This window comes from Aulostomus chinensis, chromosome 23 (genome assembly GCF_037954235.1).
Source record: "Aulostomus chinensis isolate RoL2024-O1b breed Wild chromosome 23, RoL_Achi_v1.0, whole genome shotgun sequence".
NCBI lineage: Eukaryota > Metazoa > Chordata > Actinopteri > Syngnathiformes > Aulostomidae > Aulostomus > Aulostomus chinensis.
This window is the reverse complement of record NC_141342.1, coordinates 21,567,490-21,708,922: the sequence shown is the minus strand read 5'-3', so window position 1 is coordinate 21,708,922 and position 141,433 is coordinate 21,567,490. Positions and strand designations below refer to the sequence as shown.

The window sequence follows — 141,433 nt, the reverse complement described above, 5'->3', positions numbered from 1 at the left end:
GAATTATCATCATCCCCAGAGACAGATAAGAAGATAGAGTCCCTTCTCTAAGGTGCTCTGACCCATGCTAGTTAGCTTAGCACAATGAATGGTAGCCGATGGGAAGTGTTAGCATAGCTCCATCAAATGCAAGATAAATCTGAGCCTCATCATGCTGAAAGGACCCCAAACCCTGAAGCAAAGAGACGGTGGCCTCATAGCGCTTTATAGACACAAAACACCATCAAATGATGCAAACGCCTCTAAAATCATCACCAGGGGAAACAGAGATTCACAGTCTGTTACATTTGTTGCTGGCATGAACAGAATGTTTACAGAGATGTGGTCACCTGTTCTTTCAAAGGTTGAATAATGAATATCAAGTGGTAGCTGCTGCAACAGTCTCTTCATGTACATGGAATATACACAGTGGAAATGTGAGTGTAACGTTTTACCTTCTGCAGGTAAAGAATGAGCCCTTTCAGGATGGCATAGAAGGTTTTCCAGCCTCGCTTCCCTCTGGGTGCTGAGGGAGGAGAAGCACATGTAAGGAACGACATCCTAGGTCGTACATGGAAATACGTGACAAGGGAGGTCAAGGAAACGTCGCTCCGCTCTAAAAACGGCACGTTCAAAATCTGGAGAAAGACACACGACAAAAAAATACGCTCTGCAGTGACACTTGTTCACCTTTTGTTCATGGAAGTGGCTTCTGTCAACACCAGCCAAGAGGACTTTTGTTAGCAAGCTAGTTAGCGAGCTTGTGGTTTTACAAAGTTCATTTTGAGAAAGGAGGTTAGTGTTAAGTCCCTCTGATTACACCCCCCCCCCACCCCCAACATCAACAAGCCAGGGGACCGTCCAGGGCTGTGAGTGTGTAGCGTTGGTTAGCTAGCAAGACAGTTAGCGAGCTAGCGGTTAATGTTAACTGTTAATGGCTGAAGGATTTGTCCTTCTGTCAGCAGGATTGTGGAAAAATTACGAGGCAGATTCTAACCAAATTTGGGGGGGGGGGGGGGGGGGGGGAGCCTGGTCCAAAGACAAACCCATAACATTGTGTGTCTGAAGAGTCGTAGTGCCACCTGGTGGCAACAGGAAATTACTTGGTTTTTTTACACCTTGATGTCCTCTTCCTTGTTGGGCTACCAGGTCATCTAAACTTTGGTGAGGTACCTTCAAAACTTGGTGATGGGTTATGGAGAAGACTGAGTTTTGGTTAGACAGCGTTACCATGGCGAGGAGGCAGCCATGTTTGATATTTGTCTATAGAACAGAGAACTGTCGTGACTGGACTTGAGTCCCGGCCTGAAGACATTGAAGTCTTAGTTCTGCCTGGTAGTCACAGGAAGTAAGCCTGAACAAACATCACATGACAGTGTTGTCATCACCTGATCTACAGCTGCACCAGGTGTGGTGAGTGTGTGAATGGGTTGCAGGTATTCGCCTCTCAGTGCTCTCCAGTTTGCCTTAACTTAAACTGCTACAAACTAAATTATTCAAAATACTAAAATACATTTGTCACACTTTCAATTGTGTTCTGGATAATTCCAGATTCCTGATGCACCATCAAGAATGAAGTCTGGAGATCATCACGCCGGAGAGAGCGTCAGAGGCGTACTTCTCTTGCCGTCGGAGTCAGCATGGACTTTGCGGACCAGGAATCCGTTTTTGTACAGCAGCGTTCCGGAGGTCAGGGTCTCCTCCGACAGGGGCTTCCCACTGCTGCCCACCGGCTTCATGGCTGCGGAGGCGTCCGACTCACATAGGCTGTTCCCAAGCTCGGAAAATGACTTCCGCAGCTCTTCCTCGTCTCTATGGAGACAGAAGAAACAGCCTCCATGGTGACCAACACTTATGTGTCATGTCTCATTAGCGACGCAAATAAACACATCATCATTCATCCGTTTGCCTCTCACTCTGTTACACAAGGAACAGCACAGGACAGGAGGTCCGGACACCTCACACCCTCACTGTACAACTTTCTTTCCTACAATCCACATGAGTAATACTGGCGTCCGCGGCTGGCGCCCTGGCACGCCGATTGTTGCACAAGACACTTACAAAGCAAATCCTGTATCTGGGGAAACCTGAGTGAATGGAGCCGTCTTCAAAGCTTTAATAGTGTTTCCTCTCGCTTCGCTCTCCCGGGGAACAGTCCACTCTCCTTGATCAAAACGCACCACAGGAAAAGTGTGACACCATCTGTCTTGTTCCAGCTTCGAGGTGAGAAACAGGGGCATCGTTGCCCCCGAGGGGCCGGCAGACCCCCCCCCCCATGACACCAACGGAGCTTCACCACGGCTGCAACACTTCGTCCACTGAAGTGGCTTGAAATTTCTATCAATGATGACTTTTTATCCCGCTTAGGATTCATTAGTTTATATTCCACATTCTGTAGTTCAGACTTTGTCTCACAATTGTTTTTATTTCAAAACTTTCATCTCATAAGCGTTACGTTTTATTGAGAAGTTTGTCTTTTCATCTCAAGAGTGACATTTGTAGGATTATTTAACCAATTGTTGTTACTTTTTATTTCATAGTTTGACTTGTAAAACATGCACGCAAAATATTTTCCCCCTTATTGTTACAGTTGGGAAAAAAATGAAATCAAGTGAGGAACTTAAATTATTCTTTTTAGCTACTCACAAGTGATGAATGCCAAAGGGAACTTTTTTTTCCTCTCTGGCCTCTCAGGGCTTCCGTAGCCAGCGCACTAAATAATGAACATGAACAAGGATCTGGATTCTGTTTCAAAGATTGACAATTCTTACAATCCACTTTGCTGCAGCGGAGATAATCTGGTTTTCCTCAATGACAACACGGAACCACACGTGCGTTCTTTTCTTTTTAAAGGGATTTGTCACATCAGCTGGCGACGGACGCCGTGGGCTGTAACGGCGAGCGTTTCTGTATCTGCCCAGTGAGGTAACATGGCAATTCCACTTGTTACCTCACCAGGCGGCACCCGTGCAAAAGTTCAGCCTGAAAATAGAAAAATGGCTGGATGCCGAACCCCCCCGAGACCACGCTATGAGTAACCAGCGGAACATAACAGCAGTTAACCCCATGCAGGAGCCAGAGAGAGTAAGAGAGGCGGAGACAGAGCCAATGAGCATGTAGCCTGTTGCCTGGTAACTGCTGGCCTGCCTGGATCTACTCAGAGACAAAGTCGAGAGGAGCTGAGAGAGGGGGGATGGATGGAGACGGGGGGGTTGAGAAAAAGACAAAGCTGATCCGTCTCAGATGGCAGAGCGTTATCAACAATAATACGAGCGAGAGAAGAGAGCAGGAGAGATGGAGCAAGGAAAAAAGGAGCAGGTGGGGAAGAAGAGAAACAGCAGGAAAGAAGAACAAAAAGGGGGGAAAGAAGAACTTGAAAGGGTGTTGATGCAACGTAGAGAAAAGACAGTAAACAGGTTGGCCAGCTGCAGAGGTGCATGCTGGGTAATGTTGCTGCTTCCGTAGCCGCAGGAAGCAGCTTTGGTGAAACGTTCCCAACACAGTCAAGTGGAAGAAAACGAGAAGTCACTGGAACGTGGCACTGCTCCCTCCCTCCCTCCCACAGGCAGACTCTCTCTCTAACTGGTTATTAATGACAGCCACCTGAGAAAAATCCAACATGTTTGTCAGAAGTCGTCTTCATCAATCAGTTTCTACATCTGCAGGAATTGTGAGTGGTTGGAGGTTGGACGAGCTGACCTCATTTGGAGAATCATGAAGGAACCACAGCGACGCCGCACTGGAAGCCTCTGGAACTCCGGTTTTACGTGTTTACAGAAGTAAACAAATTTAACAAACAATGCAGTTGCGGACGTAGTTTTGAGGCTGGTGGGACATTTTCAGATCCTCAAATGTGAGCATTCGATACCGACCTCAGGTTTGTGTCTGAAGACTGTCAGTTCAAAAACCATCCATCCAGCTAGGACAGATCTGCTCTTCCTGCCGCGCTTCACCTCTGCAGCCGGCGTGATGAGAAGCCACCAGGCGGTGGCACACAGGTGAGAGCAAAACCTCCTCGGTGGAGGCGTTTACACCAAAATCACCACAGGAATCAGTTATTGATCACTCGTTATTGATCACTCGTTATTGATCACTCGTATGGAAGCCCATTTCCATCAAGGACCAAAGAAAAATGGACTTTTTCCCTCATAATTTAGCTTCATTTTCTAATTACCACTTTTCTTTTAAATTCTAACTTTTTATCTTATCATCTGAATTTAATAGCGCTCATAATTTAACATTTGCATGTCAAAAGTCAACTTTACGTTTCATATTCGCCCTTTAATTTTCACTTTCTAATGCCATGATCATGGATTTTTTTGAGAGTTCATCTCAGAACTCAGACGTCGGGTTTCATTCGTCGGATTTTTTTTACTTTTAAATCATTCAAACTTCTTTCCCCACTCGTGTCTGTGGTTCTCACTTTCAGCTCATAATTTGATCAAATTAGGTGATCACATGAGAGGCTGACGGAGGCCCTGCTGCATGACAATGAGAATGGATTTGTAGTAGGTGAGAGGTGGCGGCGCAGACGATGTAAGACGGGATGATTAGAGCCAATGAGGGAGGACGAGAAACAGGATTAGTGGAATCAGAGGAATGAGAGAGAGCGGAGGTCCGTCCTTCACCTCCTCTCGTCTCCTCCCAGCTAAACTCACAAAACCCTGCGGCGAAATGCTTCCTCCGCCGTTTACTCTGATTTGCCGTCTCGTTATCAGGACCTGTTGCGTCTCTTTTTCCATGCCCACCTCCAACTCTCCTCTCCACCCCCACCTCAGAATGAAGGAGCATGTGTGTTCTGTCTGTGTTGGATACGTGCGTGTGTGTGTGTGTGTGTGTGTGTGTGTGTGTGTGTGTGTGAAGAACATGTGGGCGCATCCAAGCGCACTGTCGTTCTCTGTGGGGGTGTGAAGTAACAGCCACTGCCATGTTTTGTGTTGTGTTATGTGAACCCACACAAACACACACCTGTGATTGGACGGACGTGTGCATCTCATCACAGTGAGTTTGTTTAAGGCTGTCGTAGGCCTCCAGTATCCAGCTAGCAGGCTAACAGCACAAGCTAACCGAACCAGATCTGATGATGACATGAAGACAATGGTGGAATACAGTGCTGACAGAGGCTGTCGAGGACGCGGATGAGTGTTTTTATAAGGACAATCTGTGGCCACAACAGAGCTTCGCAGGCATGAGGTATTTTTGTAGTCCAACAGGAAGTGGTCATCTCCATGGTTCCCCCTATCGAAAGCCAACAGGATGTTCTAGGAGAGATTACTGAGCAGCACGATCATCTTCGCTAATGAACGCCGAGCGTAGATGCATTGGTTAGCAGTACAAAGCTAATGTTCACCACGTCTTAGCAGCCGCTGTTTTTACGGCTCATAAAAACTTCAGTGTTGAATTAACTCACAGTCTTACTCTTGCTTTCGTATTAACTGTTTGGTGTACAAAACCACAGACCATATTTCAGGCATTTAATAAACCCGTTGACTTGGAGACTTGGATGCTCAACAATCGAAGCTCATTCAAAGTGACGAACATCCTTGAAACCTTCTGGAAGCATCAGGTTCTATTTGGTCTTCGGGACATCATTGGAGCTCGTTAGCGTTAGCGTTAGCTGCAAAGCCAGACGCGTCACTGCTGCGGTTGTTGCAAAGGTTACAGGAATGTCGTCTAGCAATGTTAAAATACTTCTGATAAAATACTGTTACGTTTGCTTAATTTCTGAGCACCATTCGTTCTACTGCACAGTAACATGAAGGGTCCCATCAAAGGAAAACGCCATGTTGCCAGTTTGAACCTCCATATTACCAGAACATTGTATGAACATTCTCAGACTGGTGTTAGTTGGGGAGCGGAGGGTCTGTTTAAGAGAAGCAACGCTTCGCAGGACCAAATATGGAATGAGCAGAACGATACCTTCTGTTTACAAAGAGCATAAATCTGCATTGTGAGGACAAACAACATCATCAGAACTTTGTGTTGAGAACCCAGAGAGGAAACGTCCCCTGTGATGAAAAATGCATCAGGCAGTCGGTGTGAACGTGGTGGCAAATCTGACGCTGCTTCCGAGCTCAGCAGACACAACGTGCTCCTTCGGTGATCTTGGCTGGCTAAAATATTACATGTGAACTGCCAAAAGCAAAGAAACAGACTCCTGTGGGCTGAATCTCTTCATCTGTAATTCTATTTTGTTTGGAGGTGGGTTCTCCTGCTCCATGACAGAGTGTTTACACTCTAAAAATGGCATCTCTTTATTCCCCCGTGCTGCGGTGTTTAAATAGTCAGCGGAGATGTTTGAACTGGATCGCCTGCCTCTCTGCGGATCTCCTCCGCGATCTGCTCCTCTGACCACTTTATTCAGCTGCTTCGGGAGCGCTGCTGCTATTTCGGGAAAGGCAGTGGGAGGCTGTGGTCACACCTTTGTGCAGGATGCAGGTACGAAGCCTTTCTCTCTGCTCCGTCTCGCTACACAAACATGCATTCAAATGAGTTTCCTGTGTGTATTTACATGTGCAGTGTGTCCATCTGTTAGCGTGTCTGTGTTTGCTGCTGAGAGGGAGGAAAGAGCAATGTGGTAGCTATGGAGTCGTAGCCATGGTGCCGTCACTATGGCAACAAAGCTTGGAAAGCGAGTGACTTAATTGGCATCTCGGAGGCACTCTGGAACGGTGATCCAGAATAGCAACCCTTGACACACTAATGTTTCCCTCACATGCCAGACGACACTTGCGTCATTAATGAGGATGCTAACAAATCCATCAATATCCCTGATTGTTTCCAGGCCTCCAGGACAATGTGTGTGTGTGTGTGTGTGTGTGTGTGTGTGTGTGTGTGTGTGTGTGTGTGTGTGTGTGTGAGTGAGTTTATCAAAGACGAAGGGAAAGGACAGAAACAAAACCAAAGAAATTCTCTTTACAAATCAAGACTTAAGTATCATTGTTTCTGTGTATTAAGGTGTGTCTTGGAAAGACAAATGGACCTCTTGGGGATACTGACTGGCGTTCACATCAACCAATGGCGCTGAACTGTGTGTATCTGAGACAGGCGCAAAACTACTAGCCACCTCTAGTTAGCGCTCTGCTAACAGACGACGATTCCCAAACATTACCAGACCAAACAGATCAAATTCAGACACCTGTCATTTCATCCACTGTTTTAAAGCCAATTCTGTCACACGTGCGTCTCTGGGCATCTATTATAAGCAGCTGTCCGTCATCTGAAGAGTGGGGGGAGGGGCTTAAAAGAAGAAAGCATTTTCATTGGATACAGAATTAGAAGAAGTCTTCAAACGTCTGTTTTAGGCGTAAAACAGGGATTTTGGTGTAAAAACACTGACGCGGATTTGTTGATGTGTATTTGGTGTTTATCAAGAGATTAACACGGGATTAAAACTGGGAACATGTATTTTTCATTTTGTGGGACCTTTAAAAACCCCAAAAAAGAATATCAAAAAAACAGCGTGAGGATATAACGTTCAAGCGACAGAAGAAATGGCAGGAAGGACAAGACAGGAACTGTTTTTAAGGGGAAGAAAATCAACAGCACTTACAGCGTCCACTGCAGCTTCTGGTTCTTGATGGAGTTGTAGAGCGCCTACAGAGGAAGACGGAGAACGTTCTCAGGTTAACGTGACAAACAGCACAACGCTTCATTTCACAGGTGCTCTTATATTGTGGCTTCCTCCATTCAATCAGGGGAAATGTCATCCTGTTCCTCACAGCTCTTTACCCAACAACCCATCAATCATCTCATCAGTGGAGCGGCGGCCCGTCAGCGACAAAGCCATTATCCCGCCGGCCCGTTCATGCAGCCACTGGACAATCAATCAATCAATAATTCAGAGTGAACGCATCGACCCGCACGCTGCAACATTAAGTGAACACAAGCTATCAAGATGATGAAGACATTTATGAATTTGTTTACATGCTGTTGGTCAATGAATCGACTCGTCAGTGGGAAGACTTCTTTCAGGCTGATATCGGTTTGTGACGCAGGGTTCTGGGCTGTTTCTTTAAACTCCAAGAGAGTTTAGTTCTGTTTAGGATTCCTCTGCAGCGCTTTTTGCCTTCACGCTGGAAAAAAACCCCAAACAACGCTTTCATATTGTCATTGTCGTCATAATTAAATTGCTAAAAGTGAAAACTATTAAAAAAATAGCAGGAGCAGCACTCATGTAAATGCTATTTTTAAAAAGCTTTCATCTCCCTGCTCCTGTTGGTTGAATTCACCCGCGAGCAGAGACCTCCGTCGTACTCAAGAAAAACACAATAAAGGTCGGTCTTATTCTTCAGCGACGCAGCAGATTTGGCCTCAGTGACCAGGAGCCTACGACTCATCAGCTGATCCAGGAGTTACTGACTGACTGGAAGGTTTAAGACGGCGACGGAGGTGGGGCCTGCTGCTGATGGGCAGTGGTGACTGGGGAGGTGATGGAGGTGACACACCACCTCGCTCACCCCTGTATTCCTCGTAGACCAACACCTCCGTACCCTTCAACCAGCACCGTAATTGCACTCAGCTAAAATCGATCAAGTTTCATTTTGCTCCTCAATAAAGTAACCACCGCTGCTAATGGGCTTCACTGCAGTTCTCCGCCTCCAACTTATTACAAATATCACTGTGCTGCATTGTGACTTCTCCTCAAGTTAAATTGGGTTTATAATGAGTTTGACTCAGTGTCACTAATCAGGCTCGTTTTCTTCTAAACTGGCCCCTAATTAGAAATACTTAATGAATATTAATGACCAGCAAGCCGACTGCACCAGTACAGACTTGGTTTCCATACGTTCCTCCTTAAGATCCCACAGGTCGCTAACTAAGGGGGAAGCACAGGGTTAGTTTGAAGTCCAACAGGAAGCTAGCATAGCGGAGACAGGGTACTTTTGTAGTCCAACAGGAAGCTAGCATAGCAGAGGCCGGGTACGTTTGTAGTCCAACAGGAAGTTAGCATGTCAGGGGTGAGGTATGTTTGTAGTCCAACAGGAAGTGGTCATCTCCTGGTTCCTCCAACAACAGGAAGTGGTCATCTGCTGGTTCCTCCACCAACAGGAAGTGGTCATCTGCTGGTTCCTCCCCCAGCAGCCAATAGGATCGCTCCATGTGATTGTGGTGATTGAATCAGTAAATCAGCTCTGGTGAACAGAAGTTGATGATCTTCCAGGTTCAGTTCATCAAGATCATCTTCACTAATGAACCCTCTGATGATGCTGGAAGCCTGGATGCTACGGTTAGCAGTGCTAAGCTAACGTTAGCCTAGGGAGGAGCTACACCAGGGTCACATGACTTACATGACTAACCCTGATGGACTGACTTGGAGGTAAAGGAACTGGATGTTCTACAGCATTAGAACACTACCACGAACAAACTCAGAACCAGAAGTGTTCTGGTTGTTTTTCAGCTCTAGTCAACATGTGGATGACTGATCACACTTCTGGATTAAAAGGGCGTGGATTATACAGGACGATGACCGCAAGATTTTTGTAAAGGGAGTTTTTGGCTTCAAAGCTAAACATACAAGGCTGGTTCTTTTCTGCATTACGGAGTCACAAGGAAGTAATGCAGGAGGTAAAAAAAAATCCTTGTGATGTCAAGACTCCTATTTGTGAGTACTTGAAAGGCAAATACACTTTTTGGGTGAAGCATCACTTCAAGATTTGAAATCCTCCGGTGGGCTGTAATGGAGCTTGACGTCCTGCAGCTAAAACAGAAATCAGCTGCATCAATAATGTTTTGATGAGCCACAACTCCAATATCTGAATTTGGATCAGGACATTTCTCTGCATGCCTCCATTTCTGTCTGAGCCAACATGGAAGTTATTTCGTGTAAGCATGTGTTTTTATCTCATTCCTGAAAGAGTATTTTCCCTCTTCCTGTAAATCCTGAGGGGACACACCGTACTGACAGCAGGGGAACGTGGACCCACCGTGGAGGGGAGCCGATCAAGACGTCAGACTGGAGGAGACGAGGAGGAACGTTTGTCACCTTCACCTACTTGCTTCATCAACGTCAGCCAGACGCCAGCAAATGAGAGCCACTTGCTTTGGGTGGTGGATTTACACAACATGACGTAGTGATCCAACCAATCAGGCCTGGCGATGGATCAGCGGCTTCACTAACTCTTCCACGCCGTGGACGTGGATGTATACAAATCAGATGCTAATGAGTAGAACATCAGAATAAAGGCTTGATGTGCATCATCCCTGGTGAAACGCTACCAGACCATCTGACACACTGGCTTTCAGTAATGAGGAGACGATTATGTGGCGTAGACCATGAAGTGTTTTGACATCTGTCACAACATGTGCTGACGTCCAATGAGACGAATGATTCATGTCGGAGTTTTGAAGATTGATCATCAAACCGTTTTGTGTGTGATAAATGATGATTCTCCGTACCTTCCTCCTCTTTCTGGCCTGTGGGTGATTCTGTCCGTCCTGAGCCTTCCCCAGCAGGTCCGGGAACACCAGGGGTTTGAGGGAGCGTGAGCGTGGCGTTCTGGGATAGCGGAACGGGTCCATCATCCGGAAGTCCCTGCCGTAGCGCACTGTGCAAAGAGAGCGTGAGCGTAGGCGCCCTGCTGAGTGCAGGCTGTTGACGCCGATCATGGTCAGGGGGGACGGACCACAGGAAAGACAGCTGGACTTTCAAAGTGAAAAGTTCTTCCCAGGCTTCTTTGATCTGGCCCGGGTCCAGCGGGCCTCGCGAGAGGCTGAGGTGGAGCTGGAAGTGAGTTCAGCTGTTAGAGAGAGCAGCTGATGATCAGCGGCGAGGACAGGGGGAGGCGGATCATCATTAGGCTGCTGTCAGGCGGTGAGCGGCGGACCCCTACAGTCAGGCCCGTGAAGGTCTTGATCAGCACCCACCAGGCTGCACCTGGAGACCCACCTGACACTGATTTATTGATAAGACAGCCATGAATTAAGGAACAAGTCTCTTCATGACGAAATAAATCCAGTACAGTTTGTTCTTGGCTCGTCTTTTAATGGGGGATGAACTGGTTGGGAGCAGGACGAGAACAAACTTCTCCAGCTTGTGGAAGCAGGTAACGAGATTCGCTGCCAAGTTACTGGAAGGTGACACCCGTCCAGCTGCCGTCCTCCAGATTCAAGCCAGCGACCGAGCACAGGGATGCCGCTCTCACCCAGAGCTCTCACAGATGGCACCAAACACTGTCAGAGGTGTGAACGGACAGCCAGCGTGAAACAGATGGGTGCAAAATGCGGAAATGAGATGAGAAACACACACGTTAAGCTCTTTATGCTTATGTGAACACACAGTTTGGCACAGAAAAAGAGACACAATAGAGGGAGATAGCGAGGGACGGGAGGGAGGGATGGAGGGAGGGACAGCCAGCCTCGGACTTCAGCGCAGGGATTCCAGAGATTTCATCACAGGCTCAGAGATGCAACGTCAAATTTAAAGATGAAGAAATTTAGCCCAGAAGGTTGTTGTTGCTCCAGCTGGCGATGGTCTGATTCTCTCCGTCCATGTGGAGGTCCGCGCTCATCTTTTACTCCTCGTCCACTTTTCTCAGACTCTCTTTGCGCCGGTTTTCCCATCACACATTGAGTAGGTGTTGGAGGGAACAGCTCTCCTGCTGCTGCTGACGTCTTTCATACCTCCCTTGTCTTCCTGCTGTATTTGTCCGATGCGATCTCAATATCCAGGCTTCTCTTTCTGTCCTGCTGCTGCTGCGGAGGCGAGCGAAGGCAGAGCTGGCTGCCTGGATGTCAGAGCGAGCGAGAGGCTGATAGGGACAACGCGCTCCCTTGCTCTGCCTCCCTCCTCCTGGCTTCGTCAATGCGTATCGCCCTCCCTCCCGCCCTCCCTCCTCCTCCTCCTCCTCCTCCTCCTCCTCCTCTCAGTCATCAGCCTCCCCGCTACGTCTTCCATGCAGACACACATGCGGGCGAGGCAACGTATCCATACACACTTTTAAAAAAATATAATCACTTCAGATTTTGATCGTAAGAAAAATTTCCTTTCCTTCCATGTTTATTTAAATGCAGCCTCCTGTTGGGGTTCATATCGCCGTGAAGTTCGACATGGAAATTTTAACACAAACTGCAACTGAATATCAGCAGTTATCAGTTATCTGCCTCCTCGATGGGCTGATAATTGTAAAAAATACCAGTTGATTCCAAACGTCTGTGGATTTCTGAGATGAAGCGATGCACTTGAGAGTTTCTATATGGACAGTTTTGCTGTTGTTAGCGTCAGATTACCCTTCTCAGGTGAAGTATCGCTTTGAAATTGAGAGAATCCCAACTAAAGAGAACACACTCAGCAGCAAATACAACAAAAACTGGGAGGCAAATCTTTAAATTCCTCTCAATCGTCCCAACTGAGACCATGAAGGGAGAGCGAGTGGCAGCAGGGGAGAGAGAGGAGGCGACAGAAACCTTTACTTGGAAGACAAATGAATGAGGTGACTTCCCCAGAGAAATCTGTCAAACAGAATTATTGATTTAAAGAAAGAGCAACAGGATCAGAAGCTACAAGAGTGTGAAGGGAGGTTTAATGCATGTGTCAATCATAGACCACTCGGGCGTCCACTCCAACACCAGCAGATTCCTGCTGCCCAGCAGCTACACAAACTACAGACGCTTCAAACTACAGTGGAAGACGGAGACGAGGAACCAGGGAACACGTAGTTGTGAAAGGGCGTCGTGGTAGTGAACAAAACCCAGCTATTGCACATAAGAAGATGGGAGGAGGAGAAACATGGAAACACCCGCGGGAGCTGGGAAGCTGCATGCTTCCACTGACTCTTTTGATCCACTTTTCATGACTACAAAAGCAGAAATCCAAATTAAGTCAGTTCTTCAGCTGGAGGGAACCACGGCAGGTCGGGCCAAGGTAAGACACTCGGTCTCCTCTTTCTGAGCCTTTCTGAGGGATGTTGAATGTTTCATGTTTGGTTTGCTACTGATGTCACATTCGCTTTCTGTATGTCAGAATAAAGCTTTGCGCTCCAAAGAATTCTACATTTAGAAGATTCTCTGCAAAAAGAAGAAACAGTTTGATGACAGGATTAGTTAACTGATAACTAAGGCGTTAACTTTACAGGTTACAGCAAACAGAGATGGGGAGGCTGGGGGGGGGGGGGGGTCAGAGCACGACACATAACCTGAGCGTAGCTCCGGCGGATGCAGCGACGATCACTGTAATCAGCTGGAGCAGCGACAAAGACCGCAGCCGCTGTTGTTAGCATCAGTCTCCGTTAGCTTCAAGCTAACTACGCATGGCTGGTTCTTTCTACATTCTTGAGTCACAAAGAAGTGATGCAGGAGGGAAAAAGACAAAAGTGTAAAGGTAAAAACTCAAATCTGACTCAATATCGGTCGATCCCTCGGTTCCCTTGAAAAACATGAGCAACGAAGACGCTGCTATGGGACGAAGACACCTGAGATGACCAGCATCCATGATTGTCTCCTCCCTCTTGGTGATTCACGTACCGCGCCAACGACTGGATGGTGGCGGCGTGATCAAGAGCTGTTCTCGAGAGCCTGAGCGTCCACATGCAAAGGCAGCTTTGTGACACCATCTGTATCTTGCCTGAGATCTGTTGGATCCAGAACCAATCAGGACGGGTGGTAACGTCGGTAGAATACAGCCAGCTGTGAGGGCGGGTCCTGCACACAGGGTCCACAGACCCTCGCTGGCATGGACAGACCCCGGTGGACATGGAGACGACCAACTGGCCTGTCTGAAGGAACATTTTTCTGTTCATGTTGTTGAAGCTTATAAGTGCTCTTTTATCAGACGTGCAACAATAAATATTTCAGTTTTAACAGCAACACACTGAATAAATAATAACTATTTAGAAATATGTAAATGTTTCTGGTTTCTCGTCACATGAGCTGCTCGGTGAGATTAAATAAAGCTCCTGCACAGATTTCAGAGGGAGCTGGTACAGACCAACAGTTTCAATTTTTCACTTACAAAACAAATAAGACCCCCCCATCAATGCTGCCCGTGATTGATAACATCAGTGCCGTTAATTACAGTTTGAAGAATGAGGTTCAGGCTCTGATTGAGCTGTAGAACATTTTCACTTCAGCAGAATGTGTTCTGGGGCTCGACTGCGGGATGGTAACCTACTTCGGTGCATCATTAGCTCCCACTTGAATCTTTAAGCCCTGAGAAGAGCTGAAGAAAGAGAGAGAGTGCAAACCTTTGCATGTCTGCACCTCACAAGAAAAGGTTTCCTTCAAAGCACCGTAAGGCCAGAAGCTCACATTCTGCAGGGAGCTGTGTTTTCCATGGAAGGTGGAGGTTTTTAATCACTTCTCTCATTACATAAACACTCGGCGTCTCATCACTTATGTGAACACTACAGCGCTGCTGGAGGCTGGTGCTGAGGGTCCCTGCAGTGGTGAGGGATCAGACATGATCGTGTTATCGATTGTGACCTGTTTAAAGTGCCAAGTTGCAGGATACAGAGCGGCGTAGGAACGAGGCCTAAAACCTGGAGGTAAGCTAGCATTGCTGAAGGTCTGGTTCTCCACTCTAAGGTCAATCGGTGGGTAACTGCTGTCCATGCCAGCGTGATGATCGGGATCTTTGAAGAGGGTCTCGGTTAAATCCTTGAAATAAAGATCAACGCACAATTTCGAAGCATTTCTGAGTCTAAAAAACCTGGGTTGCTAACAAGAGTCTGAAGGAGCCTTCAGAGGTCGGGGAGGTCATTAAAGGTCATCAGGGGAAACACGAGAAGCTTGGTGGCGGTGACCTTGAAGTCATGTGACCCTGGTGTAGTTCCTCCATAGGCTACTGTTAGCTTAGCACTGCTAACCATAGCATCCAGGCTTCCAGCATCATCAGAGTTCATTTTTCTGCTGTAAAAATGTTGCCAGTTTCTCAAATGAGAATAATTGTCAAAATTGCTGTGTTTATCTTTTTGGGTGTCAGCTTGTAGGATTGAGACATCTGCACTCCCCTAAATGTAAATATCTGACCAGGTTTGGACCGGGGCCTCACCTGGAGGTAAAACTAAGATTAAGTTCACCTAAAAAGTAAAAATCCACTTGCAATCATCTGACCTGCACCTGAACCACGAAGTCTGTTCGTAAAACGTTCCTGGAGAAACTGTGGCTTGTGATTGAGTGCAGTCTTCCTCCTCCTCCTGTCAGAGACGCTGTACTCCAGGTGCCTGATTGAGGACCAGCGCTCTGCTGATGGAGGAGGACGCTGAGTGATGGGCTGCTGTGGTAACCGGGGGAGGAAATCTCTGGACCACATTAAGACAGTTTATGTCCTCATTATGATCCTAGAACGAGAACACGCTGATTGAGACAAAGAAGCCGGAGCAGTCTCACTGACAGCTGTGGACGTTCTCCCTGAAGAACATTTGGCTCATTTTTCCGATGATTTCTGAGTTATGGCCTGTAAAGAGTTATATCAGGTTACAGGAACATGTGGCACGGAACCCAGTGCATGAATGAATGCAGTTCTGCTCAGGGACCAAACACCAAAACAAAAATGCTTCACTGCACTGCAGGCTAGAAAACTTCTGCAACCCTTCTTTCCATAGTACTGCATAGTACCACTCCATAGTACTGTACCTTTACTGAACTTCCATCCATCCATCTGTCCATTTTCTGTACCGCTTATCTGTTAAGGGTAGTGGGGGGTGGAGGCTATCACAGCTGACACTGGGCGAGAGGCGGGTTCACCCTGGACGGGTCACCAGTCCGTCGCACAGCCATCAGGAGCAGTTAGTCAAGTCAACATGGTCGCCAGGTGAAGTGGGGATCGAACCAGCGACCCTTCGGTTGCGAGACAGCCACTCTACCTCCGAGCCACGCCACCCCCTTTACTGAGCTTTTTTCAGCAAATTGCCAGCCTTTAACAGCCCTCAACACATTTTCAGCTAAAGAGCTTCAACATGCGGTTCTTTCTCCAATGTTTGATTTTGTGATCGTTGCAAGTCAGCGCACCACGTTGGAAACGTCGCAATCTGTTTTCTTGTCATGTCTTTTAGTGACAATCTGTAGTCTGGATGTGGGACGGACTCGCCGGAGTCTCGTGGTGATAATCTCTGGTTGATAATCCAGACGTGTGTGACTCATGCTGCCACTCACGAATGTAAAAACTTCAGCTCTGAAAGTCATGCAGGCAGAAATTAGGCGTCAGTGCCACAAAAATAGGTCAGTCGGGCTAAACTGTGAAACGTGGGACAAAATATAAATACTGCACGATGTCGTGATTCTTCCCGATGAGATGAACAGATTCCCCCTGTCACCATTTTGTTTTACCATTCGGACAAGTTGCTGCTGTGCACGTGTGTAGTCAGCACTGAGGTGGACGTTACTTCCTGTAACTTCTATAAGCCGGCACCACAATGCTGCGTATCAAGGCGTCAGTCCTGCTTGTTCTTAGGGGTATCTTCTCTAAGTTACACAGATGTCATGATGTATCGTAGATGAGCTGTCCTGCTGTACGTCAATCAGCACAGAATCCTCATGACGCCATCGTGAGCGATATATCGTGACAGTATCGTAGAGATTCTCACTGCTGACCACATTGCGACTGAAATGAGGTGCGAAAGTTTCCAGGACTGAGATCAAGTGATGTGCAAACCTAACGAGACCCTTCCTGACTGTGCTGATGGTTCCAGGAAATGAAGAATCCGAAATGGAGGAAGCTTTTATACCAGCTGTGTCACATGACCCCAACGAGGTTCCTACATATGTCACTCAGCTCATCCCCTGGTTGCAAATCTGTTGGGGTACCACACACAATCTTTATCGCCTCAATTCAAAAGGCAGAAAACGCAAAAAAACCCAAAACAAAACCAATCTTTTTCGTGTAGTCAAAGCTTCACACTCGGTTCAGGAGGTTGCTCCATTTTGCTCCTCTATTGTGGTGGTAATGGGAAACATATCACAAGGTTTAATCATAACAGGCTGAAGCGGCGTTGAGAGGGAATAACGGCAGCGACTGGGGGAGTTAGTGAGGAAGGTAAATGAGGCGGAAAGGAAAGAGGAGGAAGAGACAAGACAGAAAGGGGATTGTTCGGTGTCGACAGAGGGAGAGCGGTCCACCTGGGGGAGAGGGGTGCCAAAAGGTGTCACGGGGAGGCAAAGCCCTTCTCATGAGTTCCCAGACCACCAGGCAGCTGATTTTAGCTGCAGGGCGTCAAGTGTCATTACAGCCCGCTGGACGATATTCAAATCTTAACGTGGTACCCAAAAGTGTATTTCACCTGTCAAGTACTCACTACCAGGAGTACTCAGCTCACCAAGGTGTTTTCTCCCTCCTCCATCACTTCTTAGTGACTCCAGATTGCAGGAAGAACCAGCCACATATATTTAGCCTGAAGCTAACGGAGACTGATGCTAACAGCAGCTAAACTGCTAGACTAAAAAAATGTAGCATTCGTTCCCATCTTTCCCTTCATAATGCAGCACCACTCAAAACAAACACGATGAGATATTTTTCCACACTCCTGCAGCTCCAGTGGAACTGAAGGGGTTTTTAAGGAAAAGTACGGTGATGCAGGAACACGTTCAATCAAGAACCCATCCCCGTACTGACTGTGGGCTGAAATGTTAAGTTCCACTGCTGGTGAAAGATGTCTCTCACTGCCGCAGATGACAACTAAAAAATGGGCTTCCACAGCTGGAGTGAAATCAGATGGGAGAGTGAGCAGCTCAGGAGACAGAACCGGGAACCAATGAATGATAAATGGCTGACCAACACCTTTACCTGCGAGGTGCATGAACAAGTACAGTAGAACTCTCCCTTGTACTTTGATTACAAACTGAAGCACTTTTGCGCTACTATGGACTTTTCCTTAATTAGGTCTAAATTCTTGCTTGTGTTGTACGTCGCTTTGGACAAAAGCGTCTGCTAAATGAAACTGTAGACTTGTAGATTAAAGAATATAAATAAACCACTTTCAATCTTTGGGTTGGGACTGTTGAAGAAGAGATGGTCAGTTAAATGCGGAAGGAGAGCAACGTGGGGCCAACAGGTGAATGTTAACGAGACTCCAGCTGGCTGCTAACGTATTTACAGCAAACACAGATACAGATGAGAAAGAGGAAATGGGAGCCAAGAAAATGAGTGGAGGAAATGAGGAATAAGAGGATGGGGCTGGGGGGGGGGTCAGGAAATGATGGAGAGATCAAATAGAGGGGGGGAGCGTTGCAGCGGCGAGGGGCAGACGTTCACGTGACTAAGACGAGCTCTGGGAGCCTCGTTTACTGGTTGGTGGATGGTGTGAAGCTGGTGACACGTCAGCTGGAGTTCTGAGGAAGAGCTGAGCTCAGCGAGGCGGTGCACACCGGCTGGGCTCCTCTCACGCTCAGAATATACCAACTTTAGGTCCGAGACAAAGGTGGAAGTAAGAATAATCGTAGTGTTTTGTGTGGCTTTTGTGTCTATGTGGGTTTTTTTGCCAGCTCTCTAGATGTTTTTGTTGTTGCTAATTTGCTTATTCCCATTTTTTTTACTTCTTTTTACCTGTTACTTACCTTTGCAGGTGAAAACACCCTAAAATGTGAAAGAACATTTAATGAATGAGGCCCACAGATGGAGACATCTGAACTAAAAAATGACACTTGACACAGAGCGATTCAATTTGGTCCTCTGTCTTAAATTTGAGCTCCGCTAGAAAGGCAGATCTTTACACCGTGAACGATAAAACATTTTAGTAAATCACTTGACTGCAGACAGAAGGACTCAATCCTGGAGAGGAGGAAACGGAGAGCTTTAGGAAAGATGAGGGAAACTGTGTGAGAGAGGAGCGATAAAAGTGGCAATGAGTCGCAGTCTGGAGATTAAACTGAGGCCAGATAAGGAAGGAGAGACTGGGCAGCCGGAGAGAGAGAGAGAGAGAGAGAGAGAGAGAGAGAGAGAGAGAGAGAGAGAGAGAGAGAGAAAAGAGAACGTGGCTGGAGGGACAGAAAAGTGAGAGGTTCATTGAGAGAGAATAAAGGAGCTTGTGGAAAGTGGATGCATGATTAAAGACTGTTCCTGGATCTGTACGAGCATTAATAAAACAGCTGATGCACATCTGTGCGACTGTTTTTTGTCTGACTTGCTGTGCTCGCGGTCACATGGCAGCAGCGTCTTTGGCCTCAATAACTGGCACAGCCTTTCATTCTAGACGTCCTCGCTGTCATCTCAGTCTCCCTCCTTCATGCATTATAAATACGCCATTACAACCTGTTGGCGAGCACTCTGCCGCCCTGAGGCTTGTTGACGGACCGCTCCGCAGACAAAACTAATCAACAGCATCATCATTAGGCGCACCAATGGACAGGCACTGATTGGGTTATTTCGCCACATCATGAAGCCCCAAGGCCGCTGTCCGACCCTGCCTGATGGAGCCCGACCTTATGCTACCAAACTCAACTGGGTTAAGCTAATCGGCTAATCTAATGCTGGTGAAGTCGCGCGCAGCTCCCCCGAGGGTGACTATGCCTTTCCCCCCTCATCTCCGGATCACATAACGATTAGTCCCCCGGGCCCTGCTGTAGCTACACTGTACCAGGAAGTGGCGAGCCCGGGCAGGCTTCTGATTGGTAGCCTCTGGAGACGCGGTGAACGCCAGCTGGCAGCGAGCGCAGGCCAGACAGCCAGGCTCAGTCGCATAGATCTGAGGGACAATACAGAGCTGGCACAGTCTGCTCGCCCTCATTTTGAGTGTGTGTGTATGTGTGAGTGTGTGTGTGTCTCTCTGCGCTTGCTATTTTAGATGGAGAGGCAAGCTTACTTTCAGCAGATCCTTAGGAAAGTCTTGGCCGTCGTTCAGTCCTTCCAGGTTGCCAACAAACTGTGTGCTCGACATCCTCTTACCAATGTTCTAAAAGCACAGAAAGAAAAATCATGTCTATTGAAATAAAGTCAGTAAAGAGTCATAATGTAGCTGGAAGTGTTTGATCTGGTGGAGAGCGCTGCGGGTATGAGGTCTTTTTGTAGTCCAACAGGACGTTAGCATGGTAAAGATGAGGTATGCTTGTCATCATGCTAACTTCCTGTTGAACTACAAAATACCTGCCTAAGGGCGTAAGTTTGATTTTGACATTGGTGGGAACATAAACGCGCTCCACAGGGGGAAGCTGCCTGGAGGCTGATATATTTTGCATTTATGACTGCAATGTCCCGTTACCTTGAGCTAATAGAACAAGCAAACTCTTATCATCAGGGGAGGAGAAACTCTCTTCGGGGATTAAGATCAGGTTGATCTTTCAGCCTTGAAAATCAGACTGTAGATCAGTTTTTGGAACCTGAGGCCCCACTGAATGTAAAATGAATGGACGAGGCACTGACTGATGGCGATAATATTGGTAGGACAATGCAGTAGTGGCGGGACCCGCCCCTACCATCACTGCCCCATACTTCACCCTTGACCCTGCCAACTTCCTGTTGGACTATAAAAATGCTTCGTCCCTGACATGCAAACTTCCTGTTGGACTATAAAAATACCTTCTTCTTGCGGTGATCTAAACATAACACGCAATCACATACATGTTATCGATTCGACGCGGTCTCTGTTTTCTCAGTTTTCAGGGGAAAACAGGCTGAACAGCTTTCCCCTCAGGCCTGTGGGATGTGATGAAGAGCATTTTTCATTTTAGACTTGATTAATGGATTCATCAACACATAATCTGCCCTAATCCTGCCTAAAAAATGCACTCATGGCGACCACTCGGGCAGTGAACAGACTAAAATCCAACTTACAGTTTATGTGTTAGCACTTTGTTAGCTCATCTCAAGAAAGAGCTCCAGTCTCCTCCTGAGCCGCATTAATGAAGCGCTGATTGGCCGATGGTCTCCGCCACCGAGAGGAGCTGAGCTCAGATCAGCTCTGGCTGAGAAAGCAGCCGATTAACGACGGCAGACCTGGATCAGCCGGTGATCAGGTTGATCTCCTGAACTGACCCAAAGGGCCCCAGAGGAGAATTAATCCCCCAGAACTTTTCCTCTGTTTCTCACCTGAAGTACTCTTACACTGCGATGTACAACATTTCTATCACAGTACTGGTATTGCATATGTAACTACTTACCTGACCATGCAGATCAGTGTTGAGCAGCATCAGGGCGCAGGTCAGCGTGTGAACCGCATCTACGCCAGAGAAGTTGAGTCAGTTTTCTCTCCTAAACCTATGGAGCCCATGTACGTTACCCTGACCAGCCTCAACGTGTTCTGATGCAACTTTCACAAACACCACTAGCTGGAGCTCTCCTGGTCACATTGGTATGAAAACAAACCAAATGCTAACAGTTCACGCTGCAGACGGTCTGCTTTAGCTAACGTTAGCTGATGCAAGGCTACTCCTAGCTTGACTGACATGGATATTTACCAGAGATCCATTCCAGACATCAGAGGCTTATGGATAATAAATCACATGTCATTTCTGCTCAGAGGTTAAACTGCAATGAGATAAGCAGGAGCACGAAAAATGAAGAGGGAATTCAAAATCAAAAGCATTTATTGCTGCAACAGCGTTTGTCCACGTTTCGTGTTTCTTGACCAGATATGTTCGGTTTGTTTTGGATGTACTCAGTAAAAGCATGAACCAAAGTGACAACTGCCTGTGAAATGTCTCGGTATCTCAGGGAAACGCTCCATGTTTGGTGATGCGCGTTGTAGTGTTGTTAATGAGAACATAGAAAATTAGATGAATGTGATCGGTGAGTTTTTGCAGCGTTTGCCTTCCACTGGTTGTTTTTGAGGCTTATTGATGCAACGTAAACCTGCAACCCAGCAGTTAATAAAGACTCGCTCCTACAATAACACCAAGTATTGGTCAGATACTGTGTTATTCATATTGGAAACTGCAAAACAATTCCCCTCCACACTACGGTGGAATAAATGTGGCGCATTAAATATTTAGGAATATTGTCAATTTCCTGTAGCTGGGGTGGAGTGTGCAGCAGCAGTACTTACCCTCTGACAGGATGACGTTCGGGTTGCAGTGAAAATAACGGCTGGAAAAATGTGACAGCACCCGTTCCCTCTCCTGAGTCTCCCCCATGAGGGCGAACCGCCGCAGGAAAATCCTGCAGCCAAACACACCCATAAATATTTGATGCAACAACACTTGCAATGTAAATACATGCATTTTCAAAAGTTACAAACCGCCAACTTCCAATTAAAATAAGTCGTTATGTGTGACGAGATGATTTAGATGCAATTACTTGTACTTTTGTACTCCTTCCAGCAGTAATACTGATGAGAACTAGTTTTATTTCTCTTCAGGTTACCGCAGATGAAAGGATCAAATCTTGAATGAATATGAAGCAGAGCAGTTTTTCGTCACGTGTTTCCTTAAACACAAAAAACTGTGATAATTGGACATAATTTAAATCAAATTATATGTTATTTCTTTCTTTTACTGGCAACACAGCGTAACTCTTATCTAAAGAAATAAAGTCAAATTTGTTAGAAATGTGGTCTGAACTTCAGACTGCAAGCACGTGCAGCGTCAGTCTGACTGCAAGGCTGCAGCTGCCCTCTAGAGGGCAACAGTGGAGAGCTTCCTTGCATGCAGACGAATAAAAATGGTTTTATGAAATAAAAAATGCATCTTCTCATCTAATTGAGGCCAAATCAGAGTCGTCATCTCTCAGAGGAAAGAACATGATTAAAAACCCTCTCAGGGAAAGTTTGCTTCTCCATTCTGACCACAGCTGCACTTTAAAACTGCATTATTGTTTTACAAATATGAAAAACTGCCTGGAACTGGGAGTGTCGGCTGCGTCGACGGTGGTGTTGCTCTCACCGCAGCGCCTGGTCAAGAGCGAGGCCTGAGAAGTCGAAGAAGCTCAGATACTCTTCTGCCACCATTCGGCTGAAGTCGTTGCTGAAAACAGACAGATTTCAACTGAGAGATGAGGGAGAACAAAACATCCTGAAGAAAAAGTAAAAAATAAAAAAACAAGGCCAGTGATCAAAAGCACATTACTGTCAATCAAATGCTTGAAAAGCTTGGTGAGCTCAATTAAAGGCTTCAGTTCGTCCTGCCAGGCAGACCAGAAGGCAGACTCTTCCTAGGCTGCACCTATCAGGAGGAGGAAACCCTCGAATCCCAAATTCTTCCTCATCAGCATGAACAAGCAGCTCATCAGTGGTCGGCTGCTAAACATGCAGTTTTTCTACCTCAGGAAACCTCCCTGCATCCTGCAGCTGCAGGAATCGCACCTGTCAGACCACTTAAAGGCTCCTTCAGGGAGAGAAATACTAAAAGTACCTACTTACTTACGAGCGTCCCTGAAAAACTGCTGGCCCGCACTCAAGCTGAGTTAATAACATCGCTGCCAAATATGTACACCGACCAAGAAAATCAGAGAAATTCTGCTTCTCCGCAGTTTATCTGTTGTTATCGTGAAGAATTGATTGAAATGTTTTTTTCCCCTCCTTCATTGCTTCTTTGGGACTGCAGAATGCAGGAAGAGCCAGCCACGTACACTTAGCTCCAAGCTCATGGAAACATCGTCGAGAGCTCAAGGCGTACATAAGTGAGCAGTTGAAATGCAAAACACACATTCGTGCGCAGGAACACTTCTCCTAACTCACTTCTTGCTGAGGTGGCGAGCCACGTCGGACTTCCTGAAGCCGTCCAAGTTGAAGAGGCGTTTGGCCAAGCGTTTGGCGGCCGCCACGTCGGCGCGGTGACTTCCATTGGTGAGAGTTTCGCTGCTGCCGGGGCCCAGCCTTTCGCTGAGGTCGTGGTCCAGCTCTGAATCGGTGGCCAGGCGAGCCTTGTCCCTGCTGAGGGTGGAAGACAGGAAGGATGAGCCCACGAGGTCAGGAGGAAAACGACAGGAAACCAAGTTTAGCGTGGAAGTGTGAAGAAAACAGACGACAACTGATGTGACTGGTAAATAATTGAAAAGATGGAGGAGGAGGACAGAACTAATAACTCAAGGAGCTCAATAGTTTACTGGAACTAATATCTGATGAATGTGTTAACAATTCAAGTTCTCAGCTGAATCCGATGTTAAAACAGGACAGCGGGAGAGAAAAGATGTCACATGAACGCTGATGAAAAGAGAGGAGAAGGAGAAGAAGATGCAGAAGAGCAGGAACAGAACAACACCTGTAAATCACCCCCAACACTTGGCTTGATTACACGCTTTAACGACGACGTTCAAAATCTCATCTACATTCATCACTTCTTAATTAAGCCACTTGGAAGTGTTTCACCGCTCTGATCACATCTGAGTTATCGTCTGATGATAATTTAAGACTACCAGGTCACACTGAGCCAAGAGGGAACCCGCAGCAAGAACTCTGAGACCATTCGACGCGGCGCGGAGACATTTTCACTGCCAGCCGGAGAAGTTTGACCACGCCGGTGTCCTGACACTGAACAAGCCGCCTCCCCTTCGGAGGATCATTGTCAAGCTGGGTAGGAAAGACAGATACACACATTCCACTGGCCTCCTGATCCACTCAGGAGCAAAGAAGAATCAGGTGTAACAGGTTCCTGAGTGGGGGCCCTACCTGTGGAAAGACAGGGCGACCCCCGGACACCTCTCCTCTCTGACTGCAGGGGAACCACGACAGCAGAAGATGGACGGCGACCTCACCGCCGTCCCCTGCAAAGCGCTTCGCCCCACACTGCTCAGCCCACTGACCCCTCCTCTCCTCATGGCGCCGTAACCTGACCGCATTCCTGTCGACATCCACTCCCGCGCACGCCTGAGCTAGCGTGGGTGCAGCACCTGTAGTCGCCCCAGCAGGCCGGCAGACTGGGACCTTCCTGGACCGGTCCCGTCGGCCCCCTCTGTGCTCATTTGATCTTCACAGCCGGCGTCCGTCCCTCAAAGAAGAGCTGTTTGTCTCTCCGCCTCAATCGTTTTCTCCCTCTGAGTCTGTTTGCTGTCGTTTCACTTCTCCTCTCCTCCCTCCTCCCTCTCTCCCCCCTCTCCCCCACCTTATTCCGCTTTGTAAACTCTGGCTGTCCCCTGCTGACCTTGGATCCAGACCACGGCATGAAACTTTGCCTCGACCTCATTCATTTCCCTCTCTTTCTCTCTCTCCCTCCCTCTCTCTCTCTCCATCTGCATCTCTAATTACAAACACTCAAGTCTGGCTTGTTTTACAAAGTATCGTCTGTATTGTTTCTGGATTGTAACACACCCACAGAGAAAACACAGATCTGAGGTGTCAGGTTTAAACTTGCTGTGTGTGTGTGTGTGTGTGTGTGTGTGTGTGTGTACCTAAACAACTATAGCAGCCAGGGGTAAAGAACAGGTGACCTTTTGTAAACATCACTGTCGCGTCTGTATACATGGTGTCAGGGTTTACAGGCGTGTTCACAATCACACGGCTCAGCCACTTGTTCATCATCCCATCAGGAACCAGCTCAGTGGATCCAGGTCCTGAGAGACCAGTCTGCTTTAACCCTCTCCTGACGTACATGAAGGCCTCTCAGCCCAGACAATGAGCCTCTGTGTGATGGTACGGGCTGACGTGGGGGGGTGGCGAGGAAGAGGAGGGTAGGGAGGGACATTCCAACTTTTATCAAAGTATGGACAAGCCGTCAGAAATATTTGCCTGGAGGATTCCAGGACTGCTGGAGTCGGGCCTGCCGCGAATGTGATAAGACCGAGCCGAGCAAACATTTTGACCTCTCATGTGAGAGGAAGTATTTCTACGTGAATCACCTGAAACTTGAGACCCGGTTCCTCCCCGCAAGGTCCTGTTTTTACCACATCAGAAGATTTAACGGTGACTCGCTAACCCTGCTAACTCTCGTTATTCCCTAATGGGAGTCTTGAGCTCACAAAGATATTTTTCCCCTCCTTCGTCACTTCTTTGTGACCCAAGAATGCAGAAAGAACCAGCCACATGAATTTAGCTCGAAGCTAACGGAGACTGGCGGCTAACAACAGCTAAAGTGTCCAAAACAAATGCTCAAATGAATCTTCCTGTACAACCCACCAGTTTGTTTTCAGCTCAAATCAAAGTGTTTGTGAGCTCAGGGCACCAGGTCACGAGAGAATTAGTGGATATTGTGTTTACTTAAGTGTTCGAAGTAAAAGTACACATTCTACATGAAGTGTGTGTATTCCAGTGCTTGGGAGTATTCACTCCTTGACCTCTCAAGGTCCAGTTGTGCTGCTCTGATTGTGTATAATACAAAAGTACATAACCCTCATCAGTTTTGTCATGTTTTCTATGCAAAATATTTCTTAGAGGTAATTAGAAACAGATGGGATCAGATTAATGTAAAAAGAGCAATTGTTTCCTTTAAAGTGTATCAAAACAAAAGTATACAGTCTCAGTACTCATGTAAAGTACATTTACATAAAAATTGTACCTAAGTACAGTTCTTAAAGTAAAAATACTTTACTATACTTTGTTACTTTCTGCCTTTGCTTGAAAAGCAAAAGACTCTTCTTGAGTGGAAAAGCGTTTTAAGTTCAGGGAGCAACATGAGGAGACGACGGAGTGGACCCGACCCTTTCGCTCCAGGCTAAAACTTTCACAGGACAAAGTCTTCAGGGTCAAATCCTCCCCTGGGTGAAGTTAGACAGGTGCTTCAGAGGATTTCGCTCCCCCAGGACACCATCGCTCTCCTGCCTTCTGCTGCCATCTTGTGGTCACAGCTGCAGCCAGCTCACTTCATCCTCTGCAGTGCTGTCACACTTTTTCTTTTTTTGGGGGGGTGACATTCACAAAGCCAGTCTGGTGAGTTGTCACTCTCGAGGACCCTGTCAGACTGAGATACACACTCTGCTACCTGCCACGCATTCGTGCATGTACATACATCGGTGCTTCTATTCTTCTTCTGTGGTGCTTTACTGTTTTGCACCGCAGCAAAGTGGTGAGTAACAGAGACTGAGGATGTTAAAGGCTCCTGAATCACAGATGGGACAGTCAAGGTGAGTCTGTCACTGCTGCACCAGCATCTTCCTCCATCAGCCCCGCATTCCTCTCCACGTATACACACACACACACACACGCACACACACAAACACTTTTAGATACAGATGGACTTGCATATCACTAGCATATTCATGGGTGTCCTGACAGGCAGCAGGACTGCCGGCAGCTTTCCAGCGACCTTCACTCAAGAGCAGCGCTGCAGCACTGCTCCACAGGAGGAGAACCAGCCTGGAATAAACGCTCACGCAGCTGGAGCGGCTGATTACGGCCCGTTGAAGGGTTCTGACCTCGGCCGGGACATTTTAACACTGAATACAGTCACATGAGATCGTTTAGAACCACCAGCATCACCGAGTCCCAGGGTCAACATTTGTATTTTGTATGTAGAACCAGATTCATGCTGCACCGTGGCGCTAATATCACTTCCTGCCTCCGCACACACTTCGTGTAGGTGACGTAGTTGTAGGTCAGGTGATGACAACACAATGTCATGTGATGTTTGTTCCATCAGATTTACTTCCTGTAACCGCATTATGACTGAAACCCAACTCGTAGACGTCTTCAGGACTCTCATCAAGGATCTGACCATGTGACTCCAGTTACTACAGCTGTTCTATCAGCTAAGATCAAACATGGCCGCCTCCTCGCCCTGGTAAACTCTCAGTCTTCACAGTGACCCGTCACCAGGGTCTGAAGGAGGTTCTGACCACTTCTGAGAGGACCTGGTCCACCCGGTAGCAGGAGGAGATCAACGTGTAAAAAACATTTAGTCATTTCCTGTAGCCACCAGATGGCGCTGTGACTCATCTGGCCCATTTAAAATGTACCGGGTTCTCTTAGTTTGGTAAAAACAGTTTTTGCGTGAATTGTTGAAGCAGTAAGAAAGATCAAAAGATCAGATAAACACACCGCCGACAAGGTGGCGCTGAACTCACCTCGGGAGGGAGAAAGACAGATTGCTGTACCAGCTGCTCCCCAGCTGTGCACAATCTCGTCCTCTAGGGGGCGTGTCGTCTGACCCGCTGCTCAGCCTCTCGCTGGAGGGAGCTCGGGTGGCGTCCGAGTCACCCGTCACCGTTAAGATGGAATCAGACAGCGTGGGTCTCTCGTCGTGAGCTAGAGGGGCAAAGCTGAGTTGAACGATCTGTCTGGCGCTCTGGCAGACCGGCCCGTGTATTGCTGGAGTAAAGGTGGGAAGGTCAAAGGTCAGGACAGTCTGGGTGTGAGAGGTCAGCAGCTCCTCGCTGTCCAGGCTGTTGTACGACGTCCCTTTGGCTCGGTGGGACTCCATGATGCTCTCAAAATGGCGGCTGAAGGTGTCCTCAGCGCCGCAGCGAGGCCCCGACACCAAGATGGGCGACTTCAGGGCTGGATGGTGGTTGTCAAAAAAAGTTTCCATCGGTCTGGATAGAGAACACAACAACAACAACAAAAACAACAACAACGACAACAACAGTCTTTACCATGTTTAGCGAAGAAAGGACAACACCTGTAGCTGCTAAAACCATCAGCCTGCGAGGAGCTGCGACGGATTCGCTCTCATTCACAGAAAACTGCAGTAATAATTCAACATGAACTGCATATGAAGTAACAGGAGCGCTAAAAAAGTATGAATTTGTAAAAGCAAATGAGTACAGGAAGCCTGATAAATACAATTATTTAAGAATAATTCAAAATAGGAAAAATAGTGGATGAGAACATCATTTTATGTAGTCAATGTTTTAATTTATTTTCAATTTTCAGATTCATTTCATAATATGAGTCTTTTTTATATCTTTACAAATAATAAATTTCTTTATCTTCCTGCGTATTTTTACAAAAAGGCATCATTTTATTTTTCCTGTTCTTTTTTTCCCAAATGCTTTTTTCATGAGGGAAGATTATCCAGTAAGGATTGTAGTAAAAAGATATTTGAATATACAGAGTATTATTTGATATACTACATACAAAATATTACTGATAAAATGTGGACAGGAAAGGGAGATTATCTTCATCTCTCTTTGCTGTCCACATCTGATACCCTGTCCACATCTGATACCCTGTCCACATCTGACACCCTGTCCACATCTGATACACTGTCCACATTTGATACCCTGTCCACATCTGATACACTGTCCACATCTGATACCCTGTCCACATCTGATACCCTGTCCACATCTGATATACGGTCCACATCTGATACACTGTCCACATCTGATACCCTGTCCACATCTGATATACGGTCCACATCTGATACCCTGTCCACATCTGATATACGGTCCACATCTGATACACTGTCCACATCTGATACCCTGTCCACATCTGATAGACTGTCCACATTTGATACCCTGTCCACATCTGATACCCTGTCCACATCTGATACCCTGTCCACATCTGATACACTGTCCACATCTGATACCCTGTCCACATCTGATATACGGTCCACATCTGATACACTGTCCACATTTGATACCCTGTCCACATCTGATATACGGTCCACATCTGATACCCTGTCCACATCTGATATACGGTCCACATCTGATACACTGTCCACATCTGATACCCTGTCCACATCTGATAGACTGTCCACATCTGATACCCTGTCCACATCTGATACCCTGTCCACATCTGATACACTGTCCACATCTGATACCCTGTCCACATCTGATATACGGTCCACATCTGATACCCTGTCCACATCTGATATACGGTCCACATCTGATACCCTGTCCACATCTGATATACGGTCCACATCTGATACACTGTCCACATCTGATACACTGTCCACATCTGATAGACTGTCCACATCTGATACACTGTCCACATCTGATACCCTGTCCACATCTGATAGACTGTCCACATCTGATACACTGTCCACATCTGATACACTGTCCACATCTGATACACTGTCCACATCTGATACACTGTCCACATCTGATACACGGTCCACATCTGATATACGGTCCACATCTGATACCCTGTCCACATCTGATATACGGTCCACATCTGATACCCTGTCCACATCTGATAGACTGTCCACATCTGATACACTGTCCACATCTGATACCCTGTCCACATCTGATGTAGGTCAATATCTTTTACTTTTTACGGCGCTCCGATGACTCCACAATGGATGAGATTTAAATTTAGATCAAAATATAGGTCAGGGGGAAATCCTGCTGCCAGAATATTTGAGTGTGTTAACAAGCTTGTGTTTGAGTGTGTGTGTGTGTGTGTGTGTGTGTGTGTGTGTGAGCACGTGCTCTCCTTGAACCCAAGAAGCCTGCACTGTGTTAAAAAGTAAAAATGGCTGCAAACTCGCCGGCACTCATCTGGTGACATCAGACTGCGTGGCGTCCACGTGTGTGTGACTGCATGTGTGTGTTCACCTCTTCAGAAGGTGTCCGAACACCTCCGGCTCCTCCTCCGCAGCGTACTGCTGCTTCCTGTTGTCTCCTTGCATCCTCACACTGGCCCAGCTCACCATTTCTTCCTCTTCCTCCTCATCCTCTTCATCTTCCTCTTCTTCCTGGCCTCCCCCTCTCCTGTCCTCCCCTTCTCCATCTGTCCTCCCATACGCCAGCCCCCCCAGTGGGCTGCTGCCTGTCCCTGACGTGCCCTGCACACTGCGGTTACTCCCAAAGGCGGAGTCTCCGTCGTCCAGCTCGGCCAGCAGCACCTCGTCTATGTCCGTCTCCCGGTAACAGCGCAGTGGGACGGCGTCCAGGTCGGTCTCAGAGTACTTCAGCGTTCGGCGGATGATGCCAGTTTTTGGGGACGTCCCAATCACGGCTGGGGGAGGAGTCACCAGCTCTACTTCCACATGTTGCACCTCGTGATTGGCAGAAAGCAGAGGCAAGGAGGTGGGCGGCGTCGGGGTGGGAGACTCGCTGGAGTTGCCGCTAGGAGGCGCTGTGGAGGCTTCCAAAGAATCTGCAGGGGGAGAGTTTCCCATATTAAATCTAATATTTGTGATGAGTAACTCACAATCCAATAATAATAAACGTGTCACAGCACAATTTTATCAGGATAGATAAAATAATAAGATAAATAATAATATTGGGCCTGAATATTGATCGTCTTTATTTGGCAAACACGTATCATCAGTGTTGCGTTGACATGTCTGCTGTCAGTGCCCTCAAAATAAAACTTATTTAAACAAATATCCCAATCTTAGTGATCCAAATACTGACTTTTTCCCCTGATACTGCATCAATACTCCAAACCCTAACATGGACTTCCTTTTGCAACACATCACATAAAACCGTATCAGCCTCAGTTTACAGTGCAGCGTCTCTCATCAACCCAACTCAGGTTTTTAGATGTCGCAACCTTTAAATGATGATGACGTTCTTGCAGCTTTGCTTCCATTTAACGATGATGATATCTGTCAGAGCCACTAAGTATCTGAAGCAGCAGTACAACAACAGGTCTCAACTCTTTAGAATCCGGCTGAAATCTTTGCCGAAGACGAACAAAGTCAAAACTGTAAACTGTTCCTCTGATTTGACACCAAGGCTGACAGCAGGATGTAACGGTGGAGGATGCGCTCTCACTTTTCTCCCCCCGGCTCGCAGCCTCCTCAGCGGGGGCTCCGAATAAAAACTCCCATTTGGCCCGAGCGATCCTCTGACAGTGGAGGGAGGGAACCGGCGCTGCACAGCCGCTGTCCGTCTGAAAGACACAATGAGACACACTAGAGACAAGTGCTGCAACACAGAATTAGAGGACTGGTCCCACTTTTAGGGACATGATCCCTCATTGCTGCCAGAGAGATCTCATGTATTAAAGCCACACTTGATACTTGTGACTCCAGAATGCAAAGAAGAGCCAGTCACGTCTACAGCTAAACTGTCCAAAAATGTCTCTTTAACTCAAGTGCATCATTCGGAGCATGTGGATAGAAAAAGAAGATGTGGATTATACCTGATGAGTTTGAAAATGGACGTCCCTGGACAGTTTATCTGTTGTTAGCCGTCAGTCTCCGTTAGCTTCAGGCTAAATATACATGGCATTCTGAGAAGTGATGCAGGAGGGAGAAACACCTTTATGAGCTCAAGACTTCTGTTAGAGAGAACTGGAAAGGCAAAATCCACTTGCTGGGTGCATATACGTGATTCCAGTATGTCAAAAATGATTTTACAACCATTACAAATAATGTAAATAATTACATACAAAATCTAAGTTGATACTTGGTCTCACATCAAAATATGTGTATTATATTGTTACATTTCCCAGCCCGAATCAAACTGTGAGATTTTGGTGAACTGTCACACTTCTAAACGAGGCAGAAGCCCAGGTTTTAGGGACCACCAGAGATGTAAAGATCTGCTGCTTCTTCTATGGTGCGAACCCCACCAGGTTCTGAACTCAGGTGTTTACGCCACTCAGCTCAGCCCAAAGACCATTTAGAATTTGCAGCTTTGTGGGTTCCAGATTTGGCCCCATCCAGCCGTTACACACCTGTATTCCTGAGGTGGCGGCTCCGGTCTCATTGCTCTGGTGGCTGGACTGACTGGACTCTGGGGACACACAGTCCCTGTCCCCCAGGCTGCCTGTTACCCCACTGGAGCTCCTCGACGACGATCCTCCCACTGCTCCGTTTGGCTCCACCTCCTGAGGATTCTCCACCCTCTGCAGGTTCGGCTGCTGCTCTGCTACAAAACCCTCCACCTCATTGCCCTCCCCTTCCTCGTCACAGCCCTCGTCCTCCTCAGGAGAGTCCAGCACCACAGGTCCCAGCAGCAGGATCTCTCTCCGCCGCTGCTCAGCTCGTTTCTGCTGAGCTGCAGGGCTGAGAGGCCTCCGCCGTCGGCTGGACTGACGATCCGGAGTTTGGCCACTGTTGGATATGAACACAGAGTCGGTGCCCGTGCTGTTCATCACATGATCCCCCCACTGCTGCCTGGACGTCCAGCTGACTGGCGTCTCCTCGACCCCTTGATTGATGAAGAGTCTTCGAGCGAGCTCAGTGCAGTCCCCTCTCTCGAACCCGCTCGGGTCTCCTCTCCAGTCCATGCTTGGGGACCAGGAGTCGCCGGTGTACTGTGGCGGCTGGCGCCGATGTAGGGTGGGGGTATCTGGAGCTCGCAGCTCAGCTTGGAATAGCCTGGGGTCCCTCATGGGGGAGCTGAGCTCAGTGGGAGGATGAGAGGGACGGAGGACACGTGAAGGAAGGGCGGGGGAACTCTGATGCTGGGACTTCTGAATGCACTTTTCAGGCTGGTGAGAATCGGTGTTGTCGGTTGCTGGCATGTTTAAAGGGATGTTCATTTTAAACTGTTGTGCATTTGGTGCAGATTTGTGACATTCTCCGTAGCTTGAGCTGCTCACAAGGTCACCTAAAGAATTGTGCAACGAGGATCTCCTGGCCTCAGTGAAAACAGAAGAGACTTTGGTGGCTTCCTCGGCCAGCCGGCGAGCTACGACCGGGCTGTGAGCCGGCGAGGAAGATTTACTGTCACTTAACTGGTTCAAGCCCTCGACTACATTATTGCCAAGTTGGTGAGGTGAGCTGCTTCTCTTGCAGAGGTTATGTACCTGTTGTTTGGTGGCTGGACTTTCTGTCACAGCCCCTCCAGACCAGTATGGAGGACTCTGCGTGTGAGGAGACTTCCTTGACTGGGAGGATAGCTGGTCTGAGGCTAAGCTCCGAGGCAGCCCAGCCTGGCCTCTCTCTGTGACATGGTCTTTAGGGTTTGTTTTCTGGCACTGAACAGGAGACCCGGCCCAGGACTGACATCGTGGCTGTTTGTTGTAGCATGAAAATGAGGTGTGCTCAAGTGCGTGGGCCAGTTTAATCCTCAGTAAAGGCGAACCAAACTCCTCCACAGCCCTTTGGGTAGCTGCCCTGCCAATGGGGTCCCATGGTGGCTGGCGGAGGCCGAGGGAGACCATCTGCTGGTGACTTCCTGGAGAACCTGGAGATGGGAAGGCCAGCTTGGGGCTGGAACTGCAAGAAGAACTGGGGCTCCCAAACCAGACTGGGTCACTGAAGCGTTTGTGAGGGTGGGAGGTGGATCTTTCCTCTCTGCTGCCTCTGTTGCATGGACTGTCCAAAGTCTTCACATTAGACTTTTCAATGTAACTGAAGGTGACCACAGACCTCTTCCCATCGCTCACGTCCTCCTGGTCACACCGTTGGCAGTTGGGAGATGTGTGAAGGACAGGGACCTTTCCAGGCGTTGGTGGGGAGTGAAGGGCCGAGGGGGAACTCCAGCGCTGGGTGGCGGTGGGAGATTGGCGGCTGCTGGCTTGCTGGAGCTGAATGTTAACAGTGTTTGGAGAAGGAGACTGGATGTTGTGAACCCGATGATGAACGGTGGTGGTCTCGGTGGTGGTCTGGTTTGCTAGCTGAGATAGGAGCTCAGCAGGACTGTCCTGAACCGATTGAGCAATCCCTTCTTCGTTTTCTCCAAAGGCCCCCTTCCCTGCATTCTGCTCTGGAGCAGACCTCACTTCCACGTACAGATGAAGGACTTTTCCAGACTGGGACATGACCTCCTATCAGCTAGTAATGAGGACAACCAGAAATGGAGCAGAGAGGAGAAACAGGCTGGGTGGGAGAGACGCCTCTGTCCTCCTTGTCGTCTATTTGTTGGTTTGGTTTTTGTTTGTCTGCTGGTGAGAGTTTATTTTTAGATGGTCTTTCTTCTCCCTCCCACAGCGTCCGTGTAGACACACAGCCAGAGGACAAACGTGCCCACGGGACGCCTCCGACAGCTCGCTATTCCTCATACCTGTGAATGAAAGAAAGAAGGAGTTGTTAACTTATGTATTCTCTTGTGTCTTGTTACACTTTCATCATGTAAGATTAAATTCCTCCCATTATATTACTGAAACTACATTGAAATGTAAGTATGGAGTGTAGAATACTCTTTTCTTAATAATATTTATATTATTGCTTCTTTGGTCCCAAATATTTAAAAGAAATTCAGCATGGAGGGCAAAAAAAATGAACTCCATTGTGCATCAAAGCCCTTTGAAGATTGGAAAAGATGATTCTTTATCAGACCCCCGACAGAGACATTTGCAGTGTTCAGCCAGCGAAGGGGAGTGCAAAAATAGAACTTCAGTAAATAGTCATAAATAATATATACATAACATGCAATGTAAGTGTTAGGGAGTATAAAAATAGAAAAGGCCACTGTGGACACAAAGTACGTGGTGTCCACAGAGCAAGTCTGCAAGTAATTAAAGGAACAAGCATATTTCAAGGAAAAGTCTTTTATTGTCCATCGTCCCCAGAGACAGACAAGAAAACCGAGTCCCTCTTCTAGAGAGCTGAGACCCAGGCTAGTTAGCTTAGCACAGTGAATGGTAGTGGGTGGGAAGTGTTAGCGTAGCTCCGTCTCTGCCTGCATTAATATCAGGAGGGTTGTGGTAACCTTGGTGATGAATACCAGTTTAACATGAGAAGACGTTGTAGTGGTAGAATCAGACACGTAGCTGGAACTACTTTCCTGACTGGGCGCAGTGATTTGACGCAGCACCTCCAAAGCTCCACTGGAACTTGGGTCAACAGAACCAAAGGTTTGTTGAGGACTAGAAGAGCGACTGCTGCTACTGATGATGATGAGGAGGAGGATTCCTGCTGGACACCAGCATCCTGGACCTGAGCTAGCTGATGCTAACACTTCCCACTCACTACCAGCCATTGGGCTAAGCTAAGTAGCCTGGACCTGAGCTAGCTGATGCTAACACGTCCCACCCACTACCAGCCATTGGGCTAAGCTAACCAGCCTGGACCTGAGCTAGCTGATGCTAACACTTCCCACCCACTATCAGGCATTGGCCTAAACTAAGCAGCATCTTGGACCTGAGCTAGCTGATGCTAAAACCTCCCTGCCACTACCAGTCACTGTGCTAAGCTAACTAGCGTGGGTCTCAGCTCCTTTGTAAACCCCAGATCTGAGCAGCCTGGATTCTCCTGCTCACATCAGCATCTCCAGGAGACATGGTACCTCAGTTGGTACATGGTGTCAGAGATAACGCGCAGACATCCTACTGAGACAGGAAGCAGGAAATGACCCCTCACGTTCTCCCTGGCGCTCTGACTCACCAGTGTTAAGACCTGCTGACAGGATTTTATGAGTGCTCCATGAAACAATACCAGCCAGAAACTAATCAATTGAGAGAGTCTCTGAGTGTCAGGATAGCCAGGATGAAATGAGAGTCAGATTACCACAATCTGATCAGGTTTTATTTTTAGAACTGTTGTTAAAGTAACGCATCAATGATAGAAAGACTTCTGTGTGCCAGGAGAACCGGCTCATTCCATCAGTCTTCTTCAGACCCCCGAGGACGCACATGACCCAGTTTGGGAGTCATGTCTCTAGCTCAAGGCTGGTCAAAGTAGGGCTCGTGGGCCAATTATTTTGAATAATCATCATTTTTAACAGTCCTAATGATAGAGACAATTTGAACACACAGAGTCGATCACTGTTCATGCAGTTTTCCTTCTAAGTGAAGTAAAAGGCTCTTTAAATATTCCCAGTTATCAAATATCTTTGGCATTATTTGACCAGGCATCGGTGACCTGCAGCACCTTACTGAGGCTCGGTTGACCGTCACTCAAACTTGTGGCGTAAATTTGTTATTCAACGATGTGAAAACTTCAATAATATTTCATAAAGAGAACTTGGGACTGTGTAGTCGTGCAAACCACTGTTAAATTTCAGGTTTTTATTGTCTCAGAGAAAAAGTCAAGATGAACTAACTTATGTAACAGGACATTTGGATACACACCAAACACCTAACTTCTACCGCACAAATGTCCTTTTATTCTATTTTTAGATCGGTGCGATCACTGGCCATTCTCTAAACTCAAACCAGCTGAATTCATGTTCGCAGTCATGCCTCTCTCCACGCCAGCAACACCGCCGACAACAGAACTCCTGTGTTTAAAACAGCCACACAAACCAGACCGGTGGACTCCAGACGGCTGCCAGCGCCGACAGCTTGGGGTCGCCTTATGTTGGCGGCGGGGGGACAACCAATGTGTTGAAAATCCAAGTGGACAGAACAAAGAGAGCTTGTGAGAGACTTGGCATACTTGCCCTCCTTGACCCGACTCCCTTCAAACTAACCAAACTCACCAGTCCTCCGTGTTTGACCAGTAAGCGAACAGTTTTGACGCCGTTTGCACGTTGGATTTGTTAATAAAGCCTTGGAACATACAATCATGCTTCGTCCTCACGGGCAACTTTTACTGCTTCTCCATCTGTCACGTTTTCTGTCATTTTCACACCTTAGAGCCACTGTTCCCGTGGCGACACCGTCACAAAGAGCCCTTTGTCCTGTTGCTGGAGGCTCTGAGGGGTCGCAAAGGTGTGAGGAGACCACGTGGCTCCTTGGTTCCATTGTGAACAACGAGCTGTAGTCTGATTTGTCATCTCTGTCACCACTAATAGAGAAAGAGCTCATCCAAGCTTTTCCAGAACATAAATGAAAGCCTTCTTCAGGCCGTAGCTGCTCGGGTTCCTGTAGCAAACCTAATTTGGAGCTTTGCGATAAATTATTTGTCAGTGAGAACGTTCAGAATGAATCAAATATGGTTCATGAACTGGTACCGGTCCTGTTCCCCCCGGTGGGATAAGCCTATGAAGGAGGGGACTAGGTACGAGAGCAGCAATCTGCTCTCCAGTAACAGATGAGATGAACTTGTTTCAGCAAAACTAAACAATGATTCTTGATGAAAACTAGAAATGTCAGGTAGAAGGACAAACTCTCCTCTGACGGGGCAGTAGGACTGTTTCCTGGCGAGGGCTGACTGTGGCCTTAACTCGCTGCTGCAGTGCGACCCTCCAGTTCGCTGACATCCGTCCAACTTGGCAGCCGTTGTGGTGGCACCATCACCAGTGAGCCAGGGGAACCGACAGAAACTGACATTAGCACTCGCCACCTGCCACGCTCGGCCAGATTTACACCACAACTCCTCCATCACACCTAACAGCTGAATGGATTACGCCACAATTAAATTAAAATTCATGAATTTATGGAGTGTGTTTGTGTACATTTTTACAGAATTAGTTTTTCTTGTCAATTGACAGAAAGCTCGGTCCTACGTGACCAGGACAGACCAGGACTGAGCGACGGCGCTCGACAGTGGAGAGAAAATAAACTCCGACAGGTCACCGATGTGTCTCAGCTCCTCAAGTTCAACATGCGACTCACTAATGTGAACAGTGATTTATGGGTTATTTTGTGAACTCCAGCCCAACACCAAGAAGTTGGGAACAAAATCACAGATGTCTAAATATTTGGGGTATTCTTTCGTATTTATTCACAGGATCTAAAGACACCAACAACCTGAAGCTGATGGAGCTGAAGCTAACAACCCACCGCCATTCATTGTGCTAAGCTAACTAGCATGGGTCTCAGCTCCCTGGACGAGGTGATCTCTGGCCTTCTCTCTCTGAGGACGATGGACAATCAACGACTCACTAAAAGATGGTGTGTTAATTTGAGCCGATCACCTCATCGTGGATCAATGTACTTTTTGGGTTAAAGTCTATAAAATGAAGAGCTGACTGTCTTGTCATCTCAAGTTTACTGAGCTCAAGGTGTCCTTCATCTTGACCAAAGATAAACGAAGACATTCCCACCAACAGATGAACAACAGCCAGGTTTTTGATGACTGATTCATGTGACAGACTGATGAGTTTCCCCACGTTCTATGTTCTGCACAGATATTGTTGTTGCATTTCAAAGGGGTTCTGTCTGGCCTTGGGGGGGGGGGGGTGCTGTAACATCAACATCTCTACTGATTCCAAGCTCACACGTCCAGTTCTGGAGGGAATTCAGCGTTTCAGTTAAAGAGGCGACCCTGGACCTGCACACCCAGGATCCAGTCTTGACACACAGAGATAAACAAAAGGCCTCCGCTGTTCCGTGCGGATGACTCATCCCTTGTTGTTGCTATCAAGCAGACACACACTTCTTGACACACCACATCAGCTCCTTCAGCCTGGACATTTATGAGTCAAATCACACAGGTAATTAAACCCTAGCCAACTCTAATATAAGTTCCCCGGATACGACGGCTGCAGGTGTGTGTTTGTGCGCACGCGCGTGTGTGTGTCGGGGGTGGTGTCGTGCTAATATTAGCTCTCAGCTTATGTGTAGCTGGCACTGAGCACTAGCAGTATTGGATACATGACAGGTTGAGCAGTTAAGGCCGGAACACATTAAAACCAGAGGATATTTTTATGAAGCTACTGGGGAGAGCGAGGGGGGGGGGGGGCTCGTTTTAACCCCCCCCCCCTCGCTCTACAGTAATTGAAAGACACCATTGATTTCCCCACATGCAATATTAGGTTACCTCAGATTTGGCACAGCTGCCTACTCATGCAAATTCCCAAGGAAGGAGCGATAGCTCACGTCACACCCCCTATGTCTCCCTGAACCGTGGCGGCGCCATACAGAATCCTGACTAACGCAGCAGACCGGCGCTGAGGCGGAAGGAACCTCAGCACCGACCGCAACGTGAGACCAATAGGAGACAGTCGCTTTTGTCTCAGCCCTCGTTTAAGATCTTCAATATTTTTTCCTCTCTGTTGTTATTCTGAAATAACAACTTGGGGTAAAATCCAACAGAACACGAGAAATCTAAATCTCTTAGAAGCCAGAAAACCCACTGTGGTGTTGATATTGTTACTCTCAAACCACCAGGACAGTTTGTCGTGCACTGATTTTGTCTTTCTTTGCTCGTCGTTTCTCGTGGAGTTGGAGTCTGAGCAGGACTGGGCTCTAAAGCTCGGCAATGTCGGGGTCCTGACCCAAAGATGCTGATATTAGAGAGAACCAATTCACAAGCACTCAAGCGGTGCCAAATCTTGGTTCCTGAGAGTAAAGACAAGTCTGTTCCTGAGCGCCGGGGAGTGGGAATCGTCTCCCGGAATGCTTGTCACACTCCAAATACGTCACGCAGGAAGCGTTCGTAGAAAAACTATGAACATCCTTGATCCAAGTCCAAATACGTCTCCCCTCTGTTGATGGAGGTTCTTCTCGCGATGTCAAATGACACCTGACAGGTGTTTTATGGATGAGTCTGAGAGGGTTAGTAGAATGGAATGCACCAGCTGGCCAGCCGCCCTGATCTGCAGATATCAGCATCATGTCTGAAAAGAACCATTTGGGTCGAGCCCGGACGGAGAGCTCAGTACCCCACAGGAGAATAAAAGCACTGAGAAACGTAATTTGAAATATTCACAGCCCGAGGGAAACGAGGAAACCTGCAGCATTGCAAACTCACACCACAGACACATGCACAGCGCGGGGGGAGTTACAAACTCCTCCAAAGTGTAAGCAGCGTTCAGTTTGCTGCCTGATGGCGGTTGACCAGAGGAGTGATGCGATGATGAGATCATCGCTGTCACTCTACACTCCTGCTGAACTGGAGAGGCTTTAGCCAACACCGCTCATGTTAAACAGAATGTACAGACATGTTCCCACATGGTGATTGCACCCAGAATAGTAACCCCACATTTCATACCCACTTACACCTACACACACACACGCACGCACGCACACACACGCATGCACGCACACACACACACACACACGCATGCACGCACACACACACACACTCACACGCACGCACGCACACACACGCATGCACGCGCACACACACACACACACACACACACACGCATGCACCCACGGTACTTCAGCGTCTTGTGGTCATCTACATCATCATCCTGTCAACTACGCGCTGGCTGGTCTCCATCGACCCCCAGCAGACAAAAACCCTCTCATCTCCTCTCGTCTCTTCTCGTCTCTTCTCCTCTCTTCTCCTCTCATACTCACCTCTCATCCTCTCTTCCTCCGTGCAGGATTCACACCTCCCACATGCTTCATCATCCTCCTTCCTAGCCCCTCTTCCTTCCCTCTCATCCTCCTTCCCTCAGTGCAGACCTGTCCGTCCAGCTAGCCGACAGCAGCACTCACACGCAGCCAATTACCATGCTCACATCACCTCGGCCCCGCCCCCTTCTTCCTCCCCTATGCCTTCCACATACGTGCTGAGTCAGTGTGGAGTAGATCAGGGACCACCTCCAGCCGGAGCACAGCTCAGAATGAAGGCGTGAATGTGAGGAAGGAGACGTGTGGTCTGCAGGGCGGGAGCATCTCAAGCATGTGTGAGCTCCTCCTCTCCAACACGATGAGGAGGAAATGAGGATCTCTAGTTGGTGATTACAGCAATCATTAACTGGGAAGCACCCAGGGAGCGCATCCCCCCACCAAGGAGCTGCGTGGAGTATGAACCCAGAATTATCTGATCAACTGACAAATGTGGGTCTACCAGATCACCGATCCAGAACATGACCTGTACTGTCCTGGAGCTAAAACGAACTTTTAGCCAGAGTCTTTTATTGTCCATCTTCCCCACAGACAGACATGAAGATAGAGACGCTTCTCTAGGGTGATTTGACGCAGCACCTCCAAAGCTCCACTGGAACTTGGGTCAACAGAACCAAAGGTTTGTTGAGGACTAGAAGAGCGACTGCTGCTACTGATGATGATGATGAGGAGGAGGATTCCTGCTGGACACACCAGCATCCTGGACCTGAGCTAGCTGATGCTAACACTTCCACCCACTACCAGCCATTGTGCTAAGCTAACTAGCCTGGACCTGAGCTAGCTGATGCTAACACTTCCCACCCACTACCAGCCATTGTGCTAAGCTAACCAGCCTGGACCTGAGCACACATTAGTGTCAGAATCAGACACATAGCTGGAACTACTTTCCTGACTGGGATTTGACACAGCACCTCCAAAGCTCCATGCCAATCTGATACTAGTTTACGTTCACACTTCCCACCCACTACCATTCATTGTGCTAAGCCAACTAGCGTGGGTCTCAGCTCCTTAGAGAAGGGTCTCTGTCTTCTCGTCTGTCCCTGAGGACGATGGACAATAAGGGACTTTCCCTGAAAGTTGTAAAGGTGTAAGAACAACAGAACCTTTAGAGAACGTTCCTGAAGGGGCACCTATTTGCTGGGACGTGTCTGTCTATAATCCTGAAATTTGACTGATTGCTATGCTAACAACAAAAACTGTCAGTCCAACTTGTGAAAATATCCAGCAAGACAAGTGGGACCCGGCAGCTCTCTGCAGCAGACACACGGGCTCCCCAGGCTCAAGACCAACAGGTTCACATTTTACTGCACCAACGGCTCTTCATCCACTCTGACTCAACTCCTCTGCAGCACTTTATCCCCCCCCCCCCCCAGTGGATTAAGTACTTTAACAAACAAACACAGTCTCCTTTTACTCTGGAGGTTGTTGTGATGTTACAACCTTTCTTCTGTGTTAATCTTGTTGTTGTTGTGACTCACCGCTGCAAACCAAATTTCTCCTCGAAGCAACAAAACCATCTGACAAGACCGCAACCAAGTGGTGATATCAGAACTGAAACCTGGGGGTCAGAAACAGCCCCAACATGCATGCTGACCCTCCCTCACTCACGGGTGTCTGTGCTCTCAAGGCTGGTTATCTGGTTATCCAGTTGGGGGAGGCGGGGTGGTGGTGGTGGTGGTGGTGGGGGGGGGGGGGGGGGGGTCTGGCCCTGAGACTACGTCCCCTCAGATTTACTACCAGTGATAAACTACGGCCTTCACTGCCTCCACCGTCAATCCTGTCAATCCTGCTGCTGGGGAGGAAATCAAGGCTTCACCGACTCCCACAGGCTGTGAGGTTGTTGATGAAGTCGATGTTATCTGATAAAAAGAACCTAAATTATGAGATTTTTTAAAAATCATTGTTCCTAGTTGAAATTTTTAGACTTTCTATCTCACAACTTTGACATTTTGAACTCAGTTCTGACTTTTGATGTCACAATCACTGAGTCTTTTTTCTCCATCTCCTTCTTTTACAGTTGAGACCGAGCTTTTACTCCCACACCGAAAACAATATTTTGAGATCATGACTGACATTCTCAAAAAAACAACAACAAATTCACTGATTAATATCAATGAAGAAACTTTACAAGGGAGGCAAGTGTAGTGAAACAGAAAGTACAGTACCTCCCTTCTAAGAGGGTTAGGATAGAATACACAGTTCTCCTTCGAGGAATCGAGGATTCTGCACGTCTTGGACTATTAGCCTGAACAGCCCCAGATGTGGAACCTTTGACCTCTATTCGCCCTTGGAGCCAGCAGCTGGAGTGTCTCCACAGTCAGAATCCTGCCGCGTCATCGATCACGTCCGACTAACGATATCAGCTAATCCTCCCTGCCACAGAAAGTGGATCAAACTCCCAGCTAAAGCAGCTTAGATTGACTTGTAACACCTCCAGGAGTTTGGGGATGTTTGGCAGCGACCTGAGGGGATGCAGCGTCATCATTTCTCAGGAGAAAAGCTCTATATTTATATTTGTCAGCGCATTCTTCCACCTCAACAAAGGACGCCAGTCAAGAGTTTGGCAGCGGCACACATGGAGCAGGTGGGAATGACAGGCAGCTCTGCAGCGCCTCCACCTCCTCGTCAGCACTTGTGAGGCCGGCGAGTCTCCCACCGCTGCTCCATTCCCGATGAACGTTAAGGACAATCAGGTTAAAAGATGACGCCATTGCTTCCACTCTGCTTCCTGAACTTGAGGAGTCCTACAGAGATGAACATCAATCGACTCACCAAATGTCCTGCACTATCAATTGTCTTTACTCTTCACAGCACACTGTATTTCATAAATGGTGGTGAAATGGTGTCTTCGATTAATTACCTTTGATTTGGTGACGGAGATGCAGCCCTTATTAGAAATCATGAAACCACCTGCTACTGGACACTTGTTGTTGTGAGTTATGAAACACTTCAAATCCTCGTTCACACAGTTTGAGTGACCAGCGTGACAAAACTAGACTGCGTTTCAGCACACAGCAAGGAGAAAGCGTCTCTTCATCAGATTTGTGTTTCATTAATCACACAGGATCCAGGCCACTGCAAAGTGCTCCATCTGCACAGCAGCCAGCAGCCAGCAGCCAGCAGCCAGCAGCAGACGTCCGCTCATTCTGGGGAATCACAGCAGGGCTGTAAAAGCAAATGCTCCCCTCCATCACACATGCTCCCTCCTATCCAAATGCTCAAAGGCTCCTTTCATTGCCGACACTCTCACCTCTGAAATACACCCACCATCACCATCATCACCGTCCTCACCCCTGAAACGTGTTGGATATCATGAGCAGAACAGGCACGGTGATGATGGTGATAACTTTCAATTCCAGCCAGATCTGCTCGTTCTTGGGTGGAAAACTAAACAGACAGAGATGATGGGCTGGGGAGAGGGAGCTCAGAGCGGGAGAGTGTAGGAAGACATCCAAACGGACGTGGGAAGGAGAAGCAACAAGCCTGCTCTGGTCACTAACGCTGCTTTCTCACACACCAGAATAGGAACCAGGAAGAGCTGATGGGAACGCTGTTCAGCACCTTGTTATCTCAGATCGCAGCACTCACAAGCCGTCCATGTGTCCCCTGCTTCCTACAATGCAACCTTTCATTGTCCCGCCAAGCACCAGCCTGCTGATCCTTCCCTCCAAAAGCACAAATTTAGAAACAATTCTACTTTTAGCAGTGAAGCTCCTGACAGCAGCAGGTCAGGTGGTCCGCGTGTCATCTGTCGTGTCAGCTGTTGGGGTCCCAGTACAGATGATGTGGTCCCGATGACATCATCAATCCTAGACCACCGGCTCTCACTGACTTTGCTGGTTCCCAGTTCTCAGCAGGACACCAGTGGATCGCTCCCCCCAGGTGGGAAACGAGTCCTTGAGCTGCGGCCCTTTCATCACATGACCCTGACCCTGTTCAAGTGGAGGCACACAGGAAAACGTTCTCCTGCCCTCTCAGCTGACAACAGGATCTCAGGGGTCATCGGGAATCTCAGAGTCCACAAATGCAACGGGTCTTTCTTAACTGTTGCTCTTAACTCCTCCTGCAGTTCCCAGCGTGTTTCGCTGGCTGCCATGTTACGAAATTGTCAGCTGAACAGAGCGACACTGCGTTAACTCCCAGCTGGTACAGTCGTTAAAGGGCTAGTCCAGCAGTTTAACAACAAATGTTTCCTGGACCACCACAAAAATTACTAGTGAACGTTCAATATCCAGGAATTTACAGTCCTGGGACACTGAGCATCACGGTTCAGATACGAGGTTGGACCTGGACATGACAACACGTCCCACAATCACCCAGCTGACACTCGCTGTTCAAATGGGTCTCAGGTGAGGTGAACAGGAGTGCAAATAACCTCCGAGGCGTGTTCTGATCCACCACTCAGACCAGTTCCGGAGTCGGTCTGGGACTGTTTGTCTGCTAATGTGTCCGAACGACAGTCGCAGGAAAAGATGTTCCAGGTCTTCCAGGTTGTTTTGGCAACAATGCGTTCACGTATGTAGGAGCTGGTCCACACTCAGCAGGCACACAGCTCGATTGTCTGGCGACAGACTGACGCATGGGGCCCTTTGACCTTGTGGCAGGATTGACGAAGGCAGGAATGGAACCAAGTGAGTCTCACTCGGATCTCCCAAGATGTGAACAGGGCCAATGTTTCATTGAATGAAGTTCTGCAGTGTAACAAACACTCGCAGTTTAGCGCAGCTGACTTGTGGAGCAGCAGGTTCCTCAGAGACGCTGTGACATGCAGCCCTGCAGTGCTGATGGAGCAGGTGAGTGTTTCACCTCTGTCCCTGGGCAGGGAAGTGAGAAGAAAAGACTCTTTTTCTGGAGTCTAGACTCAGCCTCTGGTGGGATTCACAAACCGCCACAGATGAAGATAAAATGCTTCCAGCTGCTTCTGCTCTCTGCCTTCGAGGGGACATTTGACAGGGTCTCCATGCAGCTCCGTCCTCTCTGAGCTGCAGAGGAGAGGGGACTTTTCCTGCAACGTAATCCAACAGCAGCAGCTTACATTAGGCTGCAGCCAAATTTAATCCTGTTGTATATTTAGCTGTATGTCGAGAAAAAAAGCATGCTACATTCATTAACGCTGCAGCTAGCTTGTGATTCACTGATGAATATGCATCAGATGTTTGAAGATGTTTTGTTTGTCACAGCAGAACCCAACAGCTCAGAGGAAACATCCACGTCCTTTCAGCTCCCTGGTATCTGAACAAGCTCGTCCTTCATCTTCCACACTCAGCATGTTGCCACTAGATGTGCATTGCTGTCATATTTACTTGGCGCTACTTTGCATGTGTGCAAGCGAGTCCGCCATCTTGAATCGCTACGTATAGAAACACCACTTTGACGAGCCAGCTGACGGCGGACGTTCGACCAGGTCTACACCAGTGCACCTCCAGAGTAAAGTTAGACTCCTCTCCCATTACCAGGGAGACACAACCACTGGGACTCATGGATGAACTAGAAAGACTTTGTGGTCAGAGGTCACTGTGACACACACACACACACACACACACACACACACACACACACACACACAAATCAAGAAAGCGTCCAACCACCTTGCAGTATTTCTACTTCTGTCTTGCATGAAAGGGGAAAAACGATCCTTGACTAACAAAATGTTACAAATCAAAGTTTTTTGCTTTCATTCGACATGAAATGAGGAAAATGGACAAATATTTGAGTTTGGAAGAATTTAATCTTCCAAAGCAACCATCCGGCGTGTTGACGGAGCAGAGCATGTGATGACACTGGCTGTGTATTCACCTGAGTGTCTGAGCTCAGGTGACGACATCTACAGTCGCCTCACGTACACAATCAACACTCAGGAGCCAACTTTTCCTGCCAAGGACAGAACTTCCATCTGCAGGGGTGACAGCGGCGCTGGAGGTGGAGGTGAGCGGCACGCACGGATGCGTCAGCGCTGCCGAGGGGTTTGACCTTTCTCTAACCGATCCGCATCCTACAGGTCCGGCACGGTGATGCAGTGCCCTCAACTCACGCTCTTGCTGCATGGATCCTCGGATCCCGATTACATGGAGCTGCAGCTGAAGACATGGCGTACTCGATCCCTCATCCGCTCACTCGACAGACGCAGCTACTTACCAGGAGATGGAGATTAGTCTGGAGCGGCGCTGCTCTACCCGGCGCCACAGACCATCAGATGCTGTTGCATCGCCGCCTGCTGCAGGCAACACGCTGACAGAGCCACTGCAGTCCACATTTATCCGCCTCCTCCAGCTCCTGCTGTGTGCGTGTGTGTGTGCGTGTGCGTGTGTGTCACGTCAGGTGGGAAAGGACGTGATGCTGTGAAATGGACGGATCATTGTCAGGTTGTTGCGGCTCTCAGACATCTCAACTCTGTCTCCCCTCCTCGTCTCTCCCATGCAGCCTCCCTCCTCTCCCTCCCTCCCTCCCTCGCTCCCTCTCCACTGGGCTGGGCATGCCCAGTCCCTGCCTCCTCCTCCTCCTCCTCCTCCTCCTCTTCCTCAGCAGCACTTCATTACATGCAGACATGAGTTGTGTGCTAAGTGTGTTATCAGGGGTAACAAACCAGGTTTATTTGTGTCATTGTGTCAACAAAACCAGTTGCCCCTTGTGTGTTTGACCCACAATCTACCAACGTGGCACACAAGCAGGATCCATCAAGAAGATTCACGGCAAACAAACACACCTGATGTGGGAGCAGCAGTGGTGTTGTTCTTACATTGGATGCCTAAAAAGAGTCTGAAGAGAACTGAACTACTTCTGGAATCCCTCAAGAGAAACATTTAAAATAAAGCACAAAACAATATATGAACAACTGATCAGAAAAGTGACAAATATGTGAAATAACCTGCTTCAGAAAAACATCTCAGTGTTGGGCACCAGTGTAGGGATGAGAGAAGTTCTGACACAGAACTCTACCTGACATAATTCTCTTACAGAACCGTTCATGTGCTCTGTCTTTACTGATATTTACCCCGACACTCGCGTGTTTCCTCAGAATTCACTCCAACGCACGAGTCACCTGAGACACATCGTCGTGAAGATCTTACTCACCGTTGTTCCGGGTGACAACAGCAGTCTCGCTTCAGGGGTTCCCGGCTGCTGCAATGCCGCATCCTGCCCTGTGCTGCCACCTGCCGGCCGAGGAGGGAACCGCGCCAGTCAAAGCGCTGCGGGCTCCTCGATCCGCCGCCGCCTCCTGCTTGGCGTTGACCCTGAAATAAAAGCGAGGAGGTCGTCAGTCTGGAAAATGATGTTGTTGCTTTGTCAATGTGGGAGATGTTGAGAAACATAAAATATAAATATATCTAGAATGAAACACTTTACTTACTTTAGTGTTGTTGTTGTTGTAAGTATACTAATAATGTTGGTTCTTTTTCTTCTTCTTCTTCTTCTTTTACCCAAACACGCAACTGCATTTCATGTGATTTTTTTCAACGACTCACCATCAGGTGTCTTGAACTTGCAAACATGTTTTTTTTCCCCTCCTGAAGACAAAACCAGCCACGTATATTTAGCTTGAAGCTAACAGAGACTGACGGTTAACAACAGCTAAACTGTTCAAAAACGTAATTTTACAAGCCCTTCGGGTCATCTTTTGGTACGAGCCACATCTTCTTCATCCAGCTGTCAGAGCAGTGATACACAAAACCCTTGGATTTAGAGGTAGAAGACCTCAGCTAGGCATTACATGCTAGTTCAGCTCCAGGCTGGTTAGCTTAGCCCAATGGCTGGTAGTGGTTGGGAAGTGTTAGCATCAGCTAGCTCACATCCAGGCTAGTTAGCTTAGCCCAATGGCTGGTAGTGGGTGGAAGTGTTAGCATCAGCTAGCTCAGGTCCAGGATGCTGGTGTGTCCAGCAGGAACCCTCCTCCTCCTCCTCATCATCAGTAGCAGCAGTCGCTCTTCTAGTCCTCAACAAACCTTTGGTTCTGTTGACCCAAGTTCCAGTGGAGCTTTGGAGGTGCTGCGTCAAATCACTGCGCCCAGTCAGGAAAGTAGTTCCAGCTACGTGTCTGATTCTACCACTACAACGTCTCCTCATGTTAAACTGGTATTCATCACCAAGGTTACACAACCCTCCTGATATCAATGCAGGCAGAGACGGAGCTACGCTAACACTTCCCACTCGCTACCAGTCACTGTGCTAAGCTAACTAGCAAGAGTTAGAGGAACAAGAGGAGGGGCTCTGTCTTCTTGTCTGGTCCTGGGGACGATAGACAACAAGAGACTTTAAAATTACCAGGATGAAGTCGTGTTTGACTGGCTACTCACAACAAAGTCCAAAGAGAGGTTTTAAAAGACATTTGGTTTATAAAAGCAACAAATCCTCTTCAGACATTTAGGACCAGCTCTCCTGCTGCATAGGACTCCTGTGTCACTGCTGAAACAATCTGGATTTAGAGTTCCAGAGTAGATAGATGATGATTCTGTCTTCTGTTTGACCCTGAGGAGGACGGGCTGTAAGAGACATCATGTTCCTGTAAATATTTAATCTGAAAACCCAGGAGAAGGTCATAAAACAGGATGTATGGATTCTTCAGGCAGGATTGGATTGTAACTGTACGTTTTACTCGACACCCAGCAGGGCTGCAGATAATCATATCATCTCGAGTCATTGCAACACGGGGAACTTTGGACCCCAGTGGTCACGTCAGATGGGCCTCCAGGACAAACTGCACTTTCATGTTCTAGAACTGAACTGAAAAAAAGACTTTTCATCCTTTCACAGATTCCAAAGGGTCAAAGGTCAGGTCAGTCACCGATACCTCGTATCCTGATTGTGCCTAAAGTGGCTCAATAAAGATAAAGAACCTTTCCCTCCACAGGAGAGAGGAGCAGGTGCATAAATGTGACAGACAAAGTGTGAACAAAGTGAACATTTTATTTATGCTGTTACCTCCCAGACTGAAGTCGCTGTTTTCTTGATTGGAGCTGCAGGGATGAGACAGACAGACAGACAGACAGACAGACAGACTACTTTATTAATCCCTTTTGGACGTTCCGCCAGGGAAATTGCACTCTCCTCAACATTCATTCACAGCACTGTTACCATAGAATAGACTAAAAATAGCAAAGAAGAGAAAACAAAGACTATATATATATATATATATATATATATATATATATATATATATATATATATACACATATATATATATACATATATATATATACGTGTATATATATACATATATATATGTATATATATATATACATATATACACATATATATATACGTGTATATATATACATATATATGTATATATATATATATATACATATATACATATATATATATACGTGTATATATATACATATATATGTATATATGTATATATATACATATATACATATATATATGTGTATATATATATACATATACATATGTATATATATATACATATACATATATATACATATATACATATACATATATATATACATATACATATACATACATATACATATATATATATACATATACATATATATATATATATATATATATATATATATATATATATATATATATATACATACAAATGTGCGTGTGCCTGTGTGTACCTGGATGATTATGTATATGTGCATAGTAACAGGAATAATAATAATATTAATTATTATTATAACAATAATAATGATGATGATATAATATAATAAAAACAACACTAGTTATAATAACAACAACAATAATAATAACAATAATAATAATAATAATAATAATAATAATAATAATAATAATAATAATAATAATAATAATAATAATATGCAGTCTCTTATATTGCATGAGTGTCCGGTTGTTATCGGGGCAGGTTATTAGTGCTCAGCCCTCTCCTACAGTCCTTCTGTTGCCCCCCACAACAAACAATGGAGTTGTTGTTTTTTTAAATAGCTCGGGTAAAAATGAAATAAAACAGTGACCAACATAAAGAAATGAACGTGTGAATGACATCATACAACAATATTTCCACAACTCTTCTTTGGAGTCTCTTACTCAACCAGACACTTTGATTTTTCTCTCATAAAACAACAGTAACATTTGAATCCAACGAGGAGACAAAAAAACAATAAATAAACAAACATCACGGACTCAAACCAGCCAATTAAAATGGAAACAAAATACACAGTTGATGAAATATCTGCACGTCCAGCTCGGATGGTGACGTCAGGAGCAGCTCCCGCGCCCTCTGTACGTTTCTGCACGCTCGAGAACATGTGTTGAAGCGAGAGGAGTGCCGGAAACACATCCCTAGAGCTTCACAATAAAGGCCAGGCCTGGACCCATATTACCTTCATAAAGCTCGTTTTCCCTTTGACTGCATCATGATCCGACAGGTTGGACCACGGGTGGAACACATTCTGCCCAGAAATGACAGTAAGAATATACTTAATTGATAATAAATAATACATTTTTTTTGTGAAGTACTTTTCAAAAGAGTTAGAGCTTCCTAATGAAAATACAGAGCCCAGTACAACACAGGTGTTTAGACAGAAGCTTAACATATAAGGTGGTAAACAAAGGGTGAAATAGAACAGCTGAGAATAAAATAGAAAAAGTGTAGAATTCCCCATGACAATAAACAGAGCAGGTAAATGTGATATTTGCTCTGTGGTGAAAGGAAGTTTTAAGTTGAGATGGCGCCCCTGTTTGTTTCAGGGAACATTCTCATGTACAGGTTCTTGAGAAATGACAATAAAAGCTGTTCTAATCTATAAGTAGATGTGACTGTTATTTCAAGCATATTTTTGAGTGCATGTGCCCAACTTAATTAGTTTGCGGTTGGCATTCTTCTAATTTCACCTCTATTACATTGACATGGCCTCAAAACAACTAACTTTAGGGATCACGTCATATCTTGTGGCCACAAATATACATTCTTTTTACAGCTTTTGTTTCTTACGGCCTCAAAATAGTGATGATGAGGGAACAAGTTATACTCATCTGCTGCGTCATCGCTTTTATTTTGAAAGTCACAACCGGAAAGAGCTCTCTAACAGTAGCTAGCTTTTTTGCCCGGAGCTCAGTGAGTGACAGCGGGAAGTGGACCTGGTGGCACATCCTATTCAGGACCTTCACCGGTGAAACCAGCCGGTATCCCTACTTGAACGCAGCGCGACTGTAGCGTGGCGGTGGTCCGTCCTCCCCTCCGAGCCCCCCGACAGCCTCCGGAGCACCGACCGAACGGAAGAACCGCCAGCGGAGGAAGATGAACGAGAGTGCGCTCACCTCGCAGCTCGTCGAGTACGACTTCGAGCGGCGTTTCGACGAAAGGCGAGCCCTGGAATGGATGCAGGAAAACTGGCAAGTTCGCGAGTTCATTCTTTCATTCTTAACTCGAAGACATTCAACCTGGAAGTGTGGATGAAATGGCCGGTGCGGTCCTCGCCTATCAGCCGGCAGACCGCGCTGTGTGGCCGGGGTCCTGTCCGGCCCGCGCGGACCCGGTGTCCTACACCCATCACCGCGCTCGTGCGTTCCTGGTGAACAAGTCGCGAGAGACTAGTGAGTTTCACCTCGAGCCAGACCGGGCCAGGGCGCGTGCGGGACTCCACCTGAGCTCAGGTAAAGAAATTAATAAAATAAAATAAAAAACCCTCCTGATTCGGGATGCATGAAAACACGAAAGTTCGTGTTCGTGCAGCGTAACGATGATGTCGTCGACAATCAAGGTGAACGTGTTGGCTCTGCTCGTGTGACTGCCATGAAGGCGGATTGAGTCCCTCTCCACCGGTAAGACCGCATTCTTGAACCTGACTCTGTTCCGGTGACGCAAGACCGCGGCTTGTTCCCCCTCGGCGCCCCTCTCACCAGCCGCTCTGCACCCGCGGCGATGAGGCGGTTTCAGGGAGCTCTGCAGTTCTTAAAAGGCTTCATAAGGGACGGGTGATGTTTTAGTAGTAAAAGATGTACTGCAGCACAAACGTTCAAAGAAATATTAGTACTGAGTTACGACATCAGAACTCGTTCTTGAGGGTGTATAGTGGGAATGTGGGTCTGGATCATTGTGGGTGTGGAGGGCAGTGGGAGGGCGCCGTCCTCTGTCCTGCCTGCCCCTGGTGTCAAGCAGCTTCATTGCGTCCGGAGCGCTGCTCCGTCCTCCAGGGGCCACCGGCAGCTCTCACATCCACCAAACACCAACGGGGGTACAACCGTGTCTCAGCCAGCCATCATCTGTTCATCCGGCTCCATTTAATCCAGATTACTTCAGTAGTTGGTCCTTTGCTGCGATTGAGCACCAGTGGTTGTTGGTAAGCCAAGCAGCGCAGCTCCCAGTTGAAATGGCCTCATCACCCAGTGCTGCCAGTCTGGATGGTCCACAACTAATCTCGTAATCCTCCACCATGATGCTAAATGAGGATATGGCTAATGCTAGGGATGGATGATTGTAGTTTTAATCCCTTGCATTTTGTAGTTCATCTCAGCTGTACGTGATGTGTTGATTAGTTACTGACACATTTGCCTTTAAGGCAGACTGCAGGGATGAGTTGCCCCTGTAGCCCAACAGGAAGTTAGCGTTCCACCAAACGTTAATGGGACTGTTGCATTAGAAATGTGGATAATTACCTGAGTCTCACTCACCTGTGCTCATCAGTGGTGTGTGTGTGTGTGTGTGTGTGTGTGTGTGTGTGTGTGTGTGTGTGTGTGTGTGTGTGTGTGTGTGTGTGTGTGTTTTCCAGGAGCACGGCCTTCATGTTCTGTGGCCTCTATGCTGCGCTCGTGTTCGGGGGTCAGCACTTCATGAGGGAAAGACCAAAACTGAACCTGCGGCGCCCGCTGGTGCTGTGGTCACTCAGCCTGGCCATCTTCAGGTGAGTTGCCGTCCGATAGCAGCAGAACTGAAGAGACAGAAGTGACGTCAGTTTTTAGGTCCCACAGGTCGCCTCAGTGCACGAATGAAGTGTGAACATGTGATGGCTGTGTTTGTGTTTACATACTTCAACTAAGGGTAGTAGATTATAGTAATACTGTGTCCAGTTACCCAAGTACTTCATTAAAGCATCTGCTGGTTGTGTGTCTACGACCAGACCACAGTCCAGCAGCCAGGGAGCCAAATGGAGTGATGAGTAATCTCTGTGGGGAGGGGGTGGGGGCTGCTGTTGGCTCTGTAATCTTAATCCCACAGCGGTGGGCACAGTCAGCCCTGAACACCTCCTGCCCCCCGAGTCGTGTCCACTGGGGTAACGCTGCTGTTCTGTCTTTGCTTGCACGCTGCAGTATCATCGGAGCGGTCAGGACTGGACTGTACATGCTGCACGTGCTCACGACCAGTGGCTTCAGGCAGTCGGTGTGTGACAGCAGCTTCTACAGCGCCCCCGTCAGCAAATTCTGGGCCTACGCCTTTGTTCTGAGCAAGGCTCCAGAGCTGGGTAAGGCTTCCCGCCATCTCTGCTGCTGCTCTCACCTGCTGAGGAGCATCAAATGTCCATTCAGACATGTACAAGTACAGATTCAACCCTGAAGATGAACAGGTTTAGCGTTAGGAAGATTTTTAGAAAACAGGGAGACTAAAACGTCTTTCATTCAAACTTAAATCCACCTGTAATCTGGATATCTTCAGACCTCATGTTCGATCGCCGGGTTTCCATCCCCGTGTATCACAGCAGCAAAAGAACATGAAACGCATTTCCATCCACTCCCGGTAAACAACAATTCCCAGTGGTTCCAACGCTGTTTCTTGCCTACACGTGCAAGTACAAGACGTCGCCAAGTCCTTTGATTTATAGGAAATGGAAGGAGGTAAAAAGCACCTGAGGTCAGATGGAAAGCCTTGAATTCGATGGTTCCAGTGAGCCTTTAGTCATGTGATACTTTAATATCCTCGTTAAAATAGAGACACAGCTGAGAGTTGCTGGGAACAACGTGAGCTGGGATGAAACCGTGCATCCAAAGGGATTTAAATCCATGGAAGGTTAGATTTCGGAAAACATCTCCGATCTCGAGCCGCGTCGTTTTGTTCTCCAGCTCTTTTCCTTCCAGCACCTCGACGTTCCAGTGAACGCACCAGCCAACACTGGTGTTCATGGTCTGGGTGGAGGGTTCTCGCCTGCTCTCTGCGGCACTGACAGCTGATTGCTGGGAAATGGAGGCAGAAGCTGAGGTGATGAGAAAATTCCATTAGTGGATGATAAATGCCGAGAGTCTCCTCAGTCCCGGACAGGCAGTCCTTCTGCTCAGCTCATGAAGTTGACGCCCATCAGCTGAGATCAGTACCAGAGAAGTGCAGTAACAAGTATCTGATAGTTGATAGTTATGCTACTGCACTACTCTTGTACTACTTTTGTATTTCTCTGGGTTTTTCCTGTTTGTGTACTCGGCATCTGTGCCGCTGCTGGAACCTGAATTTCCTGAGGGCTCTGCCCAAAGGATGCGTAAAGTTCTATCCGGTCTAATTTGGTCAGCTAACGCTGCTCTGCTGGGACTTTGGAAGGTGGCGACGGTCCCAGCAGTCTGATGGAGAAACTGAGGAAGCATCACATGTTTGGGCTGTAAATGAACCAGGAACCGGTTCTATAAACGTTGATGCTAAAACCTAATAGTCTCCTCTTGATCAGTCTAATCAACCAGAGGTTTGTCGGACTCGTTAGTTCACCTGTTACTGCAAAAACACATACTTTAAGATGTAAATCCTACACTGGAGGTGTTCCTGGCTAAGGATGTAGAAGTGGAATCTGTGTTTTTGGAGGGTGGAGATGTGCAGATGTGTAAACCCTGGAGTCGTCCCTGCCAACTGATGACTCACGTGGTCTTTGGACTGCAACATTAGCTTACACTTCTGCAAACCAGACTCCCGCTTGCTCATTACTGCCTCTTGAGGAACGAAGTGGTATTAAGAGCCCAAATATACCAGCTCCCGCTCGTTCAGGCACTTCCACATGGTGCCCATAAGCTCAAAAGGTCTAGAGTGAGTCCACTGTCCTGATCAAAGAAAGATAAAACAACTTAGTTCTTGGTGGTTTCTGACTCATCACGACCAGAAACCCGGTTCCCCTGAATGATTTCCACCGTTTCTCCCAGGTGACACCGTGTTCATCGTCCTCCGGAAGCAGCGCCTCATCTTCCTGCACTGGTACCACCACATCACTGTGCTGCTCTACTCCTGGTACTCCTACAAGGACCAGGTGGCGGGCGGCGGCTGGTTCATGACCATGAACTATGTGGTTCACTCTCTCATGTACACCTACTACGCAGCCCGGGCGGCCAGCCTGCGGGTGCCCCGAGCCTTCGCCATGATCATCACCGCCACCCAGATCATCCAGATGGCCATGGGCCTGACCGTCCTGGGCCTGGTGTACCGCTGGATGCACGAAGTGCGCTGTCCGTCCAATGTACACAACATCGCCTGGGGCTCCCTCATGTACCTCAGCTACTTGGTCCTCTTCGCCGTGTTCTTCTACAACACCTACCTCAGGGGCCTGCCCACCCACAAAGGGTCCAAGGCAGAGTAGCGTGCCGGTGCTGTGCTCGGCAGCCGCACTCAGATGTGCCATAAGTAGAACTGACCAACACTGGGGGCCATGAATGTGAGTGGCGCTGGTTCCTGGGTTCCTCTTGTTCTAATGTTCTCACACAACATTCTCATAGACGTCTGTCACTCAAAAGGGAGATGCAGTAGGAGGAGAAGGAGGGTTCCCACATGTAACATAGCACTGACTTTGTTTAAACCATAGCCTCGGCTGCTTTTGACTAACGATGTAAGAAAAGCCGTGACAGGGCGCACGCCGCTCCTCGTGGTTTTAAATCCTGATGTCGACACAAACCAGTTAGAACTTGTTTACTTCAGCATGAAGGTTTGGAAGTGGACTGAGGTGAGGAGGCTGAGGCCATTTTCATGTCAGAAAGCCGGCAGCAGCTGACAGCCTGGGACAGTCCAGAGGCATTTGTCGTCTTTCAGCCTTCAGTACAGAAGTCCGTCCTCTGGTGTTGAGGCTCATTCAGAAACTTCCAAATGATAAAGACGAGACTTCCAGCGGACTCAGTTTTCCTTTCTAGGACGCGGTGCAACATTTCTGTCCCACCGATGTTTGTGTGTCGCCTCGTTGAAGTTACTGAGAACAGCAACACACAGTAATCAACAATTCTGAAGATGTTCCACCTTTCGCTAGAACCAAGAGTGCCATTGTTACCCAGTTAGCTAATTTCGATGTGTCAGGATTCGCTTCCCGACTGTTCCTCAACTGATGTGGACTCAAATCTGGCCTGATGACCTTCCGGCGTAGCTTTAATTGAACCGTCTCCTTTGTGTGTCCTGCAGACGTCACACCACCGTCCCAAACCTGCACAAGATCCACGTTTTGTTTTGGTTCTCTAACCTGGGACAGAACCAGGCTTGTCGTAGCCTCCGGTATTCATGCTAAGCTAACCACTGTGTGTCTCCAGGGATCAACCTCCTCACCTCACTGGCAAAAAGACGCTCATAACTTTATTCAGTAAGTTGTTGTACAGGATTATGGTTGTGCTCGTCATGTTTGCTTTAATCGGCACATTCACGCGTCGCACAGTTGCTAAACGTCACCTCAGCGGTCATGTGGGCTCACGCCACTAAGCTTCGGCCAGTCTCATTCCCATTTCCATCTCTACTACAGTAGCTGGAGGATCTCTAACCTCCAGCTCGCCAGGTGACCTGCGGCGTCAGGAGCCCATCCATGAGCTGACAGCCGGCGCCGCCAGTTACCTCCACGTAGGCTGTGGGGGAAGGGTTGCACCTTTGGTAGAAAAAGACCAGATATTTGCCGATGCCGCCACAGTTCTACTGTGCATCCTCCCACGGCGTTTATCTTCACAAAGAAACGCTCTGTCTTAAAAGGCCCAGAATTCCTTGCATTGCTGACCCGTCCTCTGTAGCGAGGCCCACATACCGCAGCTGCATCCACACAACAGGTTTTATCTGTGTGGCGTCGAACTTCAAGGACCAGTTTAAGTTAAAGTAACGATGTAGCGTGTGAGTACGTCCACCAAAGACTAATTCCTCCTTCAGTTTCCGTTTTTATCAATCACCGAAGTAGAAACGCCAGTCGTTCGTCAGAAGAAAGGGAAGAATGAGAGAAGTGGAAGAGGATCGTGTCTTTGTCTCTGTCTCCTGAGCCTGCAGGTTTAAGTACGGACCATCGATGTTTTTATGAATGTCGGATTATATCCTGGAAATGGTTTCTTTGTGTCATCCATCAGTTCCCTGTTTTGTGTCAAATGTCTTGTTTTGATTCACCCAACCTGCTGTAGAAGTGTCAAGGTGACCAACGTAGTCCACCTGTACTGTGAAACCACTCGCCAGTCCTCCGCGTGAACATGGTTTACATATCCTGAGAGATCCGTGATGACGCGTCCACTGTAAATACTGAGCATCTATTTATTTTGTCAATGTTTAATGTTCTTCGGCCGTGAGGATCGGTCGTCATGGACACAGTCAGCGGTTTACCGGTCGTCTTCATGCATTAACGCCTTCCAGCCCCATCGTGACGCCAGTTATTGCCTCTGAAAAAAAGATGAAGGGATTCTTGACCTAAAAGTTCTCACTCATAGCTGTGTTGAGCTCACAAAGATGGTTTTCCCCTCCTGTATCACTTCTTTGACTCCAGAATGCAGAAAGAGCCACCACGTACGGTTAGCGTGACGCTAGCGGAGGCTGGCTGCTAGCGACTCTTACACTCATCACATCTGTGCGTGAGTGTTGTCAGCAGCGTTGTTACCACCGATGCTTTTCACTCACTGTCTCAAACTTCCTGTTGCAAGCAGCTTTTGAGTCTGGTTTGGTGACCCGAGAAGGTCAGATGATGCGGAGGCCCCGGGAGGCCCCGGAGCACAACGCACCACAACATCAAGTCCAGCTGAAATGAAAAAGATTTTTAACGCTTTCAGTTCACATCCTTGATCACGTTTCTTCACATCTTCACCAAAATGAGCTTTTTTTTTCTTCCTGTACACCAGAACGCGGCGAGCGCTTACATCAGCGTTCATGACATCCACCTGTCGACCTTTGGCAGCGTCTTCTGTTTCTGTCCTTCCAGCCGTCCTACCTTCGTTAGCTAGCTAGCGAGAACGGTGCCTGACTTTGTTCATTACTCCAAACCCCGTTTTCTTTCTCGTTACCGTGGTTACGTCCCCACCTCCCTGACCTCCAACATTCTTTCCCACCTCTATTCCGCCTCACTCTGAAACGTGCCACCATGCAGCACCAAGGCTCCGCACTGTGACCTCACAGCTGGATGCCACGCTGCAGCGCTTTGACCTCTCAGGGCCTCCGTAGATCCTCTGACTGTCATCATCGTGTGCCAACTGTTGGTCTTGTCTGGGTCAGTGTGAGCATCTGCTTCAGGTTTCCTGCTGTAAGGTGTGTATGTGTGTGTGTGTGTGTGTGTCCTGGAGGAAACCGTTCAAGGGCTAAAAGTAAACATGTGACCAATAAATCCACTTTAATTTTAAAAGCTCTGACTCGTGCATTCATTATCTAGAAGCGTAAACGGTATGAATATGGCCTGGAAACACCTTGGGGTCAGAGGTCAGACTGCTGAGGCTTGCAGCCTCGATGTCATGATTGGATTCATTTTGTTTGTTTTTGTTCTCTCTTTTGTCGGCGTTTTATTGCTGCTGAGGGTTAATTGTTTTTTTGCCTCTGGAACTGAGCGGCGGGTCGTGTCTGATAACCTGATCTCCACGCTGGGACCCAGCCGAGGTCCTGAGTTTGTCCCTGTGAGGAGGCGAGAGCCTGCAGCAGGCTGAGAGATGAGCTGCTGGGGGGGGGGGATCTGTCCACTCAGCACGTTTGTCCTGCAGCTGTTGGCGGTGCTACCAGAGTACACAGAGAGAACACTGCATCTCATAAACAAACAGGTTAAACCAACTGTAGGACATCCTGGTTCAGAACAACCAGACCGTGAGGCACAAACAGTCCTCGATAGAAGCACTGCCGCTGGAGCGACGCCGCTGGAGCGACGCCGCTGGAGCGACGCCGCTGGAGCGACGCCGCTGGAGCGACGCCGCTGGAGCGACGCCGCTGGAGCGACGCCGCTGGAGCGACGCCGCTGGAGAGTCCCTGAGCAGGAGTCACTGATTCTGCTGCAGAGGAAGTCTCTCATGATTCCTGACTTGTCTGACTTCTGATCTTAGACAGGGAAATGAGGTGGATTGAATGTTCAGGCCAGGAAAGTGAAGCTCCTCAAACTTGCATTCCTCCTACTGTCCAGCAGGGGGTGACGCCTCCGCTCGAGAGGTCACCGAGAACAACAACCTCTTACCTCAGCAGGAGTTCAGGTTTTTCACCCCTGCAGCATCTGGTTATTGAACTAAGGAGAGAAGCAGGATGGAACGGTAGGTTGGCGCAAAGGCCACGTGTACTTAAGGGTGTGGCCACTGTGTGAGGCTCCACCCCCATAGAAATATGGTCACGTTTGGTTGTCCGTGTGGATGCTCTCTACATTTTGTCAGATTATTTTGTTACCTGAACCAAAAAAAGTTTGGGAAAAGTTTATCTTATTTTTATCTTTTTTATTCATTTATTTTTTATCAAAAGCAGGGGGTGAATGTTAGTTTTTCAGTTCTTGTCAGTGCTGAAAATGGAAAGTAAACCAAATTTACGAAAGAGTGACGAGAGCAGACAGAAGTGAGTCGAGACTCAGTCCCCTCATCCTTGCGCTCTCAGCAGTGACAGCAGACACAAGTGAGTCGTGACTCGGTCCCCTCATCCTTGCGCTCTCAGCAGTGACAGCAGACACAAGTGAGTCGTGACTCGGTCCCCTCATCCTTGCGCTCTCAGCAGTGACAGCAGACAGAAGTGAGTCGTGACTCGGTCCCCTCATCCTTGCGCTCTCAGCAGTGACAGCAGACAAATGGCTGGAACTTCCAGGTGTGAGTTTTAGTGTAGAAGGAAAAACAGCAAAGTTTAGCCGACTGAGCTGCTTTTGTTTGAAAAAAAAAAGATAAATTAATGAACCAAACGTGTGGGTGGGTTTGTGTTCAGGCTGGGAGTGGCCTGACCCAGCAGGCTCGTGTCCAGGTGACTCATGTCCTCAGGTGTCTCTCCCATCCTCGCTGCAGTGTCTCAAGGTGTCCCGGTGCGTCGGTGTTTGGCGCCCCCGTGTGGCGGAGGCCAGCATGCATGTGGCAGCTGGAGCTGTAAACCAGTGTATGAAGACCAGCTGTGGGACCCTGCAGGAACGAAGGAGGGGACACGTGACGCTGCCTTCAGGAACTGTGGGAAAAAGCAGGAAGAACACGCCAGGTATTTTTAAGGTTCTGCCACCACAGCCGGACGTGAAACCCTGACGATCTGATCCTGGCTGCGAGAGCGACCGATGCCGACTCACATCTCAATAAAAGAAGGTTTTTGACTGCAGTGCGTTGTTTTGATGTTTTTACTTCTGTTCATCCTCCGACGTTCTGCTCCTGATCCGTCTCTGCCTTGGACAACAGTTTCAGTCCCCAGATGTGTGAAAATCTCTTCATTGGGTTTGGCTCCTTGGGATGTACCATCTGGTGTTCAAGGGGTGGAGTGATCGGGATCTTGAATTCCATCTGTGTCCGTTCACATTGAGGATGGGATGTTCAGTACCAGTTCCTGAACAAGTGTTTGGTGGATGATGATTCAGATCAGTCCACAAAGAAGAAAAGGACTTGCCGTCTTCTTACCTTGGAACCGTCTCATCTCATGAAAATACAAACCAATCGCCCAGAACGTGTTTGTTCTCCCAGAACGAGCCTGCTGGTCCGCAGTGGGGACGGTAGCACCAAACCAGAAGGGCTGCAGTTTCAATCTGAGGTTAAAATGTTTGGGGATTATTGATCATCCATCTGGATTAAGAAGGAGTGGAATATTCCGGATGACCTGGAGAGTTTAGTTGTCGTTAGCCATCAGTCTCTGTTAGCTTCAAGCTAAATATACGTAGCTGGATCTTCCTGCATTCTGGAGTCACAGAAGTGATGAGGGTGGGAAAGAATGTTGGTCTGAGATGAAAACTCCTCTTAGTGAGGACTTGAAGGTGAAATACTCTGTCTGGGTTCAGTGTTGCTTATTAAAGCAGATCTGCTGATACTTGCTACGTACTGATAATACTACACAAACTACCAGTTGATGTTGTACTGGTACATTTTGAGATTTGAACCTTGTGTATCTGTATTTGTCTGGTACTGCTGTAAAACCACTGACTGAGTACAAGTACACGCAGGAGTAAGAGGAACATTAACTCCTGCAGTAGGAGAAAACAATTCTTGGAGATTTACATTCAGAACCGCTGGCGGGTTTACAGAGGGCACGTGAAGGCAACATCTGCGCAGTTCGTCGAAGGTGAAACGTAGTAGTCCGTCGGACCCGAGGGGTACTTTTACTGCAGTCTGATTGAGAGACCACTTTCCAGGAAGTAACCAGAGGACAAACTGACCAACAAACCAACGACAGATGAGATCTCTCTCTCTCTCTCTCTCTCTCTCTCTCTCTCTCTCTCTCACACTCACACACACACACGCACACACGCACACACAATAACAAGCAGCCTTCCAGAAGGGAACGTGACGAGTGAGTTGTGGGCGGAGCTAACGTGACCAGTGACGTCCAGCTGCTCCAGCGGGTCGGGTCATAAGCAGCGAGGTTCGGCTGCGGGAGTGTCCGGCCCCGGGATGAATGTGAAGGCGCTCGCCTCCTCGGACCATGACCTCCACGCCGCCAGCGACCCGCTGGGAGCCCGGAACTCTGACCTGCGCTCCAGTTCGGAGGAGCTGAGATGAGGAGCAGCGCCTGAAGCTTTGGACCGCACGAACCTCAGGTAGGATCCCGCTTCTTACCCGCAACTTTCCCGGAAGACATCACAAGCATGATATGATAGGCTGAGGTCTGGAGGCTCCACCAGAGACAGAGAAATACTCCGAGAGAGGGAGAAAGAAGTCTGAGTGAAAATGAACGAGAGTGAAAGTCTTAATTATGCATGAAGAAGTTCTGGGTTTGAGGGGGAATGTCCAGATTAAGAGTGGGATTAAAGTATGAGACGAGATTTGTATGACAGTGAGATAAAGAAGTCACTTGATGAGTCGGACATCAGCAGACAAACGCTCAGCCAATCAGTAATGAGCTGAAGAAGTCAGATTCCTGAGAAAAGTTACATTCACAGAACAAAGTCGAAAAGTTGAGATGACACTGGGTGCTGAGGTGAGGGCTGATGAAGGAGCCGCCATTGCATCATGTTGGCTTTGAGTCGTTTTACTTGTACTTGTTGATGTTTCTCGTCTCCGGTGGCGCCTGCGTCTGCGTGGCGCTGGCGGCTCTGCTCTGCTGGCGCTCTTCAGACCTGATTCAAGGCTGGCATCACCAGACCGGATGGTTGTTACCTAAAAAACCCAAATACGCCGTCCTTTTTATTTTACTTCAAAGAAAACACAAGTCATCCTTCTTGTGCCGTTTGTTTCCAGTGACTTGATTCACTCCTCCATCCTCGCACCTCAAACGCTGTGGAGGTAGAAGGTTCTGAGTTGTGGTTCTGGTGTTGCTGGTTCTGCAGGGTCTCCAGGTGGTCATCATGTCCCTGTGGATGATTCTCCCCGTCAGCCTGCCTGTCTTCACCATCACGGGAATATGGGTCGTGTAAGTCTCTCTGAACCCACTACCACGTCGGCCATCTTTACTGGCACATCTGTCACTCCTCACATGGCAACAGCAGCTGCTTTTGCCGCTTCGGGTCAGCGTCAGGGCTCAGCAGGACGGTTTATGACCCCAGAATGCAGGACGCGCCTCGTTTGTGTGGCGTGTAGCTGACAGAGACTGACAGCTAAACTGTCAGTGCTCCTTCGTGAATCAGCGAATCGGACGTGAAGATTGAAAGAGCAGCTCCTCGGGTGTGTAAGTCAAAGTCAAACTCAGAGCCCACGTCTCTCCACGCCGACGCCGCTTCCCGTTAATGAGCAGTAGAGAGAGACGAGGCGACGGGAAGTGTTTCTTCTGTGCACCTCACTGTGTTTCTGCTCCGACCTCCCAGGTACGCCATGGCCCTGTACAACCAGCACGTCTGCCCTGTCAATAACTGGTACAACACACACACACACACGCACGAACACACACACACACACCAAGTCTGATCTGAAGCCTAAACATAACCTTATTCTGACCCTAACCAAGTCAACAGCCCTCTGACGTCGTGAGAAATGCCCAAAACGTCCTCATCGGTGTAACTGGCGCTCGACCACCGTAGAGGCGTAAACGCTGGTCCGCGGCGGAGGAACCGCCTCCATTCCACACAGATGTGCAAACCAGCGTAAACCTTTAGGGAGTTTCTCTGCTTGTCCGTCACTTTGAGTCAGACAAGCAGACAGAGGAACTTCCTGAGTCCAAGTCAAACCTCAGCGCGTTTCTCACCAACTTGGGTCAGATTTCATGTTTGGGGAGGAGAGGAAACGCCGCGCTCTCAGCTGGTGTTTATCCGCCGTCCAGCCGCTAAACGGTTACTGTTGGAGAACCTGAACCCAAACAGCATGGAGGAGGAACGCAGACACCGAGGCTGGAGTGATGATTATGAAAATATCGCCCTGCGAGTGTTGACGTGAGCGTTTAAGGAGTAGAAGAAGAAGTTCAGTCAGGGCTGCAGTTTTGTGGTATTTGAAACATAAATAGGACTGAAACCACTCAGAGAAGCCAAAATACATAAATAGCATTGAAGAATGGAATGAGAGCAAACGTAAGGACGTTCCTGCCCCTCAGGTCGGCTTCGGCGCCCTCAGAAACGCGTGATTGATGAGGTGTGAAGGCGCTGAATGGTTCACATTAGGAGAAGGAGCTTCCTGAGGCTGTGTGGGTCCTCAGAGTCACAGTGACGCCCGTCACTCACTCTCACCGTAGCTACAGGCGTCACCACAGCCTGTCCCGGCAGGTGGGATCGCCCTGGTGAACCGTCAGCGCTGACGTGAATGAACGCCAACCTGGAGGTGTTCCAGTTCTAGCTGTTTCATAGCTGCCCCCACCCCCAACATGTCAGGAGTCCCAGTCATAAGCCAGGTCCCCCTTCACCGGGCCTCCCAGCTCAGTACGACCTCGACTCCATCCACCGGGTTCTGGATGAACTGGAACAGGAACATGGCGGAGAGTCTCTAAGACCCCGAGGAGACCGGAGAGCAGACGGCGGCGGTGGCGGCGCCCGTGACCTCACTTGTGTAATGTGTTGTGATGGCTTGTTAATGATTTCTGGTGAAAATGAACCTCTTCCCTCTGATACGATTCTGCACACGACACCGGAGCTTTGTTTTGGACGCCAGCCACCGCTGTTTAACCCTGGAAAGCAGGACACCTTCACAGGTGTTTGGGGTTAATTTTCTACCGCCGCCTACGTAGAAGAGCTGCCACGACGCTGCCGAGGCTCAGCCATTAACCCGTGTCTGCTTGTTTTAACCGTCCTGCATACGAGACCCTTATTAGTACCGCTGAGGTGGCGCTTGGTGGATTAAAGAGTTGTGACGCGATGGGATTGAACCCCAGAGGGTCACGTCTCTCGTCTGTCCGACCGATGACGTAGATTCAAGTGACAATGCAGATCCAGGACACTCCTCTTCATCACAGTGAAACAGAAGCGTCTGACAGGTTTTCATAAATCCATCCGTCCCTCGATGCATCGCCGCGGTGAACCTCGTCTCAAACAGGACTTGAAGCATTTCCTGTTTCCTGTTGTTGGGGGAAAAAAGCTAAAACCAGGAAAACGGCTCCAAACAAAAAGTAGAAGGAGGTGGAGGTGTTCCTCCACCATTTTGATATATTTATACTTCAAGTGGGGGGGTCACTACTCTGCCTCACTGCACTTTATTTCTTCCATGAACTTGCAGTTCACAACAAACGATTAAAAGTCTTCCTCGTGTCCTCTCCCCCCACAGTTGACAGTTTCTTCCTCCGTGTGTGTGTGTGTGTGTGTGTGTGTGTGTGTGTGTGTGTGTGTGTGTGTGTGCATACAGGCTGTATAATGAGTCGTGTGAAGAACAGCTGCCGTTACAGAGGGGTCCTGTGCTGTGCTGCACGCTGGACAACGTTCCGCTCATCAGGTCAGAGGTCACGTTCTCCCTTCAAACTGCTGCCTGGGTTCTAATGTAACAGTCGTCGGGTTCCTGGACCATCAGTGAACCCAACGCTTGTTGTTCTTGAGTTGCTGCCATCGGTGAGGCTCCTTGAGACCTTGCCAGCAAGTCAACGCTGAACCAGAGTCCGCTGAAACTTTCATGATTCTTTTGTTCTGGAGTTCCGAGTGTCCCCCGACCTCCAAGACCGTGTCCATCTATGGACAAGCTCGCTAAACTACTTTCCAAGAAAAATGTGGGCGTTATTTGAATGTCTCAGGCTAACCAGAGATACATGTAAGGAATTCCTGTGGAAATGTAGTTAAAATAGAACTCTTGAGGAGAAATGCCAACAAGCACAGAAGGTCAGATCTCATTTGGACCCCCACCCCCCTTTCATTCCAGTAAATGTGGAACTCTGCCGCCAGAAAGTTGCTTCTTCAGCCTCATATGCAGCACGGGATCCTTCATTGGTGAGTGAGCACTGAAAACTGTGAATATCAACCGTTGAGACGGCATGCATCATCTCCTGGTTCCTCCCCCAGCAGCCAGGGTCACATGACTTCAAGCTCACTGGTGGATCTGATGTAGAACTGAACCTCCAACATCCACCGGTCTGGTGTTTACTGGTGGATCTGATGTAGACCTGAACCTCCAACATCCACCGGTCTGGTGTTTACTGGTGGATCTGATGTAGAACTGAACCTCCACCACCCACCAGTCTGGTGTTTACTGGTGGATCTGATGTAGAACTGAACCTCCACCATCCACCAGTCTGGTGTTTACTGGTGGATCTGATGTAGAACTGAACCTCCACCATCCACCAGTCTGGTGTTTACTGGTGGATCTGATGTAGAACTGAACCTCCACCATCCACCAGTCTGGTGTTTACTGGTGGATCTGATGTAGAACTGAACCTCCACCATCCACCGGTCTGGTGTTTACTGGTGGATCTGATGTAGAACTGAACCTCCACCATCCACCGGTCTGGTGTTTACTGGTGGATCTGATGTAGAACTGAACCTCCAACATCCACCGGTCTGGTGTTTACTGGTGGATCTGATGTAGAACTGAACCTCCACCATCCACCGGTCTGGTGTTTACTGGTGGATCTGATGTAGAACTGAACCTCCACCATCCACCGGTCTGGTGTTTACTGGTGGATCTGATGTAGAACTGAACCTCCAACACCCACCAGTCTGGTGTTTACTGGTGGATCTGATGTAGAACTGAACCTCCACCATCCACCAGTCTGGTGTTTACTGGTGGATCTGATGTAGAACTGAACCTCCAACACCCACCAGTCTGGTGTTTACTGGTGGATCTGATGTAGAACTGAACCAGCTGGTATCTCCAGCTGCTGAGAACCAAACACTTGATCTCAGGTACTTAGGAGGCCTCGTATTCAGAGTTGAACAGAGTTCTAAAGACTCAAGGTTTGTTTAGTCAGCTGGCCTCCCCACCATGCGCCCCCCCTCCCCTCCCTGGAGGGGACATTGATGCCATGAATGGTGCATTTTTATGCTTCACATGAACCCTGCGATCCGTCCAGTTGCTCACATGGTGCCGGGCTGCTGGGTCGCTGACCAGCAGGTGAACATCGTTGGAGTTTTGCCGGCTTCATGAGGTCGTGTGTATTTAAGGTCTTTATTGTTGGACTGACTAAACGCTTCACTCGTGTAGACCGACGCCGTCTCACAGGTCTGGTTGATAAAAGTGGGTGGAACCAATTAGCAAGTATAGAACAAACCTGCAGAACCGATCCAAAGTGTTCAGGGCAGTTTAGGGACGTTGGTTGGGTGAGGCGTTGAATGGGTGGAACTCTTCAACTGTCACCTAGACCGTGTCATTGTCTGAGGTGTCTGTCGGAGACGGGGATGTTCCCTGTTCTGCCTCGACGTTCTGTATGAAACGTTCTATGGACCTTACTGCAGAGAAAGGGTTCCAGCTCAGCTAGAGCTTGGCTAAACGTTGTGTGGTGTTACTGTCAGAACTGGCATCACGAAGGTTCTCCAGACCATCTGTAGACTCAGGTGGAACGTGGATAGATGATTGAAAACCTTCTCTGGAAGGTGGAGAGATGAGAACCTCACCATCTCGAATGCAGATGTGTTTGTTTGAGCAACACACTGGAAGGTTTTAAAGTAGAACATGAGAGGAACCGGGGTTCTGCGGGTGAATGTGGTGTGAAGTGCTGCGGATCACGTAGGCCGGTCTCACATCTCCACGAACACAACAGCAGGGAAGCTGCAGCAACACAACAGGGACACATGCAGGCTGTTTATTTGTGTACCGGCAAAGATGATGCATTCAGGAACACTTGTAAACCCGTAACTTCAGTCTGGTGAAGCTCTAGCAGGAGTTCTCTCTGGTGATGCGGTGAATTAACCCTGGCCGTGGCTTCAGAGGTTCCGTCCTGCCTCTCAACACCTGGTCCTCCTCCTCCAAAACGCTGGAATTCGAGAGCGTTTAACGAGGCCATTAACTGGCCTCCTGCTGCTGGCGCCCGCTGACACGGTCCTGAGAGCCCAGATGAGTCCGTCACAACACCACGTGTGAAGTAGACCGTAGATCAGGATCGCGTCTCAGAGCGCTGACGACTTCATCCTTGTTTTTGCACCTGAATGTCCCGGCACACAACTCTGCAAACGAGAGCTGTGAGGTGAGGAGGACAGGAAGTGATGTCAGCAGTCACACTCACACTTGATTGGATTCTTCAATCTGAGGATCTGTCTGGTGCTAGCCAGTTTCACTTAATCCCTCAAAAACACACAAACACACACACACACTCCATTGTGCTGAGTTGTTGATGTTCTGCTGAACAATCACTAAAAAGAAAGTTCCAGCAGTCGTTTGAATGTTTGCGCTGTGACCACGCCCCACGTTCTCCAGCATCAAACACTTTTTATTCCACTCTGATAAACAATAGTGGGTTTGTGTTCGCCAGCGACTTTGTTTAGAGGTGTGGCGCGAGTGCACATGAGAAGAATGGTAATTGTTGGAGTCCTGCGGTTCAGAAAGTAGATCCCTCGCTGTGCCGTAGCCAGTGAAACGCCATGACAACCCAGAACCCAAAACAAGGAGTCTTATCGCTGCGTACACTCGCTCTTCAGAAACGGACCAGCACGAACATCAAAACAGCCTCAGTGGTTGGCAGCTTGATGGGCGCCAGATGTGGAACTGCTGGGAAGGTTGATGGAACGAGTGGTTTCACAGACGTCACACAGATTCGCTGCATCACGGTTGCCGATGCAACCCAGTGACCTCGCCGTTCCATTGACGCTGAGTCATCAGTTACCTTGTTTCTTGTTCCTCTGTCTCTGAATTCACCCAGCAGGAGCTCTGACGTGTGGTGGGTTCATTTTGGTTTCCTCTTCCTGTTTGTCCTTCAGTGATGCTGATTGGTCTGCTGCGTTACGCCCACGTCATCGAGAAGCACCAGAACTGCGTTCTCAACACGGCCGGCCTCTCCACCGGCTGGACCTGTGCTGCCGGACTCATCATGGTGGGCAACTTCCAGGTAAGCTGAGCACATTCAGGGGGCAGCATATCGGCCACAGCCCACGTTCACGTCATAGATGTATAAGAAGACCCAGACACATGGCGAGCGCCAGGTTTGCACCCGTGGAATCACAAGCACGCCGTCTCTCAGGTGCGCCAAAGCCCAAAAACACATTTTTTCCGATGGACGTTTATTTTGAAAGAAGCAGCAGAAGTCGTCTTTTTTTAGCCTCACAAGCCCTCAAAGTGGCTGCTGTGAGCCTTTAGAGGAGCCGTCAGAAGAAATCAGTTCATCCCCGGTGAGGGGCTCCCTGTGCCAGGGAGTGAGCGTTGGCCTTCACGCCGCCGTGGCGGCTGGCTCGTCTGCAACACACTATTCGGACATCTTTTCTTGAGGAACACGCCAACTTTGAGGGAAAGTCTCTTATCGTCCATCGTCTTCAGGACCAGACCAGAAGACAGAGACCTTCCCCAGGGAGCTGAGACCCGCGCTAGTTAGCTTAGCACAGTTGTGTTTGGTGTTTCAGTCTTTAGTTGATTTGTTTCTGTGCCTTGTGCCCCCCCCCCCCCCCGTTTCATGCTTCAATCGGCTGTTCTGCCTGATCGTCGCCACAGAAACACCAATCGACAGGAAACAGCCTCGTAGGTGCAGGTGATGAATCTGTTACATCACCTCTTATGTAACTTCTGAGAGGTGTTGACCCAGAGAGATGCTTATCTGTCCGTGGGGCTCCGGCCATTGTCAATCCCAGCGTTCCAGGTCCAGCGTTTGAACTGAGAGTTTGATCTTTTCTTCTGAGCATCAGCAGAAGTTGAATCCCAGCGGGGGGCCGACGGTTGTCGTAGCAGCCTTATGTCATCGAACAGCCTCACACGTCTGGACATGTGACCTCAGTTTGTCCGCTTGCTGCTCTGCTTCTAATAATGAAGTTGAAAATATTGCATCATTCCACGTTTTTCTAAAAAAACCCACGAGCTGCGAGAACAAGAATTCATTTATGGGTCGTCGGCAAGAGTGCGGGACCACCCTGGCGGTCTTTAATCAACCAACAAGGACGAGCAGGACCAGGACCGAACCGGCCCAGGTCTCACCAGTGAAAGGTCTCTGCAGATGGTGAGAGTGGAGACCGAAGGAGAGGGAAGAACTCTCGCTGCACCCAAGGCCAGACGAGCCGATCCGGTCCAGCCTCCATTCAGAAAACCAACTTTTTAAAAGTTGCTTGCGTGTTGTCGTCCTGTGAGCAGAGGAGACCGAGCTGGAAGTCAGACTCACGACACAGCAGCGTCACCGTTTTTACTTCAGCATGATTTCGATCTGTGTGTAGCCAGTAAACGGCATTGGGGCTCAAAGTTGCGGTTTAGTTGTGGTCAAGCTGTGTCACGACCTCTGCTCGTTCTTCAGGGATGACACGCCGGTCATTTCAAGGTGTCAGCAGCACACAGCCACTCCCTGCAGTGACGTCTGGAGCCTGAAGTGGCTTCGTTCAGGTGTAGATTTTGTTTTTAGGAGAATGCTGGAGGCTCTACCTTGACAGAAAATGAGAGGCTGCTGAATGCGAGTAGTCGACTGGAAGAAGCTGCTCAAGTGTTAATGAAGGATAAGAGTCATGGATGCGTGTGCTGGCGGCGTAGCGCTCCGCTGTGAGACGGCTGCTGGGCGTCTCTGATCAGCGTCCTCCCGCTGTCTCGCAGCTCTTTGTAGAGCGTCCAAGTAAACGTGTTTGTCTGGAAGGAGTCTGGCAGCCAAAGACGAGAGGATTGGCTGAGTGTTCTTGTGGGCTCAGGCTCAGGACGCGTTCTCCTGATCCTGAAGGGAACCGCTCGTCTGGGCTGTTCTATGAGAGGAGAACATGTATGTTCACCAACGTACAAATGATTCACATCATGGCCTCAGGTGATAAACGTGTGTGTGTGTGTGAGACATCTTCAAGTGATCTGCCTCATAGACGATAACCTAGGAGATCTGGTCGCGGATCGTTCTGTCTTGTGGCGTTCTTGAGGCGATTATCCAGCGCGCCAGTGTTCGGTCATGATGACCTGTGCGTGTGTTTATCAGCTGTGTGTGAGGGTATGTGTGTGTGTGTGTGTGTGTTTGCATGTCACAAGAAGTGAGGGATGTTGTTTTCCTAAAGCAGGGTTTTTTGCCCTGGTTAGAAATAAATAAATAACTTATCTTTGAGTAAAGAAACCAACGAATAACTGGAATAAGAAAGAGACAGCAGGAGGAATGTGGAAATCTTTATCCTTGTTTTCTTGTATGTTGACATTCTTTTTTCCCCCAAATGTTGTTTTGCCAATTTTCCTATTATTATTTTTGTTAGTGTTTAATATTATTACTATTGTTATTATTGTTTATTATTATAATTACTATTATTATTACAACTATTATTGTTATTACTAATATTATTACTATTATTATTACAACTATTATTGTTATTACTATTATATTACAACTATTGTTATTACTATTATTATTACTATTATTATTACAACTATTATTGTTATTACTATTATATTACAACTATTGTTATTACTATTATTATTACTATTATTACTACTATTATTACTACAACTATTATTATTACTAATATTATTACTATTATTATTACAACTATTATTGTTATTACTATTATTATTATTAATATTCTTAACGCGAGCACAGGCAAATGATCATGTTTATAAAGTGTTCCACCAACACGTTCCATGGAACCAGTAGCAAAGCGGTTCCCTAACGTTCCTGGGTGAATCAACCATCGTTCAAAAGCCCCACATCCTGTCAGACTCGGGTCCCGGTCTGATACGTCGTCTCTGATGTCTCGATCAATAATCAATAATCAACTGTAGCTGTTGCTTGTGCCTCCAGGTGGATTTCGCCAAAGTCCTCCACTACGTCGGAGCTGGAGTTGCGTTCCCCTCCAGCATGCTGTTTGTGTGTCTGCAGTCGGCGTTGACCTACCGGCTGGCCAAGACCCAGGGCGAGTACCGGATAGGCCACTTCCGCGTGGGGATGGCGCTGCTGGCGCTCATCGCCCTGGTGCTGAGTATCCTTCCACACCGGCACTGAATCTCTTCAGTCTAACAGTTTATGTTGCTCTTGCTAGGTGAAGTGATCTTTGACGAGATTTGGATCTGTGGGAACGCCATGTTTACAGCTTGTGGTGGTGGTTGGCGATTATTTAAAAAAAAAACACCGGCTGGTTTTGGGGCTCAGAGGGTTAATAAGCCTCTGTAACAGCCTCCACTACTCTGGGAATGTTGTCATAGTATTTTCTCTAATTGGAACTAATCGTGCACATGGAAGCCTTTCTGACATCAAATCTTTGTAATTAGCAGTTCAGGTTATGAAACATTCTGTCTGAACCAATTCATGCTGCTTTCCTGCCCAAGGAGGTGTGTTTTCTTGCTGGAATTCCACCAAGTCGTTCTCTCACCTGAAAACAACCAACACAAAATAAACACATTCAAAAAAAAAAGTGGTCAGAAACAACAGACGCGTGCCTCCCAGTCCTTTGGGCGACGGTGCAGAAGCTCCTCTCCACCAGGCCTGGCCGCTCTGGCAGACATGTTCCTCTGATGCTCCGAGCTGTTGAAGGTTGAAAGGCCACAAATGCAGAAAAATGTCACCAAAAGGAAGCAGGCTGCACCATCGCAGCCTCCCACAGGCTGTGTGGGTGAATTGTGAGGCATGACACTGCCACCTGCTGGTGAAAGAACAGGCCTACAGGGGTTCTCTGCAGCCATCATTGTCCTTAACCTCTCACCACCAGGTGGAGTTTTCTTTTGCCAGGAGAGCTTCGCCCTGCAGCACACATCCGCCATCTTTGAGTGGGTCTACTGCACTCTCATCATGCTCTTCTATGGGACCTTTGCGTACGAGTTTGGGGACTTGTCAGGGGACACGCTGACGGTTCTGTCCAGAGGAGCCCAGAGCTTCTCCACCTCTGAACACAAGACGGACGTAGGTGGAGGGTCCAACCACCACCACCTGGAGAGTTTATCCATGATGTGAATGGTGCCGACCAAGCGGAGTCTCAGTATTGCACAGAAGTCAAAGCAAAGACTGGTGGACGCGTCGTACGAGTGTGCAGCAGAACGTAGCGCAATTTATCACGAGTGCCTTGATGAACACAGAGACCAGCTGAGTCACGTGATCCTGCTTCAGTTCTCATGTGACAGTGAGGGCTGGGGTCGCCTTCTATCAGGTCTGACGTTCTGGCAGCCGCAGCATGAGTGCTGGTGCTTGCCAACACCGATTGGTAGCGACACATTTCCACTGTCGTGCCCAACAGTGAATGTTGGCAGCACGCCCTCGCTAACGGTTAGCGAACAGCTAATTTCACCTCAGTATTCAACTTCTACAATCAACCAAAACAGACAACAAACCCTAAACCCATCAACATTTCACGATGAATCCATGATTGAATTGGAGGTCTAACATATGATGCTAACAGTTAGCCACTCAAGGAGGTGCAGAGGTGAAGACGACAGTGAGGAATATCGGGTAATGACACACTTCAGCCACCCTGTGAGGACCTGCTTAGCCAGGCCATGCTAGGCTAACATGCCCCAGCACTGTCAGCACTCAGCTACAATGACGTAACAGTTCAGCATCTTTGGTGCTGGGTTCCACAATCGCCTTCTCTACTCTTATCGTAACAGAAGTCTACTAACAGCACACGTTGCGGCTAAGAGGTCACACGACTTCTAGAAACTCAGATACCTGACAACGATCGCCATTCAAAATGGCCGCTCCGCACATCGATAGGGTGACCACTGATGATGAACCAGTTTTGTACCTTCTGTCACAGTTGTACTCCTCATGCTCTGCCTGCTAGACACTGCGTGGAGGGTCGTCCTCTGGTGTTGTGAACAGCAGACATTGTTTGTTTAGACTTTCCCGTCTGTTCCTCGCTGGATCACCTCGGGTGTGACGCGACTCCCCGGTCCACGTTCCGAGGTCATCGAGGCAATGACTGGAACTTGAACAGGACAGCAAAGGTGATGGGTCTTCTGGTTTTCCCCACAGCAAAAAAAGAATCTGACGGGACCCATCGTGAAGGGCATCGTGTCGTCTGATCCCGGCGTGAGACGTTCCATTCGTTTTTTCTCAGGAAGTTTTGTGACATCATCGGCAGTCACCTTTGACCCCAACAGGAAGTTTCCACGCAACAGATGCCAAGAATGATCCTTTTCCAAAGATGGTTTCACCCAAACTGAGGGTGGTAACATTGTGTTGATGACGTTTTCATGTTTTTCTACATCCATCTTGTAACTCACGTTGCCACGGAGACGTTTCATTGATCTCCGTGTGGTCACGTCACAGTGGCGCTGCCTGCCGTTGCCCAAATAAGGTCTTCTGTATATTTTGGTAATTCAGCTCTGTGCCAAATATTTGTATTGTTGCTCTCAGTCACAGCAGTGGGACCAAACATAATCATCATGCTGTATGTCATCATAATATTTTTACAGAAAATAAAATTCAAGAATGTATGCAAAGATCAAAATCAGAAACATGCAGTTTCGCTCCAAACGTCTCTTGGTAAGAAACTCCATTTTAAGTAGTAATGTGCTCAGTTTTGTTCCCCACAGTGCAGTGATGAAGGAAAGTTGTGATTGTAACAAATAGACACGGTGTTGCCAGGCAGCACACAACATTCTGAGGACAGTCAGGAGGTTGCCTACAAGTTTATTAACACAGGAAAAAAAAACGAACAAAATAAAAATACAGTCAAAAGATTCGTAGCCACGATTGTGCGATAAACTCAGACTAACACAAAACCGACAAACGTGACATACATCCGTGGGCGTGGCCAGGTGAGCGTCTCCTTTACACACCGTGACCATGACAACTAACTTCAGTTTTTAAATTAAAAAACAAAAACAAAACAAAAAAAAACTTACACACTGATGATGCAACCAAATGCACAAGATAAACGAAAACGAAAACGATAATTTCCTTTGGCATATGCTCCCACATCCTGGTTAGACAGGAAGTGAGAGGTAACACTTGAGAGGCCTGTAGTCTATGAGGTTGTGCGTAACGATAGAGCGGCGCAGGAGTGAGTTGTAAAACCCGGAAAGAAGTTAGCATTGTTGAACAGTGGTTTCCCTCGTCTTCAAGTCAGTGGGTTGTTGGTCCAGCAAAGCTGAGGCTAAATCTAAAATAGTTTCTTTTAATAACTACGATATCAGATCCACCAGTAAACACCAGACCGGTTCAGTTCTACATCAGACCCACCAGTAAACACCAGACCGGTGGATGGTGGAGGTTCAGTTCTACATCAGATCCACCAGTAAACACCAGACTGGTGGATGGTGGCGGTTCAGTTCTACATCAGATCCACCAGTAAACACCAGACCGGTGGATGGTGGAGGTTCAGTTCTACATCAGATCCACCAGTAAACACCAGACTGGTGGATGGTGGAGGTTCAGTTCTACATCAGATCCACCAGTAAACACCAGACTGGTGGATGGTGGAGGTTCAGTTCTACATCAGACCCACCAGTAAACACCAGACTGGTGGATGGTGGAGGTTCAGTTCTACATCAGACCCACCAGTAAACACCAGACTGGTGGATGGTGGAGGTTCAGTTCTACATCAGATCCACCAGTAAACACCAGACTGGTGGATGGTGGAGGTTCAGTTCTACATCAGATCCACCAGTAAACACCAGACTGGTGGATGGTGGAGGTTCAGTTCTACATCAGACCCACCAGTAAACACCAGACCGGTGGATGTAGGAGGTTCAGTTCTACATCAGATCCACCAGTAAACACCAGACTGGTGGATGGTGGAGGTTCAGTTCTACATCAGATCCACCAGTAAACACCAGACTGGTGGATGGTGGAGGTTCAGTTCTACATCAGATCCACCAGTAAACATCAGACTGGTGGATTTTGGAGGTTCAGTTCTACATCAGATCCACCAGTAAACACCAGACTGTGGATGGTGGAGGTTCAGTTCTACATCAGATCCACCAGTAAACACCAGACTGGTGGATTTTGGAGGTTCAGTTCTACATCAGATCCACCAGTAAACATCAGACTGGTGGATGGTGGAGGTTCAGTTCTACATCAGATCCACCAGTAAACACCAGACTGGTGGATTTTGGAGGTTCAGTTCTACATCAGATCCACCAGTAAACACCAGACCGGTGGATTTTGGAGGTTCAGTTCTACATCAGATCCACCAGTAAACACCAGACTGGTGGATTTTGGAGTGGTGGAGTCTTAAAAACCTGGGTTGCTAACAAGAGTCTAGAGGAGCCTACAGAGGTCATGGAGGTCATTAAAGGTCATCAAGGGAAATACAAGAAGCCTGAAGCTCAGTGGTGGTGACCTTAAAGTCATGTGACCCTGGTGTAGCTCCTTCATAGTCTAACGTTAGCTTAGCACTGCTAACCGTTGCATTCAGGCTTCCAGCATCATCAAATCTTGCTAAAACAACACATGTAGCTCTCATAAACCTATCAGTGGAACAAATTTTCAGGCAAGGATCCAACGTGGACACAGTCAACCCATTGGATGCTGGTGGAGGGAACACATGGAGATGCTAACTTTCGGGCTGGTCAACAAAACTACGTCATCCCTGCAGCACTCTGTAGGCCTGCATGCTAATAAATCATAAAGCAATTATTTTATAGAACACAAACTACTCACAACATCACATAAATGGCAGAATAATAATTAATAGACATCACTATGATTTTATTGTTAACAAAATGATTACGTTTACATGACTATCCACTTATTATTTATGAACAATGGTTATTAGTGAATATCTACTGTATTCCCATCCTTCAAAGTCACTTTGGGATGCAGCTCTATCCTATCAGCAGCTACTTATTGTATCATATGAACAACAGACAAGAATAAAAAAAATAATTGTAAATGTCAAGACCCATGCAACACGTCAGCAATTGTCTTCCACAGATGGACTCATCTTAGGACATTAAAATAGCCCTGGAGCGTCTCTGGGGGGCTGCCCTCCCCTCACATTTGGTCTTTTGCTAATTTCAGACAAAATAGTTCTGAACCAAATAAAGACTGAAACGAGCTGGAAGCACTCGGCTGCATCTGCACCACCAAAATACCAAGCACTTCTCTCATGTTTCAGGTTACTATTGAGGGGCTACAGAGACATAAATCACAGATTGATGATCTTCCACTCGTCCAATGACCAGAGTCGATGTGCACCCCACCCCAACCCATCCCTCCGCCCCCGAATGGTCATAGCAGCTGCCTTTCTCATACTGGGTTACAAGAGCACGAGGACAGCTATCTATAAATCACACACCCGCTCTCTCTCACACACACACACACACACACACACACACACTAGAAGTTGAGGTTTTTTGGGACCTCCCAGGGAAACTCTTTCCTGCCGAAGTGTCCGTAACTGGCGGTCTTCTGGTAGATGGCTCTCTTCAGGTCCAGGTCCCTGCGGAGTAATCAAATGCATACAGATGTGGTCACGCGGGTAAAGTGAAGTCACACTTCCCAAAATACTCGTTGAAACGCTTACCTGACTATGATGCCAGGTCTGAGATCAAAGTTCTTATTGACAATCTGGAGCAGCTCTTGCTCGGTTTTCTGAGATGAGCCGTAGGTGAAGAGAGAGATGGAGAGAGGGTGGGCCACGCCGATGGCGTACGCCACCTGAAACACACAAAGAACCACTGATGACTCAGGCTCCGGCGTGATCGGAGCACAAGAGGACAGTGAGACGTATGACTGTTTACACTTGTGTCCATCAGGCCTCTCCAAATTGTCCCGCTGACCTCGTGTGTGTACGTTTCATTATTGACCACACTTACAGGGTCAAAGGGCATGTGATCCATTTCCAGCCAGTCCAGCACCAGATCTGTTTAACCCACGCTGGCGACATCCCCCACATCCTGATAGGGACGTATTTTCTTCCGTGGCTCAGGACGCGTTAGCATTTACACCAAGAAAGATGAGCGGTCAAACGGGTCCAACTCAGCCTCCTGGGGTCCCATCATCCAAAATGCCTTTTAAAACCAAGAGTGGCGTCGATTCTCAGTCCTCCAGTTGGTAGAGACAAAAAAAAAAAAACCCTCGTGCATTTTTCTCTCTGCTTGAAATTCCATGTACAGTCAATACTGATGCGATGCAAATTTGCGTGTATTTGCAGCGCAAGTAAAAATATTCAACTGGAGTCTGAACTTGGCGTGATGCCGAAGCTTATCAGAAGAACGGATCACAACTTGTGGGTTTAAGCACCGATTCTCCCCCGTAAACAACTGTAGAACAACATCTGGGTTCTCCTCTCCCTCGCTCCAGTGAGGAATAAATACAAACGACACCTGTCACACTGCATTTCCTCCGTTCACTCAGGTGCTCTCACCTGTACCAGGACCCTCCTGCACAGTTGGGCCTTCACCAGAGACTTTGCTACCCAGCGGGCAGCGTAGGCAGCTGAGCGGTCCACCTTCGTGTAGTCCTTCCCAGAGAAGGCACCGCCCCCATGGGCCCCCCATCCACCGTATGTATCGACGATGATCTTCCTGCCCGTCACCCCAGCGTCACCCTGACAGACATCACCAAAACATAAACTAACTGGAGCGTAATCACTCTCAAAAGTAACAGTGACATTTTCAGAGGGACTTTTGGCCCTCAAATATTTTAAAATGCAGTGTTGAGTTTTAGGAGGTTGACTGTGACTTCTATGGCGCTGGAGGTCGTTACCTGAGGTCCACCAATCACGAAGCGACCGCTGGGCTGGAGGTGGTAGATGGTGTTCTCATCCAGGTACCTGGAAGGAACCACAGCTTTGATGACCTTCTCCTTCAGGACCTTCTTCTGCTCCTCCAGGCTCACATAATCGTCGTGCTGCACAGAGATGACCACCGTGTGGACCCTCTTGGGGATCACGGCGCCGTGCTCCTGGGTGTAGTGAACCGTCACCTATAGACAGTGAGAGAATTTAACTCAGATTTAAAACTGCTTGGTCATTTACAAACCGAGTAAGAATTGTGGCTCCTGTATGGGCATGTTTGGGCCTCTGTAAAGGGTTTGAGGTTCGGAGATGTCACATGAGCAACGGGCTCACAGACTGGGGGGATTATTGGAAAGGAGCCCCCCTCCCAGCTCAGATGTTGCATACCAGTTTGCTCTGGTTGGTGTCTGCTGGTAAGCACATTCTCCACGTCCCTATCACTTTCCCTCCAACGAGTGAGTCTATCATTCACAACAAACACATGGAGGTCACTGCTGGACCGTTAGCATGCTGATAGCTCTTCATTTAAAGAGATTTGAGTACATACAGCAACTATGAATTTTATCAGATATCTTCTTGTCTTTAAAGTGACAGTAGAAGTATTGTGTGTTTCAAGTACACACTAATAGGAGTCCACATCTCACAAAAGATGTTTTTGATCTCTCCTGCATTGCGACTAATGGGGACTTACAAGTTACACCAGGATCCAGGAGGAAAAAAATGTTCTGAGCTCAAGACACCTATGAGTTAGTAAATGAAATGACAAAACTACACTTTCTATCACTTTAAAGATGAGAATATATCTGATCAAAGTCATCATGCACCTTTAAATGAAGAGCTATCAGTATGCTAACGGTCTAGCAGTGACTCCCAAGTGCTGATTGTGAATGATCAACTCACTCATTGGAGGGGAAGTGATAAAGTGAACAATGTCTTTGTGAGCTCAGGACACCAATTTGTTTGTAGTTGAAAGACAAAATACACTTTTTGGGTGAAATAACCCTTAAAATGCAGCCATCAACTGGACTTCACCAACCGTCTCCCACTACTCCACCGGACGTTCGTTAGCAGCAACCACTACCTGAACCTGCCCTGTGCTGACAATTACAGAAGCAGGGAATTTGTGTTTCCACTACGATGGTTTTAGACTGGTACTGTGTTGGTGGTGCCACCACAGAACTTTACCAGATTACCCACCGTTACCAGCCAGTCTGGTTGTAAGAGGTTGATTCATTTGTCAGGAATGTGTCTTAGACCGCCCATCCATCCATCGGTTCATTTTCTGCTGCGTATTGCGGGCTGGGTCGCAGTGCCAGTCAGGTAACACGGACGCCCCTCTGCCCAGCAACGCCTCAGCTCCTCCTGGGGGACCCTGAGGCGTTCCCAGGCTAAATGAGATATAAAATGTGTTCTGGGAAGACCGTGGGGCCTCTTACCAGGTGGACGTGCCTGGAATACCTCCCACAGGAGGCGCCCAGAGGCCTCCTAATCAGATGTCCCCTCAGCTGACTCCTCTTGAAATGAAGGAGCAGCAGTTCTACACCGAGGCCCCTCTGAAGGTCCGAGGCCCCCCCCCCCCCATCTTCAATAGTCTTTTCCCACTGTATAACTGTGCAGGGGTTTTAAACCCAGATAATAAGATGATTGATTCTGTTGCCTCTCTGTTGATATTCTGGTTTGTCACGTTTCCCATCGCTGACACAGTCAGGACTGGTGAGGAGGAGGGACGAGCTCCTTTAACGGTACGTTTCTGTTCCATTTCATACGTCTATCAGGATACTTAACAGCCATTTGAAATCTTTGTGTGGTGTTTTTTAGACCCCACCTGTGTTTTGGAGTCTGGGCGGAGCCAGGGAACAGTCCCATTACGTCTCAGTTCTGCCATTTTTGCGTTGAGTTTGTGGGCGAGGACTATGGTGAGGGGCATGCACTCCTCCGTCTCGTCAGTGGCGTAGCCAAACATCAAACCCTGTTCACACAGCGGGACAAAACCACGATACAAAAAGGTAAGAAGACATCAAGAAAACTTGTAAATCGATCAGCTGAGTGTTCCTGTTATTACAGATGAACTGAATACTTTACATCCTCCTACAGAAGAACCTGTTCCCATGACACTGATAGTATTGCAATGCTGTACTCACAATAATGATACTACCACGTTAACAATGTTATCATGATACTTAGCCCAGGATAATCATAATAATAATAGTATCCCGATACAGCAATTCAATCTTTACGATGCTGCAAGATAATTTTTTAAAACAACATTACCCATGTAGCTGAAGAAGGAAAATGGAGGTGAAATCAGGTCGTTACACCGGTTATTTTGATATTAAATACATGATATATTTGGTACCAGGGTATTGATGATGTACTTGTTATATTTGTGCTATAACTATTGTGGCCGTGTTTCCCAGGCAACCTGGTCTCCGGCGCCGATGTCCCTCTCCAGACGGTCGATGTGAACTCCCTGGGCGATGTCAGGCGACTGCTGCTCCAGCGCCACCAGTACGTTGCAGGTCTTATAGTCAAAACCTGGACAGGCACGGAGAAGCAGGACCAATCAGAATGAACTGCTTTAACAAAGGTGAGTGAGATTGAAATGGTTCCGCCCACCTTTTTCTGAGTTGTCATAACCAATGTGTCGGATCGTTTCTCTCACAATCTTCTGATAGTCAACATTGGCGTGAGATGTGATCTCACCACAGAGCAGCACCATCCCGGTCTTACACACCGTCTCTGTCAATGTAATGTGTTCACACACGCCATTTTTGTTTGTTGGTCAGATACACAAAAGCTAGCAACTTCATATATCGTGCGTGTGTGTTCTCTGGCACCAAATATTATTAGGTTTCACCTCCCTCTCCCTCTACAGATCTCACACACACACGACGACGAATGTGAGAGTCTCCTCATCACAAACGGGGGGCGGGGACTCACCACAGGCCACCTTGGCGTCAGGGTCTTGCCTCAGGTGAGCGTCCAGCACTGCATCGCTGATCTGGTCACAGATCTTATCTGAAGAACAAAAACATGAGGATGTTCATATTTACGTCATTCATAGCACCAACTTGGTTCTCAGGGCCTCTGGCTGCATTTCGACACTTCTTCCTGTGGGCGGAGCCAGAACTGATCAGATTTCACCTCTGGCCCGGGTAGTACACCTCCCTCCATCAGCCTCCTATGAATAACCTTGGCTGGGTGAACACATGCCAGCACGACACGCTACACTGTACACCACTGACTACTGTCCACACACACACACCTTTATATAAATGTGACTACATGTACAACACACATGCCAGGGCAGTGAAGTCCAATCAGACAAGTGGCACGGTTCCAAGCAGCTGACTTTATCTGCTAGATCACTACTACAAAACTCTGCTGTTATACTGTACTACAATACTGTACTACATCAAATCTGTGCTGATTTGTCATCCATGAAAATGTAAATATTTGTAATGTTTCACATTTGACTGCTGCACGCCACCTGACTCACTATAAAATGTATTCTCAGTGTTTGCTAGCTGGGATCATCTTCCAAAATATCTATGATGTCACAAATCACCCTCCGATGGCCACCCCTGAAAACCAGACAGAGAAAACTGCATCCAAACAATTCTACAATCAAAGCTACGATCTTTAAATATACTTATTTGTTCCTATTCCATTAAATATTGACCACATATTAATACTGAAAACTTTAGAAATATCAAACACCATCTGTAAAAATGTATATTATGTTGCACTATAAAATATGGTGGTTTATAAAATAGATTATTATATTTCTATACATTTCATTTTTTTCTCTTTACAGACAGAACAAAAACAGCTCTGAAATAATTATAAATAATAGTAATAGGATGGGTGAGGGGTAGATTTGCGGGCGTGAGGAGGTGGAGCCAGGGTTCCTGAGGATGAACGCGTGTCAGCCTTGAATATGAATGAACCCAGAGTCCTGCAGTTATTAATACCAGTCCATCAGAAACCTGCAGCTGCTGGGGGTCCACATCAGCCCAGTTCTCAGGACTTCACACCAGCTTCTGGTTCATCATCAGGCCGTCACGCACAGCTGGTCTGAAGCCAATTTCCTGACTCGCCAGGAAATGATGAGCACATAAACATGTAGAATATGATTAACCCTTTAAACCTGCCGCTGGTTAGAAGCTGCTGCTGCTCAGAGAACTGCACGCATTAACCGTGACACACGTGTGTGTGTGTGCTTAAACTCCTCACATTCCATCGAGTTATCAATGATCACTGGGACATGAAACACAGGAGTCCTAGTCAGGGCTCCTCTACTCACCAGGGTGTCCCTCTCCCACGGACTCAGAGGTAAACATGAAGGAGCCGTCCCACAGCGCCAGGTCCAGGTTCTCATCCATGGTTCCATTCATTTTGTCCCAGGAAGATGGTTACGAGTCCTCGTGTCCTGTCACGTCTGGATAACAAAGCCAGATTGTGCAGACTGAAGTCTAATCTCACTGTCCCGCGTCAGACAGCTGCACTATTTAAGGCAAAGACAACATACACTCATGCACACACACATGGGGGAGGGCGCCATGTGAACTGGCGGGTCAGACCATTCCGAGGCCAGACAGGGGAGGGTGGGCTTGTGTTTTTTTCTCTTCATGGTCAGTTAACTTCTCCTACTCTGGACGTCCCGGACTATCAGATGCTGGACCCCTCAGAGTCCAGTCTGTGTTCTGGTCGTGCCGGCGTCAGACACCAGAGCGCTTGTGTCATTAAAGGGTTACTTTAACGCTCCTGCACGGGTTCATCCACGCCTCTTTGTTGCTTTGTACCTGGGGGCCCCCGAGGTCTCTGACGGGGCGTCTGTGGTTGTGTACACAAAGAGACGCCCGCCAACCGGACGCTTTCACCGCCAAGTCCGACTTTAGAGAGAGGAGGTGTGAAAGAGGTCATCAAGAAATAATCACACTGAATTGTCAGAATCTTAAAAACCTCTTTCATACAAAGTTCTTCATACCAAACAAGAGTAAAACACATTCCAGACATGAGTGCATTCTTCATCATTCTGTTTCTCACTCATTGAATATATAAAATGCTCAGAAATTTTTTTTTTTTTAAATTGTAAGAATTGGTGTGACTTGTGGAGCTCCGGAGTGGTTGAAGAATTGCTTTTGCATTCGTTTTGTGTGGATAGAGATTTTGAGGCTATGAGACTTCAATTTTTCAAAAAATTAAAAGTAATAAAATTGAGGGAGCAAGTTGCATCCTCTGGCCACCAATTAATTGAGGGTTTTTTGTTGTCGTTTGGCCACTCCAAGTCTCTGTAGTAACCACAGACTTCAGTCAAAGCTGCTTATGTCTTCTCGTGTCTGGCATCAGATCAGAGCCTGAAAAATAAGGATTTTATTGTCATGTTTGACCAAAAAAAAAAAAAAAAAAAAATCTGACAGAAGTAAATTTTGGACATTTTTGCTTAAAAAGGACAAATGTGATTGTTAGATTTTAGATTGGAGGTTTTAAATATTAGAAGATTGAGCAAAGCTGAGGGATGAATTTCTGATGCCTGTGTTTTATAAAACACCTGGATTCGAGTGCTGCCGTCCACAACCCCGTTAGCAAGTGTGTTATTTCCTGTGTACACGATCACAAACACACCCACTGGAGCTCTGGGGGGGTCGTGTAACGCTTCCACCACTAGATGTCAGAGTTGGAACAAAACTTCTTGGGCCTCGTCACACCAGGCTACTACATTGCTGAGTGATAAACAATGTAACCGGGGTCTGGTTCCATTCAGCTTGGGGAAGTTTCTGGTATCAAAAACATTAAATGGAACCGGCCCGTTAATAACATTACTAATTATCACACTTGTGGCTCATCAATATATGGCTGCTGCAAGGTGTCCAGTGTCACAACTTTTGTGGGATGTACAATTTGTAGCTAAGAGATGATCTCATGTGACCTACTGATGCAGTGGTTCTCAACCTGAGGTGGGGGGGTCAGGGGGAAGGTCTGAGCTGAGAGAGAAACTGGCTCTGGTTTGTTCTCATGTTTAACTGATGAAAGGCGCAGTTATCAGCTGTGTATCAAACCTGCTGTGCTGCTGTCAGAGGTGATGCAGCAACAGCTCCCTCTACTGTTTGCATCCCTGCAGCTGCCGCTTTTACTAGTAGGTTGGCTATTGAAACAACATCCAGGCCAGAGCCAGAGCCAGATGCAACACGCTTTCATGTCGCCGCTGGAGCACTTGGTCCATGTAAGCCTCAACAGTTCCAAAACAGAGCGGTCACTGGCGTGTTCTTCTGTAAGAGACAGCAGCGAGCGCGTTATTGATTGGTAAATATCAGTATAAATCACACAAGTATGTTTCTGATGTTGTTGCACTGTTTCATAGAGGTTTGTGCCAGTTATGCTTTTTAGTAGTCCTGCATTTATTACTTTGTCAAGTGTTTAAGGTTTGGGGGAAAGGTTGGTGTCAGCTTGAGTGCATTACTTAGGAGAGTGGTGCTGACTTCAGAAGTTCATTCATTACTCACCATTTTATTGGGACTGCAGAGCTCGGCTGCTTTGTTAGGAGTCTCCTTTACCAGTGGGTGTTCATCTTTATTACCCAGACCAGCTCTTCAAATGTTCAGGTGACCGTGCTGGGTCACGCATCAGAACCATGGAGATGACGCACATGGATTCGGTGTAGTAACCTTTTTTTCCCCCCCATTATAAAACACTAGGAGGAACAAATATGGTACAAAGGTGGAGGTGCACCACTGGACAGCGCAGGACCTCACGGGTCCTGGACCTCACGGGTCCTGGACCTCACGGGTCCTGGACCTCACGGGTCCTGGACCTCACGGGTCCTGGACCTCACGGGTCCTGGACCTCACGGGTCCTGGACCTCACGGGTCCTGGACCTCACACCAGTGTGTTCCTATTGGTACTTGACAGGAATCTGAAAATAAATTGTTGAACAAGTGTGGATAACAAAGTTAAGGGACAGTAAAGTTATTAAAAACAACAAAAAACATTCAAGTGTACAATTCACAATGTGGAAAGAGTGTGTGAGTATGCACACAAACAAGAACCCAACACCAACCAAAGGAAGAGCAGCAACACACACACACACACACACACACACACACACTTCATTGCAGGTACAAAAGTCCCAAAACACCAAGACAAAGAAAAAACACTCAGAACGATGTTAGGATGACCCCATCAACACACAGAGAGGTTCTGGCGTCCTCACAGCCGCTCCACCTCCTGCACACCTGGAGAACTCAGCCAGGACCACGCAGCAGGTGGAGCTGGAGCCAGGAGCGTTGAGGAGGTCTCTGGGGCCTAACAGCTGAAGGCATAAATGGGGAGAAGTTGTGAGGGTGAAGGCCTCCATTGCTTCTTCACGTAGAATTAGCCACCTAGCTTCATAACATTCGTTAACGAGCTTTACAGTCTGACAGCAAAAAGACCGCAGGACAAACAAACCTGGTCCACACTACACTAGGAAACGTTAACAAATCCCCAACTGAATGAAACACCTGGCGAAGTGGACCCACACTTCTGCCTGCGGTGAATGCCAGTAATGAGCCGTTGTTACCTCAGCCGACAAACGCCCAACATCAGCAGGTTCGGCAAAACAACCTCAATAAAACCCGCTGCCAACCAGCCTCAAATTTGAGGCAACCCTTCGCACGTCAAAGTCAACAGAACTTACAACACAAATGTCCGCTAGCACAGCACATAAACTCCATCATTTGAAAGATGACGATATCTTTTTTACTTACCGCTGGAGTCAACGTGTTCCGACGCCACGACGCGCGACGTTTGGGACCGTTGGAGCCTCTATAACCCGGAAGTAGGCCCGTAACTCTCCCGCCATTTTTTAACAAGGGGAATCTGTGGACGAGTCACCCCTCTGTTATCTCCGCTCTTTGATCTCTGATCAGGCGGTTCTCTCATGTCATGTGACCTAGGGAGTTAAAATCATCATCAGCTGTTATTAAGGAGTCTCCACAGCAAGACAGTTATTAATTTCAGTGACCTGATGTGAGCGTCTGACAGCAAAATGCAACAACATAAACGAGAATCGCGTCATCTAAGGCGCCGTGGTCGTGACACCGCAGTGCGGCCAGCAGCACGCTTTTGGTCGTTCGTGTGTGGTTTGGTTTGTTTCCCTCTGCATTTATCACTAAGCAGGACAATAAGACACACTTCTTCTTGTTGATTTCACTGATATCGGTTTTATTTCATTGCAAAACTCTTCTTTGTGTTTATAGCCTCCCGTCATGTGACCCAGCGACTCTTCTTACTCTGATTATATTTTGCAGTAATATAGTAAATAAGGGTCTTTTGCAAAGTGCAACTTGAAACGTTCCCCTCAGTCTGTTATTTCTAAATCTCAACTCTCATGAGAGTGGGAGGGTCAGCGGAGGGCGTCCGGGAAGCCCCCGCCGCTGACCCCCAGAGGGATCTCCAGCCTGAGACGGATCCCACCACAGCACCTGGCGCTGGCCGACCTCCCACCGCCAGATCAATCCCAACCAGCTCCAGCACCACAGCAGCTGCTGTTCTGGGCTGACGTCCAGAAGAACAGAAGAAGAAGAAAGACAGAAGGAGGAAAAAGACAGAAAGCACAAAGATCCTCGTCTTCCCAACATTCCCAAACACATCTGACCATCAGTAATTCCACGGCTGTTTTCTGGAGCTGAATGGATTCTCAGCTTAGTGTAAAAGTTGGCAGCCAGTGTGTGACAGTGAGAGGCCAGCAGCGGGCCGGCGAGGGAGCGGCGACACAAGGCTGCACTGTTAGACCCCAGACCGCCACTCTTTAACGTGCCAGACTCGCCCTTTGGGAGCCCGCCAGCCAGCGAAGGAGCCTCCTCAGGTAGACCTCAGCTGCCTCACATGATCCACCCAGGCAACATGTGATCTTCAACCTGCGCCGTCAGAAGCACATGTTCTGCTTTTGCATCATTTTATGCAGATTTCTTAAGATTCAGAAAGTTTGGCCTCTTCAAACTTTAAACATTCCTGGGTTCGGGTCAAAGGCGTCTAAAAACGTCATTGCTTGATGCCGGGGCTCAGCTCAGAGCGCCCTCTACTGACGCCCTTCAAACCAGCCGGTTAGTTCAGTCCAGAAGAAATGAAAGTTAAACCAAAGCCAAAGCTGGAGGGGGGGCTCCATCACTGTCATGATCAGTTATTGATTAGTCCAGGCCTGAGTAGAAGACAATCATAAGATTCATAAACACGTCATAAACAACACAAGCCAGCTACAAATTCCTGAGTGGGTCATGAAAGAATCTCGAGTACAATTTACAATAAAGCCTGATTCCAGTCCACGTGGACGCGGTCCAGGTGTTGACTGGCGTAACAAGTGCGTGTCTCTCTGTCGTCAGCGCCTCTTTGTTGACACATGAACCAGACGGACTCGAGCACCGACAGGTCGCATGTCAGCACACCGAGTCATCGCTCCGCAGCGCCCCCCTCCGGCCAGCCGCCGCACCGCCAGGACGAGCCGTGAGCGCCCGCTGAGCGACTGCCGCTGAAGAGACGACGTCCTCCGCTGTCTGCACTCAGGTAAGAACCCGGTCCTCCGATCAACCGATCCAAGATCGCTGCAACCGCGCCCCAGCACCGGAGTCGAAGCAGGGTCCAGTTCTGCATCGACATATTGAGTAGATGTGTAGCGGCGGAGATGGGAGAGGCTGGGCCCGCGTCCCCCCGCACACCGAGATGTTCTCCCACCACATCAGAACCTGCGGCGGCGGCGGCGGATTATTTTAGTGTTCCGGGTTTTAATCCTAATTGCCCTGCATCGGTGCAGACGTGTTGTTGTTGCAGCCCTCATCATCATCATCATCATCATCACCTCCATTCACATCATCTTCATCACCACGGCTCTGTGCGTGTTCCTCATTCCTGCAAAAATGCCTCCATCATCCTCAGGAGCAGGTCCAGACACATGGGCGCGCGCCGGAACCGGACTGATCCGCCTGGATCGCTAATCTCGTTATTCCCAAGAGGACAATCGCGTCTCCTGCTCCCGGGCGCCTCTGTTCTTTGTGTCCGCTGGTGCTCGCCTCCCTCCCCGCTATCTGGGTCTCCTTCCCCGCAGCCGAGGGCCGCTCCAGCGCGCCTCTTTATTCTCTCATATTCATGAACCGCGCACCATCCCAGCCCCAGTGCGTGACATGTCTGTTCACGCGTGTCTGCTGCGGGTCGTGTTTAACTTGATCGGGACTCTGAGTGATGCGGTGCTTGTGCGCTAATGCCAAGCCCATTTTCCCCCGCTGTCACCGGGCCCCGGGCCGTGAACCGGGCTGCTTATGTGACACATATGGGCTCTCCGGTAATCCGCCCCAGGTCAGCGGACAGGATCTGCTGCATGAAAACCCTCCAGAGCTCATTGGCTCTCGGCCCCGGTCCTAATGAAGACAATGAAGCTTAACGGGATGTTTGCGTGTCACCTGCGCGCTGCCCCCCCACCCCCACCCCCACTCCGCCCTCACGGGAGGAGCTCATGTCTTCACCAAGCAGAGGCATGTTGCAGTCTGCAGCTGGAAGCCATTCCAGGCTGCCAGACTAGGAGTTGCAGACCAAGACCTGCCATACCAGGACCTGCTAGGCCACGATCCGTTAGACCTGGACCTGCCAGGTCAGGATCTGTTAGACCAGGACCTGCCAGGTCAGGACCTGCCAGATCAGGACCTGCCAGGTGGTTTTAGATGGTTTGATGGACAGTGTCCTGCTGGTGTCAGGCTCCTCCCTCATGGCGATGCTCCCTGGATACATCCGCTCATATCTTGCCTGCTACTGAAGTTATCATTTAGTTTGCGTGGTCCAAGAGACGACCAGGATGTGTGTGTTCACCCCAGAGTCCTGGTGGAGGGACGGATGTCCTCTGTTCACACGTGTAGCATGTCCACCGGGACGCTTTACAGGAAGCAAAGCACCGTTAGCCTGCTCGTTGGCAGCAGGCCAGCGTGTCCTGGCTCGTTCTCTGGCCACAGTTTGTCAAAAATTTGCAGTTTTTTTCAACATTTTTCAGGAAAGCACCAGATCGAAAGGATTTCCGTGTCATTGTCACGTTAGCGTGAAGCAAAAAAAGGAATCAGGTCTGAACAAACTAGGCTACCAGAAGATGGCGGTGTAGACAACCTGGCTGTAAGAGACAGTAGAAGAAGAGGAGCTTTCAGGTGGAAAATGAAGAGTTCTGAGGGAATAACTTCTGGAGTTGAATTGTGAAGCGTTTAAAATAGCAGTTGCTAACAAGCTAACAAGAAGCTAACCAGACGACAAACTCCATCACGCTAAAAGCAGAAAAAAACACAAAGTGCAGTCCGGCGTCCATGGCGTTGTTCCTCCCTGAGCGCCGCTGCTCCGTCCCTCTCAGCAAACACAAAAACACATCACCATTTTCTAACATGACACGTTGAGGGAAACGACATGACCTGACGACATCACGTTGACATGAGTGAGGTGATTCTTTGTGATTGGGCCGGTCTGGCCAGGTGTTCTGAGCATGCTCAGTTGGTCCCACGTGGACTTGACCCTAGGAGTTGATGCTGTCTCAGCTTTGTTGATCATCGCTGGCTAAGCTAACCGGGGAGGACAGCGATTCTTCTCCCAAACTGGAACGACAACAGTAGTCCACTTAAATGACGCAGTGGAGCGGTAACCATAGCGACCATGCACATCAACCCTATGATTGACGTGTCCTCAGCGTTATGACTCGAAGCCTCTCTCAAAGACTCCATTGAGCCAATGGGATCGGGTCCAGAGGTGACGGCAACCACGGAACAAAGAGTTTAGCTGGGAAAAACAAGTCAACCAAGCTGCTTCTCCACGGTTGAGGTGTTAGTTGGTTAGTGTTAGTTAGTGTTAGTTAACCGTGGGAGAGCTCTCCAGAGCTGAAACACCTGGTGATTACTTGATCAGTTGAGAGAGAGGAAATGAAACAGCGGAGACCCGAATCCTCTCTGGTCCCAGGCTGTCAGATGGGAGGGTTCCTCCGTCTCCACGAGAGCGTGAACGTCTCTGGGCTGGGGTTCTCTTTCTTTTTCATCTGGTTCTGCTCACTGAATATTTTTTCGTCCATATTTAAGCCTTTATTGCAAACACTAGACAGTTTTTTTTTAGCGTTTCCCTTCAGGTGTATTCAGACATAGAAGATGCTGCTCAGTCTCTCCGTCTGTCTCATTAAAGAGTAGAAGTCCCGCCCCCCGCTGCTATAAACGCCATCATTGTTTGCAGTTAATTGGCGCCCTGCTGGTGGAGGGCTTCGGCTCGTTGCGTCAGCAGATTGCCGCGTGTTGCCATATCTGATCTTGTGTACATATTGGAACACGCTGCAGCGGGATTGAGAATAATTACTCGTGTTTTGAATTCCTCGACGCTGAAATGTCACAGTGCGTCTTCTTCTCCTTCTCAGACGTGTGAAGAGGGGTGAGTGTGCGGAGGTAGCAGGGTGTGGTTCGCTCCGCCCAGGGATGAAAACAAAGGTGGAAAACATTCCACTAAAGTGAGCATTTGGCATCGCAGCTGTGGTTTTTAGCAGAGGACCGGTGCTGCAAGATGTTTCCCCTCTAGAAACAGGGTGAATGGCGGCTCCACCTACAGCTCCATCACTGCAGGGCCAGCCCACATGAGCAAGGTAGCGCCGGAGGCTGGGAGGCTGGGCGAGAACAGAGAGAGAGAGAGAGAGAGAGAGAGAGAAGGATGAGGAAAGTAGGTCAGAGATACAGAGGCAATCAAGCATGAGAGCAGCATCCTCATCTCTCGGCGGAGCCACAACCCCAACACGGCATCAGAGCAACGCCGTTGTTTCCAGGTCCAGGACCTGAATGTCAGCATAACGAGAAACCAGCTATCAGGCTGAAGGTGGAGGCGCATGGCGGTAAACAGAGAGGACCAGTGCTTAGAAGCCTGGACCGACATTTTACCCTCAACCCCACAGGCGTACTCTTCACTGTTGCGGACCAGTTACCACAGCTTCCTGTTCTACGGTCCAATATCAAACATGGCTGCCTCCTCGCCACAGTAACCTCTCGGTCTTGGAGGTGAGGCATCACCAGGTCCTGAAGGAGGTTCTGACCACATCTGAGATGATCTGGTCGACCCACTAGCAGGAGGAGCTCAGCGTGTCAAGAGTGTGGTGATAATGTTTCACAGGTATCACAATGTGGTTTTTCACGCTTCTCGTGAAGCATTGACAGCTGTGGATGGACCGAATGTTTACTATTGATGACATCACGAGAGGACTTTTAACGATGTGGGAAAGTGGTGGAGGAGAGTCACGGAGACAAATAAGCATAAATTCACTCGAGAGGATTCAAAGCCATGTTTCCTTGTGTTTGTGCTCCTGACGGTCAGCTTGACAGGTCCAGGTTAAGGTCGCTTAGCACAGCCGTGAGGGTTTGAAAGGAGTCGTCATGGTTACCAAAAGGAATGCTGAAGTTCAACAGAAGCAGAAAATGAAGAGCCGTCGCTCATGTCAAAGTCTGAGGGCAAAGTCTGTTGACCGTCGTACCGCCACGATCTCCTCCGTCTGTGGCTCTTCACGCCACTTTGTCCTCTCAAGACGAGAGTCAGTGGAAGGATTTGTTTCGGCCGCTGACGCTGGCGGGTTTCTTGGCTCGTCACATGCTCATATTTATGCGTCTGTTTAATTAAAGGCTCAACGGGAGTTCTGCGTCAGTCTGGCGTCCTGGCACTCAGAGGTCTGAAAACAAAGAGTCAGCTTTTATATTAATCAATACATGGATTTCGAGAATCGCACTCCAGAGCCTGATAAATCCCGTTGAGGTCCACGCTTCAGGTTTAAGCTCCTCCTGTTATATCAAGACGTGGAGCAGGAAGCCGCTGTCCAAAATGTGGACTTCTCTTTTGAGCTGAGTAGCGCTGACGTACATTCCATCTCATCATTTGACCCTTGCCCTCACACCGGCTCCTCCCACAGGGAAACACCAGCACAGGAGGCTTCTCATGTAGCAGAGGGGGAAGTCAGGGGAGGAGCAGAGACGCAAGCAGGAGCGCAGTCCTGCTGGAGTCCAACAGGAAGAAATAAAACGCGGTTTTATCGTTACTGTTACTGTTACTGTTTTATCGTTACCAAGTTTGTGTGATATTTGCAAACACACACGAATGGAGCGAAAGATAAAAATGTTCGTCTTGATTTTCAAAGCAAAAGCCCATCAATCCTCGATTTGTTTCCTCTTCCATGATGACACACGATGAACCGAGATGAAAAAAATGATGGTATCATGTATCTATCTATTGTCAGCTGAGCTGATGTCATCACTATGACATCATCAGGGTTATTTTCTGGCCTGACCTCTATCAGCTACAGCTGCTGTTCCCCTCTCTAACTGATGTCAAATCCCTTTTTTCCCCGTCGATAAAACGAATGATCAGAGGAACCTGCCAGTGTTGGCGGTGTCGCGCCGCAGCTCCTGGCGCCATGCCAACATCCCTGTTGACCGTCCTCCTTGCGGAGCCCTCTGAGCGCTTTGCTCAGGAGCTGCTGCCAAGACCACATTTTCACACGCCCCCGAGAAGAACGAGCTGCATCAGCAGACCTCGGAGCGTTTCCCCCTCATGAAGCGGCGACAAAGACGGCTGTCATGTTCCTTTTCTGCAGCAGGTGAAATGTGTGTCCCGGAGCAAATTATCAAGAGGCTCCGCTTGTGTTGGGCCGCTCTGTGTGTTGAGGGGAATAAAAGCAGAGGGGGAACATAAATACTCGTGAAAAAAGCTTTATTTTTTTGTAAGTAGTACATGAGTTTGGTCTGTTTGCTGAACGCTGCTGCAGACGAGCGCTGCTGCAGACGAGCGCTGCCGTACCTGCCCTGTGTACATATCCGTCCTTATCAGTCTGGAGATGTTTGCTCCCAACAGTCGCAGCTCCCGGATGTGGAGTGAAAGGCCTCTGAGATGGATTATGGTGGCTGGCGAGCCTGCAGCGCTCTTGTTTAGATTCTGTCATGTGTAATGCTACAATGGGACTTTTGTCCGGGAGCTGTGAGTGAGCTCCGAGAGTTCGCTATTCATTAGAATTTCAATGGGACACACAAACATCACTCTGACATTGGAAATATATTCAGATCTCCTCTTTTATCAGCATTCGGACCAAACAGATCGAGCTTGTTTCATTCTGTACCCTCTATCATCTACAAATTGCTCCAAAAGTGAGGCCAACAATGTGCTAGCGCGTCCCATTCACGGCTCGTCCGCAGACGTCTCAGAGCCTTGTGGGCCGAATCACAGATGGGGACGTCGTGTTCCTGCGCCGGAGCCAGAAAGAAGGCCCCGAAAACGGCCTCGAGAGTGGATGAGATGGATGCAGCCTGGCAGGTTGTGACTCGATTTACAGAAATAACAACGGCTCACCGCTGGGCTCGCCATGCTACTAACCACCGCTACTAGAAACCCCTACTTACTTAATTGGCTGATGAAGAATTTGTCATCTTAAGTGACATGAAATTAATATTTTTCAGTCAATCACCCAGCTGGCCGTCAGTGTCATTAGACCTTGAACCAGGTGACTAAGATTCAGTGAGGCAGAGAACCGATGGCTGATTGGTTGTTGGAAGCTGTGCTGATTCGCCACAGTTTTCCAGATGCAGTGATGTCACCATGAGAACCACATGACACTTCAGTGTCAGATGGATGTAAACCGGATTTTCAAGTAAATTACATGGATCAGGTATTCTTGTTGCCCAGCAGAAAGTTAGCATCAAAGGGATGAGGTCATTTTGTAGTCCAACAGGTGTGGTGCCTTCAGTTAGGGTTGTGTTTCCTGTGTGTATGAGAAGAGGCCAATCGAACGGCTCCTCTCGTTCACGCCGTAAGTAGTTTGTTTTTTTTGAGCTTCGAGTTCTCGACTTGTCCTGTACTGGATGGTGTTTTCAGAAATGATGGATGGACTTCAGTTGAATCTGTTGACTGTAGTTTTACCAAAAATTCCACCATCAGGCTTAAACAGTTGGGGAATATTTAGTGGATTAATACGCGTGAGAGGCTCTCTTCGGGAGCAGGGGCGAGACCTTGAACTCCTCACGCGCCGAGTTTTCAGCTGTTTGTCCGGCTGAGTTTGTGCCCTGAGTGTGTAAACATGAAGGTCACCGTAACCATAGCAACGGTGGAGGCATTGCTGCCTGGAAAGGGACAATTACATCAGGTGTCTACTTATCCATCAGGCGGTAAAGACGTGAAATGTTACAGCCAATGTTACTTTAGTGAGTTCGATAAAGATTTGGTTTTTAAAGTGTGCGAGTCTGAAGCAGGCGAGTCACTCGGGTGCTGCAGGACCCGAGAGATTAAAACTGAGTCATGTTTGTATGCCGACGTGGCAACAACGGTGAAAATAGAGATCAGATGCTGCAAATCTGCATCACACACACACGGAAAGAGCAGTTTTTGTGTGTGTGTGTGTGTGTGTGTGTAAGACCAGGATTGTGTGAGAGAGCAGTGTATAAACTATGATCCAAACATAAAAGTGCTGATGTAACCAGAGGCTTGGCTTTTATCTGCTGTAATCCTCTTTATTGCAGATTTATTTGACGTAATTGACATCTCGCTGGTCGACTGAGCGTGTCATGACTGCGAGGTTTACTTCCTGTTTACAGTTTCACAATTCACTAGAAATAACCTGCCGCCCGGCGGTGAACACATGAAATTTAAAATCACTTTTCTGACAACATCAGACGTTTTATTTAGTTTTCTTCTCATTTTAAAGACATATTTTGATCCAATTTGTAAAAAAAACAAAACAAAAAACAAGCAATTTCTTGATTTACTTGTGGAATTTTTTTTAATGTTTTTGTAAGAAATCAGCTAAACTCCAGGAGAATGAGCTAATAACATTATTAGATAACCAAAGATTTGGCCACAACAACAAGAAAAAACCATAAATAACACAGAGTAAGATAAATAGGTAAACGATGAACACATAAATTAGTGTTTCAGAAACAAACTGAAAATAAAGCATCCAATTATATTTGTTAGTATTATTAACATAAATTACTGACAACAAAAGGCTCAGGGATATATATGTATATATATATGTACACACACACACATATATATACACATATATGTACATATATATGTACATATATACACATATATATGTACACACACATATATATATATACACATATATGTACATATATATGTACATATATGTGTATATATGTACATATATGTGTATATATGTACATATATACACATATATATGTACACACATATATATATATATATACACATATATGTACATATATATGTACACACACATATATATGTACATATATATGTACATATATATGTACACACACACATATATATACACATATATGTACATATATATGTACACACACACATATATATACACACATATGTACATATATATGTACACACACACATATATACACATATATATGTACATATATATGTGTATATATGTACATATATATATGTACACACACATATATATGTACATATATATGTACATATATATGTACGCACACACATATATATACACATATATGTACATATATATGTACACACACACATATATATACACACATATGTACATATATGTACACACACACATATATATACACATATATATGTATATATATATGTGTATATATGTACATATATATGTACACACACATATATATACACATATATGTACATATATATGTACACACACACACATATATATACACATATATGTACATATATATGTACACACACATATATACACATATATATATACACATATATGTACATATATATGTATATATGTACATATATATATGTACACACACACATATATACACATATATATGTACATATATATGTACACACACACACGTGTGTGTGTGTGTGTGTGTGTGTGTGTGTGTGTGTGTGTGTGTGTGTGTGTGTGTGTGTGTGTGTGTGTATGTTCACATATGTCCCTGGAACACCTGAAAACCGGTCCTGGGTGCGTCCCTGCTGAGGCAAACGTTGGTTCTGTCTGGTCAGGAGGTTCAGAGGTGGTTGTGGTGGTTTAGGAAGTCATCACAGCGAACGCCGCGTGCTCATGAGAAGACGGCACTATTTTTGTCCTCAGGCCTGTAACCTGAGGCTCCGACCCCACGTCAGGCAGTATAAATAACTGGTTTCACAGACGCCGTCCGTGTCTGTTTACATTGGGTGGTGAGGGCCTGTGCTGTCAGACTAAGGGTCCTTGAAGAAGGCCATCGTTAGATCCTCTCCTGGACTCCGGCGTCCATTGTCATGTGTTAGAATCCATCTGATCTCCACTCACGTAGCTTGTTTTGGGTTGTTGCAGCCTGACCTGCGACTGGTAATGGACTACATGAACAACGCCGCCAACAGCTACAGCTCTGGAGACACCATGAACGCCTCCTTAGCCAACATGAACATCAACGACCAGCACCACCAGGAGAACGGCGTCCAGATGGGCCACAGAAGCCCCGGGGAGGCCAAGATGAAAGGTTAGCCACGACGAACACAGACACTCCTGAATGTTCCGGAGTGAAATGACATGATTGTGCAGATGGTTACTGTGTCTTTGCATGGCGGAGATGTACAGGTCACCTCTGATAGCCTGACAGTTCACCTGCACTCCAATCAAACACTGTTCCTACCTCCTAAAATCAGAGTTAACGTGTTGTTTAAGACCTTTGTCTCCAGGCAAGTTGAAACTACTTTGGGGTATTAAGAATGGACCTGAAGTTGGGCTGTGACGCATCACATCATCCATCATTACCTGAGGTGGAACCTGATGAAGTACTCTGTGACTGTACTTCAGATGTCACAGTATTTTGCCTTTCAAGTCCTCACTAATAGGAGTCTTGAGCACACAGATAGATGTGTTCTTCCCTCCTCCATCACTTCTTAGTGACTCCAGAATGCAGGAAGCTCCAGCCATGTATATTTAGCTTGAAGCTAACAGAGACTGACGGCTAACAGCAGCTAAACTGTCCAAAAATGCGCGTTCACAAACTCTCAAGGTCATCGAGTGTAATCCACATTTTCTTAATCCACGTCTTCTTAATCCAACTCCAGCTGAGCGCTGCAGAGAAAGAGTGTGACCAGCTGGTGCATTCAGTTGAACCAACTCGCTCCGGCTCATTCATGCACGCGCCAAACTGGAAGTGTTTGTTTTTGGATCCTGGAATACTGACTAAAGAGGATGTGGATCACTCTAGTACTCAGAGTACTGCACTGTCCTGGTATATTGTCATACTGTCAGTAATATCTTTGCCACAAAAGCACCAGGAAGTATTTGCGCTCTCCATCGCCCTCCTCTAACCCAAAGCACAGGTACTGTGTTGCTAAAAATCGTTATCTACTTCTGTTTAAACGGATTTGATTTTGGGGCTGAGAGGTCAAAGTTCAACTGATGCTGAAGGAGCATGTAAACCTCCAAGTAGTTTCCTCAAAGTCAGTAGTGTGAGGCAGAAGTCGTGACCCGGCGTTTGTACTGTGCTTTGTTTTAATCCCCCTTTACATAATGGATAGAAGACATGCTCGGCTGGCGGCGAGAGGGCGGCTGCAGCTGCGCTCTGCTCTGTAATCCAGGCATCTGGGTCAGAACGAGGCCTTTCTCCTCCCGCCGCCAAACAATCAGGCGTTTAATGGCACACGCACACAACATCCATGTTTTGATTTGATGGTTGAAGGTTTGTAACAGTGACGGGAGAGTTGACGACCCATCACTGACAACATGGACGGCAATAATGAGACTATTGACCTGATTCTATGAAAGAGTTTCCTCTAGAACATTCTGCCATGTTCCTGTGTACAAGCTACAAATCAGCTAATGGCTGAAGACGCACCCACGTTACATCACCACGTTCTACGTCAAAGGTTCCCCCCGAATCCTTTTCTGCCACATTGGAACGTTTTGGGTGTTTTCGTGCTCATAAAGCAGAACTCTGATCTGAGAGGAGAGTCGTGAGAGTCACTGGTAGCCGGAGCGGCGCCGTAAAGACGTTTGACTGACGTGAAATGCTGCAAAAACACCAGTAGAACGCGTGAATAAGATCAAAGTACTCCACGTCTTCATCTGATTACTGTGTCCTCTCACCATAGCCTTAATTAGGTTACAGTGATCAGAGGACGGAGTTTTCATGGCAGCGTCTCATTCAGAGAATCGTCTTCATCGATTCCTGGAGTTCTTCTTCTTCTAGCATCCGAGCACTTCGACTGACGTCCATCTGGAGCTCCGTCCAAACGTCACTCGTCTCAGGCGTGATGTTACGGTCCAATCAATTTCCTTTTAGCCCAAAGAGGCATTTTTATGTGACATGGTTACAAGATTGCCTCCAAAAACTCCAAAATGTGTCAACGTGACAGAAAACAGTTTCAGGTCAAATTCCAGAAGGACACTACCAAGCTGGTGTTGCTCCGCCCCCACAGACTACCACATGCTTCTTTGTCCAGAGGAGGTGTGTCTGCAGCGACTTGGACGCTTCCACCATCCAACTTCCCAACGCTCAGCCAAGCTGGAGGCAACACGGAATCGAACCGGTGACCACCGTGTTGGTGGCTAGAATAATGTACTGCTGTCCAGTAGTCGGATTATTGTCGTCCATGTAAACGCAGCCGTCTTACATGAATAAATCCAGCCAGATGGTTCAGCACTCCACCAACTGTGTTTTTCTCCTTCTTATCCAAATCAACCGTACGGCTAACTAGTACGTAGCCTAGCGTTCCCCAGTTTACAGCCCTCTCTAGTGCAGTCGTTCTTCCCGTTTCCACATCCCATCATCCCTTGCTCCAGCAGGAGGTCGCTCCCAGAGTCAGGCCCGCCCGCCGAGGTAAACGGCACTTTTATCACCGGTGATGCACATAGTGAGTATCTGACGGATCTGTTTGAGACGTAGCTGAGTAGCGTTAGCTGAGTGGTTAGTGTGAAGGAGTGTAGAAGAGGAAAGGTGTTTTACCTGAGTGGTGAATCATCAGTCCTCCAGTGTCATAAATCATCATAAAACCCTGTGGTGTCTGTAGGGTCTTAGTTTGTTCTATGAATGAAAATCTTGCCAGTTTTAACCACATTTTATTCTGTTTCACAGCTTAAGTGAACTTAAAATGTGTCTGATTTCCTGCTAATGTCAGCAAGGGTCACAAACGCTCCTCCCACTTTGACCTCTGACTGACCTTTAATCCACAGAGCCTGAAGCCGCATTCGGTGAAAATGGAGAGAAATCAGTGTCTGAGCTCTCTCAACCAGAGATCAGCCCCGACGATGACGAGGTGCAACCCGGTACGGCGTTAAAGACCTTAAAGAACACCAATTAACCCTCATTTAACCTTTTGTTTTTTCTGTTAATTCTTCTTTTACAAATGGTTTTCCTTTTATTTCAGGAATATAATCTGAGGATTTGCATCTTGGTTTGTTGATTTTCATCTAACTCACAGTTTTTGTTATTTTCAGCCTTCAATGTCTAACAGTTCACTTGTTTTCTTGTTCATTTGCCTGATATTTATATTTTGAGTTTTAAGGGAAATATCTGAAATATAATATCTGTGGTTAAGGTAGTACGACATCCAAGAAGTGTATTTTATCTGTCAAGTACTCAGTGGAGTTCTCGAACACGTTTCTCCCTCCTGCATCAATCCTCAGTGAATCCAGAATGCAGAAAGAGCCTTCCATGAATATTTAGCTTGAAGCTAATGCAGACTGACGGCTAACAACAGCTAAACTGTCCAAAAATGTTGACAAACTCTCCAGGTCTTTGTCCATTGTCCATTCTTCCATGCTGACGTCCCGTTAAACTACAAAATATCTTATCCCTGCCATGCTAACCTCCGGTTGGACTACAAAACTACCTCATCCCTGCCATGCTAACCTCTTGTTGGACTACAAAACTACCTCATCCCTGCCATGCTAACCTCCTGTCGAACTACTAAATTCCCTCATTCCTGATTGGATAACTTCCTGTTGGACTACAAAATTACTTCATCCCTGATTGGCTAACTTATCTATCTATCTACTGCATCTATCTACTGCATCTATCTATCTATCTATCTATCTATCTATCTATCTATCTATCTATCTATCTATCTATCTATCTATATTCTTACTTCCCATTGACCAACAAAATTACCTCATCCCTGATTGGCTAACTTCCTGGTGGACTACAGAAATACCTCATGCCTGATATGCTAACTTCCTGTTGGACTACAGAAACACCTCATGCCTGATATGCTAAATTCCTGGTGGACTACAGAAACACCTCATGCCTGATATGCTAGCTTCCTGGTGGACTACAGAAACACCTCATGCCTGATATGCTAACTTCCTGGTGGACTACAGAAACACCTCATGCCTGATATGCTAACTTCCTGGTGGACTACAGAAACACCTCATGCCTGATATGCTAACTTCCTGGTGGACTACAGAAACACCTCATGCCTGATATGCTAACTTCCTGGTGGACTACAGAAACACCTCATGCCTGATATGCTAACTTCCTGGTGGACTACAGAAACACCTCATGCCTGATATGCTAATTTCCTGGTGGACTACAGAAACACCTCATGCCTCATATGCTAACTTCCTGGTGGACTACAGAAACACTTCATGCCTGATATGCTAACTTCCTGGTGGACTACAGAAACACCTCATGCCTGATATGCTAGCTTCCTGGTGGACTACAGAAACACCTCATGCCTGATATGCTAACTTCCTGGTGGACTACAGAAACACTTCATGCCTGATATGCTAACTTCCTGGTGGACTACAGAAACACCTCATTCCTATAAACAAAGTGTAGTGACAGCTGGAAACGTCAGCAGCTCTCGGTGCTTGAAGAAGGAGCCTCGGTGGTTCTGCTGCAGTCGGGTCAAGCCGGCTTTGATCACCAGTACGGGCAGTGACAGCTCGTCTAAAGCTGAGCGGGAAAGAGGCTCATGGGGTTGAACAGATTTGTTAAAGAGCTCCAGAGTCAATGAACATGAGAAATACCACGGTTGACCCTTGGCTGCCAGATTAGGATGAGTCATCCTGAGAAACGCTGGCCCAACCTGGGCTGAGCGGCTCCTGTTCTCTGACTGAATGACGTCTATTTGCAGAAACGGCGGCTGCTCCTGCAGAGGAACTCCAGGGCGTCTCGTGCGAAGACACGGCTGAGACTGAGGGGCAACTCGGTACGCCTCCCATCCCTGGGCTCCTGCCTCTGCTGCTGCTCGTGCATTCATTTATTGTCTCTCCACCATCTTGAACGGGACAATCAAGTCACTTATGTTGTTTCTCACTGAGAGTAGAGGAGACGGCAGCTACCGCTCACCTCCCTCCGCCTTCTAGTGCCGTCATCCACACCGTCATTATAAGATATGCTTTTCTCTGTCGCTTCTAAAGAATCAACATTAATATCATTTTCCACTTTCACGCCACCTGCACACACACACACACACACACACACACACACACACACACACACACACACACACACACACACACACAACCAAACTCTTGGCAAGAAAGCCACTTTTCCCCAGAATGCTTCTCTGCTTCTGTCCCGCGGCGTCCTACCAGCCGAGCTCTGCCCTGTTGTGTATTTGGTTGCTGATTAATGATTTTCCTGCTTTGACTTCAGCATCTCGCTCTCAAACCAGTGTGTTTTCCCTCCGGCTTCATTCTTTCGGTTTCCCGCTTGCTCTCACGACTGCATTGTGACGTTGTTGCTGTTAAAGATGGCTGCCTCGTGGTTATGTCCCAGTAGCTTGACCACAGCTGCTGGCCCTCTAGACTAGAACCAGGGAGGGAGCCGGGCCCTCGAGCCGCTTGCATTTTCACCTCTGAACGTTCTGGAATGATCTATTGACTGATTTGCTGCGGCTGTTTCATGTCTGTGAGCTTCATCGATTCTTTTGAACGAGTGTATTAATCAGCTGGGAGTGGAGCTCATTACTGACCAAGTCTCTCCTCTGTCTCGTCCTCTTCCATCAGCTGCTGGAGGAGCCGCTCCGACAGGTACCGTTCTGCTTTATTACCCATTGAGTTCCACCCTCCAGATTCCCTGTAGACATAAACACAGTTCCACCTGCTGCCAGCAGAACCTGAGGTCCCAGAGAGGACCAGCAGGGCGCCACTTGAATAATTGCGGACTTCTAATAGACTTCATGGATCCAACCAAATTTGTTAGAAATTTATTATTAAAATTACATCTAAATTATGCAGCACCTCCACCAAAAATGGAAAATAAGTCAACGATGCATTTCATCATCTTTCCTGATGGCTAATTATTTTGTCTTCATTCTATCGTTGGATTACAACATGATTGAAAACTTCGATTGAAACTTTAACTGATTATTTTTGGTCACTTCTTCTATATTATTATCATTCTTATTCTATCAGTTTGAAAGGAAACCTGATTTTAGGAGGGGGGGGGGGGTTGTTTTGTTTTTTTAGGTTGAAATGGACCAACTGGCTTGTTCTAATATGAAGAGGCTATAATTATTCCAGTGGCGCGCTCACACACACACACACGCACACACACACACACGCACACACACACACGCACGCACGCACACACACGTGCACACACACACACGCACACACACGCACACTTTTTAATGCGTCAGTGTTTGTGTAAAACAGTTTGTGTTCCAGTCTCAGATCAGGAAGTCGCTCTGTGCCGTGTTGTGTTCACTGGAATGCGTGGCATCATCCCATCATCTCATGTACTAGTTTCACGTGAGCTCACGTTTTCACTCCGTCATCGGTCACTCTTGTTTGTGTGTTGTTGTTGGTTTTTTTTGCATCGTCACGTTTTGTAGTCGTTCCTCCTGGTTAAAGACACTCAGCAGCCGTTTGTTTCCTGGCCCGTTTCTTTTCTTGTCACATTGTTTCCGGTGGGGAGATGAAAGAGATGAAAGTGGTCTGAATGTCATCATTAATCTGCTTTCCAAACAAATTAGCGAATCCTGCCAGTGGAGGCCAGTTAACGTGTAACGGATCAGAGCCGGGCTCCGACTCCATGGGACTTCCCAGCCCCCCCGACCCAGGAAATGAGGCGGCGGTGGGAGAGTGTGGGAAGCGACTAAGTGACTCTATGTGGGCCTCTGAAGACCTCAGCTGTGGGTTGGAGGTCAGACGGGACCCTCCGACCAGCAGGGGGAGCCCTGAGTGGAGCGGAGCGGTGGATCCTCAGAGGGCCATCAGCCTGGACGCCTCCGAGTGCCTGAATGAAATGAGTAATCCCTCCGGGATGTCTTTAATCCGGAGCGCTGCTCTGGAAGACCTGACGTCCATTGATGACAGGCGAGGGGCGAAGCTTGTCTCTGGGCAAACAGGACAAGTGTCCGAAGAAGGCCTTCATCCAGAATCTCCTGAGATTTTTACCAAAACGCCACCAGAAGCCGCGCCTGAGAACAGTGACTCGTTGTTTAGTTCTTCGGGTTCTTCGCATCCTGGCGTTTCTAATGACTCAGAGATGAGCAGCAGAGATCCTCAGGGCCCTGTCCAGGTCCAGAACACGCCCCCCCAAAGCTCGCCAGCCAGAAAGTCACTGGTGCCGGTGGCTATTTTCCAAGGTCTGTTTGCTGTCATGTTCTCCAGTTCAGAACCAGCCCTCTTCAGTTGACTCCTCCCACTTCTTTGATTTACAGTCAGCTTGTCATGCAGCACTCTCCCTCCCATGATTCCTCTGGGCCAGAGGAGACGCTTGACCCTCCCCACGTTAGCTTCTTTCTTTCATCAAGCCATCTTGTTCACGCTGCTGGTCACGGAACCACCATCACATGTCGCCACGCATGCTGCATGCCACACGCCAACACGCTGCTTGTCTTTGTTACACTCAGACGTCATCTATTCGATGTGAAAGAGACGTTTGAGTCACACACGTGCTCCTCTCTTCTCTCTGTAGCTCAAGCCAAGATGGATAACGGCTCTGCGGAGAAGGTACGTGGGCGAGAACGTCAGAGATCCACCATCGTTTCTTTTACATGGTTAAAGGATCCAAACCCAGAAGGATTCTTTAACCCGGTTCTCATGAAACTTCCCTTCTGTTCTTTTATGTTGTCATTAGAACTTTTGTTTTTTCCCCATTCATTTTTTTCCTCTTCATGAAAAAGACACAAACTGCCACCAAAGCAACATCATCCTTTAAAAGACCACCTGTAGTCGCCAAGGGCAACAAATCAAACGCTTCCTCCCGAAACGGCCCCAGCAGCAGCAGCAGCATCCCCATTAAAACCAGCAGCAGCAGCAGCATCCCCATTAAAACCAGCAGCAGCAGCAGCAGCAGCAGCCTCACAGGGCCCAGACAGCCTGGAGTAAGTACAGGAGCACCCCGCCTCCACTAGGGGGACCCCTCCTCACTCAGCCTCCTGTGTGGAAGACCAGTTTGGCCAGAGAGAGACTTAAAACAGATAAAAACTCAATAAAAATAGAATTTTGCTATTGGGATTCATTATTATTTTGAGATGAAAAGTCTAAAAGAAAGAAGTTGATTAATTGGTTGATTAAATTATGAAGAAACAAGTCGAATCAAAAGGCCTGAGTATCTTAATGCATGTGCTTCGGTGGCTGAGGTCCCTTCATCGCTCATGATTATTTCTTATTTAATTTGTATCATAAATGTGTCTTTTTATGAGATACATTTTTTTTTATCATTTAAACTTTTATCTCTTAATGATTTTTTTATCACATGACTGACTTATTATCACCATATTTTATTATGATATTTTTACCGATAAGAAAGAGCTTCCTCGTGTTTCACAGGTCAGGGGTCAAAGTGTTACAGGAAGTTGTCCGGACCCTGGTTTGCCCTGAACCTGAACGCTCCTCCATCCGCCGCTGTCATTCTGTAGTTCTGGTGTTCTCAGGTTCAGGAGAGTAAAAGCAGCTGTGGTTGATTTTCAGGGGGTTGCTGGTGCGAAACCTCAGACTCCTGCTGCCAAAGCATCTGCTAGACCTGCAGCTCAGCCAGGTAGGAGCCAGACCTCACCTTGGTCTTCACCTTCATCCATGATTCTGTCGTGTCGAAGGTCATGTGAGGGTTGTTTCTGATGTGACATTTTTGTGAAACAGCTAGTGCCAAGAAACTGCCCACTCCAAAAAATGACAAAGGTAAAAGATGCACAAATGATTAGAGATCACTTGCATGGCCACAACGCCACAGTCTGATCCAGACTGGATCAAACTTGGTCCGCTTCTAGCCAGCACAGCTCCTAGTTCTCAGCATTTATTCTATCTATTTGTTTCCTTTCACCCACGAGTGTAGACGGTTTCAAACCTCTGACCCGTGTCCTCTCTGATTGCTCAAGATGCTCAGAGTGGCCAGAGCAGCCCCGGTACCCCCAAATCTCCCTCTAGCCAAGCGCTGTCTGCGAAGTCGGCCGCCGAGGCCAACAAAGTGAAGAAGGTGGCGGTGGTGCGCAGCACGCCCAAATCCCCAGGCTCCCTGAAGGGCCGCCCGCCGGCTCCTCTGGCAGCCGCAGCGCCCATGCCCGACCTGAAGAACATCAAGTCCAAGATTGGTTCCACAGAGAACATCAAACACCAGCCGGGAGGCGGAAAGGTAACTGACTGTTCCACTTCAACAGAACTGAGTCCGCGTCACCGGAGACTCAAACACTCTCACAGACCCACAGGAGGAAGTTCAGCCTCCAACAACCAGGCTCCCGCTTCTCGTGTAGTTCAGGGTCCAAATTCCCCAAACTACTCTTAAGGTGACACGCCCACTTTTAGGGAGGGTCTCTTCTTCTCCATCCACCCCAGAGCAAGACCAGGACATAGAGACCCTCTTGTAGGGAACTGAGACCCACACGAGTTAGCTTAGCACAGTGAATGGAAGTGTATGGGAAGTGTTAGCATAGCTCCGTTAACGATCATAACATTAAACTTTAATTCAACAGACTCTTATTCAGGGAGGTGTGACCTCACTGTGTCTTAGCAAAGTCACGTTTCTTCCAGTCGTCCTCGCAGATGTAAACATTTAACCGAGCAGCTGGTGAAGGCTGGAGCAGCGCCGATGCTGGGTCAGACTTCTGCGTCGGGACACGTCAGGAGGCGTTTGAGCCGCCTCGTGGGGAAGTGGGCGTGTCACACCAAACAGGGAGGGGAATAGAGAGGCCACACCCATCAACACCCCTGAACTCAAGTAACCAGATAAAGTTTGAGGTGCTGCAGCAGAGACTTTAGGCCCCTCCCACAAGTGTGTGAGTGCGTGTGTTGTCTGAGTGTGTGAGTGTGTCATCTGTGTGTGTGTTTTCTCCGTGTGTGTGTGTGTGTGTGTGGTCCAATTAAAAGCTCTGCCTGTCTTTGATCCGTATTCATGGACTGCAGTGAATCACTGAAATGTTGGCAGCAGATCAAATCAGCAGCAGAACCGTGAGTCCGTCTGTGCACCGCGAGGTGGACCACTGGACCTTGAGTTCTAAAATCATAAGCTCACTAGTACTGGAGGTACCAGTGTGTACTTGAAAGAGTACTTATACTTGTCTCTGGGGGTTTAACGTTTCTGTGTACTTTTCAGTTCACTTTGTACTCTCAAAAGGACAACATTAGTCTTCAAAGGGCCAGAAGCACTTGCAGCACTCACTGGTACCTCCGTCTGAGCTGTGCGAGTTGAGGAGAACGTTCTGACGGTGTTGCCTGTTTCCTTCATGCTGTTAGACTAACAGAACATGAATCTGTCTCTGGATCAGTGCGTGGAACCATCGTACACTCACAAGCTGACGTTTTCACTCTTCCAGGTTCAAATCCTTGATCAGAAGGTGGACTATAGTAATGTGCAGTCTAGGTGCGGCTCCAAAGACAATATCAAACATGAAGCCGGGGGCGGCAATGTGAGTAACTGAGGGATGAACTCAACGTCAGACTCTTGAGTGTCTCTGCAGTTATGATCATCAAAACCAACCTTTGGTAACAAAGACAGTGTTGTCTTCTTCAGCTGATCTGAAAAGTCTCAATAAAATCATCCATGTCCCCTTTTGTTTGGGCTCATCTCCTCCTGCGGCCACTTCTGTTTTCATTTCTAAAGCGACTTCATTTCTCTGTCTTGTTTCCAGGTCCAAATCCTGGACAAGAAGCTGGACCTCACCAACGTTCAGGCCCGCTGTGGCTCCAAAGACAACATCAAGCACACGCCCGGCGGCGGCAGGGTTAGCCATCTATTACTGATACATCATGTTGAAGTATTGAATTATTGATTATTGGCTGAACTTCCGACACAACTCGGTGCAGCCACGTAACTCAGGCGGTTTGATGTCCTCCCTCCTTCGCCGGCGTAACGGTCTCTCCCCCCTCACCTCTGTGCTCTTCCAGGTTAAAATACTTGATCAGAAGGTGGACTTTAGTCATGCCCAGTCTAGGTGTGGCTCCAAAGACAATATCAAACATGAACCTGGTGGCGGCAATGTGAGTAACTCCAGGACGAACGCAACTCCAGCTGGGAGACGCAGTTACGATCATCAAAGCCCAGAGGCGAAACCATCAAACTGCAGCGCTCAGCTGTGATGTCACCAGAGGAAGGCTCCACCCACCTCCTGCCCCAATATAAAATCATCTGCCCGTCAGCTGACATATAAATATACACACACACACACACACACATATATGCTGTATATGTAGTAAAAAAGTACATTTTTAAAAGCAAAAACCCCACATGATCTTCATCCTCTTCCATAACCCTTCAGTCCGACTGATCAATGGAAGAACGTTATTGATCGATTGATCCTATTCCTGTTAAAACTCTACATTTTTATGTTGATACAGATGTCTTAGTAACTTCTGTACTTATTAAAACCCTTGTTGACATGATTAAAGTCACATTAACATGAACAGAGTTGGACAGTTTAATATCGATGGTCCAACTCTGTTCATGTTAACCAAACTCCATTCAGAAAGCAAGCATTTTAACGGTTGTTTGCTCGGCATCTTGTAGAAAGACGTGCTAAAGCACAAGTTCACATGCTGACCAACTCAGCGTCATGATGTCGTTACTTCGGCATTATTTTAATCAGTTTATTGTCATAAAAACCAAGTAGGAAGCAGCGTCATTCAGACCCCTGGAGACGACGTGACCTCACGTCGCCTCGGCTGCTCAGTCAGTCAGTGTCTCCACTGAGCTGCTGGTGCTGTCTGGACCCAAATTATCACCAGTCGGTGGTCCACAGCCACAATCACGTCTTTGGTTAAAAGATCATTAAGACCCAAAAGGAAGAGATCCCCCCCCCCGGGGTCTCCCAGTCCCCCCGGGCCCCCCCCGTCCCCCGGCAGAGCCTCGTTGCTTCCCCAAGCATTGGTCCTCATTCGCTGCTGTTGCCTCTTCCAGGTTAACCGTCTTTTCTCCCTACGTATCAATTTTCCAGGTTCAAATTCTTGATAAGAAGTTGGACTTAAGCAATGTGCAGTCCCGGTGCGGCTCCAAAGATAATATAAAACATGTTCCCGGTGGTGGCAATGTGAGTAGATGAGTGAGTGGGCGTGGCCTGCTGCAGCTCTGCAGGTGTGGCCTAGATCCCTCCGTCCTGCCTCTCCTGAATGCACCTTCACTAAGAAGCAGGCGTCACGTGCACGAAACCTCCTGTGTGTTGGCCCCGCCTCCTCCTGACCTTCAGCTCTGACCCGTTAACACCGCCTATTAACGCCTCGATCTCTGTAGACACTCATGAGCATCTCACATTAAACTGTAGCCTCACGCTAGCAGGCCGGTTTTCCTCGTCTGCCTCTAAGTAACCGTGCTATTAGTGGAGAGTCGAGGCGTAGCGCTAACGCTGTGATGTCATGCTCATGAACTGATGTCAGCTCTGTGTGAATGGAAGCCTGGAGCGGACAGAGACACATAGATAGAGATAGAGGTCTGTTGTTGCCACAAGATCTAACTCGTTCCCTCAATTTGACTGTTTTGAACCAACAAGAAACATAAACTTTTGCCCTCAATTCATTTGTGGCCACGAAATTCAACTTCTTCTCTCTATTAAATCATTTTAAGGCCACACGATGTCACGTGTTAGCGAGGTTAGCTTGGTTAGCGAGGTTAGCTTGGTTAGCTTGGTTCCTGGATATAATATCATACCCAAAATGAATATCTCTATTCTGCATCCCCACAAATGAATCCAAGTGTGGGGACACGTTAGCTCACCAGCTTGTGGAACCAGTTAAGTTCTTGTGGTGTGGAGTGCAGGTCCACGTCTCTGGGGCCTCTCCAGGGCTCCGGCTGTCCCAGTCTGGCCCCCCAGGCCCTGCATGAGTCCTGTACGTCCACGTCTGTGACAGTTCAAGACATCAGCAACAAAGAGCCTCTGTCCTCCACTCACGTGTGGTGAGACAAGCGATGACCTCAGCTGACAGAGACTGAAGTTTTTGTGTTAGGAAACAGACGACGGCGTGATGAGGTCACCGATGCTGTGATGAGGTCACGAGCTGTGATGAGGTCACCGGTGCTGTGATAGTTGATAATAAGTGATGTTTGGAGCTCTAAAACAAACCGCTGTCTCTGGTTCTCTGCGCAGGTTCAAATTGTTCACAAAAAGGTCGACCTGAGCAACGTGACGTCCAAGTGTGGCTCCAAAGCCAACATTCGCCATAAACCAGGTACTCAGAACGTGGCGTGCAGGTTGGTTGGCGCTTGAGATTCCATCAGCATTTTATGGTGCTCATTTTAACTCAACTGGAAAGTTCAGTGTTTGACAAATTAAAAATCAGGAGACTGAATCTCCTTTAACCCCTGGTGTGACTCACCAGCTGCGGCCTCTACCGCCATCTCCTGATCAAAACACTCATTACACAGACGTGATTGTCTCCACACCAATTAACTGAAATGTAACAAATTCACTCTTTCTTGACAGTTAAACAGAAACATGACTTTTGTGGAGCACAATGTTGATTTTCCAGAGCTTTCAGTCTCGTTCCATTGCCTTCAGTGGTGCTGGACTTCTTTGCCTTTTGTCCCCTGCAGGACTTCAGCTTCATAAAAAGCTTTTCTCCTTCCCTCAGGCGGTGGAAATGTGGAGATCAAGAGCGAGAAGCTGGAGTTCAAAGTCCAGTCCAAGATCGGCTCCCTTGACAACATCGGCCACGTTCCTGGAGGTGGACTGAGAAAGGTAGAGGCGTCAGGTCTGGAGGAGCGAGCACGCTGGTGCCCCTCAGGGACAAACTCACCATAACACGCACCTGAATTCTTGGCACAGGCAAATTAGAGAGCACACACATCTGGCACAGCGAGACTGTGGCTTCTAATTGTGCGGGAAATAAACAGTCTATGACGTCATTCACTGGGATTTGTGGGTTCCGTCATTGTAGATGAGAACCAATAAACACCTCGTCCACTGTGAGCCGTTCCACCTGGAACCGAACAAACAAACCCTCTGCTGTTTCAGACGAAAGCAGGCGTTAGCAGATATTAACAGGTGTGAACGGGTGTTAGCTGGTGCTAGTAGGTGTCGACAGATGTTAGCAGGCGTTAGAGGATATTAACAGGTGTGAACGGGTGTGAGCTGGTGCTAGTAGGTGTCGACAGATGTTAGCAGGCGTTAGAGGATATTAACAGGTGTGAACGGGTGTTAGCTCGTGCTAGTTGGTGTCGACAGATGTTAGCAGGCGTTAGCAGATATTAACAGGTGTGAACAGGTGTTAGCTGGTGCTAGTAGGTGTCGACAGATGTTAGCAGGCATTAGCAGATATTAACAGGTGTGAACGGGTGTTAGCTCGTGCTAGTTGGTGTCGACAGATGTTAGCAGGCGTTAGCAGACATTAACAGGTGTGAACGGGTGTTAGCTCGTGCTAGTTGGTGTCGACAGATGTTAGCAGGCGTTAGCAGATATTAACAGGTGTGAACAGGTGTTAGCTGGTGCTAGTAGGTGTCGACAGATGTTAGCAGGCGTTAGCAGATATTAACAGGTGTGAACGGGTGTTAGCTCGTGCTAGTAGGTGTCGACAGATGTTAGCAGGCGGTAGCGGATATTAACAGGTGTGAACGGGTGTTAGCTGGTGCTAGTAGGTGTCGACAGATGTTAGCAGGCGTTAGAGGATATTAACAGGTGTGAACGGGTGTTAGCTCGTGCTAGTAGGTGTCGACAGATGTTAGCAGGCGGTAGCGGATATTAACAGGTGTGAACGGGTGTTAGCTGGTGCTAGTAGGTGACGACAGATGTTAGCAGGCGTTAGAGGATATTAACAGGTGTGAACGGGTGTGAGCTGGTGCTAGTAGGTGTCGACAGATGTTAGCAGGCGTTAGAGGATATTAACAGGTGTGAACGGGTGTGAGCTGGTGCTAGTAGGTGTCGACAGATGTTAGCAGACGTTAGCGGATATTAACAGGTGTTAGCTGGTGCTAGTAGGTGTCAACAGATGTTAACAGGTGTTAGCTGGTGCTAGATTTTTGCAGATGTTAGCATATGTTAGCAAGTGTAAGTAGGTGTCAATAGATGTTAGTGGTGTTAGCAGGCGCTAGCAGATGTGAGTGTGTGTTAGCATATGAGATAACTTTTATTGTGATTTGGCGCTATACAAATAAAACTGACTTGACATATATTAGTAGGTGTTAATGGGGCAAGTTGTTAGCAGGTGTTAGCGGGTGATAGGTGGTATACACAGGTGTTAGCAGGCATTAGCAAGTGTTAGCAGATGATAGGAGGTGTACACAGGTGTTAGCAGGCATTAGCAAGTGTTAGCAGATGATAGGAGGAGTACACAGGTGTTAGCAGGCATTAGCAAGTGTTAGCGGGTGATAGGAGGTGTACACAGGTGTTAGGAGGCATTAGCAAGTGTTAGCAGATGATAGGAGGAGTACACAGGTGTTAGCAGGCATTAGCAAGTGTTAGCGGGTGATAGGAGGTGTACACAGGTGTTAGCAGGCATTAGCAAGTGTTAGCGGGTGATAGGAGGTGTAGGGTTTCTGTGTTCAGGCGTGAACTGTTTCAGCAGTAAGAACTCCACCACTGTGACCACCCACACTTCATCAGTCATCCTCTTCCTCTCAGCTCTGTTCTCCTCCTCTTCCTCACCAGCAGCTGGTTTTCAGTTCATCTTTTGTTGCAGTTTTTTGTCCTCCAGCGTTTCTTTTGATTGTGTTTTCTTTCTGTTGATTCCATCACCTGTATTTTTGTTGCATGCCCCGTCACCCCCCCGCCGGCTCTCCTGTAGAGGGAGAAGGGCAAGGATGCTGAGGGGAGCACCTCGGACAGCCCCTCCATCCCCTCCCCCGCTGTCACCCCCCCTCAGTCTCCTCAGACTGTCCCTTCAGCCTCCATCACACCAATCCTGACCAACCCCCTCATTACCATTGAGGACTCCTGTAAGTATCCAGGCACCGCGAGCTGCTCCACTCACCTCTGACCTTTGTGTTTTGGTGTTGTCACACTTCATTGATGCTGGATCTGTCCAGCCCAACATCCCACGCCTCAGAGCCAAGGGTGGGGCATTAGCGCCCTCTGGTGGGCTGCTGAATGCTGTCAGGGTTCACTTTTGTCCGAGGGAAATGATCTTAGAGTAGGAATTCAGTTTACGAACTCTCAAAAGCATAATCTCGTCTACGCTCAGTTGATTTTTACTGATAAATTTCCATGACTTCCCCTTGACGTCGAGGAAAACTTTCGTCACCGCCCCTTCTTCGAAACATTTGTTTTGAAATGAAAAATAAACCTTAAACTCAAATGGTTGACGAGCTTCCTGGTTTGACACAACAGAAACACGTGTTCAAGTGAAACCATATGAACCAGAAAAGATTTTTTTCAGCTGATTTTGGTGAACCACAAATATCCATAGAAACGCGACACACAACTCCAAAATGTTCTTCACGTGAGCTTGAGCGTTTATAAATGGACGTTTCTGGACAGGTAGGCCTCCGTTAGCTCGCGTTAACCTCTGACCTATGCGAGACATTTTGTCCAGTTGATAAACCAGCGGCTGCGTGCACATGAACGTGCTGTCCACTAGAGGGAGCTGTAGGAGTCTAAACTGCAGGAAAATCCAATTATATTATTGCAATAAAAATGGCTGCATCTCCTCCTGAGCTGAACGGCTAACTCAGCTAGCGTGTCTGACTGATTCGCTGCAGATTGAGAGCCACAAACTGACCTTCCGTGAGACGGCCAAGGCTCGCACCGACCACGGCGCCGAGATCGTCTCATTGGAAGACTCCCCCCACCAGCTCAGCACCGTGTCCTCCTCCGGCAGCATCAACATGGCCGACTCTCCGCAGCTCTCCACGCTGGCTGACCAGGTCTCCGCCTCTCTGGCCAAACAAGGCTTGTGAACGCCTCCCATACCCCCGTCCCTCCTCCTCCACCTCAACTGCACGACCACGTAGAGGAGTTGTACTGCCTTCCTCATTATTTCACAGGACTTTTTTTTAGCTACCCATCACTGTTTATCCTTCACTAACCTTGGAAACTGTTCAGGCATTACTAGTCGAGGAAAGAAGGCTGTACTGAATTTCTCTCTCTGCCATTATTTCTACCTTTCGTAAGTGTCCCTTTAAGAGTTAAACACCCCAGAAGAGCAAAATCCTCCTTGTGAATCTGAGGAAGTCTTCTCTCTCCATAATATCCCGATAAATCTGACGTCATTTCAGGCCTGTCGCACTGTAAACCCTCCAGGACGTGCCAGTGTCCCCTAGGATGGGTGTCCCCTGCTGTTCTTTTTGTTTTAGCTGATATAAATACTTTGAAAAAGGAGGGAAATGCAGACCGTCGGGGTCCAGTTTGTAGGAGCAGTTACAGGGTATGTCGAGGGATGCGTGAGAAAAGCTGTTCAAAGAAATGTCTTGGCAGAAAAAAAAAAAAAGCGTTCCAGACCTCACTGCTGTCTTTGCGTTGTCGTCCCGACGTGCTGCACCTGCCGTAGGTGACGCAGGTGGAACCTGGTTTAAAAAAAAAACAAAAAACAGAACGGCTAGACTAGAAACTTTGATTTGTGTTGGGCACAGTTTTATAATCGTACTCTGTGGATATATGACATGTATTTGATATGAAGAAACATTTGTATCGTGCCTGCTGCTGTCAGTGTTAATGAATTCTTTTCTTTTTTGTTACTGCTCTGTTGTAAATGCGCTCGACTCACGAGGAGGAAAATTAACCTTTTAAGTGTAACTTTAATGGCCAAATTATGAAAAGTAGAGGGTCATCACTGATTACAGTATTTACACTGCATTTAGCTAGAATGGTGTTTATTGCAATTACTGAAAAAAAATTAACAATATTAAAGGTACTATGTGTAAGATTTGGCCAAACAAAACAGGGCACCGCATCAATCACCATTTTAATTAACCCATTTTGTTAAAGAGAGTAAACTACTAAAAGTTAGAGGCGGTCAAGAAAACACTGCTATCTAAAAGTCTTCAAGTGTGGCATTAGCCTAAAGAATGCATTATAGCTTAGCTCAGTTTTTAGCAGAGGTGTGCTAAGGCTTGATCCATGAGGAGAAAAATTAGCAATTAGAAATAATAAGTAGTTTTGAGGTCAAAAATTACATAGAGGGTCGTCACTGATTACAGCATACACACCGCATTCATACGCACTTTGCTGGAATGATTTTCATTGCTATCACTGAAAATGAACAGTTTTAAAGGTGCTATGTGTAAGATTTGGCTGAATAAAAGGGGGGGGGGCAGCAGCTCACCCCTTTTTGTCAAACACATTTCTGGTTGCCTGAAAATAGAACAACCAATAACCTTAACTACTGAAACTCAGAGGGACGGCTGATAGAATGCTGTTCACATGTGGCATTAACTCATTGTTTTGGTTATAACTAGCTAGCTTAGCGCACTTTTTACTAAAACCACAGCAGCAAGAAAACAGCCACAGCAAAACCATATATACTGACATCATTGGGAATGTTTTATAGTGCAGTTTACATTGTCATGAGATATTCTTCGGATCAGGTCGGAATTGAACCAGTAAGGTTGGTTTCTGTGCTAAATAAATTAGCCTCTGTTGCATTACTTCTTCCTCCAAGATCGTGATTCCTAGTAACAGCCACTCACGAGCATCTCTGGAGCTTCAAAACAGACAGTACTGATACAGGCTAGCTGTTAAGTTAGCATGCGAACTCAAGTAAGTAACATCTGTCATTCAATCATTTTAGTTTTGAATCTAAAAACCTTACATATAGCACCTTTAAAGGTTGATTAAGTAGCGTTTTGAAATTTACTCAAGCAGAACGACGCAGAGAAGGTGAAGGACAGATTAACAGCTAACTGAATAACGAGAGAAACTGTACAGCAGTCGGACACGTTAAGCTGGTCATGAACCAGCAGGTCACCTGGTCATGAACCAGCAGGTCACCTGGTCATGAACCAGCAGGTCACCTGGTCAGTGGCCGGTTGACCCACCGAGTCACAGCCTGACACGACCTGAAACCTGCTTGGTTCCTTACTGTGGCTTGAGATGAATCTTTGGTGAGAACTGGCCAACATTTACATAACGTGGCTAAAAGTCTGTGGACACTGGTTCAGTTCAGCCGGTCCGGTCCGGTTCTTTTGGCTCCAAGCTCGCCGCTCCGGTTCTGAACGACAGCAATGATGCAGAAAAGGAAGTAAAAATGTTCAGTTGTGTACAAATTTGTATGATTTATTCATTTCTAAAGTGGATCACCAGGATGATAGTCGGGCAAACGCCGGTCCGGAACATCGGTGAAAATTCTGCAATGTGTCATGAAGGGGCGGAGCCACAGGTTGGAAAAGACTCAAGATTTGGTTCAATGTTTGGTGACCATTTGCAGGTGAAACACTGGCATGTTTTCATTAACCAGACTCTGCTGACTCTGGAACGACTCTCCCCACACGTGTTCATGTGTTCTCCCCGAACGTGTTCACGTGTCCTCGTGCTGGTCGACGCTCCCGCCGACTCGTTACCGTCGTTGTCATGAATCTTCTTGCATGCAGCTCATGTAAGAGACGCCGTCTGCTTGTTGCCTCCCTCACGAAGTGGTCTCTTCTTTCTATGTCCTTTCTGAGTTTAGAAGGAAATGTTGACCTTGAGCCCTTGGACTAAAACGTGTGTATGTGGGCGGGTGAGTGTGTGTGTGTGTGTGAGTGTGTGGGCGGGTGTGTGTGTGTGGGTGAGTGTGTGTGTGTGTGGGCGGGTGTGGGTGAGTGTGTGTGTGTGGGCGGGTGGGTGCAGGGAAGCTCACGGTTGGTATCTGGTCCGTTAAAGATGCTGCTGAGTGAAAGATGCGGACACGCTAACGATGTGCTTGACACGTTATCTGCATGCTCAAATTCTTGGTTCTTTCTTCCAGTAGACCACAGTAATCTGCGTGAGTGCTGATGGGTGGGCGTGGCTCCCGTGTGTCGGGTGATGGGTGGGCGCGGCTCCCGTGTGTCAGGGGGAGGGGTTTGAAGGCTTCACGCGTCAGCTGAGAGGTCCCTGCAGTAACACTCATCACCCTTTGGTTCTTCTGACACTGTACAGTTGTGGAAATGTGGTTGTTATCGTTATTGTGCATTTTATCGATAACTGGTTTCTGATGATTCTCGTTGCTGTTTACGTGTATTTGAAAATAAATGCTATGAAGTCAGGAAGCTGCTGCGCCGTCTCCTTTCAGTGTCCCTCTGATTTACACACGCCAGCCTTGCAGGGTCACAACAGACTTTGTCTGTGCCTTCGTGTGTCAATGTGTTGATGTACTTTTATGTATTCGAATCCGTGTACACACACACACACGTATGTATTTCAACATGAATATACGCATGTGTTCGACCAGGTTGAGGTCATTGCAGCCTCTAACAAACGTGGCGTAGACGTCCTCCATGTTGTTCCCTCCCCGTCATCATCAGTTCCAGTTGATTTGTTCGAAGCTGCTGAACAAAACTGAGTGAAACAATCAAGAAAAACCAGCAGCACAAACTTGGGGTGTCTGGAGAACGACGGAACGTGAACCGAACGTCCTGAGGATTTCTGCTACAAAGAATTACTGATTGGATGGGCGTTTTGTGATGATGTGAATCTTTTATTACGGAACTTTTCCAGTATTTCTTGGAAGCCTTTTGCCGTCAGAAGCAGACTTTCTCCTCAGCGGTTCGACACTCAACTTTCCAGTTTTGTTTAATTTCAGCCTGGATCGTCGGATACAAACACACACATTTTCATTAAATATTTGTTTGAGCAAACAAACTTTGAATCTCTAAGAGAACTCAAATTCTTCCGTGACCTCCAGGATGTTCCCAGGCCATCCTGGTAACTTCGTTTCACTGGAGAACTTCTCAGCAGGTCACGTGACCCTTCTGCTGCTCACTACGGCAGTACTACTGCAGTACTACAGGGGAGAAGTAGAGGCCAGACCAGCGACGCCAAGTTAAACATAAATGTTTTAATGGTACTATTTACAAAAAAAGGAACAGAACAGTTCTGCGTTTGATTAGGTTATAACTGCTGCAACGATCCAACAGGTACATCGACGTCTCGCCTAACTACGAAAGAAACAGTGACTGATGGCTGTGGCAGAAAAACAGGTGGAAAAGGAAAACAACCATAGATATTTTTTTTTGTTTTGCATAGCAATTAGTCAACAAGAGGGCGAGTGTGTGTTTATCTGTGTTTGTGTGTGTCTATGTGTGGGTGGGGGTCATGACATGGTGGGGTGGCAAAAACAAAATCCATCTTGCAGATCGGATCAATCAGAAACTACTGAACAGCAGAAGATATTCCCTTAAATTGAAGAACCTGAGAGCTGCTACATTTGAAATGTTTGCAAGAGAACCTGTCGAGGAGGAAGAGGAGGAGGAGGAGGAGGAAGGTCGTGTTTCTACCAGCAGTGATGTCACCACTGGGGGCATCTTAGCATGTTTGTTCAGCATGCAGCAGCGCCTCCTGCAGGCCAAGTGCTCTAACCACACCCCCGTCCTCTACAACAGAACGGACAGAAGAGGTGGTGGCGGGCAGGTGGGGGCCGGGGGCGGGGCCAGGCGAGACTCTCCATAGAGACTGTAAAGGAATGATTTACTATTCAAAAACACAAAGAATGCAGGAACAAACAAGACAGAACAAACAAATAAACAAGTCAGGAATGAAAAAACACAAAGCAAACTAGACTTGGCAGTTGGAGAAGTGCTCTGGTGATGTCAGGAGGGGGCGGGGCAGGGGGCGGGCCACATCTCAAATGTACCTGTTTGTTTGGGGGGGGGGGGGGTTGGGGTGGGGGGCTATTTTTTCTTGTTTTGTTATTCGTCACTCCACTAAAAATGTACATGGGAATTACAAGCAAACTAGTCAATAGAAAACACCCTTTGGCCGTATTTGAGGAGTCGCTACATAGTGCGCTACGAGTGTACACGCCACGTATGAAACACCACTAAGCCCCCATGTACATTGTTTAGCCTACTACAGAAATCATTTTTGTAACACGTTTTATACTTTTTTTTTTACATTTATCCTTTTTTCCTGTGACAAAAACAAGTGTAGGGAAAGGCTTCTATCTCCGTATGTTCACTAAAAACTGTGAAAGTATTAGACTGATGTTTGAATATCAAACAACAGGAACCCATTCAACATCGTATTCCGCCTCGAGGTTCTGCTTGTTAATGCCAGAGAGGAGCTGCGGGACCTCAGCCTGTCAGTCATTCATCGGTGGGTGGCCATCTTGTGTTTGGGACCGCCGTCGTCGTCACATGGCGGCTCCGCGTCGTCTGAATCCGGCCGTCCGTAGGCTGTTGGGCAACCTGAGATGTTGCGCATTCGGGGCCTGATGTGGTCGCCCTCGGCCTCCGGCTCCGGGGTCGGGTCCTCAGGTAGGGGGAAGCTTCGCCGCTCCCACGGCGCCACCGTCTAGAAAACACCACCACCGGTCAGAGTCACATTTCTACACGCAGTGACATTAGGAACCAGCTGGGAAGTCGCCATGGAAACACTTCTGATGATGCAAGCTGCTGCTGATCAGTTACGAAGCTCAGGACGGATTCAGGTGCAGCGCCACAGAGGCCAACAACACACGTGTTCTCTCAGGTTCCTCAAACGCAACCAACCCAGTGGCCGGCTTTCTAGTCTGAGCCTGGACACTATGACACTGAGCTGCTGATGACTCGCGAGATAATATCAGAGCTCGAGGGACCGCCCACCTCTGGAACAGGAAGTTCCAGAAGTAAACATCTCCTTCACTTCCTCTTTTGACAACCAAGACCATCTAAGGGTGGTTAGCTAGAACGTGTTCTAGCAGCAGTTGCTTCTGAGTCTTAAGAGTCAGAGACAAAACTGAGCTGGACTAGGAGGATCTCAGGTGACTGGAACCCCCCAGCTTCAGGGGGCGAGCCAATGCTACTAGCACGACCTGTTATGGGGGGTCGGTTCACGTGATACACACCCGTTCCTCAAAGGTGAAGTCCGGCGTGGAGCACCGCGTGTCCTCGTTGGACATCAGCCGATGGGAGTCCCTGGAGCAGGGCGTGTGGGGGTTGGAGGCGGTGTCGGGGCTGGGGGGGCTCATGGGCGAGGGCACGTAGCTGTAGTCGTGGAGCATGGGGCAGTGGCCGGGGTCTGGGGAGGCGGGCTGAGGGGTGGGAGGGTTGGTCCCGCACAACAGCGGCGTGGTTCGCCCGTCCACAGACTTGTAGGACCTGAGGGGGCCAAGAGGAACCTGGGTGAGATTTTCCGTCAAACACCAGTACATCTGAATGTTGATTGCCGTGGTAACAACCTGCTGCCCCGCCTCTTAGCGGGCGCCAATGCCATCCAGGTCCAGCGGGAGCGCTCCTGGTCCTCGTAGGGCTGATGGAGCTGGATGAAGGCTGCGTCGGACAGATCCTCCACCTGAAAGACCAGCAGCTGTGAGCAGGACCACCAGAACCGTCAACACTCGCCAACACACTCAACTGTCAAAGGTCATTCAAGTAGATTTACTAACAGGAAATGACTTTTAAATCTTTACAATCTGACCGCCAGGTTCACTCGCTGCTCGACATGGAATATTAACATTGATCGCAGCAGGTGGGCGGGTCCTCCTGACGGATCAATATCACCTGAGGAAGAACTGAGAAGCGGCGGCGGCGGACACTTACGTCTCGTTCATTCTCCTCTTCAGTGATTGGCTGGGAGAAGATGTCAACGACCCGCCAACTGTACACAACAAATCCACACAGGTGAGTACAGAAAGTGACATCAAGCAAGAAGTTCCTGGGGGGTTTTGGGGGGGGAGGGGATACCTGGGCGTGAGAATCTCTTTGTACTGCAGCTTCTCCACTCGGGTGGTGGCGGCCACAGACATGGGGATCACGATGTTGTTGATGTCAAAAGAGCTTTCACCTCGCCTCCTCTTGATGGGCTGCTGCTGGGGGTTGGGGGGGCAGGACGGGACGAGACAACAGGTATGTTAACATTTTCCTGACTGGGTGCAGTGATTTGACGCAGCACCTCCAAAGCTCCACTGGAACTTGGGTCAACAGAACCAAAGGTTTGTTGAGGACTAGAAGAGCGACTGCTGCTACTGATGATGAGGAGGAGGAGGAGGATTCCTGCTGGACACACCAGCATCCTGGACCTGAGCTAGCTGATGCTAACACTTCCACCCACTACCAGCCATTGGGCTAAGCTAACTAGCCTGGACCTGAGCTAGCTGATGCTAACACTTCCCAACCACTACCAGCCACTGGGCTAAGCTAACTAGCCTGGACCTGAGCTAGCTGGTGCTAACACTTCCCTCCCACTATCAGCCATTGGGCTAAGCTGACTAGCCTGGACTTGAGCTAGCTGCTGCTAACATTTTCCACCCACTAGCAGCCATTGGGCTAAGCTAACTAGCGTGGGGCCCTATCTTGACTGGCTCTGGGACGATGGACTTTCCCTGTAAGTTGTCATGTTCAAGCAGATTGACTGAGGAGACGAATAATCAGCGTGTGGATGTCAGCTGATGTCTGAGGGACGTGAGCAAACACTGAGACATGATCCTTACGGGAGTGCTGGGGACGCTGCTGGGGCCCAGCAGGGTGGAGTTCTCTGAGGACGTGGACAGCTGGCGTGTGAGGGGGCTGTGAAGCGATGAGTGCATGTTGGCCAGCGTGGGGCAGGGGCTGCTGGAGTCCAGGAAGAGCTTTGGGGAGGCTGGAGGAGACAGGACAGAGGCTTGATTACTCCGGTGGCTTCAACCCCCACAAACCCCTCACTGGCTGTTTCAAGCTTGGCGGTGAGACCGTTCGCTCCATCACATGTACATATGGACACATTAGCCTCCACTTAACCGCTGAGGTCGTAGCCACACGTCAGCAGGCTGGCTAACATTAGCATGCGCAGCAGGTCGGCAGTTTGTTTGACAAACTGTTTCCAGTGCATGCATGCGCCGCCTGTTGGCCGCCAAATCAGCTGATAAACTCTAAAATTGCTTGCATCATGTCGGACTCTCGTTGAGTCCACCTGGCGCCAGCTCGCTACTGCTGTGTAAACTGAGGTCAAAACACCCATGCACAACACTCTGCAGGGCTAAATTCCATCAGACTCACAGTCGGTCCTCTCCAGCGAGTGCTCTCGTAATCTCTTGCGGCTGTAGTTCCTGTCGTAGGGCCCCAGCGGCGTGGAGAGGCCCTGCAGGCGCTCAGTCTTGCAGACCGCCTGACCCTCCAGCCTGCTGGCGCCCAGTACAGAACTGCTGCTGCCCACGCCGCCGTCCATCGTCCTCGGCTTCTCAGCTCGGTTCTTATAGTGGCTCAGTCCTGAAACACAGAGATGCAGTCATGTTAGCCTTGACTGTGAGAAACTAAAAACTACATACATCAGAGGACGTGGTTCTGGTCGAGAGTACTCGCTCACTACTGGACCGCTACACTCCAGTCAACATTTTCGGTTCCGTTTGCTGCGTGAGACGGGAACAAACTCTTAGCTAGCAAGCTAGTAGCAACCATCCCGCTAACCATGGCGAGGTCAGAGGCTGATCTGGATCAACCATGACGCAGGACTGTTGGCATATTTGAGTCAATAGCAAATTTCCCTCAGCAGGACACCGTTAAACCCCGATGCTGTCTGACCAGGAGACCAGCGTTGTCTGACCGAACCGCATCAATAATAGAACGTTGAGCTTTATAGCATTTTAAGATAAACTTAAAGGTTTGGTTCCTCACTCAGTTGAGGGTAAAGCAGAGACGTTAGATGAGGCAGACAGGGTTGTGGTTTTGGGCTAAAGCTGTAAAATCTGCCTCGACTCAAAGACCTGTAGACCAGAGCTTTGATGCAGGGAGGTTCAACTGGGAGGAGGCGGTCGAGGGTTTCTACTCACTGACTGCCATAAGCGAGTTGGCAAACTTGTGCTTCTCTTTGGACGAGGACAGCTTGTGTTTGAGGGAGAGCTTCTTCAGTGGTTTGCTCCTCTCCAGCGACTTGGTCTGCCACTGGCTCTTCATCACCTGCTGCAGACGGAGGCCTATACAAACATCTGAGATGGAGAGAAGAAGAAGACACTCCATCAGGAGGGATGGCTGCATTCCTCTGACTGGCCATCTGGAGTTCAACATTAGCTATTTACAAAGGCATCAACTATTTAGAGTAAGGCAGAGGGATCTAGGACAGGAGCCTGGGCCAAGTCTACTGTTCTGTGGTGGCGGTTTGCATTTTTGCATTGGAGATAAAACACGGCACATTCCAAGAAAGTTACAAAAGCTGGAAATCCTGTGTTTGACACAAAGCTGAAGCGTATCGTTGTGGACCAGAGCCCAGCAGTGACAACACAAGACTTATTCAGGGAGATGAAACGTCCACGGCAGATAGAACGATTGTCAGAAAGATTGTCAGAGAACTTCCTCTCCTCAGCCACGCCTTGTTTGTCTTCCCCTCCACATGTCAAGTAGGAAACGAGAGAATAAACGGAGGATCCCAGCACTGACCGTCAGAGAAGGAGAGGATGGGGTGGACGCCAAGATCCAGTCTTGACAGGCGCTCCAGGGTGGGCAGCTCGTACTGAGGGTCCTCTCTGGGGGTGGGCCGGCCACCACACATCACGCAGCTGGGGTTGACCCTGCAGTTACACTGGAGACAGCTGCTCCTCTGGGCCTGGGGGGCACAAACGGTGATGCCAGAGCTTAATGGCGAATATTTACACTCAAACCACACTTAAGAAGCTCTGTTCTACTCTGACAAAACAACCAACTCTAGCAGCAGCTAGCAGCTGTTACCTGCATGTGTGTGTGTGTGTGTGTGTGTGTGTGTGTGTTGTGGTGTCAAACCCCCACTCTTTTTTAAATCAAAACCGAGTTTCTGAAAGAGCAGGAACACTAATAAAAGCCGAACTGCCCTCTCCTCTGGCTCCGTCCCATTGATCGACCTGCAGCCATGGAGTGAGAGGAGCGACCGTGAGTTTAACAGGCTCAAGTTTCCGAGGGCCTGCAGACACTGGAGCTGCAGCGTGGGGGGTGGGGGTGGGGGGTGGGGGTGGGGTGGGGTGGGGGGCGCGCGGCGATGACGACGCATGATCACTCTGCCTGTTTTTCTGTTTCCTTGAACCAAAACTTGTGAGTTGTCACAAGGGTGATTACTATTCTTTGTTGTCTGCTCTTAAGGAGGATGCCCCACTGCTGCAGGAATAGATCAGGCAGCGCAGCTCTGAATACCAACAAGCGAACTACGAACTAATTACAGAGGACTGGAGCTGTGACAGAGCCGCCCGAGCACGCTCCCGTGTCAGCAGTCAAAGTCAAGTAAGAAACCTTTTTTTTTCTTCAGGAAATGATCCTGGATCTGTTTTATATAAAAAAAACAACAGCAAAACACTTCCAAAGTGATTCTGCCTTCAAAATAAAAGCTGCAAAGCTTCGTGACTGTTAGTGTTGCGATGTTGGAGCTCATCAGAGACAATCACCAGATGTCTCTGATCACGGCTGCGTGTCCCTCCCTCATCTCGGTCTAACAGGCTCAAACCTACTGAAGTCCTCACCTTGCCGTTGAGGTTGGGCACAGTGTTGGGCTGGATGAGTCGCCGCCGCCGACAGCTGACGAGTGGTCGAGTACGAGCAGCCACGCATGTGCTGTCAAAGGCCAACTGCTGCTGGTGCTTGGGGTCAGCACTCTCGGCCATCCTGTTGCCATGACAACAGAGCACATCAGGTTACAGGTGTCAGATGATTAAATGAAAAGCACATTTTGGTCCAGACGTGTTGAAGTTGTCCATGTGATCAGCATCTCAAAACCTAAATTTCCTGTATCAAGAGCTGGAGCTTGAAATGAGGTCACCGTCATCAGCTGTACCTGCTGAGGACGCCGTTAACCGGCTGCCCGTTTTGACCTTTCCAAGGGCCTGGCTCTGTGTTGGTGAGGTGGGCGGGGCCCGTGTGCTCCAGCCGTTCTGAACCAGCATCCTGCATCACCAGATAAGAGAGCAGCCAGTGAGACAACACCTCAAGTTAACTGGCACAAGAGCACGGGCTAACCAGCAGTTAGAGTCGGGGTATTCAAAGACACGACACAATAGACGAAATTATTCACTCCAAATATGTGGAGAAGAGCGGGGCCACCGCGCTCCGCACCGCCGCTCAGGAGACCCTTCCACATGAGGCAGTTCCCATCAGACTCACCCCACAAACACAACTTAGCAACCTGTAACTCATCGCTGCATCAGAGGAAGAACGCCCACCACGCTGGAGACCAACCGCAGCATGAGCGCAACAGCCACACTGCGTTCTGAGTGTTGGAGGTCATGACCATGTTGCCTGAGCTCTTTAGCCACGTTAGCATAGCGATGCCTCTTCACAGACCTTCAGGGTCATTAAATCCATGAATACGATCTGTCCCAGAAACTTCCACTGAAACTGCTGTTCACTCATCATCTACACGACGTCCTTTGAGAACTGATATTCTTTCAGCACCCACCACTCAACCCCCCAGACTGTCAGGAGCCCCCTATGGAGGACCTCCTCACACCTCCAAATCAACAGGAATCAACGAGAGCAGAGGTCACAACTGCAGATGAACCTGTTTAAAAACTTTTCAAACAACAAGTTTTTTTTTTAATTATCCAGAGGTGATTTATTTGGAAACTTGGTCATGGATGTTTCTGTTGCACATGACACACAAGCTCTTTGTCTGGTTCACTCCAGACCTCAGGGACAGACGAGGAGACACTTCTTGGTAACATTTACTTTCCTCGCGAACCTTTTATTTGCAAGAACAAACACTGAATGTCTGATTGATAAAAACACACTTCTGAGCAGACCTGACAGTCAAAAGCTCCCACGTAGCCAACATTTAATATTCAGACGCTGGCTTAATCAGATATTTGGTGAAACAGAATACATGTTGATGAACAAATTAAATAGATTGCTTCTTTTTGCCAGGATTATTAACATGCACGTTCCAAGCTTCTTGGTGCGTCTCTTACATAATATGATTACCAACACTAGAACCGCAGGGAGGGTTTTAAAGATTTTTCCATTTCTAAGTCCGCTGCACTTCAAACCAGGATATTCAGATGTCGTTCCAGAGTTACACACTCAGACAAGTTACTGAGCTTCACTGCTAAGCTGACGACAAGAGCTGCTAATTAACAACAGCAATAAACATCCATGTCCTGCTTGTGTGGCAAACTGTCGCCCCCCGTCAAACAAAATTAAAAATATAACCTCTAAGTTGAATGGACTGGGATAAATACAATCACACTGGCATTAATATTGACATTTCTGTCCAAATCCAGCACAGGGAAGCCCCCCTACCTGAGTACTTACAGGCTCCATCTTCACTTCTGCCCCACCTGCAGGCACCACGCTGGGGGCCACTCCTCCCAACTCTACAGAGCCCTGCAGATCAAGGAGGGAGAGTTAGACCTACCAGAGTGGAGATGAGTGGGTGTCCCACCAGGGACACCAGTAGAAAATGAAACATTACCATGCTCTTATCATACGAATTCCACAGAAAATCTTAAAAATGGCTCCATTCTAATGGCCACAGGTAGAGGAGATGGTTGCCAGTAACGGCCCAATAGTTCAGAAACTGAAGTGAATGAGCTTCTGGTATTTGGAACAATTTAAAACACATCCACACACCGACACCTCGGTCGTGAGCGTCTGACCTTGCTAGCTCGGATCTGCCTGTAGATGTCCGTCTGCTGTCGGATGCGGTACTCCAAGTCCGAGATGTGGGCCTGGAGCCAGTTCCAGTGGCTGATGATCGCAGCTCGCTCCACTGTGTAGCGGCTCTCTGCCCGCTTCCATCTGAGGGCCAGACAAGTGTCATTTTAGGGTCAAAGATGAGATTTCAGACACAGACACCACCAACCCAAGAAAATACAAGAAATAGGATGTTACATTTGTGTTGGAGTCGTATGAGAGGATACAGGAGAGTGCAGTGGATGTCAGATGCTGCTTTACATTAAGAAACAGAATTTGAAAACTATTCATATTAATAACTGCTATTCTGATTGTAACGGGCTGGAGCGACACGTTACACTAGAGAAACAAAAGGACTTGGAGAACGCTGGTCTAAGACGCCCAAGTCTGGATTCCTCCGACTCCAGAGGACAGAGTTCCAACGACGGTCTACAGTGTGAAAGATTTTAAGAAGACCCCCAATAATGTGGTGGGCACAACATTTCCCAGAAGCAAACAGGTTTAATCACTCGGATGGTTTTACTAAATGAAAAAAAAAGCCACTAACTAAATATTTTATACAAATGAAGCCATTTGTACCACATTTGTACAATACTGCTCAAATTACTGACTGCAGCTCTACAACTGCACATCATGATTCAGTTCATCATGCAGCACTCGTGAGTACCACGGCAAAATGCACTGGTTTGATTCATTCCGAATACAAAAATGATACAAGATGATTTTATGATGCTAGACTTCAAAAACCAAGATTGCCTGGAGTTGAGACATTCCTCCTGAACGCGATTCATTTATTTAGTCAGGCTTCCTAAATTGAGTTTGTCCTCTTTACTCGCCTTTCATTACATTTTATTTGTAGAGATATAATGTCAGACAGACCCCTGATGAACATTCAGACTGAGCTGTTTTCTGTAGCGGAGGAACGTTCTGCAGTACATGCGTCTTTCTTGTGATGGAAAAAACTAGTCAAGTGTGAATGAGATCACGTTTGAGGTTTGTTTTGGGTAAATTTATGTTCATGACTGATAAAATAAGACTCGTGCAGGCCTGGATCATAGGAGAGAGGCTCCATGCACTTCCCCTGCCAGACTGCAGAGGTCAGCGAATCAGTGTTGCACACAGTTGCCAGCAACTGCAGGCACCTTGGAAAAGCGCTCTAATCATGACACAATGTGACCAGACATGTCCCATAAGTGCAGGAGAAATACAAAAACACACAATTTCACTGAGTTACTCCATGATGATGAATGAACGGAAACACAGACTACTCCATTTTACCAGTATGACACACAGAATGGGCATTTCAAAGGCAGACATGAGAGGAAAATGTCTGCTCTTGCACCGTGCAGCAGTGACCACAGAGGGCGCAGTTTCATCAAAATATGGGCCACAGTGACTGTGGCTGAACAATGAAAATAATGACTCAGATGGCAGACAAAGATAGACCTCGCCGTCCTCTCTGCTTTCTCCTCCCCACGCCCGTCTGTTTTCAATCTTTGGGATGAAGGAAGTCAAGAAAAACTACTGCTGAGGGGGAGAGGAGATGTGAAGGGGAGGACGGGGGCAGTAATGGGGGGACAACAAGAGCCGGGAAAATCTGGAAGCCTGGAGAGAAACAGACGGGCTTTAAAAGCAATCGACAGGGCGCGGAGTGCTGAGGGGGTGGGGCTGGGTCAGGGAGCAGTGCAGCAGACACTGGGATAACCAGTAATCCAGCCAGGAATCCTCTCTTAATGTGGAGCTGCGTGGACCAAGACTTAGAGGAGGTTCGACACCAGCATCAGCTACCAATTAGTCTGATGAGGGATGTCTTAGCTGCTCTTGGTCACTGTCATCCTGCTCCAGCCTGTCCTCAAGCAGCGATCAACAACCGCGAAGCGCTGTGACACTGCAACAGAGAACACGCCCATGACTGGTGCATCAGATCAATGCACTGGCAACTCATTTACATTGTCTGTCCCCCACAGAGACGCAAACATTGATGGCACAAAGTGTGTCACACCATCTATTCGACCAATTACACAGAGATGGTGTCACGAGTTACCAGGTGGTGGGTGGAAAGCCGATCTACTGATTCTTGCAGGTGTAATGTCCCTAAGGGAGGACTCTATATCCTTATCATGCACTGCAACGATACAGAGGAAGGAACACACATCAGAGGGTTCGCCGCCCGCAACCAAAGCTGGCGGGGCGGACTGGAAAGGTCAACCCTGATGCTGAAACCTGATCGGGAGAGGTGGGATGCTGAGAACAGAAGAGCCATGGAAGGTTACTCACAATACAAAGAGGAGGCACGGCAGCCCTGGCCGTTAGACGACGATAATCCTCAAAGACGAGCAGTGAGAGATTCGTCCTCCCCAAGCTAGCGGCTCCTCCCCCTCCCGCTATCCAGAACATATTTTTCCTCCACTGCCACCCTGACTCCAACACACAAAGCACCAGCAGCAATCACTACTGCCATCGTTTTCTGGGTGTCAGCACATTCTCCATTGTGGTGCTTCTCTGGATGCAGCACATATGTTGTATGGTGAGGTCTGGCTGGCCACCTCTATACCATACCAACCTTTCCAAAACCAAAATGAGCACTCACAAGCGTGGCCCCGCTCGTTGCCAGACGCCAGCCAGCTGCAGTTTCATCCTGCCCGGCTACACCTGAAACACTGGAAATGTACCATGAGCACAGGGCACGTGTGGCATATTCCTCCATGCCAGACAACACGTTCCCTGATGGATGCTGTCCAAACTCCAGTGCTACTGCGTCACGTGCAAAATTAACTTGGGTCAACGCTGATGTTCCATCATCTTCAATTTTGTCTTTCCATGGTCCTCTCATCCACAGTGTGTGTGTCCCCCTGTATAGCTGTCTTTGAGGGGGGCCTTTTTTAGTTTTAAACCATCTTACTGAGGACATTCTGTTGATCCATACGTTCTGGCACACATTTAAAGGGCAGATGGGAGTTGAGACTTCATAAAAGCTAGGACTGGGTTTAGGTTTAAACTTAGTTTTTAGGGTTAGGGGCTGGGGAAAGTGTGATGCTAAAGAATGTCCTCACTGAGATGGTTGTGGTGTTCGAGTGTTTGCGTGTGTTTTAAAACCAGAAGGGGGTGTACTACCTTGCCAGATAAACACGATTTGGGGGTGGAAGGAGAGTAAAGCTTTATACTTGGGTGTTCTATGTACGTGTCGCTACATTCTCTCCACCATACACAACACTAGTCTAGTCTGTACCTCTTTGGAAATATCATCATCATCCTGATGCAGACCCAACAGCTGTAGCTGCGCCACCTTGTAACAATTTCCATAAATATCTCCTCCTCCAGTGTTGGATTTACTTCTGTACATGAAACTGTTGTTCAAACTCATGTCAGTGGAAGTACAAGGAGCAACTCCACACAGAAGCCCCACCGCCATCTGGTGTTCAGACGGTGGGATGGCACCACGACACAGCCACACCACTGCGTAAGTATGAATGCTCACCACACTAAGACAACACACAACCAGAAATCAAACTCTCCATTTGCGGCTGATATTTATTAGGGGCAGGTTTACCAGAAATGGATGAGCTGATTATAGATTCTCCATCAGATGAGTGGGATGCAGAAATGAGTGGGATGCAGACGACTTCCCAAGCATGAAGCTGTACGATGTTTACAATAATCATCTTAGCTATCACCGGGGAAAAAGTGCAACATTTATATCATTGATCTGCGAGGTCTACGCCATGGTAATGCGCATTTAGAAGCCTTGAACTGCGCTGCCTCTAAACGGGACAAACGACGCCGTCAACCTCACGCCTGCTGCTCCTCTCCGAACGCTGAGCTCAGACGATACTAACACAGTTTTGTGTATTTCACATTTCAGCTTTAAGATGAACAACACAAGGGATGAACCAACATCTGACATGTTTCCACTCAGCTTATGACTGAACATGAAGCCTCTCCACTGCTGCAGGGTTTCAACCACAGAACAAACACAGATATTAAGATACGCTACCAAACAACTTCACTACCAACACAGGCGGCTCCGACACCTTAGAGTGACAACAACTATAATAATAATAATAATAATAATAATAATGACGACGTTAAAGTCTTCCTCTATTTGTTGATGAGACACTCCTGTAAAGTTACATATCACCCAAAAAATAACTTCTGTACTAGAATTTACAGCAAATGCACAACTTCCAAGCCACACACAGGACGGACACTAGTTCAGGACAGGCGACTGAGATCAGGTGGTTCAACCTGTGGAGAGCGCTCTCTGAAGAGGACAATAGCAGTCAGTCCAGGTGAGTCAATTTTATTATTTATATGCCTGTTGTATGATATATGTGGGTTTCACACTCTCACACTCACACAATGATAATGTTGCAGGCCTAACTGGTGTTTTTCCTTGTGACTGCATGGCTCCAGCCTGATGGTTAGAGGATCAAGTCCAGGTGATCTGTTCCAGTGCAGGACCGTTTCGGCTCCAGGCCGAGGGGGCCGGCCACCACATGAATGAGCAGGAGAGTCCACTTGATGCGATGCTTCACCCTGAAACATGTCTTGCCTTTCAACACTTTGATTAGAACTCCAACTGACCAACACGACATGAAGGGAACGTTCTGAAGGAGGTGCGAGTTCTTCGGCTACTACACGTTCGAGGATCGATCTCAAATATGACCCCAAACACGAGCTGGACCAACATTACATAACTGCTGACTGGTCTCTGCTGTTAAAGTATGTACAGCCATACTGCTGACATACTTACACAAGCCCTCAGTCTACTTCAGCATTTTTAATTTATATTTCCATACATTATTCACATTTCTATCTCTGAATTTTCTTTCTATTCTCTTCACTTAACGGTGTTCTCCTGTCTTATAGAACATACTTTCATGAGTACGCTTGTATCTCACATCTGTGGCAGCAGATGCTATTCAACTAACAATGATCTCTTCAAAGCTACAGGCGTTAGAATGTGACATCACGGCTTCACTGTGGCCTTCTCTTCCTGTTGAGGCACATTTATTGTTTTGAGTATTACACGATTATTCCATCTACAACCAGAATTTGATCCATTTTGTCTGATATGTGTTAAGTTGAGAAGAGCTGCACATTCTAGCTAGCAGAGGCCAAAGCGGAAGTAGCCAGCTGGGACAGCTGAAGCGCTGGTGACAAGCCTGGGTAAGACAAACACACGCCTGTAGAAGTTGTTTCACTGAAAACAAAATGAAAATCCCTTTGCAATTGTGCTTCACTAACAATTCAGCCTTCATTCAAGCTCAGCGACGAGAGCGTGGGAAATCATCTCGGCGGCTGTCATTTCAATGTCTTTGTTCCCTAGAGTCAAGGATTTTCCAAAAAAGCGGAGAATTGTCCAAAAGCTGGAAGACTGCGAGAGACTTGAGCGATAGATTTATTCAGATTTGTCAGGATGGCTATTGGAGTTTAACAGGACAGCTGGTTAAAGTCGTCTTTTACGGGAGGAAACCACCCGGGAGTCGGGACTGAGCGAGGCAGGCCGGCAGGGTGTGGGGCAGGAAAAGCGAGAGAGGGCAAACTCAGTCAGAGAACTGCAGCAGTCATTACATAAAAGGGGGGGTTATGTAACGCCTGTGGGTTCGTGTTGAGGAACTTGGGCCGAGCTAAACACATCCAGATGTGTCAAACAGGACAGGAACCTATACAGGCGCTCGCATACATGCCTAAATACAAACAGGGAGGAATGAACACAGGGCTATGCAACCCAGACTGCAGAGTAATGCTGAGCCATAAGCATGAAAGGAACGCTGTCGTCTCAGCCTACCCAGCTCCCCGAATTCAAGAGCAGCAGGCAAACATTCTAACTGTCTTATGACATCAAGACCATACAAACAATATGTGCTCTGATTATCGAGCTCTACTTTTATCACTCGACAAAAGCCTGCAAACCTGGTACATGTTGGTGCTGGCAGACAACACAATTTCAGACATTTTCACTGGTCTGTCGACAAAACGTTATGTAAGATGTGAGATTTCCTGAGCATTATTGTTGCCTCAAACAAAAAACTGCAGTCTTTTCTCAGCCTGTGTTCCATTTAAACAGCCTAAATATCAGACTTTCCATTAATATGTAATTCTTCAGTCATTTTGCAGGTCATATAAAAAGAGGAGACATGCATATTATCTCACTGGTGAAGCTAACAGCCCCCGCACCCTGATGGAGGCCATTATACATGTCACACAGACAGACAACACGCAGAAAGGCATAAGCATGGCAACAGATGTTGGCTGGCTCCCAATCCTCTAAGATACGGGAAACCACGTCTACAGTATGAACGGGGATGACAGGATTAGTCGGAGGCAGCACACTGCACCCAAACACAGCCCAGATAGGTTATTCTCCACACGGCTGTCAACTCCACTCACGCTAAATAATTCAGGTGTGGATGCCTGAAGAAAGCATCCTTTTGTCTCCACTGTTGGCTGGTGTCTGGGTAGTAATTGCTAGTTGTGAATATATGGCATCATGGTAAAATAAACACACACACACCCTTCATCCTGGACGACTACCTGACAATAATGTTAGGTTTCACCTGCGTAGGGCTGGGACATGAGAACAAATGTTTGACTGCATCAAATAGGAGCTTCTGAGGGTGTCACAGGAGGACAGGCTGCTTTCACTCCGTCTCCAGACTCGTTAGACCTTCGGCTGGTTTACACTTCTGCTCCACATCAACACCCTAACTTGCAGGGTAGCTGATGACGTGCCCTGATGTACACCAAGGCCAAGCCCAACTACACGACTGAATCAGTAACTTTACGTCACCATTTTCAACCCGCCGTCTGTTATTGTTCAACTATCTGAACCACGTCTTCACTTCCCTCCGTCACGCCTGCAACCTGCACTGTCTGTTCATTTTCCAGCTTCAGTCCGCTGGCCAGGTGACTGAAAAAAGAATCATCCGGCCGGACCTCGGGCAATTATTCCAACTATGCATTGTCATTTTTGTTCGCCTGCCACAACCAACAGTCAGAGCGACTCCTTAAAGCTCCAAAATCACAACCGCCTGAACACACTGTTGTCAAAAAAAAAAAAAAGCCAACCGGAGAAACAAATGTAAAGCACGGAGTAGGTTCAGGACTGACATGTCAACAACACAAAGTCCTGGGAGTGGCGTTTGACTGCAGAGAAAACACGCAGGGAACTTCTGGTGTTTTAAATCAGCTGTAAAAGGTGACTGTAACTTAACGGAGTTGTTGGTTGACCACCAGCCCAACAGAGACCACAGCTTCTTCTTTTCACTTTCATATTTCTGCCGCTCCATAGAGTTGTTACTCACAGATACATTGGTTTAAATAAATCAGGATGAACTTTTTTCTCATTTCTTAACTGAGCATCCTTCTCTCTGCTGTATATGTGAAGCACATCTCTGGGGGAAAAAAAAACCAAAACAAAAACCAGGCTCGATTTACTTTTCAAAATCTTTTCCAGGACTGGAAATTATATACAAATTCCATGAGAGAATGAACCCTGCTTCTAGAAGACCGTCTTTACTGAAATATCTGGCTAAGACTTTTAACAGGTGCAGCGGAATTTCTTACAAGAAACTTTTGGTCATCAGCTACAGCTTTTCTATTGAAATCTATTTCATCTATGGAAATACAAGTCATACAGTCTCAAGCTGCTCTGTGTCGAGGTCTTTCCTCACCACCCTGACTGGACGTCGCCTGTTGAAACTCATGCACGCTGACCGTAAATCTGCCTGGAGCCGCTCTACTGTGAGCCGCCCATCATGCAACTCTTAACTCTCACAAACTCCTCCTGTGACCGTGTTGAGGCTTTGGGTCTACCAGAGGTTTTTTCCTGTTGGAGTTTCCTCCACTTTGGAGGGCCTTGGTGGCTGGTATGTCATCATCAATGGCCTTTTTCTGTCTGTGATGATGCAATGTATGACTTCCAGCCGTGGAATATTCTCCAAAAAGTGATTCAGAGGGCGTAACAACAGTCTGTATCAACGCGGCCTTCTCACAGAAGGCTCCAGTCAAGCTGGGACACCTGTAGGAACTGTTTGCATCAACTTTCATGAGTTCACTCATTTCCACGCAGGACTGGCAGCAGTTATGTTTCCCCAGCTTGAGTAATCACATGATTTACTGGAGGGGAGGGAAACCTATTTTTAGAACTCATCTTAAACCCACGGCTGCAGGGAACAGCAATATATCCAAGGCATCGTGTTAATCAAAATAAATGATAGATTTTATTAAGAACTATCAAAACAGCACACACAGTAGGAGTATTAATGAAGCCTACACAACCATCCATGTGGGGGGGGGGGGGGGGGGGGGCGCGGCGCGGCGCGGCACACAACAAGAAGCAAGTAAAACAGGAGTGGCGTGAGGAAGTAGAATAAATATACATCAAGGACCACAAACCAGAAATGGTGGTAACTTGGCTACAAACAACAAGCTAACAACTTAAGCTCATTACTTCCACTCTGAGTTTTTCAGAATAAGACTCACAAAGCAGCTCAATAATGGTAATTAACCATTTCCACTTTATTGTGAAGGCAACATTACTGTCCTGGGAGTGAATTTTCAAGCTAACTGATCGAAGATAATGCCTGACCAAATAAATGAAAGACTGAGTTTGCTTCTTAAACCCTTTAGCTCAGAGTCCCTTGTGCTCTCTGGAACACCTGGATTATTGCCTGGGCATGAGCTGCTCACAGTTTAAGAAAAACTGGAAAAATCTGACAAGCAATCTTTTATAATTTGAAGCTTTATTTAATCCTGATCCATGAACAAGAATATTAAAAAAAAAAGGAGAAAAAAAAAAAACTAAAGACAGTTGTGAGAACCTATTATAATTCTAAGGACTAAAGAACTCTCACGATGGTTGTGTGCTGCTTTTCACGGTGAAGTACGCTGCAACAAGAGGAGACACGTTAGCCACAGCTGAAGAGGACAGCAGCTAAAAATGAAGCAGAAAGTCAAACTATCGTTTGCTGGAGTCTTACAGGACATTCACCGCTGCTTGAGAGAGACATTCTTACTGCAGCGCAGTGCTCGTCCCAATTGTATAGTTTAATCTTGCAGATGCTTGAAGCCTTTTCTCCAAATATGAAACTAATATGATTTCTCTACTCGGGATCAACAAACAACCACAGGAGGCTGCTTTTAATCAGAGCTCTCATTATGATCCTGATGAGCAGAGAATGAAGCGGAGGATGTTTGATCATGTGAGTGTGTTCAGGCAGTTCCAAGACAAAAGCTTCAATCCTGCGTTGAAATGTAAACCAACCCAAGACGGCTCAACTGCCTTTAATTAAAGCCGCTTCTTCATTTTCCATGGCTTTGTGTTTACAGTTAATTACCTAATGTGTTTACTAATTATGCAAATGATACATCAGTCAAATTAAAACCAATGATTCATGGATGTCCAGAGCATCCACCTCCACTGTCTTCATCTGAACATTTACTGATGGATTACCTTTGAAAACCTGTTCGGTCATGATCCTGATGGAGGTGATGGAGATTTGTCAGACCTGCTAAAACCCATAGAACTTCATTTTTACTGGAGATGGAATATCAGATCAGATAGTGAGTGGGAATGACGGTAGCGACCAGGATTCTATTTCAAAGCCTGTGCTGAACCATGAGCCTGCAGTAACAGGAGACTCATCCCCACTCGGTACTAATAAACTGCTTTGAAATACTCAAGTTAAAGACGTCTGTGTATATTTTCTCCTCTCTGGATGAGACGTGTTGTGCAATGTGTGATTATTTTCGTCACTGATCAATCTGCTCATTATTTACATGATTATTTGATGAGTTTAGTCTTGAAAAATGTCAAAACAAAACTGTAAAACACTAATCATGATTTCCCAGAACCCATGAGGGGTTCTGTTTCTTCTGTCCATCCAACAGCCAAAGGCTCTTTTTCTGTCAAATGACAAACAGCAGTAAATCCTGGAATGTTTGACAACTTTGCTTTAAGAACAAACAAAGCGATTCATCAATCATCTAAATACACAAAATATGATACAATCTAAATGGTTTACTGCTACAACCTCAGGATGCAGCTTTACACCTGAAGCCAGCAACGACGACAATATTCAAGACACAAGAAGAGTTCCAGTTTTAAAAGTGATCAAACCATAATTTCAGCAGTTCAAAGCAGCGGTTGACATACTAGTTCTTCTGTCTTACACGACAGATATGAGAAATATGTCACGGAGAAAGGGTTTATTGGGAATGGGGCTGGATTACAATGCAGTGTGTGTGAGGACAGAGAGCAGAAGGAAGAAAGATGCTATTCAGTGTGTGCTGTGGTTTTCTTTGAGACTGACGTTCTCACCTCTGAAACACAGGAACTTCCAGGTCAACTACAGCTCCCTGGCCACCTGTGCGTGCCAGGCAGACACTGGTGGTAGTCAGGTTCTTAACATGTTAGTTAATCTCTCCATCATATCGCTCATTACTAATGCAGTACTAATGGATTTAGCGCCGTGACGCCTTCAACATAGATTGCTGATGACGGCTACTTTTATATTTGCCAGAATGTGACATCATTACAAATGTCGGCCCAGACTGGCAAGACTGGAAACTCGCCCATAAAGTTGTGTACAAACTGCTCCTTTGATCCTTAATGAGATGAGATAGGAACAGAGTCGCTACAATTGAGTCATGTGGATACGGCACTCAGCTTCCTCTTCGGTTTGAAAGATATTTAGGTCAAAGGTCTAAAGTAAACACTGAAAAGGATAATAAAAATCAAGGGTTCTTGGCTACTTTGTTAATAATCTACCCAATCCTGAACAGGTCAGTAAGTGCATTAATGCAGCCAACCCATCTGCTGCAGTCCCATCACTAATACACTGGATTGAGTACTCTCATGTGAACTTCCCATGGAATACATTTACAGGCCCCTGCTGAGGTTAATCTGACATCACAACAGCCAGCATATGAAAACATTAAACCCACACCTCCTGCAAAACCACCAACACCCCCAACTCGCAGTTTCTTTTTGGTTTCAGTTTAAATCAAAACATTTACTGGCTCTGTGGGCGCTCACTCTGCAGATAAACAGAACGTTCAGTTTCAGCCTCGGCCCTTTCAGGAGGAAGTGCTGTGTGACGAGAGAGCTTTTTCTGTTGAATCCATTCGAGCCTGTGTTCTCCACAAGATGATACCACCCACACAACTGCACTTACTCTCTGATCAGATGGTATCTCCACCCCTCCCTGGAGTTTGAACCGAGCACCACTGAGCCAGACCCGGCAGTTATAATTGTCAGGAGCACCTGCCAGGCCTGAGAGGCACTGCAGAGGCTGGAAATACAGGGACTTTCACTGGACCGTTGCGCTCCATGATGGAGAGTAATGTCAGTGGCTTGGGCTTAGCAAAGCGATATTAAATCCTACTGTTAGGCTGCTTTTAACAGTCAACATTATTTTCATTAGGAATACTTCAGTTATGCAGTAGAGCTGTGCAATGTATCCTAAATTTACTACAATGAAAAATACCGTAAAAAACAGCTCGAAAAGGACAGAAAATTCCGGGATTCAAGTTTAAAGTGATACTTCATCCAGAGCCAGCCAACAAAATACTACACAACACCCATCAACCAGATCAGTGCTACCATCAACAAGCTGATCAATAAAATGTGCCAGCTGGTCATGCTAATTCAGGCCAGCACAGAGCCAGATGTGTTTTACTTTGTTTGAGCTCAAATCAAGTGTGTGTGGATTGCTGGGAAAACAGCTGGATGAAGACAGCGTGGATTATACCAACCCACAACCTTCAGCTTTTATAAAGGGATGTTTTTGGAAGGTTTTGATGTTGTTAGCCGTCAGTCTCCATTAGCTTCACAATATATACACACGTGGCTGGCTCTCATCAGCCGGACCCCAGCTCACCACAAGTCAATAAGGAGATGTTGGAACTTGCTGGAAATGTTAGTTAATAAGTCAGCAGCCGACATCTGCAGACGCTGAGCTGATGATGTTTGGTAGAGGAAACTTCCCGAGTCACAACAACTGCAACAGCTCACGTGATGTTACAAATATGCAAAAATAAGCGAAAACGTTGCCAACAAAGCCATGAATGTGGTTCCTCTTCACCCTCAATGTGACGTTTCTCCTTCCTATGACACGTTCAACTGGTCAGCTCCACTAACCAGCACAGACACTCCAACTAACTCAGGAACATTAGTCATATTTAACCCCTGATTATGTTTTATGTCCCGCTGTGACTATTTCTGTTCAGCTGGCCAGTAGGCTAGTATGGCGCGCGTGCGTATGTGTGTGTTAGTGTGTGTGTGCGTGCGTGCGGTACAGGAGTCCAGCAGGAAGATGACAGGTGGTTCAAGGTAAAAGAGCTACATAGGAATGGAATAATGAAAAGAAATTTCGGCTTTCAGAATAAAAGTAAATCATGTACTTCCCCCACCTCAAATCAAAACCATTTCCTTTAATGTTCATCAAAAGTAATGAGGTCATTACAATATTCAACATTATTGCATATTTTCCTAACATCCTGCAGCTCTGTTCTGCAGAATCACAGGAATCTGTGGAGCTTCACTTGTACTTACATTTTGACGTGCCTCTGTTCAATGTCCACTCTGGTCAGCTCCTCCTCCTCCAGGTCAGAGTCCCCTCCAGAGCTACTTTCTGTAACATCGGAGTCAAAGGCGCTCTCAGCTGAATGTAGATTGGCCGACCCGCTCAGATACAGCCTCTCCAATTCCAAAGGCATGGTGCCGCTCTTCAGGAAGCGACCGAGACCATCTCTGTTGTTTGAAGAAGAGTGGCGCCCAGTCCTCCATGTGGCTGTGGGGGTTGCTGTATCTTTGCGGCTACCAGCAAGCAGTCGGTTGAGCGCCGTGTCCAAGAAGCCACCTAGCTGTTGCTGAATGTGCCGCTCCACCTGCTTAGCCTGCACCACCTGAAGCCGTTTACGCAGGCGCCGTAGCCGGCTTTCAATTTCGGCTTGACGGCTGCTGTTGAGAAGCATGCGCTCCCTAATGTGGGTATCCAGGTTGTCCGAAGAACTACTACAGGGGAGAGGAGGCTGTGATGCGGGGGAAGAAGATGGGGAGCCCTGCTGGCTGCTACCTGGTCTCTCCCTATCCGAGCCCTCTAGCTGACTGGTTGTCGTGTGTGAATCAGCCTCCTCCAAATTCACCTGTTCAGAGGGTTTAGGGTTGTCGTGGCTAACAGGGGAAAGTGCAGCAGACTGAAGCACGGGTGGTTCAAGGTTTCCATCTGCATTTTCAGAAACCCCAGAGGAATGCTTCTGTTTAAGGATTCCTTTCACTGGAATATGCCCTGATAAAGTAGCAGTCAGTGTTTCAGCGTCCAACGACAGGCTCTGGGCCTGCGAGTCTGTGGTGGCAGAAGGCTTATCTCCGTTCACCGCCATGACACAGCTCGAGCCAGACATGGTGGCCAGCTTCTTGGCCAGGCCATTAACAGGTGCCATTGGCTGGCCACCTCCGTTCGTGCTGCCACTCATGAGGCTTTTGAGCTGGCCGCCAGAGAGTTCTATCGCGTGCCTCTTCCTCAAAATGAAGTCTCCTCTTCCTCCGCCGTTGAGCAGGGAGCTGGGCAGTATTCTGTGGCTCTTCAACACAGACTGTTTGATGAGGACTCCTTGCAGCTTGATTGACTCCTTAGTTGCAGGGACAGGTGTCACATCAGAGCATAAGTAGGAAGCCACCAGTGGCTGAAGCTTGCCCAGGGCCGAGGCCTGGGCCACTGAGTCGGTTTGGGGCGTCTGTTGCTGCTGCTCCTGGTCACCACCACAAAAGTCAAGAGGGCACTCTTCAGAGGCGGCCTTGCACTTGGCAGGGCTGCTGCTATGGATGAGGATGTTGCTGGCGTTACCGTTGTTCTCTGCACTGGCCGGTGAGAGACTTGAGGATGGGGCAGCCAGTTTGAAGCGGATGTGGTGAGCTTCGGCTGGGGCGTCGGTGAGAGCGGGCGCCATCGCAGCCATGCAGTGCAGAGGGACGGGCACCGCGGCCTGCTCCACACCACCCGCTTACTGCCCCACCTGAGGACAGCCTGGGTGCAAGGATAAGATGAAACCAGAGAGGAGAAACAAAATTAAACAAAAATATTTAAACGACCTCAAGCACATGTCACTGCGTACAGCTGAAATATTTGATCACATATCGACTCGAGACGTTGACCATGGAGGAGCTTGGACGGGTGGAAACATTTCCATCCTAAAAATTGAGAGGGACCATTCCTAACCGTGTACAGGAACGCACCCACAACCAGGCAGCAGCAACAAACACATCCATACACAACCTAGATCGTGTTACACCGTTGTAAACCGACATCCGTAGCTTCAGTGTTGTTTGTAGGAGTGAACTCAAATGTAATGGAATGACAGCTGAACGTAGCTCGGGCCAAAGAAAAGCCCAACACCAAACAGCGCTCGACGGCATCAGCATGTCAGTGTGCTTGCTGACATCGATCTTTGATTCTAGGGCTCCAATTCCACTCATCAATAAATAAACGTGCAATAAATTTATGGGCCTTTTCAAAACAATGTTTACATGTGCAAA

At 47.7% G+C, this 141,433-nt stretch overlaps 6 protein-coding genes and 1 long non-coding RNA gene across 55 annotated transcripts in view; 4 read left to right on the top strand and 3 right to left on the bottom strand.

Annotated features, from left to right (window-relative positions):
- The window catches only part of LOC147240069 (uncharacterized), a 54,149-nt gene extending 6,251 nt beyond the window's left edge, over positions 1–47,898 (bottom strand). Inside the window, exons 1-13 of one of the 4 annotated variants that reach the window (XM_086195028.1) lie at positions 47,751–47,898; positions 32,280–34,555; positions 31,373–31,490; positions 30,206–30,749; positions 27,773–28,240; positions 23,517–23,711; positions 22,723–22,803; positions 21,888–22,000; positions 21,004–21,062; positions 19,710–19,799; positions 7,532–7,575; positions 1,598–1,791; positions 435–505 (exon numbers count right to left, since the gene is read on the bottom strand). In XM_086195028.1, coding sequence (XP_086051154.1) covers positions 435–505; positions 1,598–1,791; positions 7,532–7,575; positions 19,710–19,799; positions 21,004–21,062; positions 21,888–22,000; positions 22,723–22,803; positions 23,517–23,711; positions 27,773–28,240; positions 30,206–30,749; positions 31,373–31,490; positions 32,280–34,313 — 4,011 coding nt within the window. In that variant the 5' untranslated portion in view covers positions 34,314–34,555; positions 47,751–47,898. Of the gene's footprint in view, positions 1–434; positions 506–1,597; positions 1,792–7,531; positions 7,576–19,709; positions 19,800–21,003; positions 21,063–21,887; positions 22,001–22,722; positions 22,804–23,516; positions 23,712–27,772; positions 28,241–30,205; positions 30,750–31,372; positions 31,491–32,279; positions 34,556–40,625; positions 40,737–46,814; positions 47,090–47,670 lie in introns of those variants that run through there. The other 3 variants (XM_086195027.1, XM_086195025.1, XM_086195026.1) reach the window with 3 other exon arrangements.
- Positions 47,899–51,708: 3,810 nt separating this feature from the next.
- On the top strand, positions 51,709–59,097 carry LOC147240068 (very long chain fatty acid elongase 6-like). The gene is made up of 4 exons (XM_086195071.1): positions 51,709–51,998; positions 53,375–53,506; positions 53,913–54,064; positions 55,713–59,097. The coding sequence occupies exons 1-4, from the start codon at positions 51,904–51,906 to the stop codon at positions 56,141–56,143; spliced, it is 810 nt and encodes a 269-aa protein (XP_086051197.1). The 5' UTR covers positions 51,709–51,903; the 3' UTR covers positions 56,144–59,097.
- Positions 54,324–74,752, top strand: LOC147240067 (transmembrane protein 150A-like). Of its 2 annotated transcripts, XM_086195069.1 has the most exons (9): positions 54,324–54,434; positions 62,177–62,446; positions 63,176–63,258; positions 63,650–63,697; positions 65,607–65,693; positions 66,111–66,178; positions 69,098–69,225; positions 72,070–72,247; positions 72,974–74,751. In XM_086195069.1, the coding sequence occupies exons 3-9, from the start codon at positions 63,194–63,196 to the stop codon at positions 73,213–73,215; spliced, it is 816 nt and encodes a 271-aa protein (XP_086051195.1). In that variant the 5' UTR covers positions 54,324–54,434; positions 62,177–62,446; positions 63,176–63,193; the 3' UTR covers positions 73,216–74,751. The 2 variants fall into 2 exon arrangements, with proteins under 2 accessions (XP_086051195.1, XP_086051196.1); XM_086195070.1 differs by lacking the exon at positions 54,324–54,434 and having other exon boundaries at positions 61,231–62,446; positions 63,087–63,258; positions 72,974–74,752.
- Positions 74,753–75,946: 1,194 nt separating this feature from the next.
- Positions 75,947–89,208, bottom strand: LOC147240065 (S-adenosylmethionine synthase-like). Of its 17 annotated transcripts, XM_086194765.1 has the most exons (11): positions 86,695–89,208; positions 86,138–86,258; positions 83,253–85,862; positions 81,887–81,964; positions 81,563–81,685; positions 81,369–81,481; positions 80,772–80,915; positions 78,916–79,134; positions 78,575–78,757; positions 77,732–77,865; positions 75,947–77,647 (listed from the first exon to the last, which is right to left on the bottom strand). In XM_086194765.1, the coding sequence occupies exons 3-11, from the start codon at positions 83,341–83,343 to the stop codon at positions 77,545–77,547; spliced, it is 1,188 nt and encodes a 395-aa protein (XP_086050891.1). In that variant the 5' UTR covers positions 83,344–85,862; positions 86,138–86,258; positions 86,695–89,208; the 3' UTR covers positions 75,947–77,544. The 17 variants fall into 17 exon arrangements, with proteins under 17 accessions (XP_086050891.1, XP_086050893.1, XP_086050896.1 ...); XM_086194767.1 differs by having other exon boundaries at positions 83,253–83,387; positions 83,478–89,208; XM_086194770.1 differs by having other exon boundaries at positions 83,253–83,387; positions 83,494–89,208.
- On the top strand, positions 80,592–83,533 carry LOC147240066 (uncharacterized). Its single transcript, XR_015111438.1, has 5 exons — positions 80,592–80,688; positions 80,765–80,952; positions 81,364–81,533; positions 81,822–81,920; positions 82,029–83,533. It is a non-coding gene; the product is annotated as an uncharacterized LOC147240066 (long non-coding RNA).
- LOC147240064 (uncharacterized) lies at positions 88,344–115,661 on the top strand. Of its 24 annotated transcripts, XM_086194737.1 has the most exons (19): positions 93,978–94,264; positions 97,254–97,419; positions 99,629–99,784; positions 100,104–100,196; positions 102,008–102,082; positions 102,885–102,908; positions 104,803–104,837; positions 105,011–105,211; positions 105,801–105,867; positions 105,969–106,007; positions 106,205–106,458; positions 107,636–107,728; positions 107,951–108,043; positions 108,207–108,299; positions 109,253–109,345; positions 110,396–110,477; positions 110,880–110,986; positions 113,028–113,178; positions 113,941–114,084. In XM_086194737.1, the coding sequence occupies exons 1-19, from the start codon at positions 94,178–94,180 to the stop codon at positions 113,943–113,945; spliced, it is 1,914 nt and encodes a 637-aa protein (XP_086050863.1). In that variant the 5' UTR covers positions 93,978–94,177; the 3' UTR covers positions 113,946–114,084. The 24 variants fall into 24 exon arrangements, with proteins under 24 accessions (XP_086050869.1, XP_086050863.1, XP_086050860.1 ...); XM_086194743.1 differs by lacking the exons at positions 93,978–94,264; positions 113,028–113,178 and adding an exon at positions 88,344–88,489 and having other exon boundaries at positions 113,941–115,661; XM_086194734.1 differs by lacking the exon at positions 113,028–113,178 and having other exon boundaries at positions 94,025–94,264; positions 113,941–115,661.
- A 2,512-nt stretch (positions 115,662–118,173) lies between these two features.
- The window catches only part of LOC147240063 (KAT8 regulatory NSL complex subunit 1-like), a 29,494-nt gene continuing 6,234 nt past the window's right edge, over positions 118,174–141,433 (bottom strand). For 3 of the 6 annotated variants that reach the window (XM_086194732.1, XM_086194731.1, XM_086194733.1), the window contains 14 exons: positions 139,451–140,924; positions 126,855–126,996; positions 126,499–126,582; positions 125,039–125,148; positions 124,728–124,869; positions 123,682–123,847; positions 123,078–123,233; positions 122,308–122,517; positions 121,764–121,912; positions 121,018–121,142; positions 120,874–120,931; positions 120,513–120,625; positions 120,180–120,432; positions 118,174–119,647 (listed from right to left, as the gene is read on the bottom strand). In XM_086194732.1, the coding sequence (XP_086050858.1) occupies positions 119,444–119,647; positions 120,180–120,432; positions 120,513–120,625; positions 120,874–120,931; positions 121,018–121,142; positions 121,764–121,912; positions 122,308–122,517; positions 123,078–123,233; positions 123,682–123,847; positions 124,728–124,869; positions 125,039–125,148; positions 126,499–126,582; positions 126,855–126,996; positions 139,451–140,856 (3,318 nt within the window). In that variant the 5' untranslated portion in view covers positions 140,857–140,924 and the 3' untranslated portion in view covers positions 118,174–119,443. The remainder of the gene's footprint in view (positions 119,648–120,179; positions 120,433–120,512; positions 120,626–120,873; positions 120,932–121,017; positions 121,143–121,763; positions 121,913–122,307; positions 122,518–123,077; positions 123,234–123,681; positions 123,848–124,727; positions 124,870–125,038; positions 125,149–126,498; positions 126,583–126,854; positions 126,997–139,450; positions 140,925–141,433) is intronic. The other 3 variants (XM_086194728.1, XM_086194729.1, XM_086194730.1) reach the window with 3 other exon arrangements.

Coding starts and splice junctions, on each gene's coding strand:
- LOC147240068 (XM_086195071.1), top strand. CDS start 51,904: ATGAACGAGAGTGCGCTCACCTCGCAGCTCGTCGAGTACGACTTCGAG. Junction 51,999..53,374: donor GAATGGATGCAGGAAAACTG/GCAAGTTCGCGA, acceptor TGTGTTTTCCAG/GAGCACGGCCTTCATGTTCT. Junction 54,065..55,712: donor GAGCAAGGCTCCAGAGCTGG/GTAAGGCTTCCC, acceptor CGTTTCTCCCAG/GTGACACCGTGTTCATCGTC.
- LOC147240067 (XM_086195070.1), top strand. CDS start 63,194: ATGTCCCTGTGGATGATTCTCCCCGTCAGCCTGCCTGTCTTCACCATC. Junction 66,179..69,097: donor CAGCACGGGATCCTTCATTG/GTGAGTGAGCAC, acceptor TTTGTCCTTCAG/TGATGCTGATTGGTCTGCTG. Junction 72,248..72,973: donor GCTCATCGCCCTGGTGCTGA/GTATCCTTCCAC, acceptor TCTCACCACCAG/GTGGAGTTTTCTTTTGCCAG.
- LOC147240065 (XM_086194767.1), bottom strand. CDS start 83,343: ATGAATGGAACCATGGATGAGAACCTGGACCTGGCGCTGTGGGACGGC. Junction 79,135..80,771: donor GCCCAGACTCCAAAACACAG/GTGGGGTCTAAA, acceptor CACTGTCTATAG/GTGACGGTTCACTACACCCA. Junction 77,866..78,574: donor GCAGGAGGGTCCTGGTACAG/GTGAGAGCACCT, acceptor TGTGTGTTTCAG/GTGGCGTACGCCATCGGCGT.
- LOC147240064 (XM_086194734.1), top strand. CDS start 94,178: ATGGGGACGTCGTGTTCCTGCGCCGGAGCCAGAAAGAAGGCCCCGAAA. Junction 94,265..97,253: donor AGATGGATGCAGCCTGGCAG/GTTGTGACTCGA, acceptor GGGTTGTTGCAG/CCTGACCTGCGACTGGTAAT. Junction 100,197..102,007: donor CGATGACGAGGTGCAACCCG/GTACGGCGTTAA, acceptor GTCTATTTGCAG/AAACGGCGGCTGCTCCTGCA.